Below are 117,237 nucleotides of genomic sequence, written 5' to 3'. Positions count from 1 at the left end.
CTTCTCAAAACTTGAAGTAGGTAATGCCCTGCTAAATTATCACTTGAACGAATTTGTTGAACATCAATCTTGCCATTTTGTTGAGTGAAGAACAATTTTGACAAAATATGTTTTGTTTTATCTCCTTTCATGTATCCTCCCTTTAATTAAGCTATACAAGCAATATTATATTCATGCAATATTGTTGTAACCTCTTTTTCTAACCAAAGACCGGGTGCTTTTCGAATGTGTTGTGTTATTGACCGTAACCAAACACATTTTCAACTTGCTCCATGAATTGTTATTATATCTCTACATGATTTTAATAAGTGGTTGCTATAGTTTACTTTGTTGAACGTTAAGAAATAGTTGTGCTTCCACTTGCGAATAAATATCCTGTTTAGGATCTAACTTTGTGTGGATCAGGTAAATATCATGCATTATTCTAGTATCTTTCCATAAAAAATATTTAAATAATGTTAATAGATTTACAAATAATTGAGACAAAATGGAAGAATAAGGGGGAAGATATAAGGTTCAAAAGTCAAACATCCACTTTAATAATTTTATAATTATCCCATGGATATTCAACCTTTATTATACGCTAATAATATTGTCTCGATTGTATAACACCAAGAATTTTTTTGATTACTTTTCATGGTGTTTAAATGAATATTTTATTTATATCAATTGAGTTCACAACCATTGGGATACTCAATGGATGTTCTTTATCCATGTAAAATATATTTAAAATCTTCTCTAATAAGTAAATTGATAGATAAATATTCTATTAAGATGATTATACCACATACGTCTTTATTTCTTTAAATCATTTAATGATATTTGATGTTTTTTCAATAAATTTTCCCGAGAAAAACATTTTGAATACTTCTGAGATTTTCATATAAATTTCACTATCAATCGAATAAGTCATATAAATAGGCTATAATAATATCCATTAGACGCATGTCAATTTTTCATGTACTGCCAGACATATAAAATATTTGTAGGTTATCCATCCACCACAAAAGAATATATTTCATATAATAAATGCCAGGCTTTGGCGGAAATTATTGTGCTATAAGTCATGCTTTATATCTTAGACTTATTTTTTCTCATTATATTTTTGCAATTACATTTTTGCACATATATACGCCACTGGATTTACACCTTCATGTGTTTGGATTATATATTCAAAAACTTTATATTTAAATTTCGTCTTTATATTTTTGGCCAATTATTTTTCTATTTACATCTTCAATGGTTATAATTTGGGATTAAATATTCAACAGTCATATCAACAATCATATTATTTTGAGATTATGGACATCCAGTAGTCATTTTATTTATAACACAATTTATTATCATCAATAATGTTGATAAAATGATTTAATATTTTAAAAAATTTAACCTCAAGTGGGGACATTTTTATATACCACCAATATTTTTTGAGGCGAGTCCGCGTTTATATATCTTCACAAACTTTAACTATTTAAATCGATTATATGACTACTCGTAAGTCGAGTTTAGTCACTATTAAAACTCTTCATCCTTTCTCAAAGATATATTTAATAGCTGTCAAAATCAAATTTTCTCTTCACCTAACTGGATTACACTCATGAATAATATTTCATTTTTGTCGTGAGCTTGTTTTAGAGTTTGGGTTTATGTTATGTTCAAACGGACTGAGACCTTCAACTGATTCATTCCATGTAATAAAGGAATAAATATGCGAGTAAAGCTTCTTTTTGGGTCCCTAACAAAAAATACGATCCTCACTTTTGTCACTTATAAAAAAAAGTCAATTTTTGGTCCTTCTATAATTCTAATTTTTTGAAAATGTGATTCTTCATAAATTCAACGAAGACTCAATTTAGTCCTTAAAAAATGACTAATATGAGTATTTTTTTTGTGAAGGACAAAAATGGACATCATATTTTTTATTAAGGATCCAAAATTTTTTTTACTCTAAATATGTACCAGTTCGGCCTAATGGAGTTAAGGTTCGGTGGCGGCTTGGGTCTTGCATCACGCATGGCTGTTTGGGCTCCTTAGGGGTGTTTGGTTGAGGAGAAATTTTTGAAATACTAGAGAAATGTAATTGATAGGGACATGGTGGAAAAGTGAGTTTGGTAGGAAAATGTAAAAAAAGTTATTTGGTTGGAAAAAATTTTACCGGATAAATTAGGTAAGATTTATAAAGTCTATGTTTGGTTTGAAGTAAAATATAGATGGGGAAATAAGTGACAATTACGAAAATATCCCTATTTTTAAAATTTTTTGGGGAAATAAAAAATGAGTACCCAACGGATCAATGTGGAGCTTGCAAACAACGATGATATCAATGTGTACCCAACGTGTAGCACTTGCATGGAGCCCAAGTGGTTCCTATCATGATAGAAAATTTCAAGTCACTGAAGAGCTGGTCCTTCCACTGGTTAAGCCTGTGGAGGAAAGTTGGCAACCCCATGACTTGTTGCTTGACTCATCAACTTTGTTCTTCACAAGGGTATTTTGGTCTGGGTCATGATTCACTTTTTCATTTGCCTAGCTAAGTAACAAAAAACCATGTTGAATATGTCTTTCTTAACAGTGAAAAATGATAGATTTCTAAGACCAAACATGCTTTGCTAGGCAAGTGATATAGGTAGAGAAATTTTAAAAATCAGCCAACCAAACAAGGCTTTCAATGATACCCACTTCCATTTGCATAGGCAAATTTTCAGAAAACTCCAACCAAACAGCACCTTAGATTCTTTGGGATTGGGTTAATGTGTATTTTTTTTTTGTCTGCTTTACATAAAAGGCTGTTAGGGACCATTTAGTTGAAATTGTGGTCCCTAACAAATTCAAAGTGGACCCATCTAGTTGAAATTGTGGTCCCTCACAAATTCAAAAAAGACTCATATTAGTCTCTTAAAAAGACTAAAATGTGTCCACTTTGAATTTGTTAGGGACCAACTGACTAATTTTTTTTTTGTAAAGGACTAAAGTGGGGATCGTGTTTTTTGTTAAGGACCCAAAAGGGAAAAAAATAGTTTTGTTAAGGACCAACTGACTAATTTACTCTATTTAACATATATCCTGCTTATGGAAAAAAGTTTTAAAATTCATCAATATTTTAACTATGTATTATAAGTAGTATATAATTATAGGAAAAAATATTTGTCATTTTAAATGACAGAACACTCTGTCATTTTAAGAGAGATAGACACAAAAAAACAAATTTTTTTAAATTTTAAATTAAAAAAAAATCACATACTTTCTCTCTTTCATGATTTCCATTTTTCTGTGTCTATCTCTCTTTAAAAAGACATAACTTGTCATTTAAAATGACAAACACCAAACCCATAATTATAATATAATTTTTTTTTTCTCTTTTCTCAATCACATTAGTTGATGTGAAAAATAATAAAAAAATAATTTTTTATGTTATAACTATGTAATACCCATAATACATAATTTAAAATCAATAACTCTGTAAATTTAGAAAAATATAACCCTTTTGTTTATTGTTTTAAATTAACGTACACACTCTTATTTTTCAATTAAAAGTAATTTAAATTGGTTCACATATAATAATAAGAATAATGATTTGAACCGGTGAATCAGTGAACGTTCTTTTTGATTCTTCTAACTAGAAAATAAAATATTATTAGGAAATCGGTTCAAAGTCTGGAGAAAAGCTCTCGAAAATAATCGAATAAATACATTGTTAACAAATTTATTATCTGCTGGAGAATTAAAGTTATTTGTTTCTTAATAATAATTTAATTTATTTTAAGGAATGTTGAGATTTAAATATCCTTTGGCCCGTATTGTATGTAAGTTAATATTAATATTTTTGGCTTAGTGGGTCTATTTTATGTTTTTAATTTTTTATCATGATTAATACGCAGTTGTAGTCCTTTAATAATTCTTGTTCGAATTGAGTTTTTTAATTATTACTTATCATTACATAAAACTTTGAAAATTCAATTTCTATTTAAATAATAAAAAATTAAGACTTAATTGACTTACAAAATATTTTAAAGGTTCAGAATTTAAAAATTTGATAAAAATTTAATAAAATTCGAATAATCTCGTGAGAAGCAAGGTTAAAAAAGTCTTAAAAAGAAATAGAAAATGTTGGAATTTTATAATTTTGGATAAAATTTGATATTTGAAGTTATAAGATTTATGTTGAGCTAAGCACTAACTCATCCCCGATTTACAAAAAGAAGAGAGAGAGGGAAGGGAAGGGAGTGGTAGAGGAAAAGAGTGTATCTCCCAAACCCTAAAATGGACGACAGAGACAAATCCGATAAGAGAACCAGAGATCGCCACTCCGACCGCGACCGCGACCGCGACCGCGACCACAAGCATCGCGGCGATGACAAACGACATCGCGATTCCGACGACCACCGCCACCGAGATTCCGATGACCACCGCCATCATCGATCGGACAGGAATCTCAAGCGCGACCACAAATCCAGGGACAGGGAAGACAGAGAAGGAAGCAGGGATAGGGATAAGGATAGGGCTTATGAAAGAGAGGATAGAGAGGGTAGCAAAGGTAGGAGGAAGCGTGATGAAGAGAGGGAAGATTCATTGGAGCCGCGACACTCTTCTCATTCTCATAAGCGGAAAGACAGGGAGCACAGCGAGGACAGGGTGTCGGAGGATAAGAAAATTAGGGTTTCTGACGATAGGAAGGAAGGGAGGAGAGAACGGAGGAAGTTTGGGGATAAAGTTAAGAAGGAAGAAGAAGAAGAAGATCATGATTACGACGATGTTCGAGGCATTCAAGTCATTGTTGATGAGGTCAAGGTTAAGGAGGAAGTCACTAATGGTGCCCATGGCTCTGCCAAAGGCACTGCTTCAGTACAAAACGTGAGTTTCTTTCTTTCTTATTTTTTTTTCTATCGTTCTTTTCAATACTATGTATTTAGAATTTGATGATGCCCGGTATTTTTTTATTTCCCGAGATCATTCGTTTTTGTTGTTGTAATTAAATTTAAGGGATGTTTACTCCCTTAGTATTGATAATACATGAGTGCTAATTTAGAGTATCGCGTCAAATTGTAGGGTTGTTTACTTTCACTTACTGATTTAAAAGGCATTAGTAATTAGTACTGAACTAGAATGAGAATGCTAATTTACTTGAGAAATTATATGGGAATCCTTATAGTCCTTTTATCAATGTTTAATTTGAATGACTGTCTCATATGTTTATTGATAGGTTGGTCTACAGGAGATATGTTTTGTTTTCTGTTCAACTATATCAGTCCTCTGTGTTTTCTTATTCCTTCTCTTCTGTTATTCACTGTGAAATATTTGAATAGCGACACACAGTCACTGGTGTTTAATTTTATGCTCTTTCAGGGCATTGCCTTGGGATCGCCTGCTGTGGCGCCCACAAGTGAGCCCGAGACATATTTGGCCCCTCCTCCTTCCTTTCCTATCAAGGTATCTTCGATTTCTACCACAAATGAAAATAAGGGCGTTAGTATTACCAGGTCTCATGAGGTTACTGGAAAATCTAGTACAGATGGGTCATCTTCAACTGCTGGAAAAACTGGAAGCCTCTCTATTGACGCCTTAGCTAAGGCTAAGAAAGCTTTACAAATGCAGAAGGAGTTGTCGGAGAAGCTGAAGAAAATTCCTCAGGTAAGTTGGGCATTATTTCTACTCATAAGTACCTGTTATCACCTGAATATTTCTATCTATTAGCTACCAGGTGATACTGATTTATTTTACCATAGTTATCCATGTTCCTCCAAATGCATTAAGTGCTGTGCTTTTGGTTGTGTAGTTGAATAATTCTACCCCAAATTTGCAAGGAAGCACACATTTGGATTCAAAGAATGAATCTACAGTCCCCTCTGCTAGTGCTGGAGTAGCATCAAAAACTGCCACCTCAGATTCTTTGGGGCCTGTTGCAAATATGTCAATTTTTCCTGCAGCTGCTGCTGCTGCTACTCAGGCAAATCCTCCTGCTAGTGGCGCTAATGCTGCTAGTATTGCAACTCTACCCAACTATGAAGCTGTCAGGCGTGCTCAGGAGCTTGCTGCCAGGATGGGATTCCGTCAAGATCCACAATTTGCTCCACTAATAAATATGTTTCCTGGCCAGATGGTAGCAGATGTTGCTATCCCGCAGAAACCAACCAAGGCCCCTGTTCTTCGTCTGGATGCTCATGGACGGGAAATAGATGAATATGGGAATGTTGTCAATGTTACTAAGCCAAGCAACCTTAGCACATTAAAGGTGTGTAGTCTTCTCAATTGTCTCTTTTTATCAGTTATCTTTTTCTACTTGGGATTCTTGTCTTAACCTAGAATCTGTGTCTGAACATTCCAGGTCAACATTAACAAACAGAAGAAAGATGCATTTGAAATACTGAAACCTGTATTGGATATCGATCCTGAATCTAATCCTCATTTTGATGAAAGGATGGGTATCAACAAAACAAAGCTCCTGCGGCCTAAGAGGATGAATTTCCAGTTTGTGGAGGAAGGAAAGTGGTCAAAAGATGCTGAAACAATAAAATTGAAGGTATCTTTACATGTCCTTCCTCCTTCTTCCACTCTCAAGGGACTTACCATCTTACTTAATCATTTTCCATTGCCTTATGTGTGCTTTGCTATTATTATTTAACTCATGCAGAGTAAATTTGGAGAAGCTCAAGCAAAAGAGCAGAAGGCCAAACAAGCACAGCTGGCAAAGGCAAAGGCTGCTCCTGATATAAATCCAAATTTAATAGAAATACCAGAGAGTGTCAGAATTAAAGAAAAACCCAAGGAACAAATTCCAGAAATTGAGTGGTGGTAAGTTTATGCCTACTTTGACTACCGGTTTTTTATACAAGTATTGTGCTTGTGAACATGTAAGGGTTGTGTTAAGGGCTATATGAACTGCATAAATTTAAATAATTAATTTTTTTTTTAGGTTTTTTATAAAAGTGTTGTGTTTGTGAACGTGTAAGGGTTGTGTTAACGGCTATATGAACGGCATAAATTTAAATAATTAAAAAAAATTTAGCTAGCATACTCCCGATTAAGTTGTTATGAGTCATGAACCCGTGTTCTTTCCTTTCTGTTGTTTGCAATGATAATTATTATCATGATAGGAGAAGAGACAAAGTGACAAACTGGAATAGACCAGGCCGGCAGTTTGAAAAAAGACTGCTAGAGGGGTATTTGAATAGAAAGAGTCTAAAGACTAAAAACACTTCTAATGGCCACGAAATCAGACTTGACAATGAACAATTTGACACGAGTGACTATTTGTGTATCTAGTGTTGCCTGTCTTGTGGAACTGTCGTTTTGTTCCTTAAATACTGAAAATTAGCAGAAGAAAATGTGATCAAAATAATTTTTTTCCCCTTAGTTAATTTGAAAAATATTCAATTAACTGCTTGAATTTATTAGGGACATGCTTATTCTGAAATCTGGAAGTTATGGTGACCTTGCCAACGAAACCATAGGTGAAGATAAACTGAGAATGGACAGAGTTTCATTTTATGTGGAGCATCCTCGTCCGATTGAACCACCTGCTGAGCCTGCCCCTCCACCACCTCAACCCCTCAAGCTAACCAAGCAAGAGCAGAAGAAACTCAGGACACAAAGGCGTATAGCTAAGGAGAAAGAGAGGCAGGAGATGATAAGGCAGGGGGTCCTAGAACCGCCAAAGTCCAAGGTCAAGATTAGCAATTTAATGAAAGTACTTGGCTCTGAAGCAACTCAAGATCCTACCCGACTTGAAAAGGAAATACGTAGTGCAGCTGCTGAGCGTGAGCAGGCTCACATAGATAGGAATATTGCACGCAAGCTTACTCCTGCTGAGCTGCGGGAGAAGAAGGAGAGGAAGCTGTTTGATGACCCAAACACACTGGAGACACTTGTCTCACTTTACAGGATAAATGACCTCTCGCATCCAAAGGCCCGCTTTAGAGTTGATGTTAATGCTCAAGAGAACCGTTTGACTGGATGTGCTGTGATTTGTGATGGTATTAGTGTTGTTGTGGTTGAAGGTGGAAGCAAGTCAATTAAGAGGTATGGGAAACTTATGTTAAGACGTATTAATTGGAGTGACCTTTCAAAAGAGAAGGAAGAAAATGAAGATTCAGATGATGATAAGCCTGCCAATAAGTGCGTTCTGGTGTGGCAAGGAAGTGTTGCCAAACCGAGCTTCAATAGGTTCAGCGTTCATGATTGCATCACGGAAGCAGCTGCCCGTAAAGTTTTTGTGGATGCTGGTGTTCCTCATTATTGGGACCAAGCTGTCAAATACGTTGAAGATGATGAAGCAGTTTGAATTGTCTTCTAATGTTTTCGTTCAACATTGGTAGCCTGCCTTGACTAAAGACTTTTGGTGAGTGATCCGTTTTACAATTTGCATTAAGCAATGTTTAAAACAAATAATATATACGATAACTGCTATTGCTCCTTTGTTTCCCTTGGCCAACGATGTCTACGAATATAAATTCGCTTGATCATTCAGTGGTGTAAACATTGTCGCCTCGGTTTGGATAATGTCCATCCAGGATGCTAATGATTGTGTGCGATATAGCACTGGTTAAAAAATTTAGGCCTTCGGGATTTACTGTGATGTTTCCTATTTTGAAAACTCTCATTTTCTTTGTCACACTATCGTGTTTGAATATGCTAATATTTTATTGCTCTCCCTTCTGGTGTATCCACGATATTCACCGGTCTTTCGAAACATGTATCAATCAAAATCGTCCTAGCATCGAGTATTCCGCACATGCTAGATAAATGCTTGTAAGAGCCCGTTCTAATGTTTATGTTTTGCTGTGTGTAGATTTGATCTATCTACTGCACGAAAAATATTAAGTTTGAATTACTTCTTGCGAGGGATTTCTAGACTAGAAATGATCGAGTACAAAAATTCTGATGAGTAGGTTTTAATATTTTATGCGTCATTTCGGACTGGAAAATATATTCTCTTGTTGAGGAAATACTGAAGTATGGAACTGCAGAAAATGATGCGATGCGTCTAGCACTTGTATCCAGATAAGCGAAAAAGCAAATTCAAGTTTGACTTGTAGTTTACTTTATTGGCCCTTTTCTTTGTCACAGGAGTGTGTTGGAGACTTGGAGATCAAGTGTGAAGGTTTTTCCGAGAGTAAATATCTTTTTTGGTTCTCATTAAATTTTACGATACTCGTTGTAGCCCCTAGCAAATAAAATGAATATTCGTGGTTCTTAAAAAATTTAAAATGGATTTATTTAGTTGAAATCGTGGTTCCTTACAAATTCAAAAAAAATTCATATTAGTCTTTTAAAATGATTAAAATGGATCCACTTTGAATTTCTTAGGGATCACGAATAATTTTTTTATTTGCTAGGGACTAAAATGGACATCGTAAAATTTGTTGAGGATCGAAAATGATATTTATTCTTTTTCTAATTTGAGTATCCAATCTTTACACCAAAATGAATAAATAAAAAGAAAAATGCATGCTTTTGTGACTTTGTTATGGAACAGAAAATGTAAAAATAAAATAAATGTATACATCAAAAATAAAATTTAAAAAAGAAAAATTATAATTGAGCATGTTTATGAAACACAGCAGCCCATACTTGAAGTTGAGAAATGAGCTAAGAACCAGTTATGATTATATGATAAAAAAATGCGTAAATGTGTCCGTAGGTAGATGTACTGATAACCAAAAAGCAAAAAAGGGTGCATACAAAATACAGCATACGCTCTACAAGCTATGAACACCATGAATATTTAAGATATGATAGTGACATTGCTGTGTAACAAGATGGAAGTTGATAAAAAACTTTGAATCCATTGTAAATATGACAAATTTACACTTTTAACAAACATACTACACATTTTCTTTCACCTTACGTTTAACAATCATTCGATTCTTAATTTTCAATTTAATTAGCATTTAAGCGTTTCTTTTGTTCGTACTTCAGATTTAACAAAAGTTCTTGCATAAGTTTGTTTAGAAATATTTGTAACCTTTGTTTTTTTGATAAGATATTGTCACTATAAAATAATATTACTACCAATATTACTATCATATCTTAACTGTTATTTATGCCGACCAACGATTATTATTTTCACAAATCAAACTCATTAATTAATTATTAATTCGCAAAAAATGATAACGGTTGATCGGCGGAAATCAGCGATTAAGATATGATAGTAATATTGGTAATAACATTATTTGATAGTAACAATATCCTATTCTTTATTTTTCGTCATAACTATAAGATGTAAATATGAAAAGAACATTCAAAGGCAATATACGTAAATATTATTTTGATATATAAAATTAAATACTGTTACCGATTCCATTTATTAAATTTTAAACAAGGTAAAATTGCTCTATATTTTATTTTACTTTTTGGTAATATGCTCTAATTATTTCAACTAGTAGTTATGCTTATACTTAACGGTCTATTTAATATTTCGACCAAAAGTTATATTTTTTAAAAATAATAATAATAATTTTCCTTTTTATCTGGTTAAATATATTTATTTTTTGAAGAGTCAATCCATAAATAACCCAAGAAGTCCAACAGCTAAGACTTATAGGCTAAGAAACTTATTTATCCTGAGTTGATGTCACCCCGCAATCACACAACTATGATATCAGTATCTCAGAACTCTACGGTCACCGACTCAACCCAATAGACCCCAATAACCAATAGTTAAAGGACAAACACACATAGAAGGCATAGCCCACAAATAGACATCATGAACACGAGATAGCTTGCAAAAGTCACTTCTGCGCCCACCAATGAGGATAAATGTCGTCGTTCTAATAAGACATAAGTAAGACAACCAATTATTATATGGGTTCGCTTTTTCTGCAGTTACTGCAGATAAGTTATCTGCAGTAAGCCAATACGATGTCGTTTTGGGGCAGAAATTATGGTATTTTTGTAATTTTAATTTATTTCAGGGTTATAATAGTCTTTATATTTATAATTTTTTAAGATTTAAATACCAAAATGGCGTCGTTTTGAAAATAAATGCAGATAATTTATCTGCATTAACTGCAGAAACATTTTTCCCTTATTATATAATACAAGTTTGAAGCCTAGTATGATCATCTTATCCATCATTATTAAAACTCATTGATCAAATAAGCGTTGGAGTGTTTTGTTACTACCCTATATTTGGTTCGGCCAAACAACACCATCCCGTACTAGACTCTTTATCTTGCAAAAGTAAAGACCCAATTAACTATTGAACCAAGTTCGAGTGTGTATGATTTAATTCAATACCTATTGGACCAATCACATTTTTAGGTGGGTTATTTTGCGCTTTTAATCAACTGTTTACATTCTTTATCAACAACTTTTATTTACAATTTTCTAAATCATTTTTAAGTTAAAGTCATATGTAATTTGATTTCATCAAGATAACTATTCAATTAAAGGAAATTTGTGTTTTATAAGAAAAAAAATCCACTTTTTACTCCTAATGGTTATAAGTGATACTAACTTATGGAATACCAAAAATGTCTTTCTTTATTATGCTAAATATTAAAAATACACTAAGGCTTTGTTTGGGAGTTTGGAGGAGAAGGGAAGGGAGGGAATCTGATAGACTAAGCTATCTTCAACAGAATTACAGAAAAGAAAATATACTGAATATGATATTATCCACGGCAAATTCGAGAACGCCGGCAACTCCAGGGGTTTAGCGAGAGAGAAAACAGAAGTTTGTTACAAGATTTTTGGATGAAAAACCCCTTGTGGTCCCTACTGTATTATATGTAAAAACTGAATGTAAATTCCTAAAGAAAATACGATTGGGCTTGGTTATCATATCTTCCACCCCTTTTATTTTAATAGACTAGGGAAATAGTTAATGGGCCACTAACTCAGCCCAATAACCCTTTTATCCTCCTTTTGTTACTTCAGCCACTTGTTGAGCCCAAATAATCCTTGAACCAGACAGGTGTCTTCCTCTCCCTTTTCTCCAACATGCGTGTTCCACGTTTGTCCTTGCCTATCTGCATCAGATCAACCTTGTTCTTCAGCTCTTGGTCTAAGTCAACTAAGCCACCATCCTCCATATTTAGGGGAGTGATTGAAGGTGTTCTATCATTTCCCTCCGCCCTTGAAGAATCGATCTTGTCCTCAAGATCAAAACCTGGATACGCCTAACAGAACTCGGTGGAAGAGACCCAAGTTGCATCTTCCAACGGCAGTCCTTCCCAGTGTACCAAAAGTTGCAAACTTTCTTCTCTACCATGCTGTATGACACGGGTCCGGAGTATAGCCACCGGTTTAGTGAGCAGATGATTATCCCAACTCGTCGGGGGAAGCGGAGCTGAATGAAAGGACAGATTTTGCCGGTAGAGCTTAAGAAGCGACACATGAAACACCGGATGAATTCGCGATTCGGCCGGTAGATCCAGTCGGTAAGCTACTTGACCAATTCGCTCCGTTATGCTGAAAGGACCATAGTAGCGGCGCCTTAGCTTTGAATAGGAGTGATTACAGACAGATCGTTGCCTGTACGGTTGCAGCTTTACAAGCACTAAGGTACCTACTTCAAATTGCACATCTCGTCTCTTTTTATCCGCTTGTAATTTCATTCGATGTCTGGTTCTATGCAGGGTTTCCCGGAGCTGTCGAATGATGGAATCTCGGCGGATCAGAAGTTCATCAACAGCCTCAATGGAGGAAGTTGTTCCTTCGTACGGTGGTATACTGGGAGGTGCTCTACCATATACGATTTGAAAAGGGGAAACTCCTATAGCAGAGTGATAAGCAAAATTGTAGGAAAATTCTGCCCATGGCAGGTACTGCGCCCATTGCTTAGGTGTTTCCATAGCATAACACCTTAAATATTGTTCAAGACCTCTGTTTGTGACTTCTGTTTGACCGTCTGTTTCAGGATGATTAGCGGTGCTGTAGCACAGCTTGGTGCCGCACAAACGTGCTAGTTCAGCCCAAAACTTGCTCACAAAGATACTGTCTCTATCAGTCACTATGGAACGAGGGATCCCATGCAAACGGCAGATATTCTCCACAAAAACTGAAGCTATCTTAGTGGCTGTGAAGTTCGGGGGCAGGGCTATAAAATGGGCATACTTGGAGAGGCGGTCCACCACGACCAATATGGCTGTCTTGCCCTCTGAGGTGGGAAGTCCAACGATGAAGTCCATTGACAAGTCTTCCCAGATGGCCAGAGGTACGGTTAGGGGCTGTAGTAACCCTGCTGGTGACATTGGTTGGTATTTTGTTGCCTGGCAAATGGGACAAGTTCTTACAAACTCTTGAACATCCCTTTTCAGGTTCGGCCAATAATAGATGAGAAGTATCCTTTGGAGCGTCTTCTTCACTCCCCCATGTCCCCCAATCAAGGATGAGTGGATCTCATGCAAAATAACTGTGCGGAGTTCTGAATTGGAGGCTATAGTAACTCTCCCTTTGTAAAGTAGCAGCCCTTCTCGCAGGTTGTAATGTTCATATCCTTCAGCACCACTTTCCACTTTAGCTTTCAATTGAATTAACTCTGCACTCTTTTGACCTTCTGCCTTTATTTGCTCAATCAGGTGGTGGGTAACTTGTGTGTGGTTTATCTGTGTGAGGACCATTGCAGATGCATGCTCTGAGTTCCTAGCTGGTTCAGTCTCCGATTTTCGAGATAGGGCGTCAGCCACTTTGTTTACCGCCCCAGGATAGTATTCTATGGAGTAGTCAAACCCAAGTAGCTTAATCAAAAAGCGTTGTTGTTCAGGGGTTTGGATAATCTGCCCCATCATGTCTTTTAGGCTTTTCTGGTCAGTTCTAATGGTAAAAGGTCCCCCTAGTAGGTATTGTCTCCACTTTGATACACCCTCTGTGATGGCAAACATCTCTCTTACATAGGTTGAGGCCTGTTGCATCTTAGGATTGAGTTTCTTACTGAAATATGCTATAGGTCTGTTGTCCTGACTTAATACAGCCCCCACTCCAATGCCTGATGCATCGGTAGTCAAAACAAATCGCTTAGTGAAGTCTGGTAGTGCTAGAACAGGTGGGTTGGATAATGCCTTCTTCAGCTCAAACATGGCATGGTCAGCCTTATCACTCCAAATAAAAGCATCCTTGTGTAACAAGGCAGTCAAGGGTGCTGCAATTTGAGAAAACCCACGAACAAATTTTCTGTAGTAACCAGCCAAGCCTAGGAACCCACGTAATTGTTTCAGGTTGGATGGTTTATTCCAATCCATGATGGCTTTTATCTACCCCATATCGGGTCTTACCCCTTTGTTGTCCACCACGTGACCCAAGTACTCTACTTCCACTTGAGCAAAGGCACATTTGGATCTCTTGGCATACAGCTGATTCTGTCTAAGGCAGTTCATAACCTTTCGTAGGTGCTCCACATGTTCCCAAACTGATTTACTATAAATCAGTATGTCATCAAAGAACACGATGACAAACTTGCGCAGAAATTCCTTGAGAACCGAATTCATTATACCCTGGAAAATGGCTGGGGCGTTGGTGAGCCCAAAGGGCATAACAATGAACTCGTAGTGCCCTTGATGTGTCCTGAAGGCTGTTTTCTACACATCCTCAGGAGCCATTCTGATTTGGTGGTACCCTGAGCGTAGGTCCATTTTAGAGAAAATTACTGCTCCTGCTTACTCGTCTAACATTTCATCTACTGTAGGGATTGGAAATCAGTTTGGTATAGTTACTTGGTTCAGGGCTCTATAATCAACACAGAACCTCCAAGTTCCATCCTTCTTCTTGACCAACAAGGCTGGAGATGAGAACGGGCTCAAGCTTGGTCTAATAACTCCAGTATCCAACATTTCCTTAACCATTTTTTCAATTTCTGACTTTTGAAAATACGGGTACCTGTATGGTTTAACATTGACTGCCTTGGTGCCAGGTTCCAGGTGGATTCAGTGATCTTCCACTCGGGTGGGTGGTAATTGTGCGGGCCTTTCAAAAATGTCTGCATACTCAAGCAGTACTAGCCGTATCATGGGAGGGCAGTCCTCCTCTTCAAGCTGTTCCCCCTGAGACTTGGTGATCAATAGTCTCCATTTGGAAGTAGGTGGCCACAACATCAGAATTGGTTAATTTGCGTAGTTGATGTAGTTCTATGGTTTCCACCTGCATCCTACTCTCTCCTTGCAACTCAACTGTCTCTCCTGCTCTTTCAAATTTCAGCATTAGCTGTTGGTAATTGGTGGTAACATCTCCAAACTCCGACAGCCATTGCACTCCTAGCACCACCTCAGCTCCTTGGATTGGCAGCACAAATAAATCTGGAGAGAATTTGTAGCCTTGCAACTCTAATTCTACCCGTTGACACACCCCTTTACATCCTAGATGAGCTCCATTTCCCACTAGTACATGGAACTGTTTGATGGGTTTCACCTCTAACCCCAGAAATTTTACCATCATCTCTTGCACAAAGTTATGAGTGGACCCTCCATCCACCAACACTTGGACCGAATGCTTGTTGATGACTCCTCTCAACCGTAGAGTGCTAGAGGAATATTGGCCCTCCATAGCATGTAAACTAATGCCAAGCACCTCCTCATCACCTCCTATTTTTTCGTTTACAACTTCTAATTCCTCCTCTTTTTCCTCCTCTTTATTTTCTGAAACCAACATTAATAACATGTTTCCCTTGCAGATATGGTTCCTGTGGAATTTTTCATCGCAATAGTAGCAAAGGCCTTTTTCTCTCCTGGCCAGCATTTCAGCAGCTGATAATCTTTTAATGGGCACGATCTCCTTTGATGGCCCCGCAGTATTGACCACTCCCCTTGGGGGTGTGGGTAATAAGCCAGGCTGTGATCTAACCACCTGGTTACTGAAAAAATTTCTTTGGTATCCCAATCGTGCAGGAGCTTTGTCACTCAACTTATCTTCAACCACCTTAGCTAGTTCAATAGCATTTTGTAATGTCTCTGGAAGGTGCATCCGAACTTCCTTTCGAATTTTAGCCTTGAGACCATTTTCAAAGTAACTCTGTAAGGTAATGTCATCAATCCCTATGATTTGGTTAGACATTCGTTCAAATTCTTGCTGGTAACTCTCTACTGTTGTATTATGTATCAATCTTCCTAATTCTCCTCTGAGATCCCTATATTTGGACGGACCAAAACGGGACCGTAATGCTACCACAAAGGCATCCCACGTTGTCAATCTGTGGCTCCTTTCCATCAAGTGAAACCATTCTTCAGCAGCTCCATCCACTTGGAAGTACGTCAAGGTGAGCTTATCCCCATCGTTCAAATTATGGAATCCGTAGAATTGTTGAATTTTATGGATCCAAGTTTCAGGATTACCTCCTGCAAATCTCGGCACTGAGAATTTAACCGATTTGTATGCATTGTTTCCAAAAAAAGTACTCAGCCCCGTTTTGTTACTGCTTCCTCCTTTCATCTCTGGTTTATTTTTCTGATTTTGGTCTAACTTGGCTTCCATTAATGTCAGCTTCAGGTTCATGCTCTGGAGTATTTCCCCAAAAGCGTTGAACTGTTCTTCATGGCGAGCAAGTTTGTTGATGCATTCTTCCATCATGTTCGTTTTGACTGTGGATCGAGTTCCTTCCGCCATAATCTTGAGGAAGTTGCCTCTCAATGAAAAGAGCACCAATTGATAGACTAAGCTATCTTCAACAGAATTACAGAAAAGAAAATATACTGAATATGATATTATCCACGGCAAATTTGAGAACGCCGGCAACTACAGGGGTTTAGCGAGAGAGAAAACAGAAGTTTGTTACAAGATTTTTGGACGAAAAACCCCTTGTGGTCCCTACTGTATTATATGTAAAAACTGAATGTAAATTCCTAAAGAAAATACGATTGGGCTTGGTTATCATATCTTCCACCCCTTTTATTTTAATAGACTAGGGAAATAGTTAATGGGCCACTAACTCAGCCCAATAACCCTTTTATTCTCCTTTTGTTACTTCAGCCACTTGTTGAGCCCAAATAATCCTTGAACCAGACAGGTGTCTTCCTCTCCCTTTTCTCCAACATGCGTGTTCCACGTTTGTCCTTGCCTATCTGCATCAGATCAACCTTGTTCTTCAGCTCTTGGTCTAAGTCAACTAAGCCACCATCCTCCATATTTAGGGGAGTGATTGAAGGTGTTCTATCATTTCCCTCCGCCCTTGAAGAATCGATCTTGTCCTCAAGATCAAAACCTGGATACGCCTAACAGAACTCGGTGGAAGAGACCCAAGTTGCATCTTCCAACGGCAGTCCTTCCCAGTGTACCAAAAATGGTAAGAGAGAAAAGTGAAGGGTTAATGACATATTTTTACCATTTTAACCTTTTTTAAAAATTAATATAATTATTAAATTTTACAAATTAAATTAAATTTAAAATTTCTAACAAAATTATTTATAAACTTTTCACACTACTAAAAAAAACCATATTTTTGACGAAATTTCTACGTTGCAAACGACGAAAATTTCGTCACAAAATTATTTTTTCATCGGAATACTTTTCGTCGAAAAGCGATGAAATTTTTTCTCCGATGAAAACTTTAACAAAAATAAATTTTCTATTGAAATTTTCGAAGAAATTTAGTTTTCGTTAAAAATTTTAACGAATTATTTTCCGTTCAAAATTTCGATGGAAATGTATTTTGAAAAAAAAAATCGAAGGAGAAATGTTGTCAAAATTTTTTAGGGAAATGGTACATTCGAAACTTTTCACAAAATTTAGATTCTGTAAAGAATTTTGACAAAATATTTTTCCGTCAAAAGTTTTTATCGAAATATTTTTCGTCAAAAATTTTTATGAAAATATTTTCTGTCGAATTTTTTTTACAAAAATGTGTTCCGTTGAAATTTTTGGTGGAAATATTTTTTTATCAAAATTTTTGACAGAAATATTTTTGGTCGAAAATTTTCAATAGAAATATGTTTCGTTAAAAATTTCGACGGATATTTTTTTTGTCAAAAAGTGTAACGAAAGTGTTTCCGTCGAAAACTTTGACAAAATTTAAATTATCTAATGAATTTTGATAAAAAAAAAAATTCGTCAAAGATTTTTTATGGAAATGTGGTTGGTTGAAAATTTTGATGAAAATATTTTTCGTCAAATTTTTTTATAAATATGTTTTTTTGTAAGATATTTTCACGAAATTTAGATTTCGTAAAAAAAAAATTTTCCGTAAAAAATTTGTCAGCGATTGTGGCAAAATCTGGTTCCGTCTCTAATTTTGTCTTTAGTTTTGACGGAAATGTTTTGATGTATATTATTTTCATTAAAAATTTCATCACTATTTTTTGACGAAATATTTTTCATCGATAAATTCTGACGGTATTTGAGACTTTTCTAGTAATTTTGCATTTAAAAATGATTCACATTTATGTAGTTTTCACATTTTAATGGTAAGGGTAGATAAGTAATTTTTAATATTTTTCCTCTCAAATCCCCCAAATTGGGGGAACTTTAATTTTAAGAAGAAGGAGGGGTTTGAAGGGTTTAGTAAAAATCCCCAATTCCTTCTCCTCTTTTTTTTAAACTCCCAAACAAGGAAAGAGCTTACTAAAACCCTCCCTTTCCTTTCTTTTCCCTTCTAAAACCAACTCCCAAACAAAGCCGAAGGGGCTGTTTGTTTCTAGGATTCTCAACAGATACATAGATAAATGAGGAGTGAGAAAGTAAGAAACCTTCGTTTGGTTGGATGAGTTTGCTGACTTATGTAGGTAAGTGTGTTTGCTGTGTTTCTGATTCTATGTATCTTCCCTTAACTTGCCGACCAAAGTTGCCCTTTTGAGGGGTGGTATTGTGGAACACCTCCACATTTGCTCACTTACTGTGCTAAGCTAAAGACCAGCGTACCCTTCTGAATGACGCGAAAATGACAATGACGTAGCTTCACTTTTTGTCCACTTCTTTAGAACCTGTACTTGCCAAAGACCAAGAATAGCACACAGACACTTTTTGTTCACTTTTTGTCTTGCTTTTCATTCAAAAACTTATTAAAGTCAGGGCTAATTTTGTAAACTCACACGCATTTTTTATCTATATTTTACTAACAACCAAACATAGACTTTATAAATGTTACCTTATTTTCCCAGTAATTTTTTTTTCAACCAAACAATTTTTTTTTACATTTTCCTATCAATCTCACTTCCCACCCATTTTCCTATACATAATATTTCCCTATCATTCATAATATTTCTCCTCAACCAAACGCCCCTAAATTATAATCAAATTGTCAAAAATATTTCAAATTAAAATAAAACTTTAAAACTAAAAGTTGTAGGTCTAACGGTGATCCAGTCGGATTGACCTGCATAAAGGGTGATGGGTCTGAAACTGGATTAACACTGGTTAGCTCTACAAAGAAAAAAAATATTTAAACTGATTTGTGCATAATATAAATATAATATAATGTTAAATTGGAAAATTTATGACGTATTATTTCTAATTCTTAGTTCGTTGACAATCAATCTGGCTCCCCCGGGCCTTGACGCCAACATATGCTTGTCTTCTTCACCTCTACAGTACTGTAAACAATTTGCAGCCACAACATATAAGGACTCGAAAAGTGTAGATGTTAGACCTAAAATTTGGCAAACAATGAATGCATATAAATGCATCTTCATTACGGTATTGTTATATTTATAAATTTTTATAACTTATAATTATAATTATGTATTCTTTGGAATATATAATTATAATATTAATTTTTTTTTCATAAATTTTTCGATTGATGTAAAGAGATTTTTTTATCATATTATAATGATGTATTTCAAAATAATTATAGTTTATAAGAGTTTATAAACTTTTGAATTAGTAAATAGGGATTTACATTTGTCATTTAATATGATACAAGAAAGTTTTTTACACACACAACATTTTGTGGGTCCACACTTTTTGAAGAAAAAAAAAATTACGGCACACAAAACGAATCTCTATAACATTACACAATCACTTTTACTACAAAATATTCTTATAAAACCCTAGTAAATATAACCCTTTCCCGTTAATGTTATATTTAGCCAATGCCAGGGCTAAAAGCTACTCTAAAATTCTACTAATACTGAGAGCAACTATCAGAGAGAAACAACTATGGGTCCCACCAAGTTTTTTTGAAAAAATAAAATAAAAATAACATGGCACAAATATAGGGCTGCGTTTTATCCTTATTTTGATATTTAAAAATACAAGTACAATTGGTATTTTAATCCTAAATAAATTTAAAAATAGTCTTTTGATATATTTTGATAATGAATTAATTCTTCAAAATGTCAATAATTTTGGCGTACCTTCTAACCGATCATGAGTATTTACTTAAATTTCTTTAATTTGTTCCCATCAACAAATATATTTATATGATGTACAAATTAGAGTTGGGTTTTGTTTTAACTAATCATAACAACACGTGAAATTAAATAATGCACCCCTGCAACAGGTGGAAATGAACTCTTTCCTATCATGCACGGATACGGATACGGATACGGGACACGACATGATACACCGACACGTTAATTCCAAAAAATATCATATTTTGACACATTTTGATATTAAATAAAATTTTTAATATATATAATATAATTTATATTTAATACACATAAGAGTCCATAATAACTCATATAATTAATTAAATATTTAAATTGCATAACATAAATATAAATATAAATAATTTTTCGTACTTTGTTAATTTTTCATGTCAAATTTCATAACAGAAAAAAATTAATTTATAAATTATTTCTTTTATATTTAGTTAACAAAATAAAATTAAGATTTAAAAAAAAAAAAAAAAAACAAAACAAACGTGTCCGAGCGTGTCAGAGAGTTAGACCGCGTGTCCCTAAATGTTGACTGCGTGTCCGAGGATTTTTTTTTGCAAGTAGCGTGTCCGTGCTTTGCTGACTCTTCCGCCCCCCTTTTATATTTAGTTAACAAAATAAAATTAAGATTTTTTTTTTTAAAAACAAAACAAACGTGTCCGAGCGTGTCCTAGCATTGACCGCGTGTCAGACAAACTTGTCAGAACGTGTCAAAGAGTTGACCGCGTGTCCTCAAATATTGACTTTGTGTCGGACGTGTGTCTGAGCTTTGTTTTTTGCAAGTACCCAATATTGGTAGCATTGCTCGGCGCAAAACCTACGACGATCCATATTTTGCATTATAGAAGTAGCTTTTATTTACTTATAGCAAGCCATTATAAGAATTAGATCCACAAGAGTTAAAGTATATAACGGTATCCATGATAATTATTCTGTTTTTTGATATGTTTTTAAAGAAAAATAAATTTTTTTTTTTAAATTATGCATAGAAAGAGTTTTCGAAAAATAAATTTGTATTTAGTCAAAATATTTTTTATCATAGAAAGAGTCCATAAACTATTGTTTTTCTTCCCTTCGGCTCCATCCGGCCTTGTAGGTTAAGTACAGTGTCCTTCAATCGACCTGCAAGAAAATTGAGGCAAAGTCAAAATTATGTTGCACAATACAGCTAACTTGCTTAACATTATATATATACACGGTTTCTTCATCTCAATCAAATGCATGGCTTTGCAGGTCCACTCTACACATTCTCAATTGCTTCAGTCAAATATTATTTCTTACATGTTTGACTTTGAACATTTGAACCAAGAGTTATACCATGCACAAGAAATAACCAACAATAACCTTCTATATAAAGCGTAACATTTCATGGCCATAACCATCCAACAATCTAAAAACCTCTCCATTCTCTGTTACTTTTAGAACCCTTAAGAGGATGACATCATCAAGTTCTCTTTCTGTGTCCTTTCCCTGCTTCAAACTCATGTTTTGGTTGATTTTTATTACATGTCTTATTGGGATAACTTCAGCTCAGTTATCCAATAATTTCTATGATAAAACATGCCCTCAAGCCCTTATCACCATTAAAAAAGCAGTGGTCGATGCTGTGGCCAACGAGAGTCGCATGGGGGCATCCTTGCTCCGTCTTCATTTCCATGACTGCTTTGTTCAAGCAAGTCTCATTTCACTTACCATTTTTTATTTGCATGCCTTTCATTCATCATATATAGTTGCTTAAATTATGCATTTGTTGCATGCATATATGAACTTCAATATTATTCAGCTGCATGTGAATTCTGTGTTACATGCTTACAATCTAAGCCTTGCTCACATACACAAGTAAGTGTGTGCAATAAAATTTCATTTATACTGTAACACAAAGGTCTCTGAATTTGCGTAATGTAATTTTTACTATTGATGACAATACTGATACATGTTTATTATACACAGTCAACCTTGATAGAAAAGAAAAATATTTCAATGTAAGAAAATCAGGGACAATAACTATTTTGGGCAAACATTTACTGGATTGTCATGCCAGGAATTTTTTTTGTCAAAATGTCACGTCACATCCTCGTTACGCCACCCAGCGACGAGAATGGACTGGACACGTGACAATGTCTGCATGGACAACCATTCTCGCTGAGAATGACAGGATGTTGACACGTGACAAAAATACAGTCATTCTCTGCAAAAGCTGTTAAGGTGACTAATCTCACTGGACTGCTCAGCGAGAATGGTTGACTATGCAAACACTGTCACGTGTCCATTCCATTCTCGCTGGGTGGCATAAAGAGAATGTGACGTGGCATTTTTGCAAAATTTCATCATAACGTGGCATATCGGTATTTTTTAGTCACAAGCGTGTCATAATGGTCAATGTCCCTAAGAATCCTTGTATTTGAGTATTTCAGGAATGAAATCTGTTAGAAAATATTTCCTAATATAGATGATGTAATCAGATTATTCACCAGAATATAACGGTTTTATGTGATATGTATAGAGATGGCATTTCTCAGCAGACATTGATAATGAAAAGTAACTTTTGTGTTTCTTCTAAGAAATTGATTTTCAGTTTCACGTTTGTCTTTTTTACAGGGATGTGATGCATCAGTATTGTTGGACGACACGGCAAATTTCACAGGGGAGAAGAATTCTTTTCCCAACGCTAATTCCATTAGGGGTCTTGACGTGATAGACAACATAAAAACTCAATTGGAGAGCTCTTGCCCTGGTGTTGTATCTTGTGCTGACATCGTAGCTGTTGCTGCCAGAGAGGGTGTTGCTGCTGTAAGTACAATCTATGCAATTATTAAAAAACACACACATATATATAATACAATCTAATTAAATTGGTTTGGTCAAATTAAGATTCACATGTCCATATATATTATGATGAAAGTAATAATGTAACACAACTTTGTCTCAGCTTGGTGGACAAAGATGGGACTTACAATTAGGCAGAAGAGATTCAACAACAGCAAGTTTAGAAGAATCTAATTCAGACTTACCTGCTCCCTTTTTGGATCTTAGTGGCCTTATCACTGCTTTCGCCAAGAAAAATTTCACAACCAAAGAAATGGTCACTTTATCAGGTAAATGCACTTAATTAAAAAGCATGGCCTTTTTGTAAAATCAAATTACTGAATTAAGCTTAAATATAAAACTAGTTAAAAATGATATAATCTTGGTACAAACTACAAACACTAACCATGCACCTATTATTAATGAAAATTATATATATGGTTCACATCATTCAGGGGCTCACACAGTGGGGCTAGTGAGGTGCAGTCTATTCAGAGCTAGGATTTATAATGAGACCAACATAGATCCTTCATTTGCAGCAGCAATGCAAAAAGTTTGTCCCTTTGAAGGTGGTGATAACAATTTTTCTCCTTTCGATTCAACCACTCCATTCATATTTGACAATGCTTACTACCAGAACTTAGTGAGGAAAAGGGGTCTTATACACTCGGACCAACAACTGTTCGTGAATGGATCAGGACCAACAGATTCTCAAGTAGTTACATATAGCAGAGACATTGCAAGTTTCGGAAAAGACTTTGCAAACGCAATGATAAAGATGAGCATGCTTAGCCCATTAACTGGCTCCGACGGTCAGATCAGGCAAAACTGCAGGGTTGTCAATCCATGAATCACTGTCTCTAGTGATTAATGGCTACGGGTGTATTCATAAATAAAGCCTTTGTTTATTGAAATTTCGTTCATGTTTTCAGTTTTTGAATAAGAGGTAGGTTATATTTATAAACTTTTTTGTTTACAAACTCTTACAAACTACACTATGTAGCACCGGTTCTACATTAATCACACAGTGTACGACCGGTCCTACATTAGTGTAATTGCAAAAAAAGTTTGTAAACTGATCCTGTCCCTTTGAATAATTCATTGTCAAGAGACAAGTATGATCTAATGCCACTTGTTAACAACGTGTATGATTTGTATTGAACTAGTACTGTACTACAATTACTCATGTAATCAACGAGAGAGATCCAATAATGTTTTTCACTATTTTAACACCATCACATTTTAGTGAGAATCTTTGAAAATGGTAGCTTTGTAACTCTTATGTAAATATATCGCAAGAATGTTGTGTCTGGGATGCTTATTAAAACCGGATCAAATTGGCAGGTCTCACCTGTTCAACATTTATTAAGGTTTTTATTTAAATTAGTTTTTGAAATTTTGTGTAATATATTTAAAAAAATTGCATTTTTGGAATCAAACATATGATTGACCATTAATTTAGCTAGCGTCACATTTTTATTTATTTTTTATACAATTAAACACACAATCTAATAAATCCTACTCAAATTCTTCACCACTAGACTAAGTCTTAGCATCACATTTTTTTAGTCAAAGGAATTAATGATTTAGTATTTCGACAAAGTGAATGACACGATTTTAATAATGAATCGCAAAACAAGTTGAACCCGATGATCAACGCACCAACGTGTCAAAACAGGGGCGAGTTGGGCTATGTATTTCAATCCACTAACCCGAATAACCAGCTTATACACGGTGCAGGTTAAAATAAGTTATATGTGGGGTGAGTCAACTCACATATAAATTTTAAAAAAATATAAATAAAATGTTATATTATGCCTTAATTGGTCTATATGAATGGATATTATGTAAGATCAAATCTTTTCTTTTAAGGTCATAATGTATTATATTACTGCAAATGTTATTTTTTATTCATTTTTGATTTAGATTAATACAAAAAATATAAGAAAAATAAATTTGTTTGTGAATTTAAATGCTAGTATCTATACAAATCAAATTGATGCTTACAAAATTCTAGTTACGAGATTTAACGATGTGTTTATTTGCAAATATTTACATGTTTGATGTCATGATTTTGTTATATAATGACATTGAAATTATTAATTAATCTTAAGATATTATTTGTATAGTTATGTTAAATGAATTCATTGATTTAGATCATTCTTTTTTCTTTAACTTATTGCTAGATGCTTTTTTTTATACTTGAGAAATATTTAGATGTTAGAGATGAAAAATAAAATATTAATATTAATATATTTAATTTTTTTTAATATTATATATTTAGGTGGGTTGTTCCGTCAACCAGTTCAAAATGGAGTGTTGATATTTTCAACTCACACACGGACCAATCTATCTCACCTTGCCCCATTTTTGGCAGATTAAAGACAGGTCAGGATGGAACAGGTTGGCGAGCTCTTCGATAGACTTGGCTTAAAACCGAATGAATCCCAAAGCATGTTGCTTTAGGGGACGTTTGATAGAGGATATTTTTTTTACCAGGAAAAAAAGATTTCGGGAATATGATGGAATTTTTTTTTTTTCGGATAAGTTACGAAAATGTGTTTGATAGGACCAAAAATTTTCCGAGAATATTGGGTTAATTATACTGATGCTATGGGGAAACAAAAATAACATGTATCAGATGATATTTTCGTTTGAGATTCTGGAGTTAAAACTGAAATGATAGGGGAAAAAATTGCTGGGAATATTTTCAATTTCCTTATACCAAACGTTGAATTTTTTTTTGCCCTACCCCACTTTCTTAGGATTTCTAAATAAATCTCCATACCAAATAACACCTTAGGGGGTGTTTGGTACCATGTTTGGTACCATGTAATAGTAAAATTATCCCATTATAGTTTTTTTTCACCATTTCATTTTTAACTACACATGGTGACATGGGAAAAAAATAATCTCATCTCACCCATGATATTATTTTTTTCCCACCAATTGGGAAATGCATTTTCACATTTTGAGACAAAAATGCACTTATACAATATATTAGCATATATTTAAAATTGGGTAATTTTGTCATTTCGGTTCAGACTTCAATCAATATTTTACAATCAACCAAACATAGCATCAGTAAAATTAACTCAAGTTTCCCGGAAAAAATTTGGCCTATCAAACACTTTTTCGTAACTTATCCCGAAAAAAAATTCTCACTATATTCCCAATTTTTTTTTTTGTCATTAAAAAGAATATCTCTACTACCAAACGTCCTTTAGCCTTAAATTCAGGTATTCAGTCCACAATCTCCATGTACTGATTCCTCGTTCCTACGTTGTTTTGGATTTATCTATTCGTGCATAAACGTGTTTTTGCTTAGCTTGTAGCATAAAGTCACTGACTTTAAAAAATAAAATAAAATAAATATGTGGATAACCTTTAGCCTTTCATATGCCTTATGATGTGTGGATGACCATTTGATTTTCTATGACTTTTGATATACTATATAACCACTACATAATAATGTATTGAAATGTATTTACTCCCTTATTCATGTAGAAACTCTTATTCTATTTTATTTTTTTAAACACAACATGCTTGTTGGGCTGAGAATGGCTAATGCTGTAGCCCATTAACAAGTAAATCAGTCAAAATGGTTGGGCTGCCAATGCCTTAGCCCGCTGCAAGAAAAACACCAAAATTATCGAAACCTTTTTTATTAAGGAAACCTTTTTTTTTTTTTTTTTCTTCTAAAAGTTTTCTTAGAGCAGAAGCGTTTGAGATACAGAGAAGATCTCTAGTTTTATTTTTAGGCTGCCAAAAGAGAAGGGATCAGAACCCAATAAGGGTGAGGACCAAGCAATCGGATGGCGACCATAAACTATTATTTTTTTATCATTTGGCTCCGTCCACCCTTGCAGATTAAGTACAGTGTCCTGCAATCAAATATGCAATAATTTTGGCAAATTCAAAGTTGTTTAGTACAATACAACTAACATACTTAGCATCATACACGGTTTCTTGATCGCCACATCCTCCATTGCTTTATTCAAATATTCTCTTTCAGATGGTTTGACTTTGCAGTTGCACAAGACAAGAGACACAAGAAGATAGTGCAAATTGAACCTTCTATATAAGCGTAACATTTCATGGCCATAATCATCCATCAATCAAAAAAACCTTTCTACTTTCTATTACTTTTGTACAACAACTCTTGGCGATGGCTGCAAGTTCCCTCTACGTGTCCTTTCCCAGCTTCAAACTAAAGTTTATGTTGATTTTGATTACATGTCTTGTTGGGATAAGCTCTGCTCAGTTATCCAAGAACTTCTATCATAGAACATGTCCAAGAGCCCTTCCCACCATTAAGAAAGCAGTGGAGGATGCCGTGCGCCAAGAGCGTCGCATGGGTGCATCCTTGCTTCGACTCCATTTCCATGATTGCTTTGTTCAAGCAAGTCTCATTACTTTCACTCACCATCTTTTATTAATTTGCATATATATATATATATATATATATATATATATATATATATATATATATATAGGAGCAGGTTATATTTACAAACTTTTTTGTTTACAAACTCTTACAAACTACACTACATTCTTCCGAGAGAATACAAACTTTTACAAACTACACTGTTCTCCCGGGAGAACATAGTGTAATTTGTAAAAAAATTCAAAAAAATTTGTAAACGGATCCTGTCACATGTATATATGCTTATCATTCAACACAATGCAGTTGCCTACTACATTATGCCTTTACTGCATGCATGCATGCATGTGACATATTGATAATGAAAATGAAAAGCGACTACTTCAGGGTTTGTTTTAAGAAATTGATTTTCAATTACACGTGTTTGTGTTTTTTGCAGGGATGTGATGCATCAGTATTGTTAGACGACACGGCAAATTTCACAGGGGAGAAGAATTCTTTTCCCAACGCTAACTCCCTTAGGGGATTTGACCTGATAGACAACATAAAATCTCAATTGGAAAGCTCTTGCCCTGGTGTTGTCTCTTGTGCTGACATCGTAGCTGTTGCTGCCAGAGATTCTGTTGCTGCTGTAAGTACAATCTATACAAGTATTCAAAAACACACACACATATATATAATACAATCTAATTAAATTGGTTTGGTCAAATTAAGATTCACATTATGTCCATATATATTATGATGAAAGTAATAATGTAACACAACTTAATTACTTTGTCTCAGCTTGGTGGACCAAGATGGGAAGTAGCATTAGGCAGAAGAGATTCAACAACAGCAAGTTTAGAAGAATCTAATTCAGACTTACCTGCTCCCTTTTTGGATCTCAGTGGCCTCATCACTGCTTTCGCCAAGAAAGATTTCACAACCGAAGAAATGGTTACTTTATCAGGTAAATGCATGCACTTAATTAACAGCATTACCTTTTTGGAGACCAAGTGAAATCAAATTAGTGAGTTAATCTTAAAATAAAACTAGTTAAAATGATATAATCTTTGTACAAACTGCAAACACCAAGGGGCAGTTTAGCGGGAAAAAAAAGATTTATGGAAACATGGTAGGAAAAACTTTTTCTGGATAAGTTACGAAAAGGTGTTTGGCAGACCAATTTTTTTTTCAAGAAAATTGAGATGATTCTAAAATATTGATGAAAATCTGAACCGAAATGATAAAATTATTATTTTTACATTTACATCTAAGATATTTTTGTCTCGAAATATAAAAAAGTGAGAAGAAACTTTTTTTTTTTCCATGTATAGTTAAAAACGAGAACGATGGCAAAAAAATATCATGAGATTTTTTTACTTTTACTCATACAAAACATAATAAAAAAAAAAATTTACACCCCACTTTCCGAATATTTCAACCAAAAAAACTTATATCAAACACCTTCTAAAATCACGTTTTTGTTACTTTTTAATGAAAATTCACTTACAGGGGCTCACACAATAGGCCTAGTGAGGTGCAGTCTTTTCAGAGCTAGGATTTATAATGAGACCAACATAGATCCCTCATTTGCGACAGCAATGCAAAAAGTTTGTCCCTTCGAAGGTGGTGATAACAATTTCTCTCCTTTCGATTCAACCACTCCATTCATATTTGACAATGCTTACTACCAGAACTTGGTGAGGGAAAAGGGTCTTGTACACTCGGACCAACAACTCTTCGAGGATGGGTCAGGGCCCACAGACTCTCAAGTAGTTGAGTATAGCAAAGACATGGGACGTTTCAGAAAAGACTTTGCAGATGCAATGGTAAAGATGAGCATGCTAAGCCCACTAACTGGCTCCGACGGTCAGATCAGGCAAAACTGCAGGGTTGTCAATTCTCCAACTGAGGAAATAGACCATAAGACCCACAAATGATCCTCATGGCCCATAAGACCCACAAAGATAATTGTCTGCATGGGCCCCCATAAAATTGTATAAGTTAGGGCCGTGGGCCTTCTACAAATTTAATATTAAATTTTTATTTATGAAAAGAAAATGAATAAATATTGGTCCATATCTAATAGCCTTCTCAATTTGATCCATCTAAACATAACCATCAAGAATGGTCATTGGCACTTGGTAATTTGAAATGCAAATCTGGACATTTGGTTTCAGCTTTATCAACAGACTTTGTAATTTAAGATAGATGGCCTAAAATCTAAATATTGGTAATTTTGTAATTTGAAAGGCAAGATACATGGTCAGAAATTAAAACTGCTAAGAAACTCAAATTACAAACTGCAAAATTGATACTTGTAATTATGCATATATGAACATTAATATAATACGGGGTTGACACCGTATTAATAATTTATGTATTTTATTTTTTGAATAAAAATTACATAAATAACTTTAAATTAATAAATAAAAGTGGATTAAAGATAAATATGTAATTATTTCCTTTGCATGGGTAAACATAAATATGCAATACGAACATCATATGATTTTTTTTTTAGGTTATTTTTTGTCTACAACAATGCAAATACGAATTGACACAAACACATAAATTATGCTTTGTATCCTAAACGTGGAACATAAATAAAATATGAGATAAGATATTATGTCTATCTTTTTTATGTCTACTCTACCTACTCATCTCTAATATTATTGGATCACAATCTTAAGAGGAGAGATAAATGATAAAAGTTAGTTGAGATTCTGATCTAACAGTGTTGGAGATAAATATGTAAGGTAGGCATAAGAAAAATATGTAAAATATCATATCCCATAAAATATATCATCCCTTGAATAATGAATATTGATCTATTGAAAGACTCTTGACTAAAAAATATAAGCTCTTTGATACAATTATCCTTTGAGTCAAAAACTCCAAAATCATTATTCTCTTAATATTCATGTTATATACAAGGTGATTCCACCTTCAAGTATAGTCACTAATTGACCGAAATGAAATTCCATTATACTCTACCTTCTATTCATGTAACTTGTACGGGTTTTATAAGAGTTATCTGGTAGGAAAAGTGATTGTGTAATGTTATAGAGATTCGTTTTGCGTGTCATAATTTTTCTTTTTTCTTCAAAAAGTGTGGGCCCCACAAAATGTTGTGTGTGTAGGAAAATTTGTTGTGTCATGTTAAATGTAAACCTCAACTTGTATTGCTTTTGTGCATCAAGCTATTATTCTTGTCCAGTGTTATTTTTCTTAATTATTTAGAAACTTCTCTTCACGTAAATGCCTTTTATGTTAATAAACTATGATGATTAATTAACATTCCAAACTACAATGGTCCTATATCAGGGGTGGGGCCAGGGGGGGCTAGGGTGGCCCCTCCTTAAAATTTGAAAAAAGAGAGTAGGCAATTGGAAGAAGGGCATCGTCGGAGTTGATGGAAGAAGAGAATGAGAGATAAGCAAAGAAGAAGGTGAGGGAGCTTGCTAAGATGGCCAAAGTGGCTGCGCAAGAGGGTGGTTCATTGACTCCAACCACAGTGAGTCACCAATCCTCTAATGGCACGATTCTCTAGTATAAGAAGCTGTGGTGCCTAACCCCATATTAGATAATCTGTATTGTATTGCTTGCTTTCACTCTCTTCTCAAATTCTTCTAGAAAATCAGTCCATTTTCATTTTCTTCATTTTTCCTAACCACCAAGATGAAATAATGACCGGAATCTTCAAGTGCGTATTCAATTTCAACAAGCTAAGAATAAGGGAATTTGTTCATGCTCCCAAAACTCACATAAAAAATAAAGCTCTCTGGTTCAGAGTTGAGCCATTTAAGCCACCCTTCTTTCTCTTCTTCTGCTTCGGCATACCCTCTTGTAGGTTCACCCATAATGAAACTGGTTCTAGGTTCCCATGACTCTCTTATAATGCTCGTAGCTAGATTGCACTTTCGAAGTCTAAGAAGTTGTTGAGCAGTGATCCATAACTCCTCTTCTCTGATTCTTTTTAACTCGATGTATGGATTCAGAAATATAAGCCAATCTGGTAACTGCAAGCGTGTCATCTCCAGTTTGTCTGGTAATCGAGGTAAAGTAAACTTCTTAATGTTTGATTCAACGTTCAAAGGGGGTGCGTATTGTTCTACATAACGCGCAGCAGAGCGCGCATTATATCTTGCGCTGTGAAACTTGGAATACCTAGCTTAGAAGCAGCATTGATTTACTCTCCCTACCTTTTAAATTTAATGTTGTGTTTGGTACAGGAGAAATTTTTTGGTGACCGAAAATCATGATTAATGAGAATTCAGTAGAAATTGAGTTTACTTGGAATCTTACGAAAGATGTGTTTGGTTCGCCAAAATATTACCGGGAATATTGGGTAAAAATTATTGATTCCATATTTGGTTTAGAACCAAATATGACTTGGAATATGAGGTTATTTTACAAAAATAACCCCAAACTATTTTTACTTTTGTAATTGATAGATTGGGTCTAGATTTTTATGTGTATTGGGGTATTTTGGTCTCAAAATTTATTGTTGTGCTTTCCCTTTACTTGGTATTCTGATTGGTATTCCGAATTACCATATTATTTTTGGTAATCTGAATAGTGACTTTTCTTTATAAATCAAATTACCGGTAATCCTTGGATATCCGGGAATCGTAATTTATTCCTTCTACCAAACATGGTAATTACATTTACCAAAGAAGGATTACCGGTAATCCTCTCCAAAAACTTGAACCAAACACCCCCTAAGTGAATTTTTTAATTATGGTGTACAACCCACGTTGTGGTTGAAGAGAGAAAAAATATTTAATTTTTTTTACTTCACGAAAAAATCTTGGATACACCACTATCGTATATGAATCGTTCCGATGTTGTTATAAATTATCTATTTTAGTCACTGTTGTGAAACTCTTCCCGACTAGGCCGGGATGACTTGTAACCCGACGAATCGGTCATCAAATCGATTCGGGTCAAGCATTGGATCGATCATGCATCGGATCCGGTCAAACTCGTACAAAATTGGCTAAATCCGGTCAAAATCGGTGACCCGATCGAGTCAAGCATTGGATCGATCATGCATCGCAGCCGATCAAACCCGGACAAAATTGGCCAAACCCGATCAAAATCGGTGATCCGGTCGGGTCATGCATTTAAAAAAAAAATCCAAAATTATTTCATCTTGTGAGAAAAAAATGTAGAACTCATTTTATTTTATTTTGTAATTTTATTTGCTATTATACTTTTCTACAATAACCTCAATTTTCATCTTCTATTTACGAAATAATAAATTAAGAGAATGTGATATATGTCATTTCAATATAGATGAATTTGAAAATATGAGTTCGATGTCATTAAGAGGTATATTTATGGGATTCTGAGTTGCAATTTAAATTGACATAGTAATAGCGTGCATTTTCATTTATTTGTGCTTCATATTTTTGAGCTTATTTAGTGAACCTTGTTTAACTCATTTTAGATTTGTAGAATATAATTAAATTTATATGTTCATATTTATATATATTTATATATATCCAAATCTATTAATTTAACCAGTAATCCTCCGGTCCAATCAGTGACCTACTACCCCAATCGAATCGATGCCCACATTGAATTTGATAATACTTTTTTAGTAGAAACAAATTTCTGGTTAGCTCGCAACATAAAGTCATCGTTTTTTTTTTCAAACCTACCTTTTCTGTTAATAAAAAAGTAGTTTTCTTTTTCTCTTTACAAAGGAGGTTTGAAGACAAAATTAGATTATTAATTTAAATTATGAGAAATAATTCTTGTTTCCATTTTTAAAGCTCTAACATGGAATTAAATAAGGGTTAAGTATTTGTAATTATAAATGATATAATTTTATGTTATTTTTAAAGAAATTATATTGTTTTGATGTATTTGTTTACATTTTTACTTTTCTTATAAAATATGAAAAAAAAGAATGTGGAGGAAATAAAATATAAAAACATAACAGGACGATATAACTTCATTAAAAATAATGCAAAATTGTATTATTTAAAATAATAATATTTTTTAACAAAATAAAAATTATTGATTGTTACTCACGTGTTTGGTCTAATGATTGGCTTTATTGACTGTCGGCTGTGGATGAAGGAGTGGTTCACCTTCCATTTTCAATTCCTTCACCTATCCCACTCCACTAACTAACATATCTTATTTAACCTTTCAATTATCAATTTCTAAATTCACTTCCAACCCTACCCATCACCATCAATGGCACCACCGTCCGTCACCGCTGTGCAGGTCGACAATGTGGCTTTCCCTCCCACCGTCAAGGCTCCGTCCTCCGTCAACAGCTTCTTCCTTGGCGGCGCAGGGGTCAGGGGGATGCAAATCAAGGACAATTTCGTCAAGTTCACCGCCATTGGAATTTACCTTCAGGATAACTCCGTTCCCTCTCTCGCTGTTAAATGGAAGGGTAAGCCTCCTCAGGAATTAACGGAATCCGTCGAGTTCTTCAGGGATATCGTTACAGGTACTGTACTCTCTTGACTCTTCTTTTCGGTCATGCCTATTTTGGTAAATTTCATCATCACCGACGTATTTGAGAATTTTGCGTACACTAGTATGCGAGCGATTACAAAAGGTTTTTTTACCCAAGAACGCATTTTACTATAGATCTATTTATCTCACGTTTGTATGATATAATTATCTCATAAAATATGTACACGATAGTCTGTGAGGTTTATTATATAAAAAAAAATAAAAAAATTAATAAACCCACTATGTTATCTCTATTATTATCTCATGTAATATGATATAATTATTTTTGTTTTTACTATTTTAGGAAAATCAATGCTCACTTGAGTGTTATACTTTGAATGGGAAGTATATACTTCCCATGAATTTATTTTGTGTAGGTCCATTTGAGAAATTTATGCAGGTGACAATGATCTTGCCACTGACGGGACAGCAATACTCAGAGAAAGTATCCGAAAATTGTGTAGCCATTTGGAAATCTCTTGGGATTTATACTGATGAAGAAGTCAAAGCAATAGACAAGTTTGTTGCAATTTTCAAGGACGAAACATTCCCACCAGCCTCTTCTATCCTTTTCACAGTATCACCCAATGGATCATTAGCGGTTAGTAGTAATTAATGCCCACTCTCTTCACTCTGTTTTGTTTTTTGAATTCGTTACAATGTTCTTTTCAGAAGATTGGTACGTATTAATTAATGGAAATCATTTTGTTTTTAGAAGATTGGTACGTATTAAATGACACAATCTTGTCTCGTTGAAAATGAAATTAAGTTGTTTTGTTATGTTTTTGTATTCTCTCTCGTCCACTTTCACTCCACCTCAATTTTATAAAAAAAATGTAAAAAAATATCAAAAACATAAAAACAACTTAGTTTATTTAAAAATAATATAAGTTTGTATCATGTAAAATAACAAATACTTTTCTCTTAATTATTATGGAGAATGATTCATTTATAATTTTTTTTTCACAAACTTATAAATTACACTATGTATGACCGGTAATATTCTACTCAAGAGTGTATTACCGGTCAGACATAATGTAGTTTATAAGAGTTTGTAAACAAAAAATTTATAAATATAACATTATCCAATTATTATAAGAAAAAAGTTCATAAACTCACATGATTTACTCTTTTATCACTTAAATCCCTATTTTTTTTCTTATCAATTGCCCTATAATTTTATTTCATTCAACTCCACCTTTACTACTTTTGGTAATTGAACGAACTTGACTATTTTTTTATTTTATTTTTTTTGTATTTATTGAAGATATTCACTTGTCTATTTTCTTAATTGCAAGCATATCCTGTTTTCTTAATTGCAAGCAGATAAGTTTCTCTAAAGATGGATCCATTCCAGAAGTTGGGGGTACGGTTATTGAGAACAAACTACTTTCGGAGGCTGTGCTGGAATCGATGATAGGTAAATATGGTGTCTCCCCTGAAGCAAAACAGAGTTTGGCCTCAAGATTATCTGACTTATTCAAAGAGTACGGTGATACTCTTAACTGATTATATCACCAAATGAAGATCAAACTTCTGCCATCGAAGACCAAGCACAAATTTTATCCTAGTAGCAAAACTATCACTTGGCAACTTTTTTGTTGTATTAATAAATGATGAAGGTTCTGTCTGCACTCTTTCATCTAAGTATTAGACTACTGTGTGCAAATAAAAATATAATAGATCGAACAGGTGGCTCAGAATCCTGATCTTTTTCAATTAATGGAAACTTGTTTCCGTATTATCATCGAATCTTGTTTCTCTTTAATTTGACATTTTGCTATTACTTTTTTGAGTCCTTTTTTTCAGCAATTAACGCATATGAGATTCTTTTATAATAGACATAGAAAAAGTGGAATTTATTTATTACGAATAAAATAAATAAAAATAAAAATTTGACTTTATTAAGAAAGTCTGATTTCAAGTGGTTTTATTAAGGAGGTATGACCTTTTGCACATAGTGCTTTTTTCCAAATAATTCTTTTGATAATTTTATTTATCTCAATAAAAGTTTAAATAGACAATTACAAATTCTAAAAATAAGGAATAAATTCTTCCACTAACTAAAAACCTTACTACTAATTAGAAAATCTACTGATCCCATCCACTAACAACCAGTCATGACTTAGTCAGTCACAACTCCTTATTAAAGTAACAAAAATAATAAATTCCTAAAAAATAACTACTCATTACTTAAATAACCTAATAATTCAGAAAACAATAAAATAAACCTAACATTCCCCCCTCCTAAAAATTTGCTCTTGTCCTAGAGAGTAAGATCAATTTTAAGTAATTGAATCATCTTTGATATCTTTATCTACCTCTCCATCACTTTCGTCCAATTAATACGAACAAAATAAATAAAAATAAAAATTTGGCTTTATTGAGGAAGCCTGACCTCAAATGACTTTATTGAGGAACTCTGACCTGTTGCACGCAGTGCTTTCTTCCAAATAATTCTTCCGATAATTTTATTCATCTCAATAGAAGTTTAAATTGACAATTACAGACTCTACAAATAAGGAACAACTTCTACCATTATCAACCTTACTACTAATTAAAATACCAACTGATCCTATCCACTAACAACTAGCCATGACTTAGTCAGCCACAACTACTTATTAAAGTAACAAAAATAATAAATTCCTAAAAAATAACTATCCATTACTTAAATAACCCAACAATTCAGAAAACAATAAAATAATCGTAACATTCATTTTTATTTTATTTTTAAAAAAGCTAGGATCTAGCGACGTATCTTGACTTTCTATGATGCAAGTCTAACTATTTACTGCTGGAACTAGAGGAATCACACACGCACACAATTGCAAATCAGAAAAGAGAGAAAGGGGAGAAAAGTGAAAACACATATTTATCCTAGTTGACCCATTATGAGTTTCGTTTAGCCATATACATTATATTCTCTTTACCGCACTTGTTACAACACTCAGTTTATAATGAGAATATAAATAAGATTAGAAACCCTAAGTAACAATAGTTATTTATGGACTCAAGCCCAAACTACTAGAAAAAAATAAAATAAGTCAAAGACCCACAACAGAACCAGGCCTCCGCGGTCCCCCGTTGGTTTTCTCTGTCCCCATCAACAAGATTCGTATGCCAAGTATGAATCATATCCAACATTTACATCTAGATATTATAAACAAGGGAAATGTTGTATTTACAAACTTTTTGTTTACAAATTTTTACAAACTACACTAAGTATGACCGATCATACTTCAATCAAGAATGTATGACCGGTCATACTTAGTATAATTTGTAAAAAAAATTTTGCAAACAAATGTCCCAATTTTTTAAATAATTATGCTTATGATAGATAGATATTATGTCTAGTATAATAGGCCGAGTCTACAACTTAAAAGAATTATATATTTATATAGAATTTATAAATAAAAAAAAAGGAAAGGAGAGGGCATGTATGACACTCTTGGTTTCTGTGCGTTTTTGTCTCTTGATAACAATTGTTTCGAAATTATCTGGTTTATACTGCATTCGTCATATGATCATCTTAATTTTAATTTTTCTTTGATCCAAACCTTTTTCTTTTTTCATAGATAATGCACAAACAAAAAATAGATAGGAATAACTAGTTCATTTATTTTATATATTGGCGTACAAATCCATAAAATACAGGGATAATTCGATAGAAGAAAGTAACATTGGTAGTCTCTTCCAACATCACCTTAAAGATTTTCGACAACTACTTTAAATATCAGTTTCCATTATTGAAATTGGCATCTTTTAGAAACTCAGAAAACCTTGTAGCCAAACTCTCTTTTAAAGCAGGGGAAACAGGAATCTCTCCAATCATGGTATAATATCCCAACCTTATAATTGTTTGATTATTTTTCTTTAATTAGACACAAGTTCCAACGCATAAAGAATGAAAAGGCTTTATAGGAAAATGAAACTATGAAAAGACTTCATAGGAGAATGAAGAGTTGTATTGAAATCTTCCACCTTAAATGAAGAAGAATCTAGAGCATTGAAGATATATCTCGTAGCCATCTATAAATAGAGAAAGAGATGAGATCAACAAAGTGAAGTGAAGAAATTCTCCATGAGAGAAAGAACCCGATTGAAAACCTCTAGGGAGAAGTTTGAGTGAGACCTCTATAGGGAAGTTTGAATACCATCATTGTGATTTGTAGGTGATGCTTGATTATTTGAGAGTACCTCTAAAGAGATGTTTGAGTGTTAGACCTTTTTAGGGACGTTTGATGTTACCACCATACTTGGTGAAACTTGATTGTACCTCTAGAGAAAGACTAGGGAAGCTTGACTGTTGTAACCCATTATTCTTATTGTGGAAGTTTGATTTTGGACTAGTGCCCTTGGGTTTTTACTTCTTCACATTGGAGAAGGTTTTCTCACGTTAAACAAATTGACTATGTTCTTCTCCATATCTCTCCTCTTACATTTTACTGTTTTGCTTCCGCAATCGACTTAAAGGTCTGACTTGACCCAACAATAATCATAATTTTTAAGAGTTTTCATGAATTACTAAAGAATAGAAAATAACATATGAAGTATAGTACAAAGAGTTTTGGAGAAATACAGAAATTTTCTAAAACTTATGATAATTAATGAGAAATTAATTTGCAAGAAAATTATGAGAGAAAACACACATTATTATATGCTAAGTGTTGGCTAGAGTAAAAGAAAAAAAGAAGAAGATTAAAACTGCACAATAGCCTCTGCTCGCTGAAGCGAGCATTGTATGAGCTTGTTAAAGCGAGATGGCTAGCGAGCATTCGCAAAAACAGAATTAAAATGTTAAGTTTGGTCTCTCACTCTCACAAACCCACATTCTCCCACACAAGCCGAAAGAGACACCACAGAAGGAGGAGAGAGGAGCTTGAAACCCATTTCCACTAGAGTCCATGAAACTTGGGGGTGTGAACATGAAAACCATCTTTAATCCCTTCCTCATTATCCTCCCACTCTCCATTTTTAATTTTGAGCTTGAAGGGAGAAGATATGGCTTGAAGAAAAATCGAGGGTTTGACCATTTGAAGGTGTTTGTGACTATGGAAGCTTGAAAAACACTTTTTCCTCCATCCTAGACTTGATTGTGGTAAGATTTCCTAACTCAAAGCTTGTTTCCATGAAATTTCATGATGGTTAGGGATTGATGAATAGTCCCCACGAATTTGGTATGAAATGTGTAGTTAGATAATATTTTAAATGTGGATTCTCTTCTTAAATGTGTATGGATTGGTCTTTTTGTTGGAGGAAAATTAAAGACATGGTTGATTAGTGTATTTTGGAAAAATGACATAACTATGGAATTGTGAAATCTTGAGGACTATGTGATGAAAATGATTGAGTTGTTTATGGATTAGTAACGTTGAAAATAGCCTCTTGTGGATGGAAATCCAAAGAAATGATGGATTAGAACATGTTGACAAAATGTCAATTTTTGGTTTAGTGAGACCTAGAGGCTTATGTTATGAAATGAATATGTTGTTGATAGATTAAATTGTTGGGCTTGGTAGAATTGAGCAAGAGAATAGATGGGTTGAATAAACCTAGTTGGAACCACCATTAGTGGTTGTAAATTAAGAGTTTAAGGAATTTCCCCAACAAGATAAATTATGATTTACAAGAATTCAATATGTTCTACCCAATACTCTAGCATGTATGTATTGTAAAATGATAAATGATATGTATTTGATCACACTTTCACTTTGTGCAATAGGTTGCTCTTGTGAAGTGAATAGTGGGTGCTAATCTTGAAAAGAGAAGAACTTGGATCAAGTGCGCCATAGAGGTAAATTTCGGATCCTTGGGGTTAAACCCCTTATGTGTTCCACCACGCTTCTTTGGAACAATGGTTGCTTGATATATATGCATGGTAGTAGTATGACATGATAGAAGCATGTAGAGTTGCATTATGCAGTGACGAGAAAGATGTTATGAATTATGAGAATATGCTATGTGTGATTAATATAGTGAATGTCGAGGATATAATATATGTGATTGTTACCATCCATGGGCATAGTAGTGAGACCTCTATAAGTTGGTGTGTGTGGCATTTCCATGTATATGTTATTAAGACCTTCATGAGGGTAGCCGCCTATGAGACAGAGGAACTCCTGAAAGGACCACACCAGAGAGGGACTCTCCATGGGTATGGCATTATGGCCTCCACGAGGGTAGTCTCCTAGGAGACGTTTCATGAGTCTTTTGTGAGTTCCTTGAATATGTGATAGAACTAAGAAAAATGCTATGTTTATGTTTTACTTGTACAGTAAGTGAACAATAGGATGGAGTGACCCTCCAAGGGCTTTGGTTTACTTCATTTCAGATACCACCATTGATGGTGAAAGCTCATTGGACAAGAGGCCTCAGAGTGCTTGACATGTGGATATTTATCACATTTTGGTGTATATGTACATGGCATAGAGATTTAGTCATTTTGATATATTCCACATAACATTTTGTATATGTTGAGAACTCATAAGGTTTGATGGGGAAGAATGCAGAAGGATAAGTGTATAAATAGAAGGCATTTCAAACTGTCCACACTTATTTTTTATGATTGAGTTGCTGGTTCTTCGAGTCTAATTTGAAATTTTGAAAATCTCAATCTCTTTATTGTGTACTTTGTTCCCCCCTTTTCATTTTATTTTGCTTGTGGATGGTTTGAGTTGTGCTATTTTTCTTTTAGATAATATTCCTGCATTAATTGTAGTGGGGTTGTTTGGTCACTCCTGCACTTATGATTTTACATTTTTATATACGATACGCATTTTCCACCACTTGCCTTTATGTTGTCATTTTGTGTTTATAAATTCTGATTGTAAATCATTGATCTTGTTTGCATGCTGATTACTAAAGTCTCTCATCATCTCGTAACTTGTGTTCTGAGAATTGGATTATCATTCAACAGTTATAAGGTTCTATTCATTTATGTGCTGTATTTTAATGTAACTCGTGAATAATGTATGTCATTGGAGTATGTGTGATTTTGCACCTCTGAAGCACACGCACTTTTAGAGATAAAAAATGTGTGAGGCACCGTCACGTTTTGACACGCGATCAACATTGTTGATATATTTTTGACACGTAGTTAATATTTTTTGACACATTTTTGTGTATATCCAAATTTTATTTTATTTTATTTTTAATTAAAAAATAAAAAATAATTTATAAAATTTGACCTGAAAAATTAACAAAATATGAAAAAAAAAATATTTATGTTATAAAATTTAATTAATTATATAACTTATAACTGCTATATGTATATATCTAACGTAAACTATATATATATTAAAATTATTATTTAATATCAAAATATATTCTAATGTATCAATATCTAATATTTTTAAATTAATATGTCGGGTGTCGTATGTCATATCTCATATCCATGTTGGTGAATAGTGTTCGCACTACAAATTGCGTGTAATGGCTTTTGCTCATTATTGAAGGATCCAGGTACAGCTCCTTTCAGTAGCTTTTAATAGTTGTCTAACATATTAATTGGCCTGTCCATTTTAAATATCTACGGCTGTGGAAGAGAAAAATGTATGCCCCAAACATAAAGAATGAGATCCGCTAATTTAAAAAATATTACCGATAATACATAACGTGTGTTAGAAAAAAGAAAATAATTATAATTGCATAAATATTATATATATATATATATATATATATATATATATATATATATATATATATATATATATATATATATGAGATATGATCTTTTGATACTGGAGTTAAATTTTAAAATTTGACACCAAATTTTAACCTTTGAATCCTATCAATCAACGGTTATCATTTATTGAGAATTAATATTAATTAATAATTTTGATTATCAATAAATGATAATCGTTGATTGATGGAAATTAACAGATAAGATTTGGTGTCAAATTTTAAAATTGACACTGATATCAAAGAATCCTACCTATATATGTATGTATAGGGAAAGTGATTTCTACTTTTACTTTAGATAACTTTCTCTGCCGTGCACAATTTTAATTAAGTATTATTAGTAATACTTAGTTATAATGGTAAAATATCTTTTTCTTTCTTTACTATGTCAGCCGATGGTATTTGAGGAGAGAAAAAAAATAGCTTTATTATTATAACTAAATTTAACTAGTAAAAGTTAGTTAAAATCGTGTACCGGAGATAAATTATTTAAAGTTACTATAGAAAAAGTTAACAATATGTGTGTGTTAATCACGAATAGTTTGGTTGTCTTGAAATATGTCTATATTGTATTTGGTGTGCATGCTGTTTCACTGTACTGAAACTTTATGATGTATTTGCTACTGAGAGTGTGTAAATCCCATTTGATGTGCTTTAGCAGTAGCTTCTATTTGAGCTCTCTTCTTTGGACTTAAGTTGTTTGTTTATATTGTTCTGTTTTAAGGTATTCTCATATACTTGTTCTTGATCCCAATGTGCTCAAGCTCAACTATGGGAGTGAAATCATGGTACAAATTGAAGTACTTCAGGTTGCTCCACTACCTCTTGATTCACATGCCTACAAGCTATTTGAGGAAATGTGTGAGTGATGTGCTTATTGTTTGTTCCAATGATAGTACTGTGCTGTTATGACCCCTTTTAGACGTTCTGTTATAATATGATCTCCGTCATGGTCTCTGCAACTTAGTGTAAATAAATTCCAGTTAAAGATTTTTTTTAGTGAAGTTAGTGAGCGGAGAATTGAATATTCAATCCAAAAGCTAATTGGACATCTTGATCCATGCTATCGTCCAAGATGCAGATTGGGTTTAAGTTTCTTGTTGAAAGTTACATTTCTTCTGGTGAGTTGAATGGGCCAAAGCTTACCGCATCATATACCACACTCTTTGACTATTTGATAAACATTTGCTTAATATAAAAAAAAGGGAAAAGTATGTGTATTTTTATAGGATATAAACTTATATCGTTCTAAAAGAGAGATAGACACAAAAAGGTATATTATCAAAACAAAATATTTTACTTAATATTTATTGTATGTTATCGTTTATGATGTTTGCTGTATTTTTCAACATTTTCGTCAATAATAAAATAATTATGTTTTATGCACATCTGAAATAATTTATGTAAATATCATTACTCAAATATTATATATTTTTATGATTTTTTTTTTAAGATTTATCTATCCGTTCATGAATAACACGACTAATCAGGTTGAGCAGGATAGGACTCCAAAGGTTATAAAAAATTTCTTATCAAGTTTTTTAACACAGTTATGTATATAGGAGTTGAACTTAGGACCGTTGATTAAATTAAAATAATATCGTATTAGTTGATATATATTTGATGATTTTTTAACATTATTCTAAGATTCACAAAAAAGTTCGTTTTTTGTCATGTCACATGACAAGAGCATTTTAACTGCACATATAAATCAAGTGTGAGTTCCACACTTAAAAAAAAAAAAAAAATCAATATACATAATCGGATTTTTATTACAAGAATGAACTGGATGATTTTTATATTTCCCTTCACAAAAGCACACTTCGAGAGAAACAAGATGAAACCAAGGTTTAACCATATGCTCTTGCATTTATCAGCAAAAATCATTACCACCGAAGCAATTGATACCTTTTTTATATTATTTTATATTATTTTCCTTTTGATTCTTGAGCAAATTAAATAAGTAATTAAATAAATAACAAAATACCTTCCTTAAAAAAAGTCTATTGATGTGATTGGTTTAATATTTCTCATGTAATATAAAATAAAATCATTTTATAAACCTAAAATAATATCATTTTAGAGTTAAGAAATAAGAGTTTATTGTTTCTTCATCAATATGAATTTTAGCAAAAATACTCTTTATTAGTTTTTCTGAAGCTTCAAAATGACGTAGTTTTAATATTGATAGAAATAATAAACCCTAAAAATAATACAAAGTATTTTGAAAAAATATTATTATAAAAGAGATACGATATTATCAAAATGTCATATATATATATATATATATATATATATGGGAAAATTATTTGTCCTTTTAAATGACACAATTTATATCCTTTTACTCTCACAAAGAGGTGAAACTCACATCTTTATATTTTTTTGTCCACTCTCTCCTCTTTTGTTTATCTCTTTCTCTCACTTAAAATGACACAAATTTACATTCTTTGAAATGATACACACTCTTTCTGTCATAAGAGATAAAATTATTCCCTGCAACCTCAAAACTATAGTTATTTTGAGGGTTGGAAAAATTAATGAAGAATATTTTGATAATTTTTTTTATTATATGAATTTTATCAAACACCCTTCATATATATTAATTCTAAAGAGATGTTGTTCTTTTAAGTTATAAAAGATAAATTTATATAGAAACACTTTTGCTATATAGGATCGATATTAAAAAAGAGAGACAAACACGGTTACAATACAAGCACCAGTTCATAAATACACAGAAAAAAGAGAGAGTTGAAAATGTACTGCTTCACTCATTTTATTTATTGGCATAACAAAACCATAAAATGCATAGATAATTCGAAAAATAAAGTTACATTATTTATGACATATAGATGTCGATCTCTTCCATTTTATTTTATTTTTTACATATTTTTTTCTTGCTTCCAACATCACCTTAAGACTATCGACATCTGCGTCAAATCTTAGTTTCCAATGTTGAAATTGGGATCATTCAGAAACTCAGAAAGTCTTGTAGCCAAACTCTCTTTTAAAGCAGGGGTAACAGGAATCTCTCCAATCATGGTCTCTAGCACTGCCTCTGAAAGTGGCTTGTTGTCTATAACTGTATGCTCATGTTCTGGTAGTGTCTGATCTTTGGAGAAACTAAGCTGTGATTTGTAGAAAAAGAATCAAACTTGTTGTAAAGTGTTGACACAAAAAAAACAAACCTAAAAGCACCTTCCTTTAAGATTTCAGATGCAATTGGTGATTATATATACTTACCCCTAATGTTCCAGTGGGTGATTGTCTGTAGAAAACAGAAGAACCTGGTGGGAAATTTTGATCCTTGAAGGCATCTCTAAATTCCTGAATAGCTTTTTCCTCTGCATCGTTATACGTCCCAACAGATTTCAAGTGGGCAACGCAATTTTCTGATACCTTCCTTACGTATTCACGACCATCCAACGTTATTATCTTTGACCCCCGAATTAATTTCTCAAATGGACCTAAACAAAGTCGTATTTCATTATTCAACCCTTCAATTCAAAGCAACATCATATAGATTCATTCTTGTTCCGTTTCATCAATAATTTTGAGATGAAAATGGCAACAATTTAATGGTATACCTATGGTCACAAGAAAGTGAAGAAACTAATAAACAATAATTGTATATGGGATTCAAGTCTTATGCTTCATATTTCTAACCTTTCCTTTTCGCTCAATTTAATATATAATAACTGACAATTATGAGAATCGTTATTACTAACTAAGAAAAAAATAAGTATTTTTAGGGAACATGAAAAATGGAGGGAGAGAGAGAGAGAAGATTCTCAATCCATTTGCACATAATGGCTGTCGGCTGAGTGTATGTATAGAATTGAGTGCATATTAAAAAAAATAAAATTGAGTGCATAAAAATAGTATCCATTATTTATCAATAATTATAATAAAGACAATAATTAATGGGGCAGGATATTCTCACACCGGTGTAAGAGTTAGAAGTCTTACACTCAATCTTGATCATTGATCCACTTGTATCCAATGGCTCACATTACTAGAAAATTTGAGCCCTTAGATATAAATTGGATCAACGGATAAGATTGAGAGTGTAACTTACACTGGTGTAAAACGATCCTGACCCATAATTAATAAATGCTTTTTAAATTTTATGTATACAGGACATAATCCGGCTATCTAAACTATATTCAACGCATTGAAATAAATTATTTAAAGTTTACCCAATATATTATCGTAATGAAAGAATATAACATATTCTAAACATATAAAATCAGGGTTGGCAAAACGGGCCAACCCTGCCCGACCCAACCCAACCCGCATTCAACCCGAAAAAAATGAGCCGGGTTAGGATTGGCTCGAAAAAAAAACGAGCCAGAAAATCCAACCCAACCCGACCCGAGTCGGGTTAGGGTTGGCTCGCGGGTTGGCTCAAAAATATGGCTCGTGGGTTGGCTTGAAAAAATAACTCGCGAGTTGGCTCGAAAATTGGCTCATTTTAAGCCTATTTAAATGACCTTGTAGTATTAATGCACCAGCTATGTGGCTTCCATTAGCTTAAACAAAGGGTTACAAAATGAGAAATAAAAACAAAATATTTTATTTTCGAATTTTCTTCACAACAAATTTGCATCAACATCCAGGAACACTCAGAATCACTTGCTACCAAGTGGGTAAGATATTTGAACCAAACAAAGCCAGCACAACCTAACAATATAAAAATGGCAGGGATGTGAGAAGATTAGGGACTTAGGATTAGAGAAGGAAGAAAAATGATGACAACATGTGTGGGTTTTGTTCATTTTTGCATATTATATTTTGTATTTTTTTATAAAAAAAAAAAAAACTCAACCTGCGAGCTGGCTCGTTTGATCCGCGGGTTGGCTCATTTTTTCACGGGTTGAAACGAGCCGAGTTGGCAGCTCATTTTTGCCAACCCAACCCGGCTCATTTTTGACGGGATACAAGCCAACGCGACGGGTTAGCTCGTTTTTGCCAACCCTATATAAGATGGCATCCAGATTACTTTTGCGAAAAGTCCAAGTGATTGGAATAAGAGAGTAAAGTTACTATTGCATTACAAGGGAAAAATGTGTATCATTTTAAAGGATATAAATTGTGTCATTTTAAGTGAGAGAAAGAGATAAATCATGGAATAGAGAATGGAGAATTTTTTTTTTAAAGATGTGAGTCCTACCTCTTTGTGAGATTAAAAGGATGTAAGGTGTGTCATTTAAAATGACATATTTTTTTCCCATATTATAATTACGAAAGGTATAAGCTTTGAGGTGTACGTGCAAGCATCTATATTTTATGGAAAAAAATGTTTGTTATTTTAAATGACATAATTTTTTATTTAAAGTTTAAATTAAAAAATAAACCACTCACTTTCTTTCCATGATTTTTATTTTTTGTATCTAACTTTTTCCTAAAATGACATGACTTATGTCATTTAAAATGACAAACATCAAATCCATATTTAAATATAGGAAAAAACTACTTTTATGCTATATGTGATAAATTTTTCTCCTACACACTCTTAGATAACTGTGCCACTTTTATTTTTTATTTTTTATTTATATTTTTCAGGTGGTGGAGTCCACAAGTTTATCTCTATGACATGAGATAACTTATTTCCTTTAACATCATATTAATAAAACCTTTTATATATAAACTACCTTTGATTATATCTCTGTAGAAGTCAAGGGACACCAATAACTCAGCTGCACTCTTGCCCTTCCACTTAGCTGCAAGTGATGGCACGGCCTTGTCTTCCAAATAAACCCCTATTGTCGTGACATTCACAAATTCTCCTTGAATGGTCACCCCTCTCACCCCTACAATAATATTTACCAATAATAAAGCATTAAAAACTAATGTTTAAAGATATTAAAACTTGAAAAAAATAAAATTCTCCGACTATAAAAGATAAAGTTATTTGATGTAATTCAAAATAACATTCTTTTGGGATTTTAAAATAAAAAAAATACAGGGTGTTTTTGAAATTCTATTTCTCTCTTATAACCAAATTTTTTCCAAATCTCAAAACATAATTTTATATCACGTGACAGGATAAACTCTAAATCCTAACAAATATAGATTAGATGATAAACCATATGTCGAGAACAAGGTTAGCCATGCTTTTTTAAACCTACATGGAAATTGTGTGTATATATGGTGTATTGTTTAAGAAATTACATTGAAAATTCAAACAACGAAAATATATGTAGCTTTAAGAACCTGCGCCGCCAAGGAAATAGGACTTGGTGGAGCCCGGAGGTGTCACCACCGCCGGGTATTCAAGGAACTCCACCTTGATTGCAGTGATGGATGTTGCCGTCGCCATAACTATACTTTGTCAAATAGAGTGTTTTGTTTGAATTGGTGAAGAGTGTGCAGAAAGGAATGGTTTATATAGAAGTTATTTCAACTACGAAGTTAGGTAACACTTAGGTTGGATCTATCTATCAATTGATCACACATCTTAAAAATAATTATTAGACCAATAAAATAATATATAGTGGACAACATGTTATAATAAAATACGTCCCATAAGCCTATTCCTTGGAAATTATTATAGGAGTTTTAATTATTTCACGCAACATGATTGACTTTAAAGCCACGTTTCTATTGAAATAATGAGGCGGACGAATAACACTGCTGTTGTACAGTTAGCCAAAGCAGAAGAATTAACCCTATATGACAGTAGCCACCTTTTGAGATTTTTTTTTCCTTTCAATTATCACCCATAGATCCAATTAATGTTATAATTATTATGTACAAAAAAAATACAGGAATTTTTATATGATAGTATAATCAAATTTGCACATTGTCAAATTTAATATATATATTTTTTTGTTGGTGTCAGATTTAATATTGTAACTAGAGGTATAAAAAGGCTAGACTTTGATTTAAGTAGGTCAAGCCTGTGTAAAAAAATGTTGGGTCTAGCCTGACTTATTAATTTGTGTAGGTCTCGAATTATAAGTCTGATCTGACCTATATTTAAAAACTAAGAGTGTTTGCCTAAGCTTGTTAGCCTGTTTAAGCCTACTAAACATTCAACAATTAAAAGAATAACTAAAATAATATTACTTTATTATTCAAATTTATTAAAATAATAATTTTATTTATTTTATTTAAAATAAATAATACGATACAGCCTTCTTGTAGGCCCAATAAGTACAAAAAACTCTATGGCCTATTTTCTAAATAAATTTCTTTAAAAGTCTAGGCCTATTCTATTTTACTATTTGTAACAGGCTAAGTCTGACTTAATATAGGCTAGGTCGTAGGACCCTATAGGCCAGCCTAACCCATTTACACCCCTAATTGTAACCAATTCACAAGAATGAATAAGATTTTGAAAAAAAAAAACAAATTATGATGTAATTTTTATTTATTTTTGTAGAAATTATTATTTTAATCTTATAAAAAATAGTAAATATACTTTTTCATAGTTTTTAGTTTTTTAAAATATTTTATCAAATCATCTTAAAATTTGTTAGACATATTTTAATTTCAAAATAATTTTTGTTAAAAAGCGCAAACTAAAAGCCCTTAGTCAACTGACTTATTAGTTTTAAGTAGAATAAAATTCTCCTGTAATTTATTTTCAAGTTTTTAATATAATATAATAGCAATCCTTTCTATTATATTTTTCTTTTCCCCCCTTATAATAGTAATTTGTTGCTATGTTATTATCTAAACATAATGTGAAATTATATTTAAGTTTTTATCAATACATATTCTGTGATAATTATATGAAAATTTTCGTGTATTTGATTGAAATAAGAGACTGATGCACCTCCAAGAATTCTAATGCTCACTTATTTAATAAATGAAACTTTTATCCTATTTATATATGGAAACTGCTCAAAAATCCCCCAAAATTTAAAAAAATTCTATTTGTGAATAAGCTCATTATTAAGCTATAACCCAAATCTGTCTTTCTTTCTTTCTTTATTCTAATTTTAAGGTGAACGACTTCATGAGATATCTGGTTTTACTGTAAAATAATGAGGTAAGTAATCCCAGTCAATGAGAGGGTCACATCAAGACTTTTTGTTTTTTGTTTTTATGTACTACAAGACTTTTCAATTTGACTAGTATAGATTTAACGAGTACACTCGTATTCTACTTTTTTTTTTTTTTTTTTTATCACATATGTTATCGTTTAATAGTATATACTTCATACCAATTTTTTTTTTTATATATTTTGCATAACTTTCCTCACCGACATTTATTTATGGGATTTCAATCCCTCGTGTTGCTGAAAGAAATTTGATCCTGTAGAATAATATAATTATATACTATATATAATATATAATTATAATATTAATTTTTTTTTTCTTTTCGAAAAACGTCAACTTGGTGGAGAAAGAAAAATAATTTTAATATTATATTAAGGAAATGTTATATTTACAAATTTTTTGTTTACAAACTCTTATAAATTATACTAAATATAACCGAACATACTTCAATCAAGACTGTATGACCGGTCATACTTGGTATAATTTGTAAAAAACAAATTTGTAAACTGATCCTTCCCCCTTATAACTATGTACTACTCATAATACATAGTTATAATATGTAACATAACCAGATTTTGCTTCCTACAATTCTTATATTTCCCTTTATTTATTTACTATTCTATTTTAGTCATTGATCTTAATGGCATATAATTTTGTATATATTTATTTCTCTTTAGAACAAACAAAACACAGTTTAATTTCATAAAAATAGTAGAAATACAAGTGTAGGAAACAAGCAGTTCCATAAATTTATTGATAACTGACAAGAAGGTAAAAGGAGAGAATCATAGTGAAAACAAATTTCGATATTTGAAAAAGCTGGAGTCTCTATATGTTTTGCAGCAACCTCTTTGTGATTTTCAGTTTCCAGGGTTGAAAATACCCTGTTTGAATACGACAGGTAATCTTGCAGCTAAACTGCGTTTTAAATCAGGGGAAACAGCATGTTCTCCAATCATGGTCTCCAACACTGCCTCCGATGCTGCCTTGTTCTCTATAACTGTAGCCTCATGCTGTGGTGGTATTGTCCCATCTTGACAGAAACTAAGCTATATATGGTTTTCAAAATAATAAAGACAGACACACTGATATTAATTAATTAGTGAAAGAGAAAATATAATTAATTGGTGAAAGAGAAATACAATTAATTGGTGTGAAAGAGATACTAACCCCTAATATTCCATCAGGTGATTGCCTGTAGAAAACAGAGGCACCTTGTGGGAAGTTGACATTCTTGAAGGCTTCAGCAAATTTTTCAATGGCTGCGGCTTCAGCATCACCATAAGTCCCAACCGACTTCATATGCGCCACGCAGTTTTCCATGACCTTCCCTGAGTACTCTATCCCAGTCAATGGCCTGATCTTTGACCCTCGAATTAACTTTTCAAAGGGACCTGAAAAAAATTAACACCTTCCAATTTATTATTTATATTTCAAAAGCTTTACTTACTAAGCATAATATCCTGCATTACTGAATAGTCATGGTCAACTTTTGTATTTTTATTTGTATTTTTTTCTTAATTCAACTATATTGCTCATGCATATGACTTTTTTTTTTCTTTGTATTTTTAGATATAACGCTGTGACTTGTGAGATTCATCACTCAGGTAATATCATGATTGGTTAACCTCTTTTTCTTTTCTTTTTTTATAAACCTAACTCTGATTCCCCCTCATAAAGAAAGACTTGCTTTTAACCTAAGTCTGATTGGTCATGACATTTTATATTAATAATTTGTAGGACAGTGCACTTGTTTCATACATCTTTTTTATTTTATGGATTTGTTTTGCAAAGGGCATCCCTCTAGGCAGGTTGGGGACACCATGACATATAGAGCCGGTTTAGATAAGCCTTTTTCTCTCCAAAATTCTCATAAAAATAAAATAAAATAAAATTATTTGGATGCTTATTTAAAAAAAAAACAAAAATTATAAAAAAAAGTCAAAAATTTACTTTTTTTTTAAGCTAAATTTTTTAGCAAGTAAAAGTCAAAAAGCCAAATAATTTTTTTTAAAATCAATTTTTTAAAAAAAAAATCTAAATAACTTTAACTTTGTAAAAAGCACTTTTAAAATAAGCAAAACTTAAAAAAAAAAAAAAACATTTTTTTCAAACGGGCTCGTAAGATATGAATCATGAACCATTCCATTAACATTGACTCATTCAATTGTGGAGTGGACACGGCACTGCATGCTCCGGTCTCTCTAAATTTCTAATGGTTAGCATGCTTTAGTTTACTCTAATTTTGTTCAAGGATGACTGTATGTAAATAAAGTTCAACTATTGTACCCGACAAAAAAGAAAGTCCAACCCAAATATGTATGAGTCGAGTAATGACCATTTTGTTCAAAATTTGATAATTCAGTTTATGATTGTTTATTCAATTTTTGTAACGAATATTACCATGCTTAAATCTTTATTTACTTTTTCTTTATCTAAATTTATGCCTTCGTATCATTATATTATTGTGCTAAAAATAGAATACTTTAAAGAGCCCAGATGATGAAAGTTCAAATTAATCTTTTAAACCGAGATGTATGTTTATTTGCTAAGGTTAATATATTTAAGTAATATACTTGTTAAATTTCACAATTTTTTTGGTCTCTCCACTTTCTTAGAATTCAAACTTGCATTCCAGTTTTTGGGAGATTGAATAGGACATGCCAACTAGTAACATGCACGTGCTAAGAGGAAACAAATTGTCCGGAGTTGCACACGATGCAAATTGCACGACACTCGATGCAATTTCAAATTAAAAAATTGCACAAAAAACATATTAAATTAACTTAATAAATACCTTTATTAAAAAAACAAAATACTTTAACGACAGAGATCAGCTGTAGTTGTTGGGGATCTAAATTTAAAATAGAGTCCATTCATTTTGTTTCCAATTTACTAAGGAGCACACAAAGAGTGAAGAAAGGGAGAGTTATTTTACCTGAAATGATATCTCTGAAGAAGTCGAGGGTCTCCACCAAATCTTCTGAACTCTTACCCTTCCACTTGGCCAGTGATGCCACTGCTTTATCCTCCAAGTATACTCCTATGCCAGTGAACTTTATGAAGTTCCCCTCAATTATCAATCCTCTCTCCCCTGCTCATTTGAAAATCAAAAATAATCGCCACAATTACAGCTATCATTGCATAGTTAAATCATATCAAAACAAAAAAAAGAGATATAAATTCTTAAGTTTTTGTTATCATCTTCCACATTTAAAGAGATAGATATTTAATTGGTGCACAATAGTTATATGGTCCTTTTTTCAGAAAAAAAATTATTCTTTTCCTACCAATTATAATTATGTATTTTGAAAAGTACATAATTACGATATAATTGTTTTTTCTTTCTCAGCCAGTCAACAACTCCCAGAGTGAGAAAAAAAAAAATTAATATTATAACTATGTACTCAATACATAGTTATAATCAGTGTGGTTGAAGAATTTTTTATTCAGGAACAAGTAGATTTCCCTAATTATATAAGAAGTATTAGAACCTGCGCCGCCGAGGAAATAAGTCTTGGAGTTGGCTGGAGAGGTAATCACCGCTGGGAACTCAAGGTTCTCCACCTGGATTGCGGTGATGGATGGTGCTGCCGCCATAGTCAAGAAAATACACCACTTAGTACTCTTTCTTAAGAGCGTATGTTTCAAATTTTGTTTGTGACTTGTAAAAAGAATGTAAGAGAAGTGTTTATATAGAAAATGGTTCGATGTTTCATATTTGACTGTGTATAGTTTTTCCTTTATTAATTAAAATATACACTTCACATTTTTATACACAAAAATATTTTTGTATTTTCATGCTTAATAGTATTTTAGTCAGATGATTTTCGAAATAAATTACGTGAATCTTGATTATTTTTCTTTCAGGTATTTGTTTGGATTCTCTTATTTTTACCTTTTTTTTATTCTTATAATTAGAAATTAAGCCAAATAGATTTGAGAAAACCTCTTTAGCAAAAAGTACAAAGCTCTTGGAAGGAGGTTTTTTAAGTTTTTATCAGTTTTTTTTTTTCTGAAATTAAGAGTCAAAGAGATAGAGAGAAATAGATTTTTCTTAAAATGTGTACTTTCAAACTAAATTTTTTATGTAATCATTAAATAACTTCTGTTTTTTTTTTTTAAGTTTTTTTTAACTTTAGTTCAAAAATAACTTTTAACTTAAAAAAGATGATTCAAGCGGGCTCTAGATTATCCCTTATAAACCACAATACGTGCCAATTTATATTTTTATAAGAAAAAAGCGATTGTGATGAATATGATGATTAACATAAATTATGTATAGACGAAGAAGGAAGAAAAGAAGAAGGAAAAACACTTCTCCTAAAGTTCTTAATTAGTATTTGTTTGAGTTTCCATCGATAATATACATAATTTTTATGTATTTGGATTTTAATATGGATTTAAAATTTCTAAAATTACTTTATATGCTTTTATCTAATATTTATCAAAATACACATATAAAAATAGGGAAAAATGTTTCTGCAGTTAATATGCAGATAAGTTATCTGCATTTATTCCCAAAACGACGTCGTTTTGGTATTGAAATCTCAAAAAATTATAAATATAAATACTATTATAACCCTGAAATAAATTAAAATTAGAAAAATACCATGATTTCCACTCCAAAACGACGTCGTATTGATTTACTGCAGATAACTTATTTGCAATAACTGCAGAAAAAATGAACCCATAAAAATATGTAGAGTCCATGTTTTTTTTTTTTCTCTTCACATGAATTTATATAAATCTCACATATTTTTTTGTGTATTTTAATAAATATTAAATAAAAAGATTTTATATATGTCATGTTGTAGGACACTTTTAGTGTATGTTACTCTCACAAAAAAAATGACCTCACCTTATTTTCTTTTTTTCTCTTTCTTTTTGAGTGGGACTCACATCAAATATATTAAAATAACATGATACTAAAAATATCTTATAACATGACATATATAAAATTCTAAATAAAATTATTTAAAATAACATTTAACAACTTTAAACCCTTTTAATATATATGCCACATTATGGGCACAAATCCAATACGCGACTCTCTCTTTTTCACTTTTATGTTGGTCAATTGTCACCTACCCACCTAACTCGTACATTTGAAAAAGAACAAAAAAAAAGAAAAGAAAAAACTGTACGATCTTTATTGCATTCTTATGAAAAGCCATCGCAGGACTACGCTGACTTTGAAAGTATACAAGAAAAGAAAAGACAGAAGATATTCTCACTGTCCAAAATTTTCATTACCAACTTATTATCTATCTAATCACCATTGAATCAAAGAGAAAGAATGCTACAAAGTTTTTGAAGAAAGAGAAAATATTAATTCAATAGTGATTAGGTAGATAATAAATCGGTAGTGAAAAATTTTAGTAGTAAAAATATTCCTTCTCATAAGAGAATTAGAGAAACAATTTTCATACATCATATCATATTTTTCTTTTCAGTAACTGAAGGGTGTCCCCACCCCCTTTGGAAGTGAGACTAATCCCAATCGAGCACGGTAGGATCCTTGCGGGAGTGGCTCAACCCAATTTTTTTTTCCCCATATCCAGAGCTCGAACTCGAGACCACTGATTAAGAAAACAGCCTCCGAACCACGTGTGCCAAAGGGTTTGGATACATCATATCATATATTTGGAGGTGACTAAAAATTGTTAAGGAATAATGAATTTAGTTCAATTAAATATGTTAGAGTATTTATAACTAGTTGTCCATACCGTGATATAGCGATAGCCTAACTGATTTTGAAATGAAAATAAAAAAATAAATAAAAAAACACTAGTTCTTAATTAAACTTCTTAATTTGATTTTCTAAAACATTTAGCTAATAATGTAAGGGTAAAGGATTTCTCCAGTCAACGGAGATAAGTTATTTCCAATGAACCCAAAACGACGTTATTTTGAGGCGAAAATTAAGGTATTTTTGTAATTATAATATATTACAGGATTATTTTAGTCTTTATCATTATAATTTTTTAATCTTATAACTCCAAAACGACATCGTTTTGAATTCACTAGAGATAACTTTATCTCCAGTGACTGGAGAAATATTTTTTCCATAATGTAATATGATTTATTATTTCTAATATTTTAGGAGATAAATTTATCTCCTACGAATATAAAATGTGTTAAATTCATGTTTTCTCTTTTTTTCTTTTCTTTTTTTCTCACATGAGTTCTATACACTTTTATATATTTATATATATATATATATATATATATATATATATATATATTACATGAAAAAAATTAACCCCGATATAATTATAGAAAACTTGCTAAAAAAACCGAAAAGGACATGTTTCCTTCAAATAAAAAATTTATGTGTTCCTCTACCAAAAAAAAATATATTTATGTGTTCGATTACTCAAAACTAACAGGCATGTACCATCAAGATTTGTTTCCCCATAATTAAATATATATCTTCTTCTCTCTCTTGTTATTTATTTATGGGCGATTCGATATTATTTTTTTGCAGCAGCCGTAGAAGAATAGTATTTGTCTTATAGATAAAATTGAGATATATTAATTTTTTTTTCAGAATCCAATGTTATATCTAGATAATTTTATATTTATGGCAGATAAAGTATCTCTACTATAACTACGGAAATATTTTTTTTCTTTATTTATTCGAGTCCAAATGGGTTTACTCATATACGACAGAGAACAGAACATAAGGACATGTGAGGTTCAGAATTTGAGATGTACTATCAGACATAATTTTATAAACAAATTTTATGAAAATTTTATGGATAATAATTTTTTTATACAAAAGGAGATATCCACTGTTAGGAAGAAGAGAAAGAAAAAGTAGAGTGGGATTCATTTTGAATTTGTGTGTAGGAGATAAATTTTTTTTTTTTTGGAGTTACCCAACCCTAATTACCTCTTTGAGTCGAGTTGGCTCCTTCCGGTATCTCCACGAGCTTCGACTCTTTGAGCCGGCTATGGGACTAATCCGGAGTGCGGGGGATCAGTGATGACTAAAGGTTCAGCTCCCTCCCCAAGAATGCATTCAGCAGGAAAGATAAATTCTTTCTTATGTAATATAAGAATAATAAATTTCAAAATTTATATGAAAAAACAGATTATGATATTGATTCACTTCCTTTTCCGGTCTCTTTGACAGAAGGGAATGACATCATGTAATTTGTGAAATGGGTGTATGTCAAATAGTTGCTTTGCTCTAATTAAAGGGGATTTAATTAGAAACGGTAGGTTAGAAAATGAGGATTATTTGGTGGAAAAGTCAAAGTCTTCAACGGGGCAGGAGAGACGTTTTAACGTTTCACATAACCTGGTCGTTCCTCTAACTTTTGTTCACACTCTTACCACCAACCGTAATGCACACGTCTCCCATTTACAAAACTTCAGAAAAATTAGTACTTGAAATGGGAAGAAATTAATCTCACTCTAAATTTGTTTTACAGCACAATAGTACCTCTTATCGAACAACATAAAAAATGGAAACTGAAAACAACTCGTGAGCAAGGGGCATATTAACAAGATCCTGAATTACTAATGTCAATGCACTTTGTAACCATCCAGTGCCTTGTTACCACACTTGAACGCTTACAAATTATAAAAACGCTTGATTTTGTCAAAAAAAAAAAAAAAAAAACGAGATTAGTTTGTCTACTAAAATAATAAAAATAGATTAGTTTTTTTTATGTTATATATGAGAATTTTATTTCTACATACACATTAAAATATATGGATCTCATTTTTTTTCATATGATCTCGTAGAATTTTATATATATAAAAAGATAAAATTATCTTCAATGATATCATGAGAAACATTAATCTCTAATTAAAATATCGGCTTTAAATTTAAGATAAGTAATACTATTAACATATTGTGGTGGGGCCCACCTTAACAAAAAACAAGAGTTTTATAAGAGTTATTTTGTAAGAAAAATAATTGCGTTATGTTATAAAGAATCGTTTTGCGTAATTTTTTTTTCTTCAAAATATATTAGTCCCACAAAATATTGTGTAAGTAAAAAACTTTGTGTGATCATATTAAATAATAAATGCAATCCCAAAAAACAAACAAAACGATGCACACTATTCCAAGGATCAGTAGGAAACATGGTTTTTTTGTTTTTGTCTCCCAGCGTGTCTCCCAATGTGTTAAAATATTCATCAATATATCAAATTGTAAGGATAGACATTACAACATTCGGCTCCACAAAAATTCCTGAATCCACCGCTAAGCAGACTCACACCACCTAGATTCCTTTACTTTTTGAAATTTCACACCAAATTTCAACCGTTGATTTCTATCAATCAACGGTTAGCATTTATTGAAATTAATAATTAATTAATAAGTGTAATTCTAAATAAATGATAACCGTTGATTGACGGAAATCAACGGTTGAGATTTGGTGTCAAATTTCAAAATTTGACACCGGTGTCAAAAGATCCTATCCCTATATATATATATTTAATATTTTAATAAATATTAAATAAAATTGAGGAAGATTATATTTACAACTTATTTTTGTTTACAACATTTTAAAATCATATCTTAACACCGTTGATTTTCGTCAATTAACGGTTATTATTTTTTAAATTAAACTCACTAATTAATTATTAATTTACAATAAATAATAACCGTTGATTAATAAAAATCATCAGTTAAGATATAATTGTAAAAGATTGTAAACAAAAATATATTGGAAGTATAACTTTAACACCTATAATTGTCTCTGTGTCTGGTCAGTACGTTCATAGTTCTTGACGGTGCGATGGATTTCGGCTTTTCAAGAGTTAGTTACTTCCTAACATTTTTCCAGCTTCATAATGATGAAGTTTGCACACCTTTCTTTCTGAGCAAATTCTCAAATCAATTCCTGTTCAACATATTAGCCAAATTCAACTTTCAATAATTTACTATTTTTCTTTTCAATTTCAATAAACTTACAAAACTTCTAAGATTTTTAAATAATTATAAGATCAAAACAATGTCACTATATTTCCTCTCCATTTTCTATTTTGTTTTATTTCCAATACTTTTTTTCTTCCGTGCTTTGAGCTCATTTATTTTGAATAAATTACAACTTATCATCTATACTTATATCATTTCTTAAAAAAAATTACTTTGCACTTGAAATTATTAACTTATTTATATTATATCATTACAATGATTAAACATGACTATTAATTTTAAGATAAAAATACCTTTATTTATCATCTCAGCACCGTCTACTATCACCCTACTGGCCAACTCCATCACCACTGCCATAAGCATATCTTCAACGATATATTAAAAAAAGAAGAAGGAAGATTCAACTGTCAATAATCATAAAGAGGTGGAAAAAATAAAATAAAAAAAATAATTTTTTTTTTAAATTTTAACAAGAATGTATTATGTGTTCTATACTCTCATAATACAGAAAGTATTTTTCACCTCCACGGGTATCCCCGAACTTGGTATAAATAATGTTAATCATATTAATAAAAAAAATGCTGATTTTCTGAAAAAAAAAAAAAAAAAAGACCATGTAAGGTAGTAAGGGTTAGGATACCAAAAAAAAAGAAGAAGAAGTAAGGGTTAATTAATTCAACCTTTTCTCTTTTCATTTTCTTTGGGTACACAATCGGGCCGAAGCCCAAATGTTATTATCTTTCTTCAGTTGACTAATTAGTAAGTGTAAGTGATGATTGATGAACATTGTTATATATAAAAAAATATCCAAAGGATTTTATGCTAAACGACGTCGTCTACCTGGACGTGTATATCATAACCATCGACGTCTTCATCCTCTCGATTCTTGAAATCCGTAACGAAGAAAATAACAGAGAGACATGCTTGGTGTGCGTTCCAAACTTGCTTGTTCATAGTATCAAGTATCAACTCTCCAAACCCTAAAGTTGTTGCATGCATTTTATCTCTCTTCCATTTCCAATTTCAGAACTCTGAACTCTGAGAAAGGCTCTGCCAGAAAACATGTCGTCTTGGCTGAGATCTGCGGTCAACAAAGCCGTCGAGGTCGGCAACAAGAACAACCTCACTCGCACCGTCAAGAACTACGCCGACTCCGTCGTTCAACACGCCGGCCAAGCCGTTGCCGAGGGCGCCAAAATCCTTCAAGATCGCATTGTAAAATCCCCACATTTTATTCCCCCTTTTCTTCACCGCTTTTGATGATTTCTCTTTTGTTTTCACGTGGTCTTTCATTTTTAATTGGAAAATGCACCTGTTTCTTGCTATTTTGGGTGTGATTGTTATCCCAATTAAAGTGTTTTGAGTTAACCCTTTTTTGATTTGAGAATGAGGAGAATACAAATTTCATGTTATGTGCACCCCGCAGGCAGCTCGGAATTATAGAAGTGTTGCGCTGACATTAAAAAGATTGGAAGAAGCTGCTATCTCCTTTAGAGGACCCGAGAGAGTACAGTTGCTTAGAAGATGGCTTGTTGTGCTTAAAGAGATTGAGAAATTGTCCGCAGCTTCAGCTGAAGGTAAAGAGAAGACTCTTGAAGAGCACCTTGCTGTTGAAGAAACAAAGGAGAACCCAAGCAGACCATCTCTGGTTAGAATTAGAAACCTTCCTACATACTTTGCATGCAATCATCTTAGCTTGGTATAACTGATTTTAGGCTATTGCAAACTTATAATCTACTCAAGTTTCTGGATATTTTGCTATACCTTTTAAGGAATATTGCACAAACAAAGCATACTTCAGAAGCTTTTGCTGTTTGTTTTCCCACTGCTACTGTTCGTCGAAAAGCTGCATTGTCTTTCCCTGTTTTGGATGATAATAGGATTCTTGGGTTGTAAGCCTATGTCTTTTGCTCCCAATTAAATTACAGAAGGACCTTTTCTCTGCTGTCTGGTATTATATGAGTGGAGAGTGCCAGAGCGGTTGTTTGATATCATGTTACCATTCCAGCTTTCCACCATCCAAACCTTCTTTAACTGCCTTCTCTGTGATGCCGTTATATTATATATATTAAGTTGTAATGTACTATTATTTGTTAGAGAAATATAATTATAAACTATTGATGTGACTTTCACCTAACAGTTTAAGCTTTTGGATTGAATTTGTTGCTTTACATGATACCAGAGGCTCTGTGACCAAGTGATCACGAGTTCGATCCTCTCTGTCCCTATTCTATTAATAAAATTAAAATATTGTGGAGTTTTTTTAGCACAAGGTGGGCTGTGCACTATCCACTCTTAAAACCCAATAGGCTCTTATGTGAGGGGGCGTGTTAGAGAAATATAATACAATAGAATCAATGTGGCCTTCACCTAGCAGCTTAAGTTTTTAGGTTGAATTGATTGTTTTACATTATGAGCTTCTTCCTTGTTAGCTTAGCTGTGTGTCTATGATTGCAGATAATTGATAAGTAACTTTTTTAAGTTGGTGATGTAGTCCTTGAAATAGTGAGCCTAAAGGCATCCTTATACCTTAGCTGTTGTGTTTTTGGTACTACTGGTTCTTTTCAGGTTCTTTATTATGATTCTGATGTTGGAGGTGAACCATTAAGTTTTCGTGATGTTTTTCTTCGAAGTCAGGCTTTGGAGGGTATAACATTATCAATGGTATGTTTAATCATTTTCAACTATTATGTACAGTTATGCTGATTTTCCCATGGTATATTGATATGCAAGCGTATAACATAGATAACTATGATTTCTTCTATATGCATAAACCTGTGGTGTTTTAAGAAGTCTTAGCTAAAGCGGTGCAAAAAGAGTAGCATGTTTCAAGTATATTTGTGAAGTGAGGCATTGCATTAGCTTTGCAAAAATCCAAGGTGCAAGCTTGAGATTCAGGCTCTAAGTGTGAAATGTGAGAGGGGAAAGAGAAAAGTGAGAGAAACTATTACTGTAGCTTGTATGTCCAGAGGTGCACTGTGTATGTCCAAAATATAAATTTAATGTAAAAATTAGTATAATCACTTTATATTTTCATGAGAGTTAATAGCTTTTCTTGTGAGTGTTCCATCAATTATATTTTGATATAGTGGAACATATCTTCTTCCCTTTTTTCCCTTGATATATAGTTTTGCAGCTTTATCTTCTGGTAGTATCCTTATAATGGTGAAAGAAGATCATTCTGGATAAGTCATTTTTTTTGTAATTGCTGATAATAGAGGTTAACCGCAGGGTTAACTCTTTTCTATTCCTCAGATTATTGAAGCTCCTAATGATGAAGAGGTTTCCCTTCTCCTGGAGATGTTTGGGTGAGTCTATTAGTTTTATATATATTTTGAATGTCTCATTGTGATTTGCAATTGGCTACTTGCATGTGGTATTTTACCGGCATGGCTCCTCCTGGATTTTATGCATATGACCTTTAGGTCTAGTGATGACTCCTAGATTTGAAACCCTTTGGTACATACGATATGATTGTGAAAACAATATCTGCACCATCTAGATTTTTAGTTTCATCTGCTTCTTTGTGAGAAGTTTTTAATATTTCAGTCGTCCGAAGATACATCCAATCGTATTTTAATCATCCTTATTTATATAGGCTTTGCCTTACTGGAGGAAAAGAAGTTCATAATGCCATAGTAAGCAGCTTACAAGATCTGGCAACGGCTTTTTCACGCTATCAAGATGAAGTACTGGTAAGAATGATTATGATTTCACTCATATCCGCATATAGATATATTCTTTAGTAGTAAACACTTCTTAAGTTTTCTCCTCCCTCTTTGGTTAATTGTATTTTTTAAGTTGAATTATGTTTTCGTGAAATTGTTGGAGGTTGTTTAGTGCGTTGATAATCAGTATTTATATTCACATTTAAGTTTAAATTTTAAGTACACGCATTTTTAACTCCTGGAGTAGCATTCTCCTTGACTAAGTTTTTAATTTTGATTTTTGAAAATATCTAAAATGAGTAAGCTAACTTTATGCTATACAAAAGACTATTAAAACCAAAAAATAAATTATCTGGAAGAACTGCACCAAAAATTGATGTAGCAGTAATACCACTGAATTACTATTAAGAACCATAATGGGAACGTGTCCTGTCTCTCAGACTTGGTTATCCTGTTTCAGATCTTTGACTACATTATCATTCATATAGTCAAATGTTTTTTTGATATATCATTTTTTAAGCTTGGGAAATGTTATTAAATCTATGATTAATTTTAATTTTTTATAAGGCATTTAACACTGATAATTTGAAAGGAAAAAATGAAACAAAAATCAGAATTTTGTAACTTAAGTTGTGGATTTTTAATATATCATAAAATTTTGTATAGACTGAATATCAACCAACACCTAATAGCTCAATTTAAAAGGTAACCTGACCTTAAACTTCTCAATGCTATATTGGAAGTTAGAATTATTGTGAAGTACTGAATTTTTAATCTTAAATGTGGTCAAATAAGAAAGTAATTAAAGAAATGAAATATAACCCCCTTGAGACAGCTCAGTTGGTAGATCTGTGAGATGTGCTTGGAGTGTGGCGGTTCAAATCCCACAATGCACTTTGTCCCCTTTTCCATCTCCTTTCCCATACCCTCTGTCCATGGGGCCTCCTGTGGTCTTCCCCAGGGCTCATCAGTATTGGGTCCTCCCATAACCCAAAGAAAAAAGAAGAAGAAATGAAATGTAAAACAAATCATATGGTCGTGGGTATGCCAATGTTAGAGAATAATATAAACGATTAAAAAGACGTTCACCTAAAACCTTAAGGTTTTGGGTTGAAATGATTCTTAACATGGTATCAGAGCTTCAGTGACTACAACGTTACGAGTTCGATCCTCACCGCCCCCACTTTCTAGTGGAATTAAATAAGTACAAGGTAAATCAAAAATTGGGCCTGCGCAATATTCACGCTTCAAGCCCAAAGGGCTCTTGCGTGAGGGGGTGTGTTAGAGAATAATATAAACGATTAAAAAGGTCCTCACCCAACACCTTAAAGTTTTGGGTTGAAATAGTTCTTAACATAGGCACGTAAAAGCCCTTTGGACTTGAAGTGTGGATATTGCACAGGCCCAATTCTTGGTTTACCTTGTGCTTATTTAATTCCACTAGAAAGTGGGCGGTGGTGAGGATCGAATACGTGACCTTGTGGTCACTGAAGCTCTGATACCATGTAAAGAACCAATTCAATCCAAAAGCTTAAGCAGTTGGGTGATGGCCTTTTTAATTGTTTATATTATTTTCTAACAGCCAAAAATCTACAGGCCATAGGTATATAGCTGCTGGATATTTTTTGATTTTTATGCATTTAATGAGATTGTTATATGTTTACCTTTTTCTTCAGGTGAAACGGGAAGAATTGCTTCAGTTTGCACAAGGCGCCATCACTGGGTTGAAAATCAATTCTGATCGTGCAAGGTCAGTATGAAGCAAGGGGTTTCCATTGTCATTTTCTTTATACAATTTCTGCTATACATGTAAATTTTGAGGTCTGATCTGGAGTTATATTCTAGAGTCTATAAATTGTGTCATGATGAACTGTTTTCTTAATTGGTTTTTAGCCTCTCGCAGTGATTAATATTTGATGTTTTTGTTGTAATCTCATTTGATTAACAAAATAATTTGTACAGATATGTTTTAGTAAGAACAATGTTGCTCTAGGAACATCTGAGATCTGAATGGTATGTAGCCTTGATCTTGTGTGACCCCAGTATAATATGTGAAGGTAGCATTTCAATGGTTACTTAGGGTGGAAAATGATTTTTCCTATTGCAGTGCTGAGTTCTTACTGACTTGATGGTAGGATTGTTATCTTGTACCTCCCTCCAGCATCAGGCCTCTGTTTTGATTAATATTGGAGAAAATGGTAGGAAATCAAATTCATAAATAGGGGTGTGGTGAGAACTATTTTCATTTTTGGATAGCAGAAGAAATTTATTAGAGAGAAAAGACTATTACAACCACGGCGGATGATACGAAATCATCCTAAATAGAAAAGCTGAAAGAAAACAGTGAGCCTAGAGAGATTAAAAAATGCAATAAAGGTGTCCAATCTTTCTGCACATCATACGAAGACTCGAAGAGATTTAGAGGTTATAACTTAAACACTGCCATAATCTTTCCATCATCATTTAGGCTTGACAACTGCAGCAGTGGTTGAGCCACATTGATTTGAGGGGGAGCACAGGCCCCATGAATTTTTTTAATGAATGAACAAGTACTAAATTAACAAGTATTAACAAAAAATACATTGGACGAATGATTTTTTGGTCATTTACACTGAGAAAGATATATTTATTGGCATTGACGAGGAGCTTATTGTTCGAAGATTTCAAAACATGAGATCTCACATGGGACAATTATAGAAGGAAATTTTTAATTTAATTCAACTGACAATAGTTAATTGCTGTTTATCTTTTATATATGTCATGATGCTCTTTTATGCTTCCCGAACGTCGGGCCTGATTCCGCCAATGAATTGGGGAGGGTGTTGGCTCAACCTGACCCTGTCCTACCCCTTCAAGATAACACCCAACCCATCCCTACTTGTCCCGTGGGTTTTACTGATGAAAACCCAAATCTGCTCCGCATTTATGAATATTCTAAATGAATTTATTCCGAAATAATTACAATTTTAAATCAGTCCATCATTTCATATAAATTAAAAGGAATGTTCAAGATTAGTGTTAAACTAATAAAGGAAATGTTTGCAAAAACTACTATTTAATATGAATAAACACTGACTTTATTTGTAGGTTTACTAGACATGATACTTATTTAGATGAAGGGTATGGGGTGGGGCTGATTGACCCCACACCCACCCTGCTTTTCCCCATCTAATGTATTGGGGCAGGATTGCCTTACTCTCACTGCCTCTGGCACAGCCACCCCTTCTCGTCCCACTGACTTCATCTCTAGCCACTGCTGTGACCTTTAATTCCCTACCTTATTGGTGTACCAAATGTAGATATATAATGGAATAGTCTTTCCAATCTTTTCTTTTAATAGAAAAAGAAGTATTATTAAACAGAAGTACACCAGGGAGAGCATAATGTACCCTCAAGAGTTGGACAAAATACAGCAAAAAACTAGGCAGAAAATTAGGATTTCGTGGGGCAGTTCAATCCCTTTGCAAGACGACATCCATGAAACAACTATGGGCCGAGCACCTATGAAGCACCGATACCAGAGAGAAGCTAAGAACATAATCCTGTCCCAAAATAATGCATTCCAGCAGTATATGCTTAAGTATATATAATCAGGGACTACAAAATTAACCAATATACACCTTTAACTGGTAACAAATAAAATTGAAATAAATTGGTGAGACCACTACATAGGAAATGAATTGAATGAAATCTTTTGTATAAGATAAGCCACCTTCAACAATTTTGGTTCTTTAAGGCTTAATCTTCTGCTTTCTTCATCTACTTTTGGATGGTCTCACATATCAGTAGTTGATTATATCTGCTTGTGCACTAAAATGTCAATATTTTCATGTTAGGTATAAATTACAGATCCTTTTAGAGGTTGCTTCTATTGATAATATCTAAAATCATTTTATTGCGTGTCTAACATTTGGAAGCAGGCTTTGATGTTGTTTTTGAATCAAATTGAAATATTTCATTTTGCACATGAATTATTAAAACTTTTGAAATGTTTCATTTATCAGGTTTTTGTTAAATATTAATTTTAGTTATTGTCAGTGGATACATGATTTGCTGCTATAATATGAAAGTGGGAAAGCTGTGCTGCAACTGACTGCACATGATTCCTTTCTTACTGCAGAATAGATGCTGAAGCTTCTAGTCTTAAGAGAAAGCTAATTGAGATAACAACTACACAGGAGCCTGTAAACAAAGGTGATTATAAAGCTGCTGAGGAAACAACAGCAACGCTAGAGGTGTGTTTCTGTCATAACTTCCTTTCTGTAATATAATAATATATATGCCCTGGAATAAGATATTTTACTAGTCAACTTTGCTGCTTGCATTCAATGCGCTTCTTTCAGATGATCTTATTTTCCACCTTTCTTCTTTTAGGAAGAGCTGCTATTAGACTGTAAATTCCTTAGTTCGTTCTTGAATTCCAGGGGAGATCCCCACTCTCCTCTCTCCGTTGGCACCCCTATAGATATATATATATATATATATATATATATATATATATATATATATATATATATATATAACATTCATCAGATGTCACGTTTTATCCTTTTAAATATTTTCTTTTGGATTTTGAAGGTTTAAAGTGATTGATTATTAATTGAATATATGATGCTTTCATACCTTTTCACTTGAATTTTTCTCTTAGTTTTACGAACTATCATGAGTTTAGACTTTAGAGCTCTGTTCTGAATTTAATTCCAAGATCTTAAATGTTCGAAACTGAGCAATTTTTTGAAGAGAATCAACCACTACAGTCAATCATTTAATACATGTTTATATTTAATTATTTATTGTATTTATATAACCCTTTCCATGTATTGAAATTTAAAAAATGGAGTATAACCAGTTGGCCATTATTAGGGACACTGTTGTAATTGTATTCGAAAAAAAATTTCTGGTAGAATAGGATGAGGTATACATATTCTACTAGAATGCTTCTTTTCTTGCTGAGTTGTCCCTCTATATTAGAGTATTAAGTTCAGTTAGTTTACTGTAGTTCAGTTAGTTTACTGTACAGTGTGTTAGGTTAGTTCACTGTGCAGTTCCATATTTTACGGAGTCAGTTGCAAGTTGCAACAGATGCAACTGATTAGCTTTCCAATAGCAGGTCTATAAATAGACCTCTGTACTATCTTCTTCACTTTTGATATACAACAGAATTGTGAAAGTCTTTTTTCTCTCAGATTTTCTATCTCTTTCTAGTTCACCTTGATTTCGTTTACTCTACAGCTTTATTTATGTAATGCACAGTGACACTTTTATCAAGTCAGAAATACAATATTGAAAACTTACAGCTTTTCTTCTCTCTCACTTCTCTCTCTCCTCTCTGTGAGGGTGAGCCTTGGATCAACAGTAAGGTTGTTCCTTGTGACCGGAAAGTCACGGGTTTGAGCTTGTAAAACAGCCTCTTTGCCAAAATGCAAGGGTAAGGTTGCATACAATCAATCCTCACCCCTACTCTTGTATGTGAGGAAGCCTTATGCAATGGGGTTTGCCCTTTTTCTTCTCTTTGATCTCTCTGATCTCTCGCTAAGGGCCTGAACCAAACCTTAGGTGGCAAAGTGGGCTGACCTGCTTCTACCCGCCTTCAACCGCCAAAAACGGGGTGGGGCGAGTTGACCCGCCATTGGATGGTTGGTTGGAAATATCAACTATTAGATTTCCACCATTAAAGGAAAGCGCGAGAAAGTGAGAGAGAATGTTGAGAGAGAAAAATCAGAAGAGACATTTTGTTATTGAATAGTAGTGAATGAAATGATAGAGAGAAAGATAACGAGCTCTATTTATAGAGCTGAGGCTGACTCAATGATGAGTCTGCATCCTAACAACTCGTACAACTGAAAATACAACAGAAAAGGAACAAACTAACAGACTAACAAACTTAACTGGTGCATAGAAAATAATCTACTACACAAGGCTAGCTATGCTAATATCAACCCACACTGTTTTAAGGTGGGTTGGCCCGCCAACTCACCATTGACCCGCTAAAATATTCATTGAAAAAAAATTCATAAAAAAAAAATTCCCAGCTGAAGCAGCAAGCAATCAAGGGTCCAGGCTTTCAAAATTCCAATAACCATGGCAGAAATGAGAGAATGTAATAGAGGACTGTATCCGGTAAAGTGCTGATCCTATCAGCCATCTTTTGAAGCTTTTTATCATAAAAAGAAAGAAAAAGAAAATTTACAAATGCTTCCTTCTCAAGTACAGCCAACACAACAGATCCATCCATAATTCACAAACAAACAAGTCCACACAATCATACCCAAATTATAAAAAATTAAAAAGGTTGCATTTGAGACTGAAACAAGAATACCTAGAAGGCAAAAACGAAAGGGTTGAGATCGAAAGAAGGAAGAGAGATCTGAGAGGTAAGAAGAATTCAGAGGAGAAAACGAAATGGGAAGGAACGAAGACACGCGTCACAATTTCTCAAAACATATTCGGTAATTTTTTAACTTGCGGGTTAACCCGCCCTTAACCCATTTTAAACCGCTTATAGGCGGGGCGGGTTGAAGCGAGTTGATGGGTTGACATGTATAGTCCAACTCGTCCTGTTTTGGCGAGTTGACCTGTCGGGTTCAACCTATTTTGTCACCTCCAAATGGCTTTTGCTGAATCCAAATTTGGGCTCGTCGCCCATCATATAACGGTGCAACTCTTGAAAGCAACTTCTTTGTCCAGAAACAACTGGTTGAACTAGTGATAAAGTCCCACCTTGTCCAGTGTTACCTAATCAACCCACAAATTCCTCATCATACCTCACTGAGGTAGATCGAGCTGCAGATCAAGTGAACCCAGCATATACAGAGTGGGAAACTCAAGACCAGACCCTCCTCTCATGGCTTATACCACTCTATTAGGACCCATCATGAATAAAGTGTTGGAGTCTTGTTCATTCATGGCAAGTATGGGAGAAAATACACATACTTTCATGGGCTTATAAAATCCAAGGCTAGACAGCTGCGCGCAGAGTTATGTAGCATCAAATTGAAATGCTCACAGATGGCCATTGAATCCCCAAAATCTGATGACGAACAAGTTGAGCTCATACTTGTAGGCCCTTCCCAGCACTATGACTCCTTTATTACCACCATCCATGGAAGAATTAAACATGTGGAATTAGATATTTTCTTCATACGTGAAAAGATTCTTGCCAAACAGCTTAAAGTATCTCATGTTCCAGCCTATGGCCAACTCTCTCTCCTGCCTGCTTTAGTGATATTAGAACCAAACTCATGGTTCTGGATTCAACACAGGTCTCTCCACACTTATGAGTTTGCAGGGGCATATTAAGGACATTATTGTAATTGTATTTTTTGCAAAATTTTATCTGATAGAATAGGATGAGGTGTATATATTCTAGAATGCTTCTTTTCTTTCTCTAAGGTAGAAGGACATTTGAAATCTGATAATGCATTGTTGCAGAACTCTAGATAATTCTGATACTCCATTTATTGGACTGATAGCTGATGGAGCACAACACTAATCTTTCAGCAAATCATTTTCCTTATTTACTTTTTCTCTTTGAATCATTTTACAGGCTTTAAAAGTTGCCCTTGCACAGATTAGAATTTGTTCCAGACTGGAAGGATTATTGCTAAAGAAAAAAAATTTAAGCAATGGAGACTCTCCTGAGGTTCATGCCCAAAAGGTACAATTCTTTCGTTTAAGAGTTTCTTTCGGAAGGGTAGGAGGCAGGAGAACTAGTGGTACAAGGTGTATCATCTTGTATGAAAAACTAATTATATGGAGGAATTAAAATAAGAATGGTTTACATATTGAGTCCACTAAAATAAAGGTTGAATCTCTCATAAACGGAGAGAAACTAAAAAAAATGAGAAAGAGCGTATAGGATTTATAATTTTCACAATTACCCATCTCTAGTTATCACTCCTACCCTCATTAGTCGGGTTTTAATGGGGAGTGGTTTGGTTTGTTAGACCCATCTCTAGTTATCACTCATTTCAATAAAAGGTTATGGTTATTTTTAATTCTATTATCTGTTTTATTCTTCCTATTTACCTGACTTCCGAAAAAGGCAAAAATTAGCCTCTACCTTCTCATTTTCATTTTAATTGTTCCCTCCATGCTTTGTTCCCAAGTATATGCAATCTGTAAAACAATAAAAGTAGTATGTGCCTTAGTTCTAAAGGAGGGAGCATCAAAGCTGATAATCCTATATAAGTCATATCCTTGCTTTTGTTAGGAGAAGGGGGATTGGTAGAACATGCATTTGCGGTTATTCTGTTTTGTTGATGTTGTCAATCTAATTGGAATGTTTGTTTTGATTATATTTTTCAAGCAATTTTTTTGACTGAATGTAGTTCTGTAATATCTTTCTATTGTTTTCTATTTATAGCAATATTATCGTGTTTATAAGTAGGTTGATAAGCTGAAAGTCTTAACGGAATCTCTTGCCAACTCTGCTGCAAAAGCTGAAAAGCGTATTTCAGACAACAGGTAGACTGTCAAATTATGGGATTTTCTGTTATCGTGTTCTCTCTTTTAATTCTGTGTTATCTGAATTCATATTTATACTCATGGAAGAAACATTATTCGTTGAAAGCATTGTATTTTGCATTCTTGCTTTAAAACTTAGAATTCTTTTCAGCCCTGATGTACAAGTCAGTTTTATTTTAGAGTGGCCCCAAATATGCCAGAAGTTTGCCCTCTCTTTTAAAAATTGTATCATTCTTAACTCATTAGAGTATAAGACGTTATCTTACAAGTAAACCATGTGGGAATTATGAGTAAGGGCAGAAGAGGGATTTGTGTGTTGACAACCTTGCCTATGCAGCAAGGATGGTGGGTAGGAAGGGAAAATGATTGGAAGCAAAGAGAAAAGGGAGGGAAAGGTTGGGATAGGACATCAGGTCATTGAGCGAGTCTTAGGGACTTTGGGCCGGGAGGTTTACAGAGCCACAAAGTTTTTCAGTGTTCTGTGTTTTGTTTTCTTGTTTTGTGTTGATTATGATATTTGTAATTGGAGTTTTATCCCTATTTCTCTGTAATAAAATACCTAGTTCCTATCAGTGTATGTTTCTTGGTAGGTATAAGAACATTGCATCATGGCTTATTGGGATCGACTTTTGTGCTCTTAAAAGCTATGAGCAACCTTCTGCTTTTGAGCATGATATAAAATATGTGTTGGTTGCTTTAAAAGTCTTGAAAAAAATATGAATAAAAGCGCCTGCTTGACTTTTTTCTCTTCTGTTCTTAAGAATAGATTTTAAGAATATATTCCTTGTTCCATTGATTATAATTTGGTTCAGATATCAGTCACTAAAAGGTTTTTTTTTTTTTTTTTTTGACAGACTACAAAAAGAGGAGGCATTAAAAGTTCGCGTGACTAAAGGCGATGAAGCTAGTGAAAAGGAGAAGGTAATGTAATAAATATATCTCAAATGGAATTTCTTAGTTGTATTGTGCCTAACTAGGCTGTGTCAATGTAATTAATACTGCAGGGACAATATGATGGTTTGAGGGAGGGGATCCTTGTAGAGCATGTCTGTTTATTACCATCAGTAGTTGTTATATGTAACTTTTCCTTTATTATCTCTATATTTCTTTTTTCCTGTCTCGATAGACTAGATAAGATGGGGATTTCCAGAATGTGTTAATCATTTGCATTAATCACAGAGAGTTCATGTTTCTCGTATTACTCCTTTTACATACATTTATATATGATTTAGAAGGTGGGATCACTGTGCAAGTTTATACATGTATACCTATCAATTGGTTCACCTTTTATTTGAAGGGGAAGGGGAAGGGGAAGGGGAAGGGGGGGGGGGGGGGGGTAGTCACGTTGATTAGGTTTTATTGTAAGATACTCAATTTCTGTGTACATTGGAGCAAAGACCATACTGAAACAATAAACATCTGGTGTGAGTACTAGGTCTTCCATCTGTTGTTGAGTGTTACGGCTCTCGATTGCTCAAGGCAAGGAATTTCTCAGCAAAGGAAAAGATGGGAAATTAGAGGAGAATGTCAATTTTATTGATGAGAAAAACCAAAGAACATACAAGAGGAAAATCCTCTTCACAAAGGACACTCCCCTTCTACTTAGAAACTCTCAGCCCAACTCAATGTTTATCAAAAGCTGTCTATCAATCAGGTGTACCTCCCTTATATACTACCTAGGCTTCTCACATGAGCCCATAACCAACTAACTAGGATTAACCCATCTAACCGGCCCTGTACAATTACTAACGTTTTTAGCATTCTGATTGTTGCTTGGGTATATTCCTTGAAGAATATACCTCCAATCCTTTATATCAAGTACAAGTCGCAACATTGAGGGACAATTGATTTTTTTTTTTCTTTCTCTTGTTTTCAGGAACTGACAGCTGAGATATCTGCACTCCAACAGAAAAAAGATGATCTTGAAGCTGAATTGAAAAAGGTATCAGCTATATCCTTTTAAAAGGGGGGTGGTTGAGGTGATAGTAAGATGCATGCCGAAATGCAATAATGTGATTTTTATGATGTTTTCTATTGGCTACTTGAGGGTGAGCCTTGGAGTAGCAGTAAGGTTACTCCTTTTGACCGGAAGGTCACGGATTCGAGTTCAAGAAATAGTTTTTTTGCAAAAATGTAAGGTTAAGGTTATATACAATCGCAAGTTGGGAAGCCTTGTGCATCGGGGTTTGCCTTTTTTTGTTGGATACTTACAAGTTTCTTTTGGTACGAATATCAGAATTGTGCAGATTATGATATAATTTTTTGAGTGCTTTTCTGCAAATTGAGTCCATTTTGCTCTATAGAATGACTAACCTCTAACCCTGCAGTACCTTCACATTTGTTAATCTTTTTATTTTTTTATAACTTTAGACTGCATTGAAATTCCCAACTGAACTCTCTGCCTCTCACCCAAGATTTTGTTCAATTGCTATTTTCTCTTTATATCTGTTGGTCTTATCTGTAATTTTACTGTTATCTTTAATTATGTGATATTATACTCCTCTACTCCACGTGACAATTTTATATTCTCAACACTCTTCTTTTGATAGTTGAATTAATATATATTCTTGGCCTCACAGAAGCATGGAATAACACTTGCTTGGGGAAATATTTTCTCATTATTGTTAAATATCTTTTAGTTGCTTCGTTTCTACACTCACATGTGATGTGCCACTTCTTGCAACCTAGAGTTACTACTTTTTTTCATCCTTGTGAAATATGCATTGATGTTTTTCCAGAAACCTTGTATTGCCTAGATTTTAACATGTGCCAGATTCTATACACATGAAAGTTGAATTTTGTTCTTCTAGATCAATAAATACTAGTTTATCTTATTGTACTGTCAAAATGTCTCCTCATTTTATTTGCCTGTGGGTAGCTGTTTGTGAAGCCTTTCTTAACTATGATTTATAATTTGAAACCTGGCTTACGAGGTGTAGGTTAATACTTCTTTGGCTGCTGCTCAAGCACGATTATGGAATGTGAGGGAAGAAAGAGATCAGTTTGAGGAAGCAAACAATCAGATTGTTGAACATCTGAAGATAAAGGTTCGAAGTTCTCTTTTTCCTGGCTGGGTATCATGTTAAATCAATGTTGCTTAACACAGTGTTACTCTCACCATCCAGTTGTCTGACATTTTCATTTGAGCTTGATTGACAGGAAGATGAACTTTCAAAATCAATTAGCTCGTGTGGGGTAGAAGCTGATGTTATCAAAACTTGGATTAATTTTCTGGAAGATACTTGGGTTCTTCAGTGGTCAAATGCAGAAATTCATGAGAAGCAGATTAAGTATGTAATTGAACTTACTGAACTTGAGTAATGATGAATGTTTTGGTACCTGTAAGAAGAGTCTAATTTGAGTTATTAGACTCCATGTGTATATATTTATGTACATAAAATGAAGTTTACAAGTGTGTATCAGAAGGCCTAGCCTATAGCCCAACATCGCATATACTCACTCAGTCACTCATCACATATCCTTCAACCAGAAATTAGTAATTATAATTATTCTGTCATTGTTCTTTACTTTTCATGAAGTAGTACGTTCACTAATGCTTACGTTTTTAAAGTGATGAATTGGGGAGACATGAGGACTATTTTGTGAACTTGGTGATTCAACTTCTTACTGCTTACCAGGTATTGATTTTCATTACTGATTCAGATAATGGATGTAAAATGGCAGACTCCTTTCTGCTTCCCCCCCCCTTTTTTTCCATTTGTAATATGACCTGCTTTGTTATGTGCAGAAAGAGTTAGAGCCTTGTGTCAACCATATTGGAACATTTGTTGTGAACCTCAAGAATTTAAGTCAGAGGTAAGATTCTTTGTATTAAATCTGTTGTCTGTGTGGGCATGTGCTCAATTAGTACACATCTGCATTTATGTATAGATATGTATAGATGCATGCATGCACACACACAAGTTCAGAAAATTTGAAAAACAATAAGTATGTGATCAAATGGTTGATATTTCATTTGTATATAAAGTATTAGACTTTGATTTTAAAATGTGTGCACGCATAATTTATTTATCTATTTTCTTAATTTTTCTAGAGGAGACAGGTTAGAGATGACATCCAGTGCAGATACTGAGGATTCAGAAGCATTAAGTCCAAGGAGAAATCTTGAGGAGGAATATTTGGCCTATGAAGCTAAGGTAATGCAACTTAGAGAAATTTTATAATCACTGCCTTGTTCATCTAGCACTTTTCTTATTGATTCTGCCCTACAAGAAAAGTGTTCCTTTCTCTCGGATTATTTATTTTATTAGCTTGGTGGCTTTATAGAAATGCCTTCTATTGTATTGTTGACTATACTGTAAAAACACTACTGAGGTTTTTCATTTTTTCTTTTCTGGTACTAATTTTTGGATTGTGCAAGTTCGTGCTGTCTACTTAGCATAGTAGTCAATAGCAATGCTATTGCACCGCGAGCCGTGCCGGTTGCGCGTTGCGCAGCCCCACCGCAAGAAACCGCTCCACTCCGGAATGCCATTGCGGCCGCATTTGCTGCCAAAAAGCAGCCATTTGCGAACCCTAACCCACTCCTTCACTCCCTCTTCCTGTCTGCCGCTTTTCTCTCTATCATCAATATGTGAGAAACATGTGTGGGTGAGAAAGAGTAAGAAGAGAAGATGCAGAATGTATGTATCCGTTCTGGAGAAAGAGAGAGGAACGTCGTGGAGTCCTCTGCAAGCAAACCTGGTTATTGGAGAGAGAGAAAGAGAGAAACGTCGAACCTCTGGTTATTGGAGAGAGAGAGAAATGAGGAAGAGAGAATCTTCTTTTCCCCTTTCCCACTTTGGAATAAATGTATCCACGTTTCAGATTTTCATCGTTTTCACTTTTTTTTCTGTTATTTAAATTGGCTTTTTTACTTTATGTTTTTTTTTCTATTGTTTTTAAATTTGCAGTTTAAAACTTTTTTCTATTATTTAAATTTAGATTTTAAAACTTTTAATATAATTAATAAAACCTGACAGTTAAATTTCTTTTTATAATTTAAAAAGTTATTATTTTTTTAGTAGTTAATTAAATTGTTAAATATTATTTAAATTGTTACTTAAATTTTATTTAATTTTTGTTAAATGAAAAGCTATTATGTTAAAATTTTATTTTAAATTGTTAAATTGCTATTATGTTAAATTGTTACTTAATTTTTTTTTAAATTGTTTTTAAATTTTTAAATTGTTAATAGTTAATTCAATGATAGTTTTGATAGGAAGACTTGAAATTAATCATAGTTGAAATTGAAAGACCTGTAAATTATTTGAAACAATAAAATATTATTTCATTTTCGAAAAATAATGACTACATACGCATGCATATATATAAGGGTAAATGGAAAATATTTTAGTTAAACCATATAATCAAAGTGATACACATTTAATAACATATAATTAGAGCATTTCTTTATTATTAATGATTTTTATTTTTATTTTTTAGCATATATATGTGTGTTATCTAGGTACTATTAATCTATTCTGCTATTTCCGCAATCGCAATCCGCTATAGCGCTACAGGGTTTTTCAGGGTTGGCCGCAATCTGCTTTTAACTTTTATGCTACTTAGTATGCTTGACAACCAATATATGTTGCATGCTGTATGCTTGATTGTCTATTAACTATGGTAATGGAGTAGTTTAATTATGTGCTTGGACTTATTGGTGGTTTTCTTTCCTTGTTTCAGATTATTACGACCTTCAGTGTGGTGGATAACATGAAAAAGCAGTTTTATGCTCAACAGGGGAAAATTTACAGGTTTTGTGTTTTGTTTCTAAATTACCTAATGGGGTTGCTTTGCTAACTTGTGAATTGGCTAATATAAGTTCAAAATAAATCCTAATGTGTAAATCCAGCTGTAAATTGGAACTTTTCTAGCTGGGTGTGACCCAAAAACACCTGTTAAAAACCATTTTGTTTTATTCACTGTGAAGAACATCTTATCATTTACTGAAACACCAGATTGTCATCAACATCTATAGAAAATTAGCTTTGTCTCAAGCTCCGCTTGCTATATTATTTTCATTTGCCTTTGCTTATCGGGCTTACAAATCCAGGAAAGATGAAGATAGAGTTAAAGAGCTGTTTGATGCCATTGAAAAGTTACGAACACAATTTGAGTCTATTGAGAGACCAATTCTTGAAATAGAGAGCCCGCCTGCAAAGGCTGAAATACCACCTTCTGAGAAAAAGTCAGATGGTACACCCTCGCCTTCTGCTCCAGCTCAAGGTACTGAGCTTTCAAAGCCAGAGACAGATGAACAGCCAAAATCACCTTCAGTTAAGGCAGATCAGGTATTGGACCATGAAGCCGAATTAGCTAAACTGGAATCTGAATTTGGAAAGGTTAGTCAAGATTACTCAACAGAGGAAATTGGTGATTGGGAATTTGATGAGCTTGAAAGAGCATTGGAATCTGGTAGTTAAGCCACAAGCAATTAGGTCAATCTTTTTTCTGATACATGAATGCTTGCTGTTGTATTTTCATAATGAAGCAAGTATTATATAAATTTGTAAGCTAAAGGTCGGCTGTTAATGAAGCTGCAATTTGGATCAGATGCCTTTAAATCTGTAACATTAAAGAGCATGATTTCTTGATTCTTCTGTAAAATATTGAATTTGTAACACGCAGACGCACATATCAAATGATTTGAAATGATCAGTATGGTTGTAAATGTTGAACAGAATTAATTTTGGTGCGTATGGATGGGTGTTGGGATGGGGTACAGGCTCATGCTGATGCTTTACAGTCCTGGAACCATAAACCTGACAACTAGATAAGTTATAGTCTTTAGCCGATTTCCACTTTATAAGTATTGTGCCTTATTTTGTTTTTCCGTCTATTTATATGCACACGAATATATCCTCATGTACCAGTGTTACTGTAAATATTTACCACTGGCCTTTTTGTTCCATTCATAGGGAATGAACTTAGAATTTTGTAGTTGTTACCAATATACTCTTCAATGGTTAATTTTATTTATTTTATTTTTTTTTTTGGTGGAATTTTTTGTTAATATCACTCGTAACAGCAATTAATCAATCTAGCATCCCAAACGGACATATAGAGTCTTAGACCAAGTTTATCTTTAGTCTTGGATGGTTTATCTTTGATTGGGCAATATAGTAGTAGATTTTGTGGTGCAAGACTACAAGGAAATATCGATATTGTAAAAAGGACTACTTTTTATTCAATACCTTTTGATAAGAATATTCAAGTAGGTTAAGTTCTGATCGATAGAGATGAAGTTTCACCAAGTCTTGACATTTATAGGCGAAATAGGATTTAGAAAAAAGTTTGTAATTGCTTGACAGTTGACGACCTAACTTTGCGACATATTCCGTATAAAAGTGACGTCGGAATTAGCATAGCTAGGGCCCTAAAACAACAGAAAGAATAAACCAGTAGGAGGTGGTTCATGATGTTTCAGTGTGTTTGCAAACACTATCTCAAACAAATTGCACATTGGGGGAAAAAAGAGAGGAATGACTAAAGAAAAGGAGAGAGGAGGTAAACCCAAAAGTAGGTAGGAACATGTTAAAGAGGATGACAAACCAAAGTCTCGAGCTTTGCAGGCATTCCGGCCTCAGTTTCCTTCTCCCACCATTATTTGTCGGGTCATTGTGTTGGTTCTTTCTCAACTCAATCTTGTTCAGTGTGTGCATTTACTATACTTTATTCAGTTACAATAGGACTTAAATATTTGAAAATGAAATTAATAAACAGAAAAAGCTAGTAAGTTAGCCCTAAACAAAAAGAGGGAATAATTAGAAAAGAAGGAAAAAGATGCCCATGTTTGTTATCCGTGTACACATAAAGGTTCAGCAGGGGCTTTTCCCAGATGCAAATTATACTAAAAGTGTGTTAAAACAGAACCAGGAATCCGGTTAAAAGTGGAAGAATGTATGTAACGCGTGCAAGGTTATGAGCTCAACCGTTATTTAATAATTTTGGTGCACTGAACTATATCTTTTCTTGTATCAGAATGACTTGTATGAATGAATGCAGAACATATCTTGTTCACTTGCTTGTATCGGAATTTGTAAGTGTTACATAAGATTCCAAAAATGTCTCTTAAATTCATAGACAACAAGCTTTTCCCCGAAAGTACCATTATGAGACTTGAGGACAAATACTCTAGTTACTACCAGGAGATTCCTCTATGTTTTCTTCTTTTAGTTTTAGTCATCAATTTCTAAACAATTGCGAGGTTCATTATAAATATCATTCAAATCCCAAACGCGGCTTAAACTAACACAAACAGAGAGTTGTATTTCACTATCACTATTAAATGGAGGGTTTTTAAACTAAGATATTTTCCTTTTTTTTAAGGTGCGACCACCCATTGTGTTCTATACACTTTTACTTATATCTTGTTAGAAAGAAATCAAATCAATGGCTACGATCATCATGTTATTGTTATACCTTAATTCTAGCTTTCCCTTATGCAAGATTTTGTCATGCCAATTACACTACAGCTAGCAACTAACCTGACTACCTGAGTCACTAATTCCTTAAAGAAACTAAATAATTGAACTGACGCTAGTTACCATTAGCAAAAGTAACATAAAAATAGCAATCCCAATGAGAAATAAGCCACATAGTTTATGTTCGGTGGGTCAGTGCTTCCCCCCATAAGAAAATTATTCAGGTTTTATTTTTACATTTGGATGCTTGCAGACAAGCTCCTTCAATAATGACAAGATAAGAAATAAAAAAAAAAAAGCAATAAAATTAGTGTACTGCTTTTTGAATATGGCATTCTCAGCACTTTTAAAAGCAATATTACTCTTCATTTTTCCATAATAAAAGCTCTGATACCATTAGCTGCTATCCAATATACCTGAGTGGTGGTGTAGTGTGTACCTGAAAGGTTGAAATGGCTTCAACAGTCATAGCATGCGACCCTGCAGATGATGATTACATTGACATGGAAGTAAGCTCATACTCCAACTTCTTCTGCCATTCTTCAAGCTCTCACACACAGCCTAGAGAGTTTGAGTTCCAAATGTCTTCCATCGTTCAAGAGAAAGAAACAACAACTTCCCCAGCTGATGAGCTTTTCTACAAAGGAAAGCTCCTCCCTCTTCACCTTCCCCCTCGGTTACAAATGGTTGAAAAACTCTTACAAAACTCCAACTCTCCCTTTGATAAGCAAAAAGATATCTATGAAGAGTTCTATAGCACCCCATTAGCCACTACTACCTATACAACTCCAATTACAGGCACCCCATTTGAATCCTGCAATATCTCTCCATCTGAGTCTTGCCAAGTTAGTAGAGAACTTAACCCAGAAGAGTATTATGACCTTGACTACCAACCAGATAGAAGTGGATTAGTTGTTGAAAACCAGAAGAAGTCATGGACCAAGAAACTGAAGCAGTCTTCACTAGGTTCAAAGTTGAAGGCTTCAAGGGCATATCTCAGGTCTTGGTTTGGAAAATCTGGTTGTTCATATGAAACCTATGCAACCTCAACAAAAGTTGCCGATGAAGGTTCAGTTTCAAAGGCCAGGGAAATCTTAAATAAGAATGCACAAATGGCAAAGAAAAACCCATATGGCCAAATCCAGAGGGATAGATACCAGTCCTCCAATTCTGTCATGAGCAGCTACAAAGTAAAGACAAGTGAGGATGGAAGTAACCACCACAGAAGGTCATTCTCGGTGGGGATCAAACTGCTTTCAGGAAACAAGACATTATCAACTTCATCTGTGTCAAGCTCATCTGCATTTTCACTTTCAAACAAATCATATGGATGTCAAGCCCGCCAGCTTCTCAAAAGGTGCAGCAGTGCAAATTCAGATATAGAAAATTCAATTCAGGGAGCAATTGCACACTGCAAAAACTCTCAGCAAATGTTCTCTTCAAAGAAGACCACAAGTGAAGTAGGACTATACTCATTGTCTGCATCCAGAACCTCAGTTTGTGAGGATCAAGAAAGAGAAGCACTATGCAGGGGTTGAAAGGGAGTTAAAAAGTAGCTTTACTTATGTTGTCTTCTTCATTCATTGTCTTTCCAATTCTAAAGTAACTTTGATGAAAGATAGCTCTAATTCACTGGTACAAAATTTTTAGAAACACTCATGGTTGTCGCGGATATTAGCATCAAAATATGTTTGAAGTTTGTCTACATAAGGAATTAACTTTTGGTCCTTAACCAAATTATGATGAGTAGAAAATAAGATTCTTCTGAAAATAAAAATCCAATATTGTACTGTACTATCCACTTTCCTAGCCAAAACCTTCCCTCAATGTTTTGTTTTATTTTTAAATGATTTTGAACTCTATCAACTTAACACTGACTCGGGTTTTAACCTGCTTGCATAACAATCAATTAGTGTATTATGATAGGGATCACTATATATATCAAGCATTTTCCTATAGATTTTAACATATAAGGATCTGTGAAGAGAAGAATACATATTAATGTATAACTTCTGTAGAAATCTCACTGCTTCTGAATGCTGTCAACTATATCAGGGAAGGGAACCGATCATTGTTTACTTTCCACTAGCAGCAAGCACTAGAATGTCTGATACTTATAATTTGGTTCTGTTTTGTATAATTCCTTTTATCAATCATAAAAAAGAAATTATTTGTACGAACCTAATGAGTGAAAGAGTAATGTAGACCATCTTTCGTAAAGCTATCTACTAATGTAATCACAGGCTCAGTGTGTCAGGGAATGCTAATGTCAGCTTTGTGTTCAAATGATGGCAAGAAAAAAAAAGAACCAATCTTTTCATGGCATGTGTTAATGAATTTTATTTGCTTACCTGTTAAGTCTAATCCTCTAATATGCCATTAATTTTATGAGCCACGATTCCACAAACACTTATTTAATGAATTAATGAAGAGTAAATATTCTTTTGAATCCTAAAAAAAAAACACGAAATCTATTTTAATCCCTTAGAAAAAGAAAAGTCTGGCTTGTGGTCTCTCTGAAATTTCAATTCTTTGAAATTGTGGTCCCTCTGAAATTTAAAGAAGACCCATATTAATCCCCGTAAAAGGGACCCGTATGGGTACATGAATACGTAATTGTCAATTTGTCATATATCAATTTTCCGAATAAATAAATATCTTTTAAAATATATTTTAGTTAGCTCCCTGATAATCATCAAAGATGGAGATTAACAATGATCATGATTGTGGAAGCCCACATGTCTTCCTTCCTCGGTAACTATAACACATTTGCCTTTACTTCCTCTACGAAGAAAATTTCTGGATCATTAAAGTAAAGCTTATTCTATAATAATGGAAAAAGCTTCTAAGAGCAACCGAGAAAGAGAGGAGAGAAAAAAAAGAAGAAGAGAAAAGATGAGTTAGGAGGAAGTTAACTTCATACGTAAAAGAGAGTATGTTAAAATAATCACACTTGAAATATAAAGAAATGCTTCGGGGCAGACAAAGTGACAAACACCTTTTTAGGTGGTTTCGATTTTGATTTCTTTTTAATTATTTGAGAGGGTATACCAATCCTTAAACTAAGTGAAAATGTTACCAGGTGTTTGACGGACGACTTTGGAGCTAATAAAGAAAGAAAAAAAGAAAAATTGTGAATAAATTTGAAACAATGCTAATGCCTTCTCCGAATGGTTAATCATAAATTTTGAATTTTAACATAATATCTTCCCCTTATATGAGAACTTCATCATGATACCTTCTGATTTAATTTTCTCCTCGAGGAGAGGGAGGGGTCTTCATAATTTGCCCTATTTTTAAAAGGATCTGTTATATGTCAAAACTTCGAGGGAAGTATTTCGCTCATAGAAAGAGGGAAACATATTTACTAAAAGCATAAGCTATTACAACAAGTACACATCATAATTTCCATTTCGCTTTCATGTGTTTATGAGTTTGTGTATGTGTTTCTTTATAATGCAAATAGGGCTTTTAGTGTTAATGTTATTGAAATCCAAGCTACTCGTCAAGTTAAAGAAAGAAAAAAAAGGAAATATACAAAATGAAAAATCCGAGCTAGTCCTAACATTTCATGTTTCAATTCGTTCTCATGATTTAAATGGTAAGAATATTGTTATTATTATTATTATTAATGGGGCATTTAACTTGAAGCTTACGATCTGGTGCAACAAAAAGCTTAAATAGCCCACCTTGTTACAACCATCCTACTGCCCCACGTTTAGTCCCAACGCAACTCTTCATTTTTCTATATGTATCCATTCAATTTATTCCAACCTGTATATATTACTAATTGTAAACCTTAGCTTTCATATCACGAATTTATTAACAATTATTATAAATTTACAATTAACATATTACTATTTACTAGTAACGAAAAAATTCAGCAACAAACTAGGATGGCATGGAAGGCATACTTTTATAATATATTAGTACATAAATGGAGAAGAATTAAAGCAAAGTTCGAATAATTCTTCTGACAAATCACAACTGGGATTAAGATACAGGTGCTTACTTAGGCCCTGCAGTGCACCACTTAACAGTTATAAACTGATGACCAAGGCTTCATTGCAATTTGTCATGATCCTACAGCATCTGCAGCAGCTAAGAGAATAAACAGAACTGTACAGTGTACACAGAGTTTCTTAGTGAACTCTTTTAAGGTATTAATGTGAAGAGCAACTCTAAACACCTGTAATCTTTTTCACCATATAATTTGGTCTTCCATGATTCCCCAAAGGTTATAAGTTCAAAATCAAAGCGCATAAATTCGATCAACCTCGGAATTGGAGAATTCAGAATGATGCCATGAGTTGGATCCACTCCTCCTGGTCTGCTTGTCCTTCTTCCTCAGTGACCTGCTTCTCTTAGACCTCACTACATAGTAAGTCATAGTGCCAATAACCCCAGATATTATCACTCCTCCAACTACTGTAACCAGAATTGCAGCCCACTCATTCTTCCGACCCACCACTATATAAGATGAGGCAATAAATGCCACTGAAGTACATACAGAGGCCAACCACATCAGCTTGTTGATCACCTCTACCACCCTTTTCTCTGCTTTAGTTTCACCTCTCACCAAGGTAATTTGAACAACCACAACAGCCAAAGATGTAAAAAGAGCAATAGCATTAAAGATGAAGAAGATTTTAAAAGCAGCATAAGCAGCCACCACTCCTGAGCCATTATCATTATCTCCACCAGGCACGGTGAATATAGCAGCAAAAGCAACTGTGGCAAACAACACAGCCACAACTGTCACTGAGTTTGTGGCATTGTTAATTCCTTCCCTGTGGAGTTTCCTTAGCTCTTTGGAAATATTATGAACATTCTTGTTGGTTCTCTTGGTTTGTTCAAGCTGGGTGTGAACATCTTTCTTTATTTGAGTAACAGTTTTCCTCAGTTCATCCCTCGGTTGGTTGAGCTCGTTAGCTCTAAGTGCCCCGTATCGAGAAAGGCATTCTTTTATATCTGACGACTCTTCAGAGAGGGGAAGATCTTCAGCAATGTCAAGAGCTGTTTTGTGGTCTCTGGTTAATGCATTAACGTTGGTGTCTGGCAGGAGTAATAATTCATTTACTATCTGCAGGAAATTGAGAAACCACAATATTAGAATTTTCATTTGGCAGAAGTAATAAATGTTTAAAAATAAGAAGGGTTTTGTATGTATGTATGTATGTATATTAAGAAATCAGCAGCTTCATTTGCATTTATAGCAGTATATCATATTAGTACCCTAGGTCCAACACCGGAGACTCATGTATCCTACGTCTAGGGAATAGGCATATTTAGCCATGTGGTGTAAGTCTCATCTGTTCAGGTAACTTAATTTGTATTGCCTCACGTATAGACGTATGGTAATTTTAATGCTGTGCAACTGTTGACATACCTCTACTCGCTTTTTCCTGGTTGCCACATGTAATGCGGTGTTACCAAATTTGTCAGGAAGCATAACAATAGCAGCATCTGCCTCAAGAAGCAATTTCACAACATCACAACTCTGCCCTTTTACAGCCATATGCAAAGCAGTTTGTCCTTTCTTGTCAGTCCTCCGAGCCAATTGTGGATCTTTATTGAGCAAGGCTTTTACAATCTCTACATGACCCTGACGAGCAGCTAAATGCAATGCATTTTTGCCATTGGATTTAGCGATTTCCAATAAGCTACAATCCTTTGACAGCAGTTCATTCACCACTTCTGTGTGCCCCCTTGTCGCAGCAGATATAAGTGGAGTGGCATTGGATGGACCAATTGTTTTGCTTAATCCTGGGTCATAATCTAGTAAAACCTGAACAATGGCTGCAAATGAAAATTTAACATGGATTACAGTGAAGCACAGAAAACAAAGTACTCATATTAAATTACATTAAAGACATAAGAACATCCTACAGACCTACACCAACAAATTGAAGCTACTCATTACAAAGGATTAACCAAAAGCTATCAAGGTCTAACAGTTAGAACCCAAATAAGCCAGCATTTAAGTTAAGAAAGCAAACAAAGATTGGTCTATCTCAAAATAACATAACTCCACTGGTGATGAAAAAAACAGTGACATCATACACATCTCCGCTCTCCTACTATTCTCTTGCTTCGTAATTTTCCTCTCAAGGTTTCCATTAAAAGCATAATTACTGATTTTCTTAAATTGATACCTTGAGAGACGTAACTGCTCACACAACTTGGTAAATAACAAATCTACTCTCATAAGCTTAAGTTCATCCACTTGGTTCAAACCAATGACTACAAAACTGACTCCAATATCCTAAAACCACTCGGACCAACCATTTGGAGAGAATCAAATTAGCTAAATCTCATCATCAGAAGAAGCCAAGTAAATAAATAAAAAAAATTAAATGAAATTGCTACCTAATTAAGGATGTTCCTAGGTCAAAGCAACACATAGAATAAAAGAAGAGAGAGTTGAGTTGAGTTGAGTTACCATGTTGGCCTTGAGTAGCAGCGATATGCAAGGGATCAAAGCCAGATCGGTTCTTCTTGGAAACCGTGTCTATGGTTGAATGTTTCAATAATTCCTTGACAACATCAAGGTGACCCTTTTCAGCAGCAGTGAACAAAGCAGTTTCTCCAAGCTCATTCTCTTCATTCACAACACAAGCACGCACTTCAGCAATCTCAGCGTTCAGATCAACATCATCACCACTCAGTGTTCCCATAATCTGAGAATCGATGTCAACAAGGATCTGCTTCACAGCACCAACATCACCCCTTTGAGCTGCAAGGTGTAGCTCAGTGTCGTTGTGCCTTCCCGTAACCTGCTTCACGTACTTCTTCTTCCCCGCCTGATCTATTCGCTTCCCGGAGTTCGACAGCACCAGAGCCGGCGCCGTCGCAGACGACGGAGACGGCGACGGCGATATCTCAGAAAGTGGGTTCTGAGTTGGGGTCATGGGTCCCTTTTCGATGTCCCTTTGAGGTTGAGCTCCTACAGATTAAAAGGGTCATCAAAAAATGAAAAATTTATAGCAAATATATGAATGAAATTTACAGTGAAATAAAATAAAAAATAAAATAAAAGAAAGAACCTGGTTGGTTGAAGAGGGAAGCCATAAATAAGAATGGATGTGTTATGTATCTATAGCATTAAGCAACGACTGAAAGCAATAAAAATAACGATGATTGAAGAAGCAAAATAGGAAGAAGAAGAAGAAAAAGATAGAAAGAAGAAAAGAAGAGTGGAAATTGAAGTAAAGACAGACACAAATAATAGAAAAGAGTGACAGAGGAAAGTAATCGGAAAGAGCTGAAGTTGGTGAATAACACATGATGCAGTTTTTCCTTTTCTTATTCTTATTCATTTTTTTTTTAATAAAAAAGTATGGATGATTGAAATCTACTCATTTTTCTAAAATATTCGACTTTAAATTTCTTTAAAAAAAAATAATGTATTCTGAATTACAGCTTTTAGGCAATTATATCTTTATTTATTTATTTCTGAATAGTTTAAACACATATTATTAACTAAAAATAATAATAAGTATCAAAATATATATATATATATATATATATATATATATATATATATATATTTGGTAAGCTAACAATACATATATTCTATTAGAAAGTATTTTCACTCTGATTTCTATTTTTTCAGTATTATAATTAAATATTTTATATTTTAAAAATTATGAAATAGATAAAATTATAAATATTTTTATTCTTTTCTCAACATTATTTTTAAACATTTTTTATTTCTTATCATATTTGTAATTTTGGAGAGGTTATACTTACAACTTATTTTCTTTTACAACCTCTTACAACCAATATCTTAACCGTTGATTTTCGTCAATCAATAGTTAAGATTTATTGTGAATTAATAATTATTTAATAAATTTTATTTACAAAAATCTTAACGGTTGATTGACGAAAATCAACGGTTAAGATATTGGTTGTAAGAGATTGTAAAGAAAGATAGATTGTAAGTATAACTTTTTCCTTGTAATTTATTTCAAAAAATTATTATTACTATTATTACCATTATTAATTGTTTTATTTTAATAGAAAAATACGCATTAAACAGCACTTAATGTGACTGAATAAGTTGGTAATTAATAGTTTAAGAATATTACTTAATGCGGGCAGCATTTTCCCTTTTGCAAATGACCCAATCTTAGCCTCCTAGGTTGGTATCATTTGTTATTTCTGGATTTTTTTTCATTCGAAAGTAAAAATTTATACTTTATAAGAAAAAATATAGAGTTATAACTTATAATCCATTATTGTGGAGGAGTTTTATTTGTGTTGTTTTGGCATGTAGTGTCAACGTTCTTGTGTTTGTCTATACACTCAATGATTTATTATGTGATTGTATGGTATATGTCACAACTTGAATTCGGGAATAAGAGAAAAAATCTAATAAATATAATTGTTTCCATAAGTAAATATTTTTTTCATCTAAATATAGTTATAAATTAAGAGTTTAATATTTTTTATGTTATAAAAAATTATTTTATCTCCTACATATTTAAAAATACATGGAATTTATATGAGATCATATAAAAAAAAGAGTCTCATAGCCGGCTCAAAGAGTCGAAGCTCGTGGGGATACCGGAGGGAGCCAACTCGTCTCAAAGAGATAATTAGAGTTGGGTAACTCCAAAAAAAAAAAAAAATAAATAAAATAATCAAAATATAAATTTTATATATTTTTATATGACTTTAATGTTTCTACAGTGAATATAGATAAGTTATCTACATTCGCTCCCAAAACGACGTCATTTTGAATTGAAGAATTAAAAAATTATAATAAAAAAGACTATTATAATCTTAGAATAAATTATAATTACAAAAATATCTTGATTTTTGTCTCAAAATTATGTCGTTTTGGATTCAATGTAGATAATTTATCTCCATTGACTATAAAAAAATGAACCTTTTTTATATATATGTAAAATATAAAAATATTTTCCTAACATGAAAAATATTCAACCCACATTTTTTTCATTAAAGGATTACACTTGTTTTCTACAATCTGAAAATGACTCATTTACACGGGTTTGTCTATGGCAGCCGTCACTGTGGACTCTATATTTTATTTTGACACGTGCCTTGACTGAAGAGTTGACGACATGATTCCATGCTTCCCGACTTTTAAATAGGAAAATGCCTCGTACACGTAAAAAATAATCAAAAATTTAAAATAAGTTATATGAACCAAAATTAAACAAGAAAAAATTAATGTAATGATTATTAAGGAACACTTAATCTTGAAAAATAAGAAAATGAAAATATTAAAAATGATTACACTATATAGAAAATATTTATTTCATCTAATGACAAATGTAACTTTATTAAGAAATTTACAGAATGGTTATTTTCTTTTAGTTAATAAGTGATTAATAATTATAAATAAAATTTTATATAAGATATATGAAATTAAGAAGAAACTATAAATGACCATAGCTTGTTCCCCCATCTTGTGTATTTGAGAATTTGGAGGGAAATAGAAGAAAGGAGATTAAGAGAGAGGGGAAGGAAGGGGAAAATAATAAAGGATATTACTTTTTCCCTGTTTAAGAGTTTAAAATATGATAAGGAAAAAAAATAAAGAGTTAATTTATAATTTTTCTTTTTTTAAAAAACCTAATATACTTGCAACTTATTTTTTCTTATAATCTTTTACAATTATTTTTTTTACCGTTGGATCAAAAATCATATCTACAGTTATAAAATAACATCAAGTGAGAATCGTTGATTTGATTTTGATCAAATGGTAAAAAAATGATTGTAAGAGGTTGTAAGTATAACCTCATTCTTTTACAAATTAAATTAAATTTAAAATTTCTAAAAAAATTATTTACGTAATTTTTACATTTAAAAAATGATTCTCTTTCTAAAATAATTATTTCCTTTTCTCTATAAAAATTATTTTTTTCTCTAAAATTATCTATTTCAAATTATAACCAAATTATAAATAACATTTATAAAAGTAAATCACTTATCTCAAAATAATGCAATTGGAAACAAAAAAAATAATTTCATCAAATAATTTTAAGAAAGTGAGAAAATAAAATAAAAATTAAAAAATGGAGTAAAAGCACGTACGTAATTTACAATATTTCTCTCTCAGAACGCCAAATTAGAGAAACTTCAATTTTAAAGGTAAGACTAAGAAGGATGTTGGAGGAATTTACAAAAATTTCCTATTTTCTTTTCCCATTTTTTTAAAACGCACGCATAAGAGGAAGACATAAGTAAAACCTTATTCTTTTTTCCCTCTCCCTCTTAATATTGGTTCTCAAACACACTCCAAGAGTTTGTTTGGTGGATAGGATAAGATAAAAACAGACAAAATAAGGGTGTTAGATAAGAGTAGAAAAATGATAAGAGCTTGAAAAGCTCATATCTTATCTTATGTTTGGTGAGCATAGGACAAACAATATTATATATATATTTTTAAAATTAATTTCTGAACTATTTTTTTTTCACTTATTCATACGTTAGTTATTACTTTTATTTTTTAAAAAATTTAAAAATAATTTTAAATAAAATATATTCAAAAACATATGGCATCACCAAGCTTCGCATCTTTTGCACTTTCCTCTTTCTCCTCTTCCTAATCATCATATTCTTCCTCTCATTAACAATAATGGGTCAGGGTTGTGGCTCTTCTGAACTCGCATTGCATAGAACTAATAGAGTTAGTTGAAAAATCCATGCTTTTGCAAAAACTAGAAGACACAATGGGAACACACAACATCACAATCTTCGCACCAAAATATGAAGCTCTTGAACGAGATCTCGACCTTGATTTCAAACGCATCCTTCTCGATCACGAAACCTCATGTCCCTTCAAACACTTGCATCGATCGAAAATTCTGAGACAAGTCAAAAACAACAATTCACCATATTCAAAAGAAAAAAAAATCATGGAATGTGATGATAGCAACAAACGTGCTTCTTGTGTGCCATGCTAATACGTACTTTGGTATCAAGGGTTCGTCGACGATGATGGTAGCCAGTAGCAGTAACTGGCCGGTGAATTAATGGCGTTGACTTCCTTGTTATAGGAATGGATCTCAGGTGCTCAACGATGTTCCTAAGAGGCAAAGGATTTTTTCAGGAAAATTTTCCTTTTCCTATCCTGTTTGACTCGGAACAGGGACCAAAGTGATTATCACACTCTCACGTCAACGGTAAATTTTGCCAAAATATCACGTGGCATATTTCGTTACATTGTGTAGCGAAATATGTGTGCAAATAATTCGCTACACAGTGTAGCAAAATATGTCACGTCAGACTGCTCAGAACCAAAAATACCATGTGTCAAAATTGAAGAAATTCGCTACATAAGGTAACGAATTTCTACAATTTTGACACATGACATTTTTGGTTCTGACGTGGCATATTTCGCTACACTGTGTAACGAATTATTTGCACACATATTTCGCTACACAGTGTAACGAAATATGTCACGTGACATTTTGACAAAATTTACTATTAACGTGACAGTCTGATAACTTTTTTGACCAACAATGACAAAATGATCACTGTTCCGTTTGACTCTAACCCAGCTCCCCCCAAGTTAAGACCTGAGTGTAGAATAATATGGGTTAATATAACTTTATCCTATCCTACTCCGTTACCAAACAACGAATAAGAACGGAATGGGATATAATATCTTATCTTACTCCCCTTGTTCTGTACCCCAAACGACACAATGAGATGTTGACTTCACATATCATTTGGTAGTCAAACTAAATCATCCGACCCAAAATCTCTTCTCGTAACAAAAAGTACAATAAGAGATGTGTTTAATATCAATTTAATATCCGATGACTTTGATATTGTTTTTAAACCACATGTGGTTATAAACATTCTTTACGTATTTTATACGTATTACAAAAAAAAACCTACTACTTTCAAGAAATAAATCAAGAAGAAACTACCAAACAATAATGTTTTTATGAAAATATTAAGAAATTATCTACATTAAATTCAACATTTATGATTTTAATTAGTATAGTTCACTATAGTCCAATACTCCTAAAAATGTCGCGAAGAAATAAATAAAAAAGTTCCTAAAAACATACAATGCGAAAAGATCTTCATACAAGGAATAAGAGTCAAGCAGAATTTCCATCGAAGTTGACGAGTACTAAGGTATATATATTCAGATACGTTGTCAGACTTAAATGCATTGCAACTGACATGAATACCTAGGTTTGAGCATGTAGGCTTCCAGAGTACCAATCTTCCAGTTTGGCTGGTTAGGATTACGGATGGCTGATTGCGTTGTTTAAGACCAACAAAATAACGAAACAAATAAAAGATCGTGGATATCGAGAGAGAGAGAGAGAGAGAGAGAGAGAGAGAAGGAGGAGGGGGGTGGGGGGATTCCTGAAATTTAGCTGTTCAGAAGGCCACATTAACTCGCTGGATCCTACAGATGGAGCCTTCAAGGGGTTAAATCAAATGCATCTACAAGTATTTTCCTTTTTTTCTGGCTATGAGTATCTAGAAGACTAGAATAATTTAGAAAGCTGCAATATCATGATGAAAGTAATTAATAGAAGTAATTCACTTGACAATAAAGTTAAGCCTTCACACCCATTTGGTGATTTCTATGCTCAGGATTTCAGTTGTTATAAATGACAGATACCTAAAGCATAGAGCCACATCAGGATAAATCAAATCGAACAACAACACAAGTGATGTTGTCTGAGCTTCCTCGTGCATAAGCTTCTTTAATAAGTTCTCTGGATGCCACTTCTGCATCTGTGATATTTTGTACTATAGACACGGCTTCCTGAAAAGGTAGGGACGACATAGTCAGATGCTCATGTTCCGTCAAAGATTTGTTACCAAAATTAACGACACGATATTGCAGGCGGGCCTAAGATGTTAGAATTCATATAGGTAAAAAATAACCAAAAAATCGAAAACCCAAATTTAAATTATTACAAATCCCTGTTCCGGATGAAGAATCTACAGTGCTTCAAAATTGCCTGTGTAATAGATTCATAGAGGACAGTATGCTATGCTGCACACACCTGATTATTTAGGAAAGATCAAAAGCTAACTCAAGTCCAACTCTCCAGGGACTATAGCCGATATCTAACAAATAAATCCAGGATAGATGAAAAAACACCCGTTCATCCTCCTCTTAAAATCAAGAAGCAAGGCCCTTGAAAGCTGCTTCTATTAACTAGTTAATAGGAGTGCGTATGCAGAACAAATTTTAACATGTAAATGTTTTGAAACTTAAAATGATCAATTTTGCTCACTGTGAAAATACTACACAATTTTGGCTGGTTGTCACATAAAATCGTATCAATTACGAAACGTGGCTTTCAAATTGCATGTATATTTGCACTAGCAAGGTTGGATGTTAAAAGACATACTACAAAGACAGCAAGCATGAAGACTATCAAGCACAACAGTAGAGATCCATATACCAAGTTCACTAAAAACGCCAATAAATGAAACATGGAAATATGAATAATAAAAAAAATGTAAACCACTCATACATTAATATATAATGGAAAATATCTAGCTCAAACATTAACGAATAAATGCTTCAAAAATTAACAAAAAGGAAAATAAATCTATGTTGGGGTCTACATTGACCATTGAATGTAAAGTTTAAGATCATCCATTCTCAGCAAAGTTAGATCAGCTTGGTACAAAGTAGTCAGCCGAGAATGGAATAACTCCAAACAAAAATTTATCAAAGAACTTTCAAACAAGAAACCGAAATAAGCAAAAAAAAAGTTCACAATATCACATTTCTTCTAAAAATCAAGAAAAAGGAAAATAAATCTATGTTGATTAGGGACAACTTTAACATGTAAGATAGTCTCACCTGGTTTGATATGACATTCCACAAACCGTCGCTAGCGATTATTATAAAATCTACACCATCAATTTCTTCCTCCTAAGCCATAACAGTACCAATAAGAGGGGGAATTAGCGGACATAAGATATATAATAACACAGACATAGAAAATGGGTGGTCCAGTTTATGATTTTAGACAACCTGAATTTCTGGGTCAGCAACAACATATGGCTTAAGAAGTTTGTCTCCAAATGCACGGGAAACAGCAAGAACACCACCAACCCTCCATGTTCCTGGATCAACCAGCAGTAGAGAAATAAGCAAATTATGAACCCAAAAAAATGGCAACACCCATACAAGATGAAACTTACCTGCCCAAATTATGAATCCCCCAGCCTGTTCAATCCGTTGGCGTTCATCAGATCTATCAGGTTTGTGATCAATAGACAAAGGAACAGCTACAGTAAAACACATAATTCATGTAAGTGAAAAGAAGAAAAAAGGAGGACAGCGGCAGAAAATTATATTGCTTCTTGAGATGTTTTGTATCATACTAGCATAAGCCATTTGCAATGAATTTTCACTATATATTTGAAAAGCATAACACCCCACAACTTAGCAAAATGAAGTAACCAAAAACCAGCGCTTGACAATGTACCACAGGGAAAGGAAATATGCTGCATATTCCCTCCATTCACCATCGTATTAAAAAAATGCAGATCCTCCCCAACATAAACCTAATTCTTCCCACACATAACTGACATGGCACCAACCTGAACCAGCTCTACATGCAACTACTCTGGAATCACCAACATTAGCAACAAGAATTCGCTCCCCCAACAATACAGCTGTTGATGCAGTGGACCCAGCATCCCTATGATGCCCCTTTTCCTCATTGAGGTAATCAACATCTGTCTGTTTAAATGCTTCAACTGCAATAAGACAAATATTTAGACGGAAAATATGTTCATATTTAGACCATTTAGGTATCGAACCAAACAAAAATGATGTGATATGAGAATTTCACTTCAACTTATAATTTAACATAAATGAAGTTCATACCAATAGCGGTCTTTGTGTCTTTGATAAAGTCAGGATGGCTACTCAAATTCTTAAACAGATTATTTTTCAGGTATTCTGCAGTCCGGGAACCTCCATGACCTAAAGAGATAAAAATACATAAGTTTGAAGAGATGCATTAAAAGGATGTGTCAGTAAGACATAACATAGATTTTTTTCAATTTTAATTGGAATTGAAAGCCATGATCTGATCAACCTACAAAAGTCTTGGGGTATTACAATTTGCATGCTCCCTCTTTGCTGTATTGAGCACTAGTGACTTCCTATTGATTTGCATATAGTCTTTATGTTGAGTAATTTGATTCTTTCTCCCAATTTTATAAGAATCCTTGTCTAATTAGGAATGATGAGCCTTGTCTTCTGCTGATGTGCATATTCCTTTTCCTCCGTAAAACCTTAACCAAAACCATCCTACAAGTTCTATTTCTGCTGCTGTCTAATTATCCAAAGAATGAATATCAAAAGAACATCCTTCATACGGATTTCTGGTGCTCAAATCTGTCAACCCTAAATTTCTAACCTAATAGCTGAACCCTAAATGCCTTTCTTAACAAATTCAAAACCCACCCAATCACTTTAGAACTGTAAAAGTCCGCCATAAACCCAAAACAGATTGATAAAAGCTCTTCTAAAGTGAGTATGTCTATAAAGTGAACAAGCATATAACAACACTTAAATTTTAGTAGGTTAAGATTATGATACACTTTAAGTTAAATCAACGGTGGATACACCCTTACTTGCTCACTTTATAGACAAATTCACATTTAAACTAGCCTTATCCTAGTAAATTGATTCTATGACAAAAAGAATCTCCCCAATATAATAATAAATCAATAGCAAGGACAATAAAGAGAGCAGATAAGTTATAAAAAGGAAAAAGGATCACCAGCTTTTAATTGATATGCCTGACTAGCAAACATCTTACAATAGCATTGTAAATTGGCTAAATTAGTAAAACCATTAAAAACAAAACAAAAAAAGATAAAGGATTAATTTTAAGGCATACAAAACAAAACCATACACATACCATCAAAAACACCAAAAAAGGCAACCATCTGACCATCAACCTCTGATATTCTGGTCTCAAAGAAATCCTCCATTGAAGACCTTTTACCCTTGAAACTGGAATATCCATAGCTGAACCTTCCATTTCGACCTCCAGAGAGAAAGCTAGAAAGAAATAATCGCACTTTAATCATTTTCAAATTTTAAATATTTGAGAGTTGGAAGGCCAAAACATAAAGAGGAAGCTCCAAACAAATTATAACTAAATTTCACAAATCCGAGGTTTTTTTTATGAAGTTTAGTAAAAGAGTTTCTATTGACAGTAAATAAACATAAAATTTATGTCATTATAACACTTTTCCAAGTAAATCTTCAGTGCTATCATAGTCGGTACTCCAGAAATAAATGAGACTCATGTGCCATTAACCATAAAGGAGCGGCAAGAATAAATGCAGTTAGATATGTCATTTTAATCCAATTTTAGTAGGTGATGTACTGAGTCTTTAGTACTATGAGAGTAGTGAAGATATTTTCCACTTCTCCATGATATCTGTCATGTTCAGACAAGATTACATCGCATAAAGCTCAAATAGCATTTAACGGGGGTGAACATTTCCCAAAATTACCTAGTACATGGTCTGTATTTTTCTTCATTTGAGCACCCTAAACTTCTAAATTTTTGACAATGAACCTCCATCATTGTAAAACATCTAAGTATCCATACTTCCTGTATAAGGAATAGATAGTTATAGAGATTTTGGCTTTCTAAGAATCAATTCTTCTGTTTTGGGACTTGTCTTTGAATAGGTAGTTACAAAGTTTAAGCATAAGGTGGTAAGAATAGTTGGTGGAAGGGTAGAAGTCTCTTGGAATTATATTAAACAGTATTATAATAAAGACTTCCAAGAAATAGAGGGCTCAATTTATTGAGAAGACGCATCTCTAACTAACCTGTTTGAATGGGTTTCTATGTGGTCATCCACTGAGAGAAATGTGAGGAACAGATAACTTAAATTGCAGAATACCATTGTAATATCCTTGATGTGAACCCCAATTTTCTTCATATTAGTTCCTTTGAGCTATCTCTCAGGATAGAAGAATCCCATAGCCATAAGGCTATGTTTTAAGGAACATTTTAAATTATGTATGTATTTATTAAAAAAAAAAGTCAGCACGGGATTTGGCTGAACTCAGTCAATCATGAATAGGTGGAATATTAACGAAAATATACAAAGTTATTAACAAGGATATTAGCTTTACAAAATAAAAGGCTTAGTTAAAAGGAACTACTTGTTAGGGGTAAAAAGGCAGAAAATGGAAAATAAATGTTATCCCAAATTCCATATTTCTCTAAATCCTTCAGCTATGTCGTAAGAAACAGAAGTTTCCACACAGGCACAGCCAAATAAAAAAAATGGGGCAAACCTCAGTGCATATATGCTTCCTGACTATGCAAAATTAGGGGTTAAGGTCGATTGTACCCGATCTTACCTTGGTATTTTTACAAAGAGGCTGTTTCCAATTTTTACAAAGAGGCTGTTTCCTAGACTTGAACCTGTAATTTTTCGGTCACAAAGAAGTAACCTTACCACTACTCTAAGGCTCACCCTTAGGCTCAGCTAAATAATTTGATACAAATTTGAAAGGGCATTTTCATGAGCATGAAATGCTTTACAAATAAATACTAGCATCACTTTAAAGTATGTATTAAAAGGATAACAAGAACCAGTACTTTAAATTTTAAACCCCAGCACTACCCAGCTAGAACAGGCTGCCATGTGGGTGTAAAGAGAAAGTTCAATTTTTTTCAAACATGTCCGTTTTCTCTTTCTTTTTCTTTCTTTTTAATTTACAAATTAACATCTGATGAAAAATTGTAACATAATAAATTATAATTTAAAAGAAAAGTTCCTTAAAAGTAGCAGTGAGTGTGAGTGGTTGGTCTTTGTGGTTAGTTGTAATGACAATTTTGTAAAAACAAAACACTGCGCTTAAAGTAAGCGCAAAAAGACACCATGTGGGGGGAGAATCCCTTTATAATAGTAAGCACAACAATATAGAAGCGCGCATAAATATATAAAGGCAATATCTAACTAACAGTAACATACATATAGAAATTAAAAATTCCTTTCCCCCACATTTTTCAGAAGCTTAAATATCAAGAAGGAGAAGACCCAAATGCCAATCCTTCAAAAGTTAATATGAGATAGGCACCTACCTTAGTCGGTATAGAAGTATCATATCATATCATGTAAACGTATAATTGTTAACCGAGGACATTCTATAATGTAATAAGCTATGATTGCAATTTACAAACTCGTCCGTATACCCATTTCAGGAATCAGTTATCTTAATTCTCTGCTCGCGTTAAGAACTCATGAATTCAATTTATCTAATCACACTAATCAATTAATTTCTGAGCAGATATTTTCTAGAAACTGTCTACGACAATGATGTGCGGAATAAAATCAAGTCACAAACGATGCCGTTCATCTCGATCATGAATTTTCCGGAAAAAAAAAAGGTTCAATACAAACCCAAAACGAACAGAAAATCCAATAGAAAGAGCAATAGCCTCGAAAAAAAAGGGAAACTCTCTCAATCAAGAAATCAATTAAAATAACCACCTGATGCCGCCACCGCTGAAGAGAGAATCGTGATCCCTGGAGGACATCACAATGTTTGGTGTTGCCGGCGGTGCTGGCTTATCTTCATTGGAAGAAGCGGAGGATTTTGCTTCGGTGGCGCCGACGCCGGCTCCGATGGCCGCGGTGGCTGGTTCTGCAGGGTCTGTGTTTGAGATCATTCTACCATGTTCAGTGTTTTAATTTCTCCCTCTTATTTTATTTTATTTTATTTTCTCTTTCTTTTGTAGTTTTGTACTGTCTTTCTACTTTTTATGTCGTTTATTTCGCTATTTCTTTTCTTTTTTAGCTTTTTTCTATTCTTTCTCTCCAAGGCCTGACCACAGTTGTGATTGTGATTGGCACTGCTACATGGGCTTGGGCCCAGCCCAATATTTTAAAATCATATGTTGATTTTGTACATTGACCAAAATAAGAAATATTAATTGAGGATGATATTTTTACTACTAAAATTTTCTACTACTAACTTACTATCTATTTAATAACCATTGAATCAAAGAGAGAGAATGCTAAAAAGTTTTTGAAAAAAGAGAAAATATTGATCTAATAGTGATTAGATAGGTAGTGAGTTGATAGTAAAAAATTTTGATAGTAAAAATATCTTTCCTTAGGTTAATTTAGTGCATTAATTAAAACAGTGGGACAAAAGAACCCAAAGCCTTTTCAATTTTCTAGGTTTTTTTTTTTCTGTACAATGAAAAGAATTGAACAAATAACTTCATACAAATTATCTAAATATTTTATTACTAGATCAGTCCTACTGACTTATTTACTAGGCTTTTCTTAAAACTAGCTATCTTCTCAATAAAAAATATTTAATTTTTCAGCAGCGTATTAATTTCCTTTTATGGTAAACTATTGATTTTTTTTTGTAAACTATTAAATTTTTTTCCTCCAATCATAGATTCGTGATTGCCAAAACCGGTATTTCAATTAAGAATAATCTTACCCACCAAAACGTGTAATTATGATACTCAAATCCTAATAACATCTCTCCGTACCCATTTTTATTCTCTATAATACTATTAAATTGACTATGTTTTGATAGAGAGCAAATTATGAGGCATAAGGGACTCGAGAATTTGAATATATTGTTAGTCACTAAAATTAGCTCTAACTAATAAGACGTAATTATGTCAAAGGTTTAAGTTCAATTCATGCAGATAGTCCTTACAGGAAAATGATCGATAAATATAACTGTAAGTCCATTTAAGTTAACGTCATGATCTGTGTTCAACTCCATTATAAAGTTGAGTAACCTCTCAACATCCCTAACCAACTCAAATGTGGACTGAACTTGGCCTCTATTTCATTTGATAATGAAACTTCTGATATGGTTATTTTCGGTACATTAGGAGTACATATTTCCTTTCAAAAAATAGAAAAATATAATATATGAGTGAAAATAAAAATAAAATAAAAATAAAATAAAATTATTACTTTTTATTATATTTGATAAAAGATATATCAAATTCTCGGTAGAAATATGTTCTATGTTACAGATTCAATAATTTTTAGATATAAAACCCTTTTGATCTCTTTCACTCTCTTGTCCTAAGTACGTACTTTCTGTTTCTCAGAGTGGTACCACCTTTCACAATCTTGATGTTGTTGCTTGACATATTAGCCCATGTCACCTTTCTGCATTATCCTTTTGGGTTGAGAGCATCATTATCTATATCTGTGTCCATGAGATCCTCGCTTTAATTGGAGAATATATTTAGATGTATCCAATTTTTGATGTATTTTTCATTCATAATATGGTACATGTTTTATTTTTGTTAAATTATTAATAAATAATTTATTTTAAAATTAGATGAAAGAATAATTTAATTAAAAATAAGACACATATCATATTATAAATAAAAGATGCATCGAGTTTTCGAAATATCATATTACTAAAGAAATTTCCCTTTAATTGTTGTGTGTTGTGAATTGCGATCATGGACTAGTGGATCCATTGCCACCGTAATTTGTCTTGTCTGCTTACATTTTCTAAAATTATTTTCTTCCTGATGAATCATTGTTAATTAAATTTAAAAATAAAAATTATTACACAGATACATAACTACATATAACTAAATTTATATTTTCAATACATGTGTATATTGTTGGTGTCACTGCTAGTCTTAAAAGAGTGAAAAGAAATCATTTGTGCAAGAACTCCTTATGATGTCTGCATCTATTTTTAACTGCGTTAACTTCTCCTCTCATTTTTCCAGCTTTTATATTAACTTCAGAGGAGAATTTTTTTTTATTATTCAAGAATCACTATTATCAAAATATTATTTGATAGGCTAAAATATTTTCGAAAATATTAAATTAATTATCCTGATAATATGTTTGATTATTTTTGTCTTAAAAATTAATCTATATTTTCTCATCATTTGTGATTTTTGAAACACCACCCTCTGGATGATATTTTTCAATAGTATTTTTGTTTAAAAAATATACACAAAATGAAATCCCACAAAAATATCATTTTCGAAAAAAATTCTCCAATATACTACCAAATATAAGATCATAAAAAGGAAAAAATAAATCTTATGTTGTAGGAGAATTCTAATCTCATGTCATAGATATATTAAGTGTGGGACCCACCTATTTAAAAAAATAAATAAATAAATAACACATGATGTGTATAAGAAGAATTTATTTTCTCATGCAATATGAGAAAAACAAATCCCTTATAAAAAACACATGTTCACTTTTTCAAACATTAAAAAAATAGTTTAATGTATGGGAAAAATTACCCTTATGCAACATAAGAGTAATTTTATCTCCTATATACTCATCGAAAACCGTAACACTCTTTTTTTTTTTTTCTTTAAATGACGGACCCAACCACATATGTCTCTACAACATGAGAAAAGATAACATAAGATTAAATGAACCCTTAATGTACATACACAAACAAGATTTCCTTCTCTCTTTTTTTTGGATGCTTGGTACGAAACAAATTAAAGTGATCAACAATGCTGGTAACGGTTTCCCAGACGGTCTCTGCAGCTCCGTTTGGGAGCCCCACTTATTCAAATGACATGTGTAGTTGAAAGCAAATTCAATATGATATGCTTAAATGGTCACGTTCTGAGGAATCTATCCCAATATATAGCGATATAGAGAAAAGCCTTTTCCTGATATACATAATTCAACAGGAAAGAAAAAAAGCTAAGATACAATAAATGTGCCAGTGGGTCATGCATTCTTGACTTTGATTTATTTTTCATAGGGCCACACATATAAATACAATTTCTTTCCTTTCGCGTTCTGGCTGGCTAAGGGCGTAAACCAATTAATGCTTCTACCATCTTTCGGTAAGGGAGTAATGAGGGAGTTTGAGTGCACCCTGCATTTCATGTGCAATAGTTATGAACAGTGTCATGTCAGAAAGGATTCAAAAACAAATTTAAAAAAGATATATAAGAGATTAATTATTCTTAATTTTATGATTACGTGATCGCTCTCTGAAGCCAAATGAAATAACAATACAAGAATGTCAAAATAATAATGAGTGGTAAGTTATTAAATTATGATAGAGAAAAAAGAAAAAAAACAATTGTGTATGGTATAACTTAATATATACTGTCATACTGATATGTATCTGTTTTTCTTTAATTTGAAATTCCAAACAGAAACAGTTGATAGTTTATGCTAGAAAAAACTCAAGGGGAAACAAAATGTTGCAGTAAGCGACAGCCATCCAGAAATTTAGGTTACTAGTAACTCCAATTGAATACAATATCATACAGTCTCACATTAGTGGCATGAGCTTTATTTCATCAATAGCACAGTACACAGGGTTTTGAAGTTTACCTGAACAATTAACTCTACACTTTCTTTTCCTCTGACCCATTACATATAAAACTATATGTTTAAACATGTAAGAAGTTGGAAACATGACACAACTTTCTGAACCTATGTAGTTTGAGAGTTTATTTTCTTTTCCTTGCTCTTCTTAATTAATTATTTTACTGAACTGTATCTTTTCTCTCTTTGTATCCCCTCCATCCATCCATCCTAAAAGACCATCTTGCTAAAATCCAACCTCACAAAGCTAAGATATTCATCATTGAGCCAATTGTATTTTTCCTTGAAAGGGTTGTTTACTGTGCTTGGAGGATAACTTTCTATGCAATCTTTCCACACATTAGGATCCGACAAATCCTTCATCACCTCCCAAACACAGTTGTTGCACTTGAAGCCAGCTCCAAGGCTTATCATGAGGATCCTGTCACCTTTCTTGAGCCTCTTCTTAGCCTCCATGTAACCCAAAACATACCAAAGGCCACCAGCAGAAGTGTTACCCCAGCGATGAAGTGCCATTCTGGCAGGTTCAAGATCATATTCATTGAGCTTTAACCCCTTACCAACCCCATCAATAACTGCCCTTCCACCAGGGTGCACACAAAAGTGCTCTATCCCTGACTTCAAATTCAAACCTCCTCCTCCTAACACATTCAATGTGGTCCTTTTCATTTTACTATTGCCAAGAAATACAGTGAAAAACCGTACAACTTCCCTATTTTTCATACTATTGCGTAGAGATGCAGTAAAGAACCGCACCAGTTCCCAAAGTGGCAGAATCTTTGGGGCCATCCCCTGAAGGTTCACTGTCAAGGCCTGACCAGCAGACTTCACAAGACTCTTGGTTAGGCGAAAACCTCCAAAGCCTTGATCATCTTCCACTTGTATGCAGCAATTGTATGCCTCATCATCTGCACCATACTGTGTTCTCTGCATATGCTTCAGTCTCAAGATTGCACGGTGTTTCAGCTCTGGCTTGTTTGTGAAAAGCATGGAACACCCTCCTGAACGGAAGAGACAGTTAGAAAGCAGCATCATTTTGTCTCTTCCACAATACCAATGTGCACCAAGATCTTCTGTGCTCACAACAACTCCAAGGGAGTTCTTGTATGTCTTGAAGAGTTGCTGCACCACATCAATTGCAACCACGCTTGCACTGCAACCCATTCCTGCAAGGTTGAAGGATTTTATGTCCTCCCTCATTTTGTACCTGTTTATGATGCGTGATGTGAGAGAAGGAGCTGGTGAGAACAAGGACACATTGACCACAAGGATGTTTATCTCGGAAGGAGAAATCCCTGTCCTTTTGAAGAGATTGTCAAGTGTGTCAAACATGATCTCATCTATCTCTGCATATGTATCTTTAAGACTTGGACATTCTTCTTTCCCTTCAAGAACATTTCTTGGGCAGTAAGTGTTCTCCCCAATACCAGAGCTAACAATGGTTTTGAGGAGAAATCTGAATTCCTCCAACCCCAGATTCTTGTTTCTCATGACGATTCTAGCACATGAATCTGTGTCGAGTATGGTGTCTTCTGGGGGTTTAAAACACTCATAGGCTAGCATGTAACAGGATTGGCCTCTACGTTGAAGAATCGACTTAAAAAGGCAAAACAAGGAATAAAGTAAGGGAATGAGGCATAAGATCAACAAAAAAAGATCCATGGCTAAGAAGGAAGGAAATGTTTTGTGAATGTTTCGAGTGAAAAATAGCTCTATATATATAGAGTTACACTCATCTTAATTTGTGCATTGTGCAAGTTGTACATCAATCACATTTACAAGTTGCATGAGGTTTTGTGTATGTGTACATATATGCCCTACTGACAGACAATTCCAAACCAGACGATATTGACTTCTGACAAATATTGACAAAAGCTTATTATTCTAAAAATAATAAAATAAAATTTCCATTATTTTTGGCAAATAAATATACTAGCTAGTCATCACGTACAGTTGGTGTGACTCAACTCAGTGACTGATTGATATATATCTGATCCTATCTATTTACTCATAAATCAAATGTCTGAAAAACTTTCAACCTTTTATCGGCTAGTTATGAGTTATGCTGTATAAACAGCATTCTCGTTGGAGTAGGTCAAAATTATTAATTCTTGGTGGACCAACCAACAAAGAACTACAAAGCACTGCGTTTTCTAACTTTAATTTTTACAGACACTTTTAGATTCATAATTCAACTAACATCCGCTATATTGGAGTTGAGAAACTTTAATGACTCTCAAGTTATGGTCTTTCAAACTATAGCTCCATGCATGGAGTACTTCCACTACACTAGACATGCATAGGGTTGGGGGGTTAATGTGTTCAATGTATTCAACTAAAAGTAGTTGTATAATTACTTCTTAATTAGTCTCTTCTACTTTCTTTTTATCTCCCCTAAAACTTTTAGTTATCCAATCCGTGCTGTTGTTTAAATCAAATATATATAAAAATATATGTCTTATATTTAATTTATAATTATTTAATGCATGTTTGACTTCATTTATTTTGTTTAAAAAAAATCAAAATATTTCAAAGATAAATGTACTTCACATAAAGCATATATAATAGAGACTCACATCTAAAATTGATAATTATATGATTTGATTTTGTTTTATCTGCTTATAATAATATTTAATAGTACTAATTATATACTAATTAAAATTTTATTTATTAACAATATTTAAATTTAGTAATAAAAATCTTTACTTTTTTTTTTTTTACCAAAAAAAAAAAATCTTTACTTTTATGTTATCTCAAATTTATAAAAGTTTTGAGACATCTTATGCCAATATTATCAGTATATATATAAACAAAATAAAAATATATCATTAAATTAAATTATAGTATAATTTTTTTTTATTCAAGAAACAACCCACCACATAGGTGAATCTTAGGAAAACCCCCAAAGAACATGGGTTAAGGAAAATGGTATGTTCATGAGGAAGGAACATACTGTATTGCAGGTTTGAAATCGCATACTGATCTCATCATCGCGTTTTTTTACAACTCTGCCAAAAAATTATTTTACGAAAACATGTTTAAATGTTATTATTATCAGACTTGTAAGATTAAAATTAAAAGTAAATTTTATTTTTGTAGATATGTAACATTATAGCATTCTAAAGATATTTTCATAATATATGTCTATATATAATAAAATAGTATTTTTATATTTATTAAAAATAATACTTTTTTAGTAGATTAAAAAATTATTGAAAAATTTAAAAAAATGAAATCTAAGGTAGATATACATGAAAAGAATAAAAAATAACATAATGAAATAAAATTGTTATATAATAAAAAATAAAAGTTTAAAAATTAACACGTGAAAATAGTAGTGAAATTAATTTTATGTTATATATACACAGATAGATAAGGAATGTTATATTTACAACTTATTTTCGTTTATAACCCTTTTCAATCATATCTTAACCATTGATTTTCGTCAATCAACGGTTATCATTTATTGCGTATTAGTAATTAATTAATAAATTTGATTTACAAAAATAATAAACATTGATTGACAAAAATCAACAGTTAAGATATAGTTGTAAGTATAACTTTCCTCTAGATGGATATATAAATCACAGCATTGTTATTAGTTCATTTAAATATAGTTATAATTGAATTGTGACTATGACGTGGCGGGATATTTAAAATGCATCTAAATTAAAAGAAGAGGTGAAAAAAATAATTCAATCAGTATTCAGCCAAATGCCTCTTTTTTAACATTTACTTTCTTTCATCCGTCACTTCCTCCGTCCTTGTAAAAAAAATCCATCTTAAATAAATAGAAAGAAAGGGAAATGTGAACAATGAATTAGAATTATAATATTAGCATTTAATATTGTGTTGAGAGTACATTATTTAAATGAATTTGATTATATTAACAGTAATATCATAGGGAGTGGATCTTCTCATGTGCTAATTAACATGACCATGTCATGTGGGGCAATCATAACCATACATGGGTGGTAATAAGAGAGGAGAGAAAAAAAAATATAAGGATAGGAAGTTACACAATCATCACCGTTGATTTAATTATTAATGGTTAAGATTCTCCCACATGACATGATCATGTTAAATTACACATGAGAGGATCCATTTCCAATATCAGATGTTAAATTCATTAAATAATGTGATAACATATCATTATATTACAAAAAAAAAATTAATTTGACAATGTATAAAAACTAATTCACAATTTTTTTTTATTTAATCATATTTTATGTTTAAAAAAACATACTTTTAATATCACTGGTATGTCTAGCATATAACTAGGTGAAGTTTAATTTTGACGTTCTGTAAAATTATTTATATTATTACTCTATTACACATTGTCACATTATTAAAAAGGTATAATTTTTAAGGTAATTGTTATGATGAGAGTAATTTTTAAAAAATATTCACAATACATAATTAGATAAATATATAAAAACTTTTGTATTGATATATAGTGCATGAAAATTAAAACCGTATATTGACTATCCAGCATAACAATAAAAGAAAGTCTTATTCATATAATATTGAGAAAACAATTATTTTAATTAAGTGTGTATGAGTATAAATTACACGTAAACCAAGTTGATAGAAGAGACCTTGTATAATTTAATCTAACAAGTCGTGCCACTGCCACCCAAAAAGAAATCTAACAAGGAAAAGAAAAATGATGCTTTGCACATTAACTTTTATGGACTATTTTTACGCCAGTTAACGTTATGTCAATTTCTATTTAAGAGTGTATATTATTAGTTAACGGGAATATTAATTAATTATTGACCCCCAATATTAGATAAATAATACACGTTTGTTAACCAAAATTTTATAAAATTATTAATCAGGAGAAATACAATGTACAAAAATAGGTGTAAATTTATCAATATTGCAAATAAATTTTGCCTGGACCAAACATAAGCACCCAATCACATATAACTATATAAGCAGTTTTGAAATTGTGTTAGGCACCAAAAAGTCACTAGGCAAATAATTATACATCATATGCTTTCCTCGTGGATAAAATATTAATCACGAGCGATATGCATACACAAAAGATGAAAACTACCAAGAATATAAAGATCATGGGCATAAAAAACAATAATAATAATAATAATAATAATGTGCAATAAAGGATTCAAATGTATTCATGAACAAAAAGTAAAAGAAAATATAATTGCGCTTTTTTTTTTTTTCACTAGATGTGTATCTAGGTAAAATCTGAGGTAAAATACAAAAAAGAGAGGGGTGGGGCTGCGAAATAAAGTGGTAAAATAAGGGGAGTTCAGTGATACTTTTTTCTCACGAAATCTTTGAATAATTGGAGTTGGAGGGGCGATTTGTTAACTAAACAGGTATTAGGAAGGAGAGTGAGAGCTGTCAAGTACTTTTGTAATGTTATTTTTAGTGATGGCAAGCTGTAAATATGCAATAATTAAATATTGATGCGACAGTTTTCTAACCAGACGAAACATTATGGGGTTTGTTGCTTCAAAAGGCCAGACTACAGTCTTCACCCTTCATTCATTCACCACAATACTGAGTCTGTGTTTGGAATTTCATTGGCACTCTCTTCATTCTGCGCTTTCACAGAAAACGTAGTTTGGATAGAAGCATTAAGCAACAACATGTTGCGGTTAAAAAAGAAAAAAACTAATTGTATGTATATTTACAAAAATATTTTTATAATTCATATTATAATATTACTTTAACAATATTTTCATATTTTTGTTGATAATTGTGCTTCTAATAATAATTTTCATTAACATAAATTCTCACATTATATATACTAGTGTATTATTTGTGTGTTGTACGGAGAGAAAAAAAAGAAATTGATTTGTTTGTTTCGTAAAAGTTAACACAAATCGTAAAAGTATATTGGTGCATTTTAGATTGTCTTGCAGTCATTCAAAAATTACGAAGTTTGACTCGACTTCTTTCAGTATTTTTCAGATTTATAAAATAAAAATAAATAATTGTTTTTTTACAAGGATTTTTATCCTTAGTATTTGAAATTTTACAAATTTGTATTTACAAAAATTGAAATAAGATTTAAAAATTTAATTATAAAAAAAAGATAAAATTTTAATTTAATTATAAAAATATTTTGGCAAACGGGACGGGCAGGCCCTCCAAGCCGAGCCAGTTTGCCACCTCTAACTGTCATATTTTATATCAACATGTAATAAATTTTTATATTTATCCACACAAAAATATTCTCATAGTTGATTCTAGATTACTATCTATCTATGTTTTCTATAGTTACTTCTAAATCGAGTAGTGTGTGTGTGTGTGTGTGAATCGAGTATATCAGGTGTAGGTGTGTGGGTGTGGGTGTGTGTGTGTGGGTGTGTGTGTGTGTGTGTGTGTGTGTGTGTGTGTGTGTGTGTGAGACATATATATATTAGATAAAAAATTGGCAAATATTTGAGTTATTACGTTTAATATTCTATCAAATACTTGTTGAATTGGGTAATACCAAAAGACCATTCGTTAGGTTAATTGCATAAGTATAAATAATTATTCACAAAATTAACATATATATAAGCATATATTTAATGCATCGTATTTAATCTCAATAATACTTAAACTCTACTAATAATAATTTGGTGAAAAATATGAAAAGCCAACTACTTACTGTGTTGGAAACAACTGTTCATAAATAGCATTAAAATAACTATGTATTGCAAAACATTGAATGGTCGTTCCTTTTAATTAAATAATTAATAAGAATAAATAATTATTTTTTGTAAGAATTTGTGGCCTTAGTTTTGAAATTTTATAAATTAATATTTAAAAAATTGAAATCAAATTTAAGAATTTAATTATAAAAGATGAATGGTGGAATTTTAATTTAATTATAAAAATGTGTTTGCGGTGGGGGGCTCGAGCCCAGTTTGCTACCTCTAACTGTCAGAATTTTATAACAGCATGTAATAAGTTTTTATAGTTATCGACAAAAAAAAGGTTCTTATATTTGCTTCTAGATTACTATCAATCTATGTTTTCTATAATTGCCTCTAAATCGAGTCTATGAAGTGTGTGTATTTGTGACATATATATTAGATAAAAAATTGACAAATGTTTGAGTTAATACTTTAATATTCTAACAGACACTTGATAGTTGAAGTTTGAATGGGTCATATCAAAAGACCTTTCATTAAGCTCGATGAAAAATATGAAAAGCTAACTACCGGTTAGAAACAACTAATCATTAATAGCATTAAAATAATGATATACTGCAAAACATTGAATGATAATTCCTTTTGATTGATTAATTATTAATAATAAATAATTATTTTTTTGCAATGATTTGTATCCTTAGTATTTGAAATTTTACAAATTTATATTTACAAAATTATAAGTTTATGGGCAAATAATGTGAATTACGAAGAGACACATTTTGTATTAAAATTAATTTTTTAATGCTTCTAACCAAATAATAATTGGTTCATTTGTAGACTCAAATAAATTATTAATCTTAATAGACATAATAATAAATATTATTAATAACGTGAATTACGAAGAAACACATTTTGTATTAAAACTTATCTTTTGAAACTTCTAACAAAATAATCATTGGTTCATTTGTAGACACAAAAATTAATTAATCCTAATAGACATAGTAATAAATATTAATAATATGCTTAACAATTTTCGATACAGAAAGTAGTGTTATTATTAATATGCTTAATAATTCTCAATGCATAAAGTAGTGATATCATTAATATGCTTAACGATTTCTCAGGCAGAAAGTAGTGAGATATTAATACAGTTGTTTGTCACCAAAGAATGATGAACTCTTTTCCCACCTATCAAGTTTAAAATTCGAATTTGAAAAGTTATTAAAAGAGAAAACATTTGAAAGTAGTTTAAGTGTGAACACAAAATGTTAACATTTAAAAGTTACTAAATAATTTTTCAATAATTACATGTTAAAAAAAATTGTAACAAAAATATAGTGAACATATATGACTTGATACAAAAAATATTATACTTTTATTAGTTGTTATATTGTGAATAATAAATCTCAAGACAATCATTAACAGAAAATCAACAATAAGTACTAAAACTATTATATATGGTACTATTATCTATACAAAATAGTAATTAAATTTAGGATAAAAAGATTTCTAAATTTAATTTAGATAATCTTCTCTACAGTGCACGATTTTAACTATGTCTTACCAATAAGACATAGTTAAAATGATAAAAATATTTTTTTTCTCTCTGTCACGTCAACTGACAATGTCTGAGGGAAGAAAAAAAAATAACTTTATTATTATAATTATGTCTCACAAGTAAGACATAGTTAACATTACCCGCTGCAGATAATTTATCTAAAGTTACTGTAGAAAAAATTAACCCTTAAATTTATAAACAAATATAGATTTAACGCCAAGAATATGACACATCACACATAGAATATATTTAACTTGCCTAAACCTAGTCAATATGGTTTCTTGTGGACATAATTGATTTAGAAAAAATCATGTCAAAAGTTCAAAGAAAATATGTGTTTTCATTGGCCATGCTTGATGTTTCTTAGGTTCGAAATTCAAATTTGAAATCACATTTAAAATAAACAAAAATTTTCATATGCTGAAAGACTGCTACATGTCATGCAAGACTTGGCAATGACTATTTTTCATTTGTTTGTACAAAATCTTTTGAAAGTTGTATTGTTTTTTAGTCGCATATGTCATATGTGTGTGACACGTCTTAAAGGAAGCTTCAACAACTTGATTATCTATATGTTTTGACATTTTGGCTAGAGTAAAGGCAAAGGTCAAGTGAAATCAAACCATCATGAATCATGATACAAACAACAACAAAAATTACATAAGAAATCATAATGAACAAATATGAGTTTATAGAAAAATTTGAGTAGATAAGTTAAATATGAGAACAATTAATCACATTAGTGTCTTGAACACTAATATGATATTTCTTTCCCAAAATAAATTGAAGAAAAATAAAGCATTAACTGAATAATGGCCTCTACCTTCAAAAAAAAAATGTGCTTGTTTTTTATCCAAAATTTATCTCCCAAATTAAGAAATCAAAATGAGAAAATTTCCTTTGTCCAGCAAGGTGTCTTCGACTTCAGCATAAAAATTAATTCAAAAAAATTGCTCATGTGTCAATATACTATGTTAATAATGTAGAATATAAAAATAATATAAACAATTCACCCAATAAAGTACATAAAGATCAACAAACATGAAGTATAAATCTATAAACGAACAAACAATGAGTAAGATTGTGCAGAAGAACAACTTGAGAAGATTAAGAAGATAAATAGATATAAACAGAAGAAATATGTGCACAGAAGCTGATTATCAATGAAAAATATGCAGTAACACATATCCTATTTATACACAAACTACGGAGATTTTTTTAACTTATTTTTGTATTAAAATAATCTTTGGTTCATTTGTAGACCCAAAAAAATTAATTAATCACAATAGACATAATAATAAATATTATTAATAGGCTTAACAATTTTCGATGCAGAAAGTAGTGAGATATTAATACAGCTGTTTGTCACCAAAAATTTTGAATTTGAATAACTACTAAAAGAGTAAACATTTCAAAATGATTTAAGTGTGAACACAAAGTGGATATTGAAAGAAAGAGCGACACGTCAGCAAAGTTTTCAAAGAATGAATCTTAATTAAAATAGAACTAGTCTATAACTCGTGCGTTGCACGGAGAGAAAAAGAAATTAGTTTATGTGTCTCATAAAAGTTAACGCAAATTGTAAGAGTATATCGCTGTATTTTATTGAAATTAACATTATGAGGTACCTAACTCCAGCTTTTTGTACATATAGAGTTGGCAAATATTTGAGTTAGTTGATTTAATATTCTAATAAACACTTCATAGTTGAAGTTGGATGTGGTAATTCAGAATACAATTCATTAGCTTAATTGCATATGTATAAATAATTACTCACAAAATTAACATATATATATAAGCATATATTTAAAGTATCGTATTTAATCTCAATAATACTTCAACTTTACTAATAATAATTTGATTAAGAATATGAAAATGTGTTCGCAGGTGGGGTGGGTCGACACTCCGGCTGAGCCCATTTAGACATAAAAAAAGGTTCTTATAGTTGCGTCTAAATTACTATTTATCTATGTTTTATATAATTGTCTGTAAAATGATTTTTTCGAGGTGTGTGTATTTGTGACATATATTAGATTAAGAGTTGGCAAATATTGAGTTAGTACGTTTAATATTATAACAAACACTTCATACATTGGTATTTTATTTATGAGTAAATACCCTTTTTGGTCCCTAACAAAAAACACGGTCTTCACTTTAGTCCCTTACAAAAATAAATTAGTCAGTTAGTCCCTAACAAATTCAAAGTGGACCCATTTTAGTCCTTTTGAGGGACTAATATGGGTCTTTTTTGAATTTGTGAGGGACCACAATTTCAACTAAATGGGTCCACTTTGAATTTGTTAGGGACTAACTGACTAATTTATTTTTGTAAGGGACTAAAGTGGGGACCGTGTTTTTTGTTAGGGACCAAAAAGAATATTTACTATTTATTTATTTTCATAACTTGTTATTAACACTATTCTATTTTCTGAGACTATTTTAAGATTAGTTTCCTTATTTTCATTCATCGTAACCTAATTGTTCATTTTGTTTATGTAAAGAATCAATTCAACCCAGAAGCTTAAGCTATTGGTGAGGCTACATTAATGGTTTTATATATCTCAACACGCCCCCTCACATGAGAGCCCACTGGGCTTAAAGGGTGGACAATGCACAGGCCCACCTACCTGCGCGAACAAAGAAATTCCACTTGAAAGAAAGTGGGGGCGGCGAGCATCGAACCCAGGACACGAGGCTCTGATACCATGTAAAGAACTAATTCAACCCAAAAACTTAAGCTATTAGATGAGGCTACATTAATAATTTTATATATCTCAACAGTTTAGATATTTGTTTCTGAAATATGTACAGCGGTAAATCCAATAATCTTAGCCACACAAAGACGTGTTTGTTAGACAATAGATATAAGAAAAAGAAAACGTGTTGGCAGGTTAAGATATGTGTGTATTTGTAACATATATATTAGATGAAGAGTTGACAAATATTTGAATTATTACGTTTAATATTCTAACAAACACTTAAATATATATATTCAATTCTTTGGTTTTACTTTTCAAAGAATTGGCCGGTATTACTCCCAAATTTGTTATCATGACTCATTCTTTTGATTGTAAGTGTAATAATAACACCGGTTAAAAAAAAACTCTTTAGTTTGTTTTGAATAAAAATTAAAATAATCATTACATATTTTTAATTTTTAAAAAATATCAATAGTTCAATATTGTATTTTATTCACTAATATTCTTTTATTATACTTAACTAAAATATTAAAGAAGCTTTTATTATACTTTTTTATGAAGACCCACATTGGTTGGTAAATGACCAAGTAAAATCTATATAATGATAAGACTTATAAACCTAACATTTTAAGGTTTTAAATTAAAACATGATGCTAAACCTATTACAACTCATGCTTGCTTAAAAAAAAATTTATGCACTATCCCTAATTATCTTTTTAAGACAAGTTGTCACCCTGGTTTTTCGACACCACACTCTGTTCTGATCAATGTTGTTAAAATCAAGATATTAAGTAAAATAGGAAGGAGATTAAAAAATTGTAAGACGTAAAATCATAATGTAAAAAATTGTAAAAAATCGTAAAAATGTTAAAATCAAGATATTAAGTAAAATCGGAAGGAGATTAAAAAATTATAAAATGTAAAATCATAATGTAAAAAAATTGTAAAAAATCGTAAAAACGTTTGGAATATTAGTGAAATCGTTTTGATGAAAAAAATCATAAAGACATAAAATCGTAATGATAAATCAAGAATTTAACAACAATGGTTTTGATACTTTGAATAAGTATGTACAGACTCTCGATGAAAGTATAAAATGGGTATGGTAATAAATATAGGATCTGTCATATGTCAAGACATATAAATTCAGGTCATCATCTTATTAAAAAAAATATGTATCCACGAAAGAAACATATATGAACCATTGATGTAAGAGAAAAAAATTAAAAAAGATATGATTGTGGGAAAATATTTGTAAGAATTGTGAAGTAAATTTTCCATATAAGAATAATACTCATTTCAATGCCAATGAGAAGTAAGAAGAGTTAATCATAATCAACTTTATATAAATAATTAAAATTAAAAGTTATTTAAAGGTTATATAATTATTTCAAAAATTCGTATAACATTATATTCTATTATTGACTGTATTTATATAATTTAATAACTAAAATTCATTCTTTCACTTTTATAATAAACTAGAGCAGCAATATGTACGTTGCACTAGAAACAAAATAAAAATTTCCGTCCAATTCAAATAGCTCATATTTTACAAGAAAGATGCCACTAAATGAGGAAATTTTTTACCAAAAGTTAACATGCAGTAGGAATAAGGCAGATTTGTTATTGGCACAGTTTATGATCCTTGACATAGCAAGTAACATTGAAACCTCATTGATGAGGCTTTTTTAATAGTTTTTGGAATATCTTTCCCCTTCCCCTGTTATGCATTGTAGTTTATTAAAGTTATATTGACAGACATTTTGTCGTGCAAAACTCAGCTACACTCATTCTAAGTCTTGTGACGTATGTGCAAAGGAATTCATTTTATGTAAAAGTGTCTTTATCCATTATAGTCTTCTTGTGGACTATCATTTCAAGATCGCCCCCACTTACTGACTGGAATACTTTCTATATCCACAATGATAATTACGCAGCAACTTGAAAAATAGAAACACAATGAATAATAATAGTTAGATGTAACTGGGATTGACGGTTAATGAATAATGTAATATTTGTTAAATTACCTTCCACCTATATAAATTGATGTGCCCATATATATTCTAACTGATGATTCTATAAATTTTAACAAAATATTGTGCGTGTGGTGATCAAATTAATTAAAGACAATTTAATAGAAATCGTGTGGATACAAAAATGTTATGTTCATATTAAAGTCTATGGGGAAATGAATAGACAGGAGGATTCAAGAAGACGCGACGGCATTGTGCAGCTAATTAGTTGAAATTATGCATGTGCATTTAAGATTTTATTGAACATTATTGAGCACATTATTGACCAAACTTGTGGCAATCAACCTCTAAACGATCAATTCAACTCAAAAGCTTAAGTTGTTGAGTGAGATTACATTAATGATTTTATATATCTCTAAGGGCTCATTTGGTGGACATGATAGGATAAGGGGAGGATATGATATGGGGCTGATAAGCCTATATCATGTCATGTGTTTGATGAGCACCTGATTAGCAATCTGATAAGATTATGTAGAAGAAGAAATGAAAAAGAAAAAGCAAAATATAATGCAATAAATATTGGATAGCGTGTAGATATATTGGATAGCGTGGGGATATATTGGGTATCCAATATTGGTATCCTATCCTGTTGAATCCTAACCCAACTCTCCCATAGGATAAGAAATCATGTATTAGATAGGATAAAATGAGACGATAGGATAAACTAATCATATCATATTAACCCACCAAACAAGAGATAAAAATAGGATATGATAATTATTTTATCCTATCTTCTTTATCAGGTGCTCCAAACAGGCCATAAGGACTCGTTTGGTGGACATGATAAGATAAGGGTAGGATATGATATGGGGCTGATAAGCCTATATCATGTCCTATGTTTGATGAGCACCTGATTAACAATCTGATAAGATTATGTTGAAGGAGAAAAGAAAAAAAAAAAATATATATATATAGGCAGGATCCTTTGACACCTCATGTGAGAGCCTTTAGATAAAAAAAATCAATGGTGTCACATGCTTACAAATCAGAGTCGTTGATTTTTTTTTATCTAATGACTCTCAGATGAGGTGTCAAATTTGAAATTTGACACTGTTGTCAAAGGATCCTGTCTCATATATATATATAATGCAATAAATACATATATATTGGGTAGCGTGGAGATATATTGGGTATCCAATATTAGTATCCTATCCTATTGAATCCTAACCCAGCTCCCCCCATAGGATAAGAAATCATGTATTGGATAGGATAAAACGAGACAATAGGATAAGCTAAATTATATTCTATTGACCTACCAAAGAAGAGATAAAAGTAGGATATGATAAGTTATCCTATCATATCTTCTTTATCAGGTGCTTCAAACATGCCCTAATACACCTTCTCACAAGAGAGCTCATTAGGCTTGAAATATGGATGATACATCAAGGTCCAGCCCACCAGTGCTAAGAAATTTCACAAAAAAAAAAATGGTGGACGGCGAATCTCGAACCTGGACACCAAAATTCTGATACCATGTAAAAAACTAATTCACACAAAAATTTAAGAGATTAAATAACACTATATTAATGATTTTATATATCTGAAACGGGTGGATTATGATTTTTATTTTATTTTTTTCTCAATATACTGGCTTTTGAAATGCACCATTGACTCTCTCTGTCATTATTCATTGAAAAATTACATTTATTGTTCTAAATTAGCTTTCCGCCTAAAGATTATATACTGTCAAAATCATAGCTGCCATCCCTGTCTTCTATCTCTTACTCCTCTCTCTGTAGTCTCCACTCTCCACCATTATTCTCTAGTTCAGAAGCTGCACAGTGCCTATTAAATGGTTTTTCTCTTTTTTTTATTCAATAAAAATTATCTGATTTAATAAAACTCTTTGTGGATTTTCACCTGCACAGTACCCAAAGTATAAAAGTATAAATACCTTTGTTCGGGCCAAGATTCAGAACATTAAGGGTACCAGAATATGTGAACAGTAGGTTGATGTTGAAAGTGATCGCTGCTCCAAGTGCTACCGCAGCAAATGATGGTGGCGGGTATTTGTAATCAAACACTAACGCTAAGTTAGAGTTTTGCTATAAAAGATAATGTATTAGGCTCGAATGGTTACTTGTGCATCTCTTCCATTTATTTATTTTTTGTTTCTTACTATTACTCGTCTAATTCAGTTCAAGTTGGCAGAATTATAAAAATGATACAACTTTTTCTATTTTTTAATATAGTTATAATTTGAAATTACTAATTAAGCTATAACAATTCTGTATCAGTTAACACATGCTTCATAGTACTATTTCCTTTATATTATTAATGTTGCTGTGGACTTTTTCTTTGTGAAAACTATTTCCTTTATATTTTTTTAATCTATGTTCATCTTAGTAATAATTTTAATATTCCTTAGAGGTTAGAGCAACTATAATGGAAGTTAATGTTGAAAAAAATATATATAGAAGATACATTTCTTCTTCTTCTTTGTCATCCGAACTAACCCTTTAGCTCTCAAATAATAGGCTTATAAGATTTTGGACCCAAACCAAATTTCCCTCCGAACAAACTTCTTCTTTGATGGGAATTTTTGGACTTGGCTGTCAAGGAGTAAAATATATATGGGTTTTATTATTCTCTTTTTACATAAGATAGTTATCGTAGAGAAAAAATGGATGGGTCCCACTATTATAAGAAAAAAGAAAAAAGAAAACGTGAGGTACAAAAATCGAGGTGAGAAAATAGAAGAAAAATTATCTTATATAAACGAAGAGTAATATTTTCCAAAATATATATGCATAAAAATACAGAGAACATAAACATGTTCAAGGCTATTGATATTGTCTCTGATAAAAAGACATGACCAGCTTCTCGTGTACAGTCATCAAAAAGTTCATCTGTTTGTGTTTAAAGCCAACTTATTAGGTTACTTCAGCGAAAAATTTATTAAAAACATACTAAAATTTAAAATTCACTAACTTCATATCATCATTATCTTATA

General features: G+C 32.6%; 11 protein-coding genes across 13 annotated transcripts; 6 read left to right on the top strand and 5 right to left on the bottom strand.

Moving 5' to 3' along the window:
* Nucleotides 1-4,198: 4,198 nt before the first annotated feature.
* On the top strand, nucleotides 4,199-8,666 carry LOC133314731 (protein RDM16). Of its 2 annotated transcripts, none has more exons than XM_061516244.1 (6): nucleotides 4,199-4,851; nucleotides 5,344-5,628; nucleotides 5,774-6,229; nucleotides 6,323-6,517; nucleotides 6,629-6,789; nucleotides 7,393-8,666. In XM_061516244.1, the coding sequence occupies exons 1-6, from the start codon at nucleotides 4,261-4,263 to the stop codon at nucleotides 8,276-8,278; spliced, it is 2,574 nt and encodes an 857-aa protein (XP_061372228.1). In that variant the 5' UTR covers nucleotides 4,199-4,260; the 3' UTR covers nucleotides 8,279-8,666. The 2 variants fall into 2 exon arrangements, with proteins under 2 accessions (XP_061372228.1, XP_061372229.1); XM_061516245.1 differs by lacking the exon at nucleotides 4,199-4,851 and having other exon boundaries at nucleotides 5,344-5,427; nucleotides 5,510-5,628; nucleotides 7,393-8,665.
* Nucleotides 8,667-21,684: 13,018 nt separating this feature from the next.
* Nucleotides 21,685-23,892, top strand: LOC133314748 (cationic peroxidase 1-like). Its single transcript, XM_061516270.1, has 4 exons — nucleotides 21,685-21,909; nucleotides 22,836-23,027; nucleotides 23,167-23,332; nucleotides 23,498-23,892. The coding sequence occupies exons 1-4, from the start codon at nucleotides 21,721-21,723 to the stop codon at nucleotides 23,890-23,892; spliced, it is 942 nt and encodes a 313-aa protein (XP_061372254.1). The 5' UTR covers nucleotides 21,685-21,720.
* A 3,318-nt stretch (nucleotides 23,893-27,210) lies between these two features.
* Nucleotides 27,211-29,348, top strand: LOC133314747 (cationic peroxidase 1-like). The gene is made up of 4 exons (XM_061516269.1): nucleotides 27,211-27,444; nucleotides 27,866-28,057; nucleotides 28,210-28,375; nucleotides 28,921-29,348. The coding sequence occupies exons 1-4, from the start codon at nucleotides 27,211-27,213 to the stop codon at nucleotides 29,346-29,348; spliced, it is 1,020 nt and encodes a 339-aa protein (XP_061372253.1).
* Nucleotides 29,349-33,589: 4,241 nt separating this feature from the next.
* Nucleotides 33,590-35,579, top strand: LOC133314752 (chalcone--flavanone isomerase 2). Its single transcript, XM_061516276.1, has 3 exons — nucleotides 33,590-33,880; nucleotides 34,266-34,489; nucleotides 35,215-35,579. Exons 1-3 carry the CDS (start codon nucleotides 33,619-33,621, stop codon nucleotides 35,395-35,397), a joined length of 669 nt encoding a protein of 222 aa, XP_061372260.1. The 5' UTR covers nucleotides 33,590-33,618; the 3' UTR covers nucleotides 35,398-35,579.
* Nucleotides 35,580-44,426: 8,847 nt separating this feature from the next.
* Nucleotides 44,427-47,919, bottom strand: LOC133314733 (chalcone--flavanone isomerase 1B-1-like). The gene is made up of 4 exons (XM_061516247.1): nucleotides 47,782-47,919; nucleotides 47,220-47,378; nucleotides 44,809-45,032; nucleotides 44,427-44,693 (listed from the first exon to the last, which is right to left on the bottom strand). Exons 1-4 carry the CDS (start codon nucleotides 47,885-47,887, stop codon nucleotides 44,508-44,510), a joined length of 675 nt encoding a protein of 224 aa, XP_061372231.1. The 5' UTR covers nucleotides 47,888-47,919; the 3' UTR covers nucleotides 44,427-44,507.
* A 2,389-nt stretch (nucleotides 47,920-50,308) lies between these two features.
* On the bottom strand, nucleotides 50,309-53,223 carry LOC133314730 (chalcone--flavanone isomerase 1A-like). The gene is made up of 4 exons (XM_061516243.1): nucleotides 53,069-53,223; nucleotides 52,513-52,668; nucleotides 50,745-50,968; nucleotides 50,309-50,623 (listed from the first exon to the last, which is right to left on the bottom strand). Exons 1-4 carry the CDS (start codon nucleotides 53,172-53,174, stop codon nucleotides 50,435-50,437), a joined length of 675 nt encoding a protein of 224 aa, XP_061372227.1. The 5' UTR covers nucleotides 53,175-53,223; the 3' UTR covers nucleotides 50,309-50,434.
* Nucleotides 53,224-59,330: 6,107 nt separating this feature from the next.
* On the top strand, nucleotides 59,331-77,281 carry LOC133314734 (uncharacterized). 2 transcript variants are annotated; one of them, XM_061516248.1, is made up of 19 exons: nucleotides 59,331-59,405; nucleotides 59,504-59,691; nucleotides 59,903-60,124; nucleotides 61,045-61,140; nucleotides 61,732-61,784; nucleotides 62,075-62,171; nucleotides 63,821-63,894; nucleotides 66,265-66,379; nucleotides 69,691-69,801; nucleotides 70,534-70,610; nucleotides 71,465-71,531; nucleotides 72,487-72,552; nucleotides 73,550-73,657; nucleotides 73,770-73,900; nucleotides 74,182-74,248; nucleotides 74,359-74,426; nucleotides 74,665-74,767; nucleotides 76,299-76,369; nucleotides 76,669-77,281. In XM_061516248.1, the coding sequence occupies exons 2-19, from the start codon at nucleotides 59,539-59,541 to the stop codon at nucleotides 77,036-77,038; spliced, it is 2,049 nt and encodes a 682-aa protein (XP_061372232.1). In that variant the 5' UTR covers nucleotides 59,331-59,405; nucleotides 59,504-59,538; the 3' UTR covers nucleotides 77,039-77,281. The 2 variants fall into 2 exon arrangements, with proteins under 2 accessions (XP_061372232.1, XP_061372233.1); XM_061516249.1 differs by having other exon boundaries at nucleotides 59,382-59,691; nucleotides 74,674-74,767.
* Nucleotides 77,282-79,430: 2,149 nt separating this feature from the next.
* On the top strand, nucleotides 79,431-80,577 carry LOC133314767 (probable membrane-associated kinase regulator 4). Its single transcript, XM_061516295.1, has one exon. It carries the CDS (start codon nucleotides 79,492-79,494, stop codon nucleotides 80,575-80,577), a length of 1,086 nt encoding a protein of 361 aa, XP_061372279.1. The 5' UTR covers nucleotides 79,431-79,491.
* A 2,367-nt stretch (nucleotides 80,578-82,944) lies between these two features.
* On the bottom strand, nucleotides 82,945-86,237 carry LOC133314735 (ankyrin repeat-containing protein ITN1). Its single transcript, XM_061516250.1, has 4 exons — nucleotides 86,086-86,237; nucleotides 85,482-85,985; nucleotides 84,429-84,838; nucleotides 82,945-84,122 (listed from the first exon to the last, which is right to left on the bottom strand). The coding sequence occupies exons 1-4, from the start codon at nucleotides 86,108-86,110 to the stop codon at nucleotides 83,292-83,294; spliced, it is 1,770 nt and encodes a 589-aa protein (XP_061372234.1). The 5' UTR covers nucleotides 86,111-86,237; the 3' UTR covers nucleotides 82,945-83,291.
* Nucleotides 86,238-91,530: 5,293 nt separating this feature from the next.
* Nucleotides 91,531-97,810, bottom strand: LOC133314728 (probable protein phosphatase 2C 11). The gene is made up of 8 exons (XM_061516241.1): nucleotides 97,550-97,810; nucleotides 94,945-95,087; nucleotides 93,900-93,998; nucleotides 93,611-93,769; nucleotides 93,209-93,295; nucleotides 93,039-93,130; nucleotides 92,865-92,936; nucleotides 91,531-91,808 (listed from the first exon to the last, which is right to left on the bottom strand). Exons 1-8 carry the CDS (start codon nucleotides 97,726-97,728, stop codon nucleotides 91,680-91,682), a joined length of 960 nt encoding a protein of 319 aa, XP_061372225.1. The 5' UTR covers nucleotides 97,729-97,810; the 3' UTR covers nucleotides 91,531-91,679.
* A 3,514-nt stretch (nucleotides 97,811-101,324) lies between these two features.
* Nucleotides 101,325-103,076, bottom strand: LOC133314738 (3-ketoacyl-CoA synthase 19-like). The gene has a single exon (XM_061516259.1). The coding sequence runs from the start codon at nucleotides 103,037-103,039 to the stop codon at nucleotides 101,588-101,590; it is 1,452 nt and encodes a 483-aa protein (XP_061372243.1). The 5' UTR covers nucleotides 103,040-103,076; the 3' UTR covers nucleotides 101,325-101,587.
* Nucleotides 103,077-117,237: the final 14,161 nt, after the last annotated feature.

This window comes from Gastrolobium bilobum, unplaced genomic scaffold (genome assembly GCF_033153095.1).
Source record: "Gastrolobium bilobum isolate Gb01-03AN ecotype WA unplaced genomic scaffold, APGP_CSIRO_Gbil_v1 utg14977, whole genome shotgun sequence".
Lineage (NCBI taxonomy): Eukaryota > Viridiplantae > Streptophyta > Magnoliopsida > Fabales > Fabaceae > Gastrolobium > Gastrolobium bilobum.
The sequence above is the reverse complement of the archived record's forward strand: the minus strand, read 5'-3'. Positions and strand labels throughout refer to the sequence as shown.

Bases quoted from the DNA above. Each gene is read 5' to 3' on its own strand.
- LOC133314752 (XM_061516276.1), top strand. From the start codon at position 33,619: ATGGCACCACCGTCCGTCACCGCTGTGCAGGTCGACAATGTGGCTTTC. The intron at 33,881-34,265 runs GTACTGTACTCT...TATTTTGTGTAG, and splicing joins CTTCAGGGATATCGTTACAG to GTCCATTTGAGAAATTTATG. The intron at 34,490-35,214 runs GTTAGTAGTAAT...AATTGCAAGCAG, and splicing joins CACCCAATGGATCATTAGCG to ATAAGTTTCTCTAAAGATGG.
- LOC133314747 (XM_061516269.1), top strand. From the start codon at position 27,211: ATGGCTGCAAGTTCCCTCTACGTGTCCTTTCCCAGCTTCAAACTAAAG. The intron at 27,445-27,865 runs GCAAGTCTCATT...TGTTTTTTGCAG, and splicing joins TCCATGATTGCTTTGTTCAA to GGATGTGATGCATCAGTATT. The intron at 28,058-28,209 runs GTAAGTACAATC...ACTTTGTCTCAG, and splicing joins CCAGAGATTCTGTTGCTGCT to CTTGGTGGACCAAGATGGGA.
- LOC133314734 (XM_061516248.1), top strand. From the start codon at position 59,539: ATGTCGTCTTGGCTGAGATCTGCGGTCAACAAAGCCGTCGAGGTCGGC. The intron at 61,141-61,731 runs GTATGTTTAATC...TCTATTCCTCAG, and splicing joins AGGGTATAACATTATCAATG to ATTATTGAAGCTCCTAATGA. The intron at 73,901-74,181 runs GTATGTAATTGA...ACGTTTTTAAAG, and splicing joins ATTCATGAGAAGCAGATTAA to TGATGAATTGGGGAGACATG.
- LOC133314730 (XM_061516243.1), bottom strand. From the start codon at position 53,174: ATGGCGGCAGCACCATCCATCACCGCAATCCAGGTGGAGAACCTTGAG. The intron at 52,669-53,068 runs GTTCTAATACTT...TCAAATGAGCAG, and splicing joins TTATTTCCTCGGCGGCGCAG to GGGAGAGAGGATTGATAATT. The intron at 50,969-52,512 runs GTAAAATAACTC...AATTTTTTTCAG, and splicing joins CTTCAGAGATATCATTTCAG to GTCCCTTTGAAAAGTTAATT.
- LOC133314733 (XM_061516247.1), bottom strand. From the start codon at position 47,887: ATGGCGACGGCAACATCCATCACTGCAATCAAGGTGGAGTTCCTTGAA. The intron at 47,379-47,781 runs GTTCTTAAAGCT...ATATTATTGTAG, and splicing joins CTATTTCCTTGGCGGCGCAG to GGGTGAGAGGGGTGACCATT. The intron at 44,694-44,808 runs GTAAGTATATAT...TACAAATCACAG, and splicing joins CACCCACTGGAACATTAGGG to CTTAGTTTCTCCAAAGATCA.
- LOC133314731 (XM_061516244.1), top strand. From the start codon at position 4,261: ATGGACGACAGAGACAAATCCGATAAGAGAACCAGAGATCGCCACTCC. The intron at 6,230-6,322 runs GTGTGTAGTCTT...TGAACATTCCAG, and splicing joins GCAACCTTAGCACATTAAAG to GTCAACATTAACAAACAGAA. The intron at 6,518-6,628 runs GTATCTTTACAT...TAACTCATGCAG, and splicing joins CTGAAACAATAAAATTGAAG to AGTAAATTTGGAGAAGCTCA.
- LOC133314728 (XM_061516241.1), bottom strand. From the start codon at position 97,728: ATGATCTCAAACACAGACCCTGCAGAACCAGCCACCGCGGCCATCGGA. The intron at 95,088-97,549 runs GTGGTTATTTTA...ATTTCTTTCTAG, and splicing joins TTCAGCGGTGGCGGCATCAG to CTTTCTCTCTGGAGGTCGAA. The intron at 93,131-93,208 runs GTAAGTTTCATC...TGGTTGATCCAG, and splicing joins GGGATTCATAATTTGGGCAG to GAACATGGAGGGTTGGTGGT.
- LOC133314767 (XM_061516295.1), top strand. From the start codon at position 79,492: ATGGCTTCAACAGTCATAGCATGCGACCCTGCAGATGATGATTACATT.
- LOC133314735 (XM_061516250.1), bottom strand. From the start codon at position 86,110: ATGGCTTCCCTCTTCAACCAACCAG. The intron at 85,986-86,085 runs GTTCTTTCTTTT...TTTAATCTGTAG, and splicing joins TTCCCTCTTCAACCAACCAG to GAGCTCAACCTCAAAGGGAC. The intron at 84,123-84,428 runs GTATGTCAACAG...AATTTCCTGCAG, and splicing joins CCAGGAAAAAGCGAGTAGAG to ATAGTAAATGAATTATTACT.
- LOC133314748 (XM_061516270.1), top strand. From the start codon at position 21,721: ATGTTTTGGTTGATTTTTATTACATGTCTTATTGGGATAACTTCAGCT. The intron at 23,028-23,166 runs GTAAGTACAATC...ACTTTGTCTCAG, and splicing joins CCAGAGAGGGTGTTGCTGCT to CTTGGTGGACAAAGATGGGA. The intron at 23,333-23,497 runs GTAAATGCACTT...CACATCATTCAG, and splicing joins AGAAATGGTCACTTTATCAG to GGGCTCACACAGTGGGGCTA.
- LOC133314738 (XM_061516259.1), bottom strand. From the start codon at position 103,039: ATGGATCTTTTTTTGTTGATCTTATGCCTCATTCCCTTACTTTATTCC.